We start from the raw sequence: 144,179 nt of genomic DNA on the forward strand, positions 1-144,179 counted from the left end.
CCGTGACAGAGGATCCTGGCTTTGTTAAACTCCACTTTGGAGCTTACTGAGCAGCACTCACCTGCTGAGCAAGTACTTGACCCTGCTTGAGCCTCACAATGTCCATACCCACAGCTCCCACACAGAAATCCTCTACATGGTGTAAGATGGGAGAGCACCAGCCCTGTTACCATCAAGACAGCCCATAAAGGCCATTCCCAGGGTAAGTCTGAAAACCACCCTCTCCCCTTCAGCACCTCCATCTCTGCTGCACCCAGAGTGCTGCAGGACTTTTAATATCCTACTGTGAGGAACTGCCCTGTTAACACACAGCATCTCCTAAAGCAAGGCAAGCAGAAGCCTCTCCATTGTACCGTGGTGGTGGAAACTCATCAATACAGAAAGCTCCCAGCACAAGCCCTTCCTACAGCACTGCCACTGTCCCACACCTCCCTTCTTCAAGGAGGGCAGTAAGGAGCATGAAGTATAAAATGGAAACAAAGAAAACAGAGTCATCCAAGGTTTTATGATTGTTCCTCAAGAGAGGGTCTTGCTCCCACTCTAACATTCCTTTTTGTCGCTGTAACAATGCCTTGCTGATTGGAAGGACAGCCCACAAAGTTTAGGCTGGCTTAAAACAAATGCATCTATGGCACCAAGGAGACTTTGACTGCCACTGAGAGGGTGGAGACAGAACATCCATTATTTAGTAGAAAGCATATCAAACTAGGCAGATCCTAAATTCCTGTTTAAATGACACTGATTAGTCCTAACTGGTGCAGAAGGCAGCATGTCCTAACACCAGCTCAGGAGTGAATGTGAAGTCAAATCAATTCCAGCTTAAAACTATTCATATTTGAAATACAAATTGGTTTGGGTTTTCTTTGTTCTTTAGCACTTCTGACAATTACTTGTGCAAATGCCAAATGAGGGAGGAATCTGTAGCAATTTTAGGGGAAGAAAGCTTGAAGTCAGGCAATAAAAGAGTTGAGGACAGCACTTTGGATAGGCTGACACTTCCATAGCCAAAGAGCTGACTAGCTGTTGTTAATGAAAAGCTATACCTGTGTATCTTGTGTCACCACCTAACACACCACAGCAGCTGGGGGGCTTCTAATGTTATAGCTTTTATGCTTTACTGGTACCCATGTCACAGTGTCTGCTGCACCCAGCCAGTGTGATGGGTGCTGATGGCAAAGGTGGGTGCTCCCCTAGGACACCACAGGGCAAGGCACCCATCCTAATGCTGAGGCAGCCACAAAAGGGCAGAAATAAATGGATAAATTACTATTTTTCAGGCTGAAAAATGTGTCAGCCACAACAAATCCAATCAGGAGAGAGTAAGAAAAAGGAAATTAGGGGAAAATACTGGATATTGAATGAGCAGCTACAGGAGAAACAGGGTAGAATGAGTGATCCCAGTGATGGTAATGGAATAACCAGCTTGGCCAGCATTCAAACCCAGTGATCCATAATATCATGGGTTATAAGGACTTGGAACAAGCCCAGATGCTTCCCCAGAAGGTGGGACTGTGAAATCAGCATTGTGGCTCAAGTCTGTTAGTGGAGCTCTCCTGGTGGCTGCATACCTCCTGAACACCAGCAAGGTGATGGCAGTGCTGGAGCAGATCACTTTACACTGTGGAGCACAGGCGCCTATCAGACTACTGGAGGATCTATATGGGGAGATAAAGAGTATCTGCACAGTATAATGCACCACGACTTACACTGCCAGGCTATTTTGGGTCCTAGAACAAATTCAGCTACATTTATGTTCCATTTAAAGCCTGAACAAGAACAATTCTCTTCCCCAAATTTCTGGCCACATGAAATAATGATGAAGCCCTCTCCTAGGACCTGAACCTTGCTTACCTGAGCTCTTCTCCCATGGCAAGTACAGTAGTCTTCACCACACTGATACTCAGCACTTGAAAATACATTGTTCATTACACATCTAAACCAGAACATCTGTAAATCACATCCTGGCAGCACGGAGAAGTACAATCTACTCTCACATTTCCCTGCTACTAAAACCATGTAAACATCTCAAGTTACCTTTCTGCTCTGACAGCTCCTTTGTGTCTATGAAGAGGATCCTGTAATTTAATATTTTCCTAATACAGAGAACTCAGCCCATTTTAATCCAGCAATAAGCTCCGTTCAGATCCAGATGTACTTGCTACTTTGTCCATTACCACAGAGGTATCTCTCTATCTGCTGAAGGGCAAGATACTGCATCAAGTGCTTTGTACTGAAACCAGTGCCCTGGGACCATCGTACACCCCACAGCAGCCCCTCACAGGCACTTGCACAGCTCCTGGGGCTTATGGGACTTACGTGTTTATGGGGCTTAAAACACAGCAGAGAAGCCTCAGCCCTGCCCTCACAACACAAACCCTGGAGTATTCTATAAGAAGATAATGTTCTTCATCACTATCATTTTTCTCTATGAAGAGTCTTGTTAACCAATTTTATCTTCACCCTGATGTGACTTATCATGACCTTCTTTCCACTGAGAATTCGACTCTCTTTTGTTACTATAAGCAACAAGAACAGCTCTGCTTATTTGTATGTTCCTGTAGAGATTTAGTTTGTGATGATCTGCAGGTACAAACTGATCAAGTGATAAAGAAGAGGGGGAGAAACCCAACCAAACAAAAAACCCCAAACACTGAGACCTTACCCCAATGACATCTGCATAAGATCAATTCTAGCCCATCCAGGTTGTGCAGGTGCAGATGGATGTGCCCTGCAGAAGGGGACATGCCCCAGCATACCTTGTACACTTGGCTACTGTAAGGTGCTATAACGAAGTTTACATGTATTAGAGTTAACTGGGAATACTGGAAAGAAAAAGATCATTTCAGTAAATTCAAGTCCTGTACTGGTTATCCTGCTGGGAAGCAGGTGGTGGGGCCAGGAAGCATCACACCACTGCAGACCAGCACCTCATTCTGGTACAGAAAATCTTTGCTCATGCAGATTGAGCTACTAAACACGCATACACAGATATTAAATAGTCCCTCAAGTAGTGATATATTAATACGATGTTCAGTAAAATATATTTGCCTCATAATTCTGGAAATGCCTGTGGAGAGTCAGCTGAATGTAAAAACCACTGGATCCTGGCTGAAACAGATTAAAGATGATCTTCCATTTCACCACAGCAGCCTGCCTGCATAGCAGATAAGTTGAGGCCTTATGATGCTCTGCTCTAGCAAGGACATGCCTTAACATCACAGAATCACAGACTGGTTTGGACTAGAAGGGACCTTAAGGCTCATGCAGTTCCAACCCCTGCAATGGGCAGGGACACCTTCCACTAGGGCAGGTTGCTCCAAGCCCCATCCAGCCTGGCCTTGAACACTGCCAGGGATGGGGCAGCCACAGCTTCTCTGGGCACCCTGTGCCAGCGCCTCAGCAACCTCACAGGGAACAGCTTCTTCCTAGTATCTAATTAACCTCTTTCAGTTTAAATCCATACCCTTTGTCCTGTCCCTATAGACCCTTGTAAAAAGCCCCTCTCCAGAGCTCGTCGGCCCTTTTAGGCCCTGGAAGCTGCTGAGTTCTCCCATTTCTATGATTCAATCAATCTTACTAAAATTACAACTAGTAATAAACACTTTGTTTTAATAACTGTAACAAACACTTTGTTTTAACAACGTTCTGGATGTCACAAATACTTGCAGCTTCTTCTCAATCTGGTTGGAGACTAGGGCTGTCTTAGAAGTCTCAAGCTGACTGCTAGTATGAAGGTCATCTTCACTCAGTAATGTGTTATGTGTCAAGAGCTGTACTAAAACGGCATTAAAAAGCTTTGGCTCTCCACAAAGGATATTAAGAAAGAGACAACAGGGACTAAAGACAACTAGAAAAGCTCCCCATATTTTGAAGAGTGGCAGGGAAAAATACCAAACCCTGAATCTCAGCCAAGGATAGTAGGACCAGGAATAGAATTAACTGAAAAACACCCAATGTTTGAACAAATCAGAGACCAAATTCAATGAATAAGTTATCAGAAATTACCTATGCAGATCTGATTCTTATACAAAGTCAGGGTTAATCTCACCCCTAAAAACTACAGCACTAGGATGACAACAGAATTAATACTTTGACTTCTGCAAAAGCTACGAGGCATCACTTAAAAATACCACACTGATTTGAGCTGCAGGGTATCACTAACATGAGATTCACTTTGCATAATTGCTAGCATCGTCCTCTGAAAGCAGAATTCTTTGTTATCGGCTGTACTACAAAGATCAGTTTACATAATGATACTCATCTGCCTTGAAAGACAAAGCTTGGTCCCCAAATAATTCAGTCCAAAATCCTGCACCCTTCTTTGTACCTTAAAACTGTACAGAGAAAGTTGTCTATCATTAAATTCAGGAAACAATAGTGCTGCTCAGTGTAGGCAGGTGAAAGATGGTACCTTAGGATCCGCCTGTCATTTCAACACCCTGCACCAAAGGATGGGAGACAGCAGTGGGTTTGTATTACTCTTCTGACCAGTTACATAGCAGAGTTAGGAGACACCCCTTGAATTCAGGCCCCTAGCCGATTGGTAACATAGGAATAACTAACTCCCTTCAGAGAGGAGACGGGCACCACACATCTGACACCAGGAAGAAGGCAGCGCCTGAGGAGGAACCATTTGTGACCATGTCAGCCAGGGCCAATACATTGACTGAGCAGAGCATCCTGCTCTATAGATCCATGTTAGCTGGTGTGAACTGGATCTGGAGTGGGCATATGTGTGCCTGTTATGTTTGTGTTCTGTAGAATAGGAGTCATTCATTATCCAGGGAACGGAGCTGTGACCTACCTGCAAGAGCCAGCCTGCCAAGTTCTCACTTCTCTATGCATCACTGAGTGGTGTGGTTTGGTTCTGCTCCACACATCATTAATTGCTGGTAAATGAATGAGATGAACAGCAAATCGAACTTAAAAAATATATGTAAGTAAATAGGAACCTGACTTTCCTTGTGGGTAGGGATTTAAGAGAAGTCTAAAAGGCACATCTTTTGAGTTTAATAATGGATCAAGTGACCTAAATCTAATACTATTAACTGAAGGAACAGAAAGCAGAGACGATGCTTCCTAACTAAATCCATAATATGTGTGAGTCTGTCACACTCTGTGACAGATCAGCAGCGTGCCACAACACCCAACCAACCTTTTGCCTTTCTTAACTCAGCAAAGAGCCCAGGAAAAGGCAGGTAACACTAATGGCTTAAGCCTCATCCCTGGCAGTCCCTCTGTTCTTTCTATGGGACACGTCTGTCAGATCTACAAATCCAAGCCAGACGAGCTAGAAAGATGACGTTAAAAGCCATTCTGAAACAGAAGATGAAGTGTTGCAAGGTTAAGGAGGAAAAGAATGTGTTGTGAAAGCAACTTTAAATAGAACATCTGTTCCTTTCAGCTCTGTGGCACTTCAACCAAGCTGCCTTCACCAAGTACAAGCTGTTGATACAAAGAAGAAGAAAGAAATAGTTCCTAAACAAGGAAAACTGATAGTCCAAACCTGCAGGCTTCTCCAGTTACAAGCATTGCCACAATATGCCCTTAAACCATTAACACCATGAGTACCTCAAACAGGACGGAAATGACAAGATAGTGTTTCCACTGACAGAGCCACTTCCCTAATCCACACTGGGTTTCGTAGAACACTTCAATTCCTGGCTGTAATGGAAGATTTCAGTTTAAAAAAGCACCTCCAAAAAGTCTGCTTTTCAAGATTGAAAAGATTATATGCCAGCAGCAGGAAGAATGAGACAGGTTTTGTCAGTTGGTATGTAAGAACAGTTGTATAAAAGACAGCTCAGTATTTTTAGATGAAAAACACGAAGAGCAGGCTAAATATAAGATACACCACATCTTTCAGTGCTTTTGTGCATGATATGAAAAACAAGTGGCTGTGGTTTGGGTTTTTTGCTTTTGGTGGAGTTCCGAAAGAGTCCAAGAAGAAGAAAACAGAATATAACCCTGTGAAAAGTGTGTTAAAGTAGTAAGAGATCTGCACACATGTCACTCAAGAACTGTGGTTTAACTGCTGTTTAGAAAGCAGCAGCAAATGGTGTGGCTTCCTGGAATGGCCATATGTGTGGTTAGTAAAAGGTTTCACATGGAGCTGCCAACAGAGGGTGAAGCACTGTCAGATGAATAGTAGAGCTGAGCAGCTCAATGGGAAGGTCGAGATGAAGCCCCATCACAGGAACCCAGCTCTGAGCCAACCCAGCCATTAACTGCGTTAACTGTGCACAGTGCTCACTGCAATTCCCAAGGAGCTGCTGTCCTACAATGTCCATTAACAGACCTTGCAGCCAACTGAGATAAAGGTACACAGAAAAGTTTAAGCTACAGTAATTGTACTGAATGAGCAGTATAGAGAAAGGCTCAATGAGTACAGAGACACCATCCCGACACATGAATCATAACATTTGTATCTGGAAGAAATGAACATTCATTGGGGGGGGGGGGGCTTACAGGCACTCTTAAAGAATACAAATAAACATGACACTGGCTGCTTATCCAAGAGAGCATTCTAGGTACGTTTACAGCCTGCCAAACTGGAAACAAACTGCTGCTGTGAGCATTGATCTGACCTGTCATTACCTATCTCAACACGCAAAGAAGCTGTCTTCATCAAACTAATTAGTTTCTACAAAATCTTGTATTACTCGAGTGCTTTCATGAAGTAACTACCGACTTCACATCCCCTTCCTAATATGAGATGTTCTAGGACCCCTAGAGGGTTTAGCATTTTGATTTACAGTGCAGAATTCAAGCTGTAATCAGCTTCTTCCACAGATATAGTTAATAGCAATGATGGCCTTGCCTCTTTTCCAACCAGAAACTGCTTGGAAAAGCTTAGGAGAAATTACACAACATGGCAAAGAGCTGCACACATTCTCCAGAAGAGGGAAGCTTTCACATGGGGTTCTGTTAACAGCCACCCAATGACTTCAACATGCTTTGGACGGGCATGGTCATAGCTTCTTAACCACTGTGCAGCCATTCTGATTTACATCTATAAACCTGACAGTAGGTACAAAAACCACAACAGAAAAGGCAACAGGATCTCTAGCTGGAAGGCACTCAGGTACACAGGGAGGCAAAGTCTGGCTCTTAAGGAAAAACCAACTGTAAAACAAAAATTAAGGTTCAATCAAAGGAATACATTCAAGAAAGCTCACAAGAGAGGATACAGGAGAGACAGCTGAGGAAAATGAGAGGCACTACTAACACTGAATTGTTGCTTTTTGGATTCAACTATTAGTATAGAACAGCATTGTCCTACATTACCTTGTTTCCGAAGGATGTGTCATCATTCACCTCCATCAAAGCTACGATCCCTTTTGAATGCCAATAAATATCAGAAAGTAACCAATATCAGTACTAGAGATGGTTTAGGATTATGAAAAACGAGGGAATGGCAGAAGCTACACATCTGTATCCTAAACTAGGAAAATCTAAGCTGATGAGTATGAATGAGGATATTTTAAGGAACCCATTTGTGTTTTATCACAAGAATTCTGAAGCACAAACTGACAATTTTGACCAATGCTTCATATAATTAATAGGACTGTGATGTTCATCAGGCTGTTAAACTCGCTCACCCTCCCAAAACAACGGTAGCCATAGGCTGAAAAGCAGCAAAGCACTAACACGAATGAAAGCATCTCAAAAAGCTCAGTAGACTTTTTATGGGTAGGAAGTTAAAGCTCACAGTATTGGTATCCTGAAATCCCATGCCAAAACAAGTGTGTGTGTAAACCATCTGGAAAATAGACGAGTAACTTCCAAAGCAGCAATTATTTAGTTCAATTAGAGAAGATGGGGATTTGCTGGCTCTGACAAGCACCACACTATCCAAAGGAAAAACAAAGAAACAAACAACAGCAATCACTAACTTCTTACATATTGTCTTTGGTTGTTTAATATCAAGAAATACTTTGTTTTTTACAGAATATGTGAAGACTATTCCTTTGAATTTCACTCTGTGTCGGTATCTTCTCTGTGGCCTCTTTGGTAAACTAGAGGACACATTTTCTCTGAATCATTTGTTGGTTTCTACATTTTTATCACATCTCTTCAAAACCCAAACTTCTTTCATTTACAGGCTTTTGTACCAAAACGGTGTAACTAGGACAGACTTTACATTGTATAGTAAAGGTATTTCTCGTTATAAACTTAGAACCTACTAAAACCATTTTCCACAAGATACTATTGAACTTACAGCAGGATTTAGAGACAGGATTTAACATTTGTAATTAATAATAATATCAGCCAAAGTTACATTAGCAAGGATTAGAAGTATTATCTCTAAGACTTTAAAATGACTCCTTTAAAAAGTCTTGTAACAGGAAGGAGTTTTCCATGTGCAGCCAGAGCTGCTCAGTAGTTGAGGAAAGGGAAGAGGGATGAGATACTTATGGTTGCCCCCTCATTTCCTCGCTGTCTTGCCAATTAAGCTTAGACTATTAATCAGGTGTATGGTAAAGCAAACACTTTTAGTGGCATTTCCATTGGACTATATGTACAGGATCTCCAATGTCTGCATCAAAAGCATTCTGAATCATGTCAGATAGAAGTTAAAAAGAAACCAACAGGAAGGCTATTGATACACCTTTAAAAAACAGAACACAAAAATAATTAAGCATCAATTTCTTGGCATGTAAAAGTTCTATACAAACTTTAAAAATTTTATTTGCAGGTACTAACCTCTTGAAAAGCTCACTCTGTATTTACACTAATTCTTTTAACAAGCTTATCTCAAATTAAAGCATATTTAAAACAATCATGATTGCATTAACTTTTCTACTTTAAATTATTACCCAATTAGTGCTTTATTCACATTTTAAAAACTTGTACAATTTATTACAAATATAAAACAGTGCAGTTTTTCATACATTATCCCAACTCTGAGACAAACACTTAAAAGACATGGAAAAAGATTTTGATTTCTATAAACATAACATTTGCATTACTCATACCCCTTTCTTCACTGTCCTCCCCTAACCCCGATTTAAAAAGATCAAACATACAACATACTGTAGGTTTATTTTTATTCAAAAAGTTACTGTCTCAAGACATAAATACAAATCAGAAAACAGTACAATTAGGACAATAGAATGTGGAGGACAACAGGTTAAGGTAAATATATAAAACATTTTTAGCTGGTTGAAAACAAAGCTGTAAGAACTGCTTTCACAAAGAAACACTCCTTCAAGAGTAAGAAAAATCAACTTAAGTTTAAAATCATATATACAGTCCTTTCAGCAGTTCTATTAAATGCAGTGGTGTGAAAAACAATATAGGCAGTACTTTTAGACATGAGAGTATTTATTTATGTAAAATGAGTTAGGCAGATCTAGTTTTGAGTTTGTTGTTACCCCATGACTTAGTAAAATAATTATATTTTATCATGATCCTTTAGATAATCTATGGTTTTTGGCTACCACAGCCGAATGTTTAATTTCTGAGTCTAAAAACAGGAAGCCTTTTGTGTTCACCCATTTGGGGAGATTCTTGTATTGCAAGCATATTAAGGCATGGAATGATTAAAATAATATACCTCAAGAACCGAGAGACAACTGACAAAAAATATACATATGTAATATAAGTTAATATTTCCTTTAAAATGATGTCTAGCTGCCTAAGCCTTGCAAAATGAGTCGATGTCAAAATGGCATAGATCCACTTTCTGTTTTAGACCAAATTTAATTTATTTGTGAATGGACACAAAATGAAGTTTAAAGCTTAGCTTTCAAAGAATATTATGGGTTGTTTATGAATTTCTATTATCCAATCTAATTTACATACAGAGGAAATGTACTGTAACCTGTTAGAAGTATCTTTAACCTGAAGACTGCTTGCAAAGACAGATAGATAAAACAATATAAAATACAAATTTAAAAATCATTTTTAAAGCATGAATTCTCATGCTCTTCTATTTTTAAACATTGTTAAACTTTCAATATATTTCTGAAACCTCATAATTTTAAGTTGGAATTTAAAAGTAAGAAAAAACTAAACAAACTGCGCAATTATAAAATCAGCACCAATTTATATATATATATAATTTTATTTAAAATTTAGATCCCTATTCCCACACTCTAATAAGCTGTATAATTTTTGTTTAGAATTTTTCTGCAAACATACTACAATAAGCTTCTTTTTATTTGGAGACAAAATACAGTGGCACTACTGGAAGGAATTTCACAACATTACATTTTTCTTAAAGGACAAGCAAACTTTCAGGGTTGGTAATGGGCAAGCATGGCTGAGATCTGTTACTTTTGGGTAGTTCATAGTTTATGGACCTTTCTGAGAAGGCTAGCAAGAAGCTTTTGGAATAAAAAGGTGGTTTAGATTAAAAAGCTGTTATGATTCTGCTTTATGTATTTTTTTCCATGATTAATTAATACAAACCTTCCGTGGCTGAAGTTTGCATTTAATTTCAAATACTGACAACTCTTCTGGTTCTATCACTGTGAGAAAACCAATCCATCTAGTATTTCAGTTCATGGATGTAAACAGCAATCCAGCAGAGCTCATGATTATTTAGTATAGCCAGCAAATGTATAGAGAAGGGCTCAAATCTGTACCAAACACCTCTCAGACTGTTAAGATTCAAACTCAGAGGGAATACTTCTTATGAGCCAGAAATAAACTGATAGCACATAAATAAAATATTGATTTTTTTTCCCAACAAAAAAGTGTAGCTTATCCTCAATTTGTTTACTTGTCCTTTACATTTCTCTTTATTTTTTTCAGGCAAACAAAACTGCCCCTTCAATGCACTTGATCTTGAAAGCATGTCATTCTCCTTAGAGAAAAATCTGTTCAGAATTTCACTGTATCTACCACAATTTTGTATTGAAAAACTTCCTCTTCCACTTAGAAAATGACTTCACCACTGATTTATTTGCTGCTCTGGTATTAAAACATTGACACCCCAAGAACCTAAAAAAAAAGTTAGAAATGGTGTCAATTTGTAGTCTACTACACATTTAACAGAAACAAAGCAGTTAGTATATGATTTAAGATTAAGACACTTCAAGATACGTTAAGGCATTGTAAGTTTATTTTTCTTCCAAACCAGATTCACCACACTTCTGTTTTATGTAGTAATATGAAAAGGGCACCTTGTTCTTTAGAAAATACTTTTCCCCCCACTTGAAATTAGCTCAATCCAGTAGGAATGTGATAAAGACTGTGCTTTAATCATTTTGGGTGGTAACTGCAAAGTAACTTTTAGTTTGTTTGCCTATCTTGGGACTTTTTTCACAATGGCATTCTATAGGTCTTAACTTAAAGTGTGTAGTTTCCAGCAACTAAATCTGGGACAAAACAATCTTACATGCTGACTATTGCTGCATCTGTGTTCACAAAAAACACATGTCAGCCTGCAACAATCAGCCAGGACGTAAGCTTAATGTTTCCTATTAAATATATTAACTCTGTCAGGAACACAGTAGAGAAAAAGAAACAATAATCAGGTAAAATGAAAACAGTGTCCTTCAGGAGACTGTGATTAAGTGAAGAAAAACCTTCCCTGAAACAAAGAATCAGTTCCTGCTTCCCACACAGAGGCAAGCCATACAGTTTTCTATGTCAATGGAAGCCTCAGATCTAGATATTGTGACTGTCGTAGCTTTTATAGGGCTTTATAACATCAGGAAGAGCCATGAGAGACTTTATTTCCCCAAACCTTAACCCTGCTGTTCACATTTATCTGTTTATAAACCGATTTTTACTGTTCTTTGTATTAAATTCACTTTAGATGCACCATATAATACAGCAGACTAAGACACAACTGCCTCTGGTGCCAGCAATAACTGGACACATCAAAAAAATGAAAACACAGACTGAAATTCTGATCATAAACCATGTGCATCTGAATAAATTAAACAACTTTATTATGTCTAGGCCTATTAAAAACAAGTGCAACAAATCCAAGATTTACTGACCTCTGAAATGAATTATTTGAATAAAGCAAATTAACTTTATTCTGAGAAGACTGTCTGCATTTACAAAATGGAGTTGTTTTTATTTTAAACACTGACTGATCGATTCAGTTCTGATTTAATATGGATTCATGTTGTCTCCTAAACTATTAGCAGAGCTTTCCCCATTTAGGTAGTTAAACTCATTTTGGTGGGGTTTATGCTAAAGAGCAGCTGTGTTCTGTGATGCAGCTGTTTTCTGCAGTCCTGCTTCCAGGATCGCCTCCCTCTCTGCATCCTACCTCGAAAGGAGGTTTGGTAGATGATGCCCCCTGGACCATAGCAGCTCACTGCAGTGCAGCACTGCTCCCTCCTTGCAAAGGGCATATGGGACCAGGCCACCACTGGGCTCTCAGCCCTGGCTCAAGAGCCTGCAGAGCAATGCGACTGTAGCCGACTGCCATCATGTGGTGATGCTCCCACACTGCAGCTGAGGACTGCCTGGCAAATCCGGGCTCAGGAGAGGCGGGTGGTGGTGAATGAGAAAGTAATAGAAACCTAGCCAACAGTAAACTGATTAGAACTATTCTGATTTAGTTTTAAAAGCTGAAAGGTTTCTCAAATCAATGTAATGTACCTGTGGAAGACCAGATTTTTGGTATAGTCAGATTAGAAAATGACTGGTATTTCACAGATCAATTAAAAAGCAAGAAGGGGAAGGGAAGAACTATTTTAAAACAGAACGTCAGAAAACAGGTGATGAACTCTCTTGGTGTTACTTCAGAAACAGAACACACAACAGCCAGATGCACAACCTAATCTGATTCATTACTACTAGCGCAAAGGCCTACTGGTACAAAATGTATGGATTTGCATTTAAAACAGCATTTAAGACTTCTTTCTCCCATAACAAGAACAGGTTCATACTGCAACAATGCTGTAAAAAAATACGTAACTGTCTTCCAAATTCCACCAAGCTGTCCAAGATTCCCAGGAAGCCTTGTTGCACTGTCCTCTGCTGGCTTGCTGTAGCTTGTTATTTCCAGTGTAATTTTGTACCAGCTACACAAGGTCAAAAATGGCTGCATACATTACAAGTGGTTCAAGACAGAAGGAATCCCTCATGCAGATTTTTTTAAAGAGAATAGAGACTGCAGATTTATCAAGTCGGAAAAAAGGGCAACTGCAAGCAGAAACTACAGACTTCGGATGTTTTGGACCTAAAACTTTATATGGAAAGAAAAAATACCTCTCATCTCTATAAACAGATATCTGTATTATCTCTATTTTCTCCATTATCTTACTTATGCATGAAAGTAAATATGCCAATTTTAAAAAATAAATATATATATATATATATAAAAACACTGCAAAACCATCCAATGCTGACAATTGGTAACGACATCAGTCACTCAGCTAAGCTCATCACAACAGGAAACTTGCCTTTAATATAGTGTATGCACAAGTTTTATTTTTTTAAGCTCTTTGCTACCAACTTCTGCAAGGATTTTTTCCATCCCAGATGTGTTTTCTTCTCAGATTCAAAGGCTTTTGATTTTTACATAGCTACATAGAAAGTATTAAGAACAAAAAAAATCCTACAAACTTGCAAAGAACATTGACTATCTTAGAATTTCTGAAGCTGAATTACAGCATAAAGTATTTCACTGACTGTACCAGTCTGCCAAAGTAAGCTAATGAAGACAACCTAAAGATTGCATTCTTTCCATTTAATACTTGAAGTGAGTGAGTATTGTAACTCTATGGCTGATTTTACACTATTTTCCTCTATGTAAGTTAACCTACCGATTCATCCATGATTGAAGCAGGGTCAAAGAAATCTGGTTTTAGTTCCGTTCTTTCTCTCCTGTTCTTTGATGGCGGCTTTAGAAAGCAAGGAAACAAACATATTAACTGTAATTTCAGGAAAAAACAACAGTTTTTAAACTGTAATAAATGAAGCTGAACTCCCTCCCAGGGGTAAGAATCTACAGGAGATAAATGTTCACCTCTCACATTACTATTACAGGAAGTGTTCTTCCTTTTTGTATGGCAGTTTGGATAGATGGCACTTGTATATAGATAGTGGCACAGCCACCTAAGAATGCACAGACCAATGAGAATCATTTTTGTTTCACCGAAACAAAAAATTTGATTCAAATACCCTCTTTAAAAGCAGAAATAAGAATCCAAAATCCCCTAAAAAGACAAGTAGTTTTCTTACTAGGTCTATGTCCATGGTGTCAAAATCCATGCCTTCATTGAGATCTTCAATCCGCCCTTCTGATGACATCATCACATCTTCCACAATTGGCTCTTCATCATCTTCCATTAGACTTGTGCCACGTCGACTGAAATGAAATGATAAAGCATACTGTTTAGCACTAGATCAAGTTAAGTCTTATCTAAGTGTTTGAAAAGCTAATGTTCAGTGAGGAACTGCCAACAAATGACAATCCCATTAGATATAAAAGAAACTAATTCAATAAAAGTGTAACTACTATTAAGGCTGGTAACTACTATTTAACCAACTACAAGATTCTAAGAGAGCAAGAGAGTACAACTAACAAAGATCAACTTACAGAACTTTGTGGTAGATCCCTACATGGGTATTCTAAGAGGCTGCAGGAATAGATATGCAGATCAAACCCACACTTGAGTTAAGATTTCTATGCAAGTACTTTCCTTCAAGTGGGGAAGAATGTAAGATTTGCCACCTAAAGAAAAACTGCTCCTGCCTTAAGACAAGGCAAGGAAGAATGTCTTTGCAATAAAGTGGATGCATAAATCCATTTTCAGACATTCCTACACAGCTTTTCAGCCTCTCTCCTTGTAACTTCTACATTCAACACAAGAACTTCAAAGTAAGGAGTCATTCTGAATTACACTGAATACAAGCTATGTTACATGAAGCACTGGTATAAAAGAATTAAAAACAAGTAGGGGAAAGATGTAAAGCTCCTCAATATATGTATGTCAGTAGTTTTAGTTATAACTTATACTCTTTTTCTGTAGAGCCACACAGTTTTATTGATGCTGAGAACTTCTAAAACTAGTCTTCACCTCCTCAGTTAAACTAACTCTGGAACATAACTTCACTAGTGTGCATACCAAAATGCACGCGTGATGAACCATAATGGAGTGAATGACACTACAGTAAGAAAGTATGACCTCTGAAGGACATTCAAGAAACATTAGACTGTCCATATCTATGTTCACAATATGGAGAACTTCATATGGTTTGTGTGTTTGCTTTGGGAAGTTCTACAAAAACTGGTACTACAGGATTCCTCTCAACACTGGTGTCAGCTTAAGTCAGACAAAATCTGCATCAGTCACAGGAATGCTGAAGACAGCAGTTCCTTTCAAAGGAGGGAGGTTTTTTCAGAAGTAAAAAAGCATCATCAGCAGAACTCTATAAACTTGCAACTTAGAATTCAAAGGAGAAAGAAACAGTGTAATTAAACTAAGCAGAAACTTTCTGCTCCATGTATTGAACACCTATTATAAGGCTCATTTTTTATGTTCTATGCTAAAAATGATTCTGCAGTTATACATAAAGATGTGTCATGTATATTGATTATACAGTCCTGCCACACACAGCATTCAGCTCAATTACCAGGTCCCTTATTACATATCTCACTACTATTTAGTTTTTCTGGAACTTCAGTTCAAAAATAAGCAAGAAATCAAATCTATACTGCTAAATTATCATACACTTTTATGAGTTTTAAGACAAAGAGAACCATAAAACATATCCCTTTTGAAAGATACAGGAGTAACACTGCACTTAATAAACCCTCCCCTCCCCAAACCACTGAAAGACCATTCCACTCTCACTCACATAGCATGTTGCAAGTTGGTTCTCAGCTTGACGTAGTTCATCGCTGCCCTCTCCTGTTGTTGTCGCGCGGCTTCTTCCTGTTGCCTTTGAGCCAACATCCACGTTACTTGCGTGCTTAAAAAGACCATTATTCTATTTTAAACATGAACTGGTTTTGTGTATGAAGACTAACACAAAGCAGGCCTACTCATCTACGTACTTGTAATCAAGTGGAGCTTGGTGGTGTTCGGGCTGCATAGGATAGACACCCATATAACTTTCTTCAGCTCGCAATCTCTTGGGCTCCCTCATTATAGTGGAGGTAAGCTGAGGGGTCTGCATCATCACTGGTGTGTGCATTGTCTGCTCCCTGTTCAGCCACATACTGTCACTACTGCTGCTTTCTTCAGCTGGAAGGCAACACAGAACATCAGTAGAGTTTTCCAAACTAACCTGAAGTTGACAGTTTAAACATGACTACTTTTTGCCACAAAGTCTTACACGTGTCTCAAAAGGCCTGGATTTACAACCACTGGCTAGAGTATTTAAAATACTTTTGTATTCTATGACTTAATGCAGTAGAGTGCCTTTTATTTTCTTTTGTGAATCAGTGTTACATTATTCAGCCTCTTCAAATGAACAGTTTTCTCACCAAGACACATAAATGCATAGAAGTTACCCTGTTTTAAAAAATACATTAAAGCATACAAATTCACTCAAGCCCACAAGCAAGTATTGAAACATGTAGTTCATATGGATATCTACTCTAGTACATTTTAAGATGAGAAAAATTCTACCTTCAGGTACTTTCCGTTTCCCTGTTGCTGGCTTTGTCTTCTTATTTCTTACTGTAGAACCTCGACTACTAATTCCACTAATCACTGACATAGTATCATCATCCCCACCAGCTAATAAAGAGTTTCTGTAGGACATGAGAGGAAGCCACACATCTTCTCTTCGTAGAGACATCTGAAAGGTCATAAACTTCTCCAAGTAAACGTACCTTTAAATGGAAAAAATAATTACAAAATGCAAAATATATGTAACAAGATGTTAACATGTCAAGATATGAAACTACTGCAATTAACATCTATAGCTCCTCATCTAGCTAACAAAAAGGCCTGGTAATGGCAAATTCAGAACATGATTTCTGTTCATCCACCATAAAATGAGAATAAGAATAAATACAATTTACCCTTTGTGATTATACTTGACTGCATTAGTGTAAAATTAACTCGATGTGCCAGATTCCACTTCAGGTAAATGCAGTACGCACAACTCCATGTTTACACAGATGCAGCTCTTACGATTATAGAATAGTCATAGAATCATAGAATAGTTAGGGTTGGAAAGGACCTTAAGATCATCTAGTTCAAACCCCCTGCCATGCATGGCTTTCTGGGCTGTGAGCGCACACTGAAGCTGGCTCATGTTCATTTTCTCATTGACCAACACCCCCAAGTCCTTCTCTGCACGGGCTGCACTGAATTTCCTTTTTGCCCAACCTGTAGCTGTGCCTGGGATTGCTCTGACCCAGGTGTAGGACCTTGCACTTGGCATGGTTAAACTTCATGAGGTTGACATCAGCCCACCTCACAAGTGTGTCAAGGTCCCTCTGGATGGCATTCCTTCCCTCCAGCGTATCAACAGAACCACACAGCTTGGTGTCATCGGCAAACTTGCTGAGGGCACACTCAATCCCACTGTCCATGTCACCGACAAAGATGTTAAACAAGACTGGTCCCAACACTGATCCCTGAGGGACACCACTTGTTACTGGTCTCCAGCCATACACTGAACTGTTAACCACAACTCTTTGCATGCAGCCATCCAGCCAGTTCTTTATCCACCATTATCACTACAAATATTAAGAAGAATAATACTTACACTGTTCTTTTGTCTTGTCTGAGAAGTTTGGAGGAGAACTCACTCAGAATATCAAGAAATGCCAAATTTAATGGTGGGTGGCTCTCACCTTGTGGATTAGGCTCCTTAAAAGCAAATTCTATGCCATCCCTAAGAAAAAATTATAAATGAAGTCACATCAAGCACAAACTGAAGAAGAAGTTCTAAGCACTGGAAGCTATAAAAACTGAACACCTTTCTTCTCTGTCAAGAAAGCAATGATTCGAGGTTTCCATACACTGACAGAAAACAAAGTAAACACTATTCATTATTTGAATCTGCACACACTCTTCCTGTCATGACGTTTCTACCTTGCATTTCAAGTTTTCTGCCTAAGTTCAGCACAACCCACCATTAATAATGGAGCGGGGAATCAGTTCTTACTGTTACAGGTAAGAGATTAAAAAATACTTTTTCATGATAGCATCAACACTGCTGTCATTTAAAGCCTTATACAATGGGGCTGAAGAACACCAGTATTACTTATCATTTGGGTTTAATTCAGGCACAAAAGTGCAGTCATCCCCTAATTTATCAATAGGTTACATCTCTAGTGTTGATGCATTCTGCATTAGCAAAATGATTTTGAAAGACTGAAGAGGTATTTTAATGTTAGCCAAGAAGCATTTATGAAAAAGGAAATAATACAAAGCACACAATTACTTGTGTAACATAGCAATAGCTTCTCTTGTTTTCAGCTGATCCAATCCAAATGTTAAAGCAAAACGTCGAGCAAGTTCCTTTATCCCACTGAATGTTGGTGATGATCTGTCAAAATTATAACCATTTTCTTGAATCATTTCATTGAAAAGCTGTAGGAAAGGAAAAGGGAGATTTTTATTCATTAGAAGACTGACAAACTTCGGAGCAATCAACACAAAGCTAAGTATCAGTAAAAAAGTGGTTTACAGCATTCTTCTCTTAATTCAACCACCCCAAAAGACAAACATGGAGGTTTAGGAAAACCAAATCAAGGCTTTGGAAAGCCGAGTCAATAATACTCTTCAAGAGTCTACACTTCGAAGTTAATCCTTGAAATGCATGCTGTCCTCTGCACACTATATGCACACTATATGTCCTCTGAATTTGACTATAATGATCTTCAACAGTAACTTTTTTCTAGTATTTTCTAATTCTAAAACACTTGCCCTTCACTCTCTTATGTAAGACATAATAAACCAAAACCAGACTAGAGCTATGAACATTAGCTTCATTATTCCCTTTATCCACTATCACTTTTAGTATTTCTTCTCTGGTTAGTTTCTTTATAAAGCAGTTTTCCTGAAACCAATTACACATTTCAATTCATGAGGGTTTCTTCTGTATGTTTGTTTGGTAATACGTGGGTCCCCTCATGTTACTATTCTTACTGCCACATGAGAATTGCGTAACTGCCACCGTGTTTCATGTGTACTTACAACATTCACTTTGCCCTTTAAAATCTAAGGGGCTGCTTATTCATGAGATGGAAAAGATTAAGCAGTATAATATTTAACCAACATCACAAAAGACTGAACTCTGGTGAAAAGTCGGCAAAAACTGTAGGAGCATTTAATTGCCAATGTTATGTTGCATTTCCACCAGCTACAAAATCACACTGCTAAAAAAGGGAAGGCCTCATCCGCCATGGTATTGGCAATACCCACATGGATAAATCAGTTATGGGGCTTAAGGACTTTCTCTGGATAGTTCTCAACCAGGATCAGTATCTAGATCTATATCCACTATGTAACTCTATGACCTCTAGTCAAAAAGATGAGGTGTGAGGAAGAGGACAAACTGGGGTATGCTCTTCCTATCAACATGTGTTCCTTTCAACAACAGCAGAGATCTATGTTGGATTACAGTGATATGCAGAGATATGGCTTTATTGTTCTGATCCTGTACGTAAGATTCATGCAGATGGTTCATGTGAGCAGATGAATCCGACTCTAACCTCGACTGAATTCATCAGGTCTCCACACAAACAAGCTCTTTTACTGAAGAGAGCATTAAATCAAGTTTTAATTTCAAAGATGGGTGAAGCCCCTACCAAACATTAAGAAATACTGAATTACTGACTTCTCATTAGTTCTCAGAATAGCTTAAAATCAAACCAAAAGAAAGAAAAGAAACAACGACCACCCTTCAAGAAAAACAAAAATCAACACAATGGGAGGGGAAATGGGGGGATGAAACAAAAGGAAAACAACTACAACTAAAAACCAAACCCCACCACAGAGGCAGGAAGTGTTTTCCCTTGTTCATGAGTAAGTGAACTACCGTTTTCCCAACACATTTCTGAATGTGACTCCAACTACTGATTTAGGGTTAAGAAGGTATCATGGAGTTACATCCATTTCTTATTCATGTGCCTCTTGCATATGCTTTGTGTAGCACAGTATTTCTAAGTATAGGAAGATTTCTGGCAGTTTTTCAACGGCTGCAGAAAATGTGTTCCAGTTTAGACCTACTCGTCCCTACCTTCCATAAGCATTTCATCATTAATACCTCACACTAGCTATTAAACTACAGGACATTATCTCCAAGATGGAATTGCATGCAAAAAATGCTGTGAATTATTCTTACCTGCTGCAAGCTAAGAATAAGTGTTTTAGCACACTGGATTTTGTCTATCTGTCTTGTTTTACTCATTGTTTCTTTAATAATATCACCGTAGTCATTGTAATACTAGGAAAAACAATAAAAAAGGTTAACTTCCAATTTTAGTTGAAAACATTACAACTACTGCATTCTTCAGAAAACAACATCTAGGATTTGCTACTTATCAAAATATCCTAAACCACCTCCAAAATATTTAACCCCCCCCTCAAATAAGGAGTATAATATCCAGTTCACACTCTTCTTGTTAGCATTACTTTAGAGGCAGAATGACCTATTTATCTTCAAGGCCATGACACATTTGTTAATAACATGTGTTCACCCCTTCAGGGTACAAGATTAGAATCTAATCTTTTTAGTAAGTCCTCTATCTCTGGTGGGGAGTTTTCTGTTTGCTGAAAGGAAACACTAACAGTGTCATAGCCATAATTTTTGCAATGAAGAAAGCTGCCTGTTCAGTTCTGTAAGTATTTCATGTTTAAGAAAGACCCAGTTACCTCTTCAGAGGTTTAAAATACACGTAGGGCACTCAGACAAAAGCAGGCTGCCCAAATTTTTAATTTTTAAGGTAATCACCAAGGAGCAAAGCTTTATTATATTCACAAAATGAGAACTCATATAACTGAGCAGCTGTGAATCCCAGGAGCCAAGCACAGGGTTTCATATTCAAATAAGATAAAAACAGATGTAAAAATCAGGGGTAGGCTACTCAAAAACAATTTTCTCTCTTCTACAAAGTTTAAGCTGAAATTACTGGATAAGGCTAGACACAGAATCATAGAACAGTTAGGGTTGGAAAGGACCTTAGGATCATCACATTCCAACCTCCTGCCATGGGCAGGGACACCTCGCACTAGAACACGTCACCCAAGGCTTTGTCCAAGCAGGTTTTGAACACTGCCAGGGATGGAGCATTCACAACTTCCTTGGGCAACCCATTCCAATGCCTCATCACCCTCACAGTAAAGATCATGGAGATGATCTTTGTGAGAAGATTCTCGAAAGGCCTGCTGCACTAGTAACTGAACTAATATACCACTGATCTGGATAAGAAAATATACCTATTAAAACAATGTAAAAAAATTACCAGGTTTCCTTCCTCCCTCCCTGGTAACACAGTGGAACTGTGAAACTAATATCAAGTCATATTTTCCCCTTCTTTTTGAAAAAGCTTTTTAAAAGGTCTATGAACTACCAGCTCCAGAGGTTTGAATTCATCACATTCTGAACCAGTTACTTTGCAAGGTAAAAAAATACGAAATAATGAAATCCACAGCTACTGTATTCACACAGGTTTATGAAGCATCACTACTAAGCTTCAGATTTACCTTCATATATTGCTTGAAAATGTCTGCAGCTGTATTCATTTCCACCACAGTATATACAATGAGTTTACAAAAAGCTGCAAGTAGATTTCTTCTTTTGTGCAATGCTTCAATTTTGCTAGCTTCATCATCCTGCTGTCCATCTAGAAAGAGTTTAGAACATGAAAACTGTCAGGTTTCAATACTTCATATTTAAGCACTGATACATGATGTGGGCTAACCATCAGGATTCTGAAAAATCAAGTCTCAATGCTGACAGCAGCCACTTTATTGTCCTGATATGGAGAGGTATGTATTGTGCCTACTGAACCAAACCTTTACCACAATTATCCTACATGTCCCCAAAACATAAAATGCTTTAATTGGCTGCTGACATTTAAAAGACAACCTACCTCTGTGCCCATGAACACCTCTCAATGCTGGAGGGGAAAAGAAGAAAGGGGGGAAAAAAACCAACCACAACCACAAGAAATAAAAGCACAGGCAAAGAAACTATTTTAGTTAGAAGGCAAATAATATACAGGAAACACAAGTTTTGTACAAACCTGCACTATTATTATCATCATCCTGATCAATGAAGACATGATCTAAAATAAAACTGAGTAGTTCAGACTGCAGTGAAGAATCAGGAGTGTAAACAAGTGGCTCCAACATGTCACGTCCTCCTGTCATGATCTGATGACTGAAGATCATCAACACGTCACACAGAATTGTGAAAGCCTATTAAAAAGAAACCTTAGTAAATACTTGGAAATACTGGATGTTATATTTCCACGTAACATAGTATTTAGAGTCCATGTATACATACAGGCCACTTAACTCCAAAACAACTACAAATGACCTCCGGATGTCAGAGTATGGACAGTTTCTTACAGGAGGCTGGTGTGCAAAGACTGGGTCTCCAAACAAAAATATTGCACAAATGAAGCCAACTAACACTATGACATTAAAACATGAGAAGCCTGAAACTCCCAAGTTCTGCCTGATGGATACATTAAGTCACTACAGAACTTTGTGGACACCAGCACAGTACAATGTCCTTTTTCCTTTCTTTTATTTAGTTGTTTCAACCACATTTGTGAAACATCCAACAGCTGAGGTCATTCAATCCCTTTAAACTCTAATGTATGTCTTGCCTTCAAAAAAGCAACCACCCCTTCATTTTGCTGGCTAACCTGTGCATCTGACCTGACAATACTCCACACCCCCAAAACGTATCAGGCCCTAGACTGGCATTCTTCAAACGAACAGATCAAGGCAACACACTGAGCAGTGCTGCACCTCATCTCTCGGACTCTAATCTCTTAAGTACTTCTATTTTAATGAACAGATCTGTTCTCTAATTCCTCAAAGCAAATATTACCAATTTCCTGGTCACAGAATTACATATGCTCCTCTGAAGACCCTTGTGCCCTCTCAGGAGATTAGGGAAGGAAACAGTTTTTTTAGAGACCCATTCCCAGCTTTAGTGAGTTTTGTTATTTGCATTTCACACCCTACCCCTTGTGATCCTTACACTCGATAGCTGACAGAACATGTCTATTCTGTTCCAGGAATATGCTTGTTCTACCAAGAGTTTCAAAAACTGCAGCTGTGCAACTCAGTGCACCAGATTTTCAACTTCAAGCTCAACCACATTACTATTATCTTCAGCAGCAAAATCTCCCGGCTGTTTAATTAAAAGTATACCCAGAAGATAGTTTGGTCCTTCCCCCACAGATGCTGGCTTGTTTGCTTTTTCATTTTAGACTTGTTAAAGGCATTTACTTAAAATTAACCCTGCTATCAGTAACCTGTGCTCTTCACTGGACACTGAAGCTCCTTTGAGTGTCATGACTATTTGACCACAGACTGGAAGCGACTCAGCCCCTTCAGTTTAACCTCTTCCTTTGACCCTACTGCCCTCAGAACAAGACAAGTCTTTCTGAAGGTGATGTCTCAATTCTTGAAACAGAAGATAAAAAATAACACCCAAAACTTACACGTTTCCTCTCTTTTTTTTCCCCAAAAAAACACAACTTGGGACAAAAGCTGCTTGAAATGTCAGGCACTGCTTGCAAGGACTAAATACCTACATATTTTATGTCTGAAATATGCAAGAACTTAGTTCCAGGTAAAACTCTCCCCCAGAGAGTACAATTGTAGGAGGCACTGACTATAAAACTGATAATGTGAAAACTGCTCACATCTCTTCCGAGCACTACATCACTGTTAAGGCCTCCAAGCATCTGCAGGAGTGGTCTCCAAAGATCTCTAAACAATTCTGTTAACAACTGACCAATGTGTGAGTGTAGCCAAGGGTGAGCACAAAAAAAGAAATGTAGGTCGCAGTGCACACTATATATGAATATATGAACACGTGCCCATGTTAGGCACCCATTATTTTTCTCCTGATTCACTGATCCCCAAAATCCTGGGACTCCAAAGAACTGAAGACTATATTCTGCATGCAGCAACATAGTGAAGGGGAGAAGACTGAGAAGTTGCCCCAGTCCTCACAGGTTTATAGGAAGAGGAAAATAAGTTGTTTTCACAGTTCTTGAGTGGATGAGCACATCTATATCATAGTAAAAATGTGAGAAGAAAGCAAAAACATTCAAAGACAAAACTAAAAACCTAACTTGTGCCTTTTAAGTAGATGTCCCTAGCTTTTCCAGTTCCAGTTCTATGAATCCACAATGAGCTTCTCCAGAAGTGTGTCATGACCACTTGGTAAGCAAGAGCTTTGATATGGAACTCTCCCACCTAACTTACAAACTAGAAGGGTTCTGTAGCGAGCCTGCCCAGTCATTGCTTAAACAAATATACAAATCTGTCTTTGAATAGAAGCTTATGCTGCCTAAAATTAATAGAACAAATAAAGTTTAAATTGGTTTCCAAATCCTACCTAAATCAGCTAAAGGAAGACAAGCATGCAAGTACACTATGTATTCACACTTGAAGGGCATTCAGCCTCAGCATCCAAAAAGCATCACATTCCTACAGAAGCCCTAAAAATATTAGCAAGAGGAACTTTTCAACTGCTTTAAAGCATATTAGAAGACTACAAGAATGAACAAGAGTCACTAACCTGTTCCTTAACAGCAGTGTTTACATTGGTCAGGTAGTGTTGACAAATTTGACAGAACACTCTCATCTGCTTCTTCAGACGCAGAAGATCCTCCTTTAAAGAGAAGGATTTCATGTAACAGGTTTGCTCTTACAGTTTTATAGTGACATTTAGCGTCTGCATTTTCACAGAACTAAGCACCATAAAGTTGCAATACACAAGGTCACGGCCTTATTTAAAAATCACTATTACAAATAAAAACAGCAGGCAGCAATTTCCTCAATTTTGTCATCCCGTGTACCGCAAAAAGAGATGAAAGTTGGGATGAAAACTGTAAAATGAGTTATTAAACAACAGTAGCATCTCCCCTTCCTGCTCAAATACACCCCCCCACCAAAAGACCCAACCACCAAACCCCCCCCCCTTCCAAAACCAGACAAGATCACAGAGCACAAAGCATTTTCTCTTTAAAAAATACCCGTAGTCTCAACCTAGAGGATGGATTTTAGGTAACTACAGTAACAAGGCTACAATGCACTATTGATTTTGTTTTGTAACTCATGGCTTGGGGATAAAGTAAAAGGTCAGATGGGAGTTGGGGGTTTCTACCCCTCTACCATTGGGGAAAAAAAAAGATTTGTAGCTTTCTAAGTGTTGCAATAACTTCCAGATAAATAGATTACTGAGCATATAAATTATCCAATCAGTACAAATTCAATCCACGTATGTGGCATAATTGGGGTTTCTCAACCACATGAAGCTAATGTACAACAGGGGAAGACCAACTGCGTAACCAGCATCAGCCCAGACAAAATAAATACCCCTGAGAAGCTTAGAAACTATACACTCTATCTAAACCAAAACAAGTCTCTCCCATCAAGGAAGCAGGTTAACACACTGACACAACACATTATTTAACCTCAATGGGAATCTCAACAGCTGTTTCTTGACTATGAGTTTAAGTATAATATGATTTTAGAACACAGTCAACAACAACATATTTCCTCTCAACATTTACCATTCAGATTACTTATACTGATGTTACGAGAATTACACGTGGGATTATTCTTCCCTTTATGAAGAATCAAACATTTAAATTCTAATAAAAATTGAACTATTTAGTCTCTTAGTTTAGCATGATGAAGCTGATTCCTGTACTTAGTCAACCTGTTCAAAACCAGCAACGCAGTCAGCAGTTGCCACAGCAAAACTTCAGGCACAGTACATTTCTGTCACTTCTGTTTGTGTGTTTCAACTTCTTTACTGTTACGTTCCAATGACATTGAATGGAAGACAATGGAACTTCACGTTCGTAGTCTATCTGGCAGCAGTCAAGCAGTTAAATACAATAGAACAGGTTTAACATCTGAACCACAACTAAGAAAGCTTTAATTTAACCCATTTTATTATACAGGAGTGGACAACAGTCTCAATAAAGAACCACTTTCCAAATGAGTTCTTTTCATACCTGCTGAAAGTACTACAAATTACATTTTACTGCAAAATTGCTAAGCTAATCTTCATCTGAAACCAAACGTTTCAGTATTTAGCTCTGCTTCTGCCATGAGGCTCATGATAGAGGTTTAATCACTATTATAACAGACTCAGATTGATGACTATCCTTTTGCTAACAAAGCCTCCAGATGCTTTCCAGATCCTTCACTCACTTAAGTGGTTCTCAATAGTTTATGTATCTGTATCAGACATTTTCGGGTTTGGAAATGCTAAAAGCCATTAAATACCAGATGGGTAAACTAGCTTAGCCAGCCAGCACTGAAGACTGCAATTACTGAATCAGTAAGGCCACAATTATTCACTGGAATAATGAAATCTTAACATGATAGCTAAAAGTAGAAAGAAACACTACAATCTCACAAAGGTGTTCTCTGTTATAAAAAGCATTAGTACAAGTTACAAAGCATGCTTCTCCATTCCTGTACCTACCAGAAGCTCATGCTAGCAAACCCTAAAAGAAAGAATTTATATATCCTCACATTAGAATTAGTTTATCATAATAATGGATTATTAATTACAAATTGAAATTTATATATTATGAATTATTAATGCCATTAGTTCTCTTTGTTTTCTCCCTAATAAATTATGACAGATGCCTACAACTACTTCTTCTTAAGTATGGCAATCCAAGTGTTGAAAAACCCTGAAGAATGTACTTATTTCATCTCTGACATAAAGGATGTGCTATCAGTAACTCCAATAACAAAGTGCAATCCCAGCGTAAGTTTCCAGTGAAAGAGCACAAAATATACCCTTCTCACAGTACTGCAGAAGGCTTCCTGAAAAAGTACATTTGATTATAAGGTTTGTTTTTTTTTAGTTAAAGAAATCAAAATGTTTCAGCACTTAAACTCCATTCTGTCTTTCAAAACCCATCTTTCATTAGGCTGTTCACACAGCAAACCACCTCATCGCCCTCTTCAAGCAATGCCGTCCAGTACAAGAAACCTTAATCCTTCCTCCAAGACTTTTCAAGAAGTGAAATTAGAAAGATGACATTTGCCAGAGCTCTGCCCTTCAAGGTTGCTATACATAGACACAGAACAGGCCCTCTGATTCCCTGAGAAAGTCTGAAATTGAATTTGTCTTTTCATATCTGTAACAACACATTGAAAAGACTGATGAAGAGCTAAGTGCCACTGCAATATACTGAGCAGCAAGAATGTTACAGCAGTGTGCAAATTCTTTTATCTCACTGACTTGTCACTGATACTTCTGAGTTTGCAAAGAAATTCAAGCTCACCTCTTTCAAATAGTAAGACTGACTATACAGTGTTTCTTAGTTGGCATCCTACCCCTCCTTAGTACTGTACTGTTTACTGTGCCAAACTATGATGTATTGCATTTATTTACTACAATTACTTTAAAATTCTGTCAAAATAAGAATAGTAATAATGTTTAAATAATAAAACTATAATAATTTAGAGAAATACAGGGTTTAAAAGTCAAGTATTCCACTATTAATATTATGAATTCTGAAGAACTTATTAGAAAAGCAGATTAAAGCAGGCATCAGTATTAAACAAAAAAATCTTAGTCTTAATTAATTCCATTAGAGTTCCCACTTGATGACACTTCAGGTACACACAAATGTTTGTTTACTAGTACAGCTGGAATAAGGCATACCTTTGTGGAACTGCTTTCAGTGACTTTCGCTAGCTGCCAAAGGATTACATAATGAGTACACTGCAGTGCATGAATAACAATCTGAAATCAAAAGAGAAAAGGTATTAGATGACAGAGGCCAATAAAAGACAACAACAAAAGCTATTTACTGTTGTACCTATAGAACACACTTCACTACAGACCTGTTCTGGCATGTCTCCATTTTCAATGCCAGTTTTCAATAACTTGTAGTTGCAGCCAAACAAGTCCCATCTTGACAGATCATGAGCACTGGGAACATAAGAAATGAAGCAAAGATATAACTTAACACCATTTCTGCAGTTTGATGTTAACAACTACTAAATGCTTAACTGGTCTAAAATATTAAAAACCTAAATACCCCCCAAAAAGGCTACATATACCCCCATTAAACCTCAACAAAACACACTCCCAACACCAGAAAAATATTATACAACGCAAATAATAAAATCAGGATTCCATTTTGTATATAATCTTTGTATATTCAAAATACATCATGCTCTGCACAACTCTTCACCATTCACACTAAGCAAAATAAAACACCACAACAAAAAAATCCCTCCAAGTTGTATTAAAAAGTTGGTAACAAATTAAAACCAAACACAACCATCACCCCCCACCACCACAAACCCTGACAGATGTTTGCAGAAGCCTACTTGTGAAAAGCAGTGATTCTCTTCAGTGTGGACAAGACTTGATATGCATCATCTTCATCAGGTTCCTCCCCCTGTTTAATAATCATATAGTAAGATACCCCACGCAATGTATGCTAAGCAAGCAAAGGGAACTTCAGATTGTTTTCTTAAACAATCAAAACCAACCCCAAACAACAAGCAGAAAAAACACACCCCAAAATCTAACCAACAGCAAGCAGAGAGCTGCATCTAAAATACTTATCGATAACGTATTTGCTTTAGAAGAGTTAAAGAGTTTGAGAAAGAAGGTAGCAATTCATGTTTAGAAACAGCAGCATGTGGAGAAACACTGAAGGGGAAGCGAGGAGAAGGGGGGAAAAAAAAACCTGAAAGAGTCTAGGATAGCAGAATACAATGTATTATGTAGGTGCTTCAGTTTTCTCTGAAGAATCCAGCAGAGGCCACTGTCAGACAATGGATACTGGACTAGATGGGCCATAGGTCAGTACCTCAATCATACTTTAATCACAGGAAAAAAGGGTCTTGAGAGAAATTATTTGTTCTAATTTTCCCACAAGGTTTGACAAATTTGCATTTGGAGAGAGAGTAAAAAGGAAAGTGTCCAACCAAAAATATCTATTTAAATATACAGGATAAAATATCTAAGGTCACAGAAACTCCTCAGTTTAGCAGAGATACTGCAAGCTCATCGTGCTTTACTGTTCTGAGTTGCACAACCTTATCAAAGCACTGTGGATTTCAGCACTTCTACCAAAGTATTTGCTATTTTCCTTCAAGGCAACAGTCTGACATTTAATTTCCTTGCTTTAGCTCTCCTTTTTCTTACAAAGGGGAAAAAAATGGATTACAAGGCACATTTCTTATGTAGTCTGCATAAGTCTACAGTTTCTAGAGCAAAGTCCTAGTTCAGGTCACTAAGCAAGAGGAACAGGAGCAAAGCTTGATAAAATAATCAGTGAAGTGTGGAGAATGAAGTTGTCAAAAACACACTTCCCATGTTCCTTATCAAATGAGGAGGAGGAGAAACAAGTTTTGTCTGAATGTCAGTGATCCCACAATGTTATAAAGCTATCAGAAAATTCTCACTCTTCAGATTAGCACAGTGTGGGAACAAAGTGATTTTTAAGCTATTAATTGCATCTGCTTGCATCCAGGAAAAAAGGGTGAGTGCTTTCAAGAGATTTGATATTTCACAACAGCAATATGCAACCACAGGCAAGACTAGCAACTCCAGCAGATCTGAGGAGAATCCTAGTGGAATTACAACACTGCATCTCTCATGAGCTTCAAAACTTAAAAGGTAAAAAATTGACATAATTTCATAGTTTATCTGAAACTTTTCAAATTCCCAAAAGACACTTGTGAAAAGGAGATTAAAATTGAAAACTCACTGTTCTAACATAGAACAGTCTGAGTTCATATAATCACAGCCATGATAGTGTTGTAGTATTGTGCCTGACTGAACAATTCTTAGAAGTCAGAGGGATGATCCCATCCCTTCTGGAAGGCAGAAAAACATACTGGAAATATGTACAGGGGCAGGAAAAGTTGATCTTGCACATTAAAATACCTCTTGCAGGAAGTCTTCAAGAAGTCGATTAAACTTGTCTGCCAACTCATCTATTAACTGACTTCTTGCAATGTCAACCCTGTTGAAAATGGTGAATTCTTCATTACAGAGAGCGTGGTATGTTTTTGAACAGGCTTCCAAGACATCTATATCTGTGTGCTTCTCTACGATATCCCGGATTTGTCGCAGTAAGGCATCCAAATGCTACAAGAAAGACGAGGCATGGAAGAAAAATTACTCATATATATACACATACAAACACATGTATTTTTAATAAACCTTAAGGAATTTTAGAAGATACATTCCATTTATTACTTTTGTAACTAGGATACAGAGGACAAAACACTTCTGGAAGTTCAAAGTATATTAAAATCTATTTAGCAAAGAAGTAAGTAGAAGCTTGTCAATGGCTAAGGATTCAATGCATTTTAAGAAGTCATTAAAATGTGCAATTGTCAGTATGGTTTTATCTAACACTTGAATGTGCAGTGACAACTGAACAACATGGACGCATTTATCTCCCACTCACACAAACATTTATACGTGTTCTTAAAAGCTGCATAATTGAAGATATAGTTTCATAACACTCAAGTGTCAGCAACTGAAGTTGTTCTTACATGCCTCCCCTCAACCTGAGTTGCTCACTGCTACTCTATCACTGCTAGGCTGTGCTGTCAACTAAACATGTTATTACTTTTCTGACCCTATATTATTTCCATATAGTTATTTCCACTTGCTTCACAATACAGCAAATCTAAGGAGAAAAGAGAGGTGCGAATAGCTTACACCAATTTCACCACCATGGCAGATAAAAGGAGAGCAATATACATGATTTGTGATCTGGTAGTTTTCCCATGTTTCATTGAAATGAAAATGGTGATTAATCAGTTTCAGTGATCACAAAAAGAAAACTTATTAAGCTATTTCTACAAGCTTTGTATGTCAGGCAGCGTACCTTAAGCATGACCATAAAGTGGTAATAAACGCTCTTACATGAAGTTCATCTAACTGGCAAGATTCTCTGTTAAAACTTGCCAGTTTTCTAACAACTCAAGAGTTTCAGCATCCTTAAGAACAGCAGCCAGTCACAGCTCTGAAGTCAAAGTCTCACACTCTCAGTAAGGATTATGATAAATGGCAACTGAAATTCCAGTGACTAAATCTAAATTCTGGGGTTTCAATTTCTGTGTTAAGTTTTACTGACTGTTACCTTACCTTTTCTAATCGCCCTGTTGTATAGATTTCCAAATCAAAGTACTGTGGTAACTGCAGTAAGTTGGTGACTTTTTCTGCATCTACAGAATACTGTAATATTGACAAGGAAAAAAGCTGAAATTAAAGTCTTGGACAAAATAATTTGTTATAAAACAATAAATACTAATAGAGACTAATAGCAAAAAATGAAAACTTGTACAAGTCATACAGTTAATTACAAAACTACACTTGTTAAGATTTCAACAACTGTCTATCAGTAAGAAATGGAATCACACCTTTGCTAGCAGCTGAGGAAGTGCCACTGCAAAAAGTTCAGTAATTTTTGTCCTGTCATCCAACTGGGTTTTCTTTTCCTTTGCTGTCAGCACCTGAAAGATCAATATTGTAAGGATTTTACAACTAAAAGTTCTAATGCAGTATTGCATTGCCATTAATGAAATGAGAGGTACGCTGACCTTTTAATATCACTGTAAAATATTGGGGGAAGAGGGAGAGACACTTCACAAAAAAAATAAATCCTGCCCTGCCACAAAACACCACTATAAGAAGGCTGGTCTTGACAATGAAGGAGCTGCAAACCTTTCAACTTATGTTTTTTAATGATACTTACTCAATTCATATGTCAAATCTGACCATACAAGTTCTCAATCTGTTTGTAAGTAGGTTTCTTACCAAAAGCTTTGAAAGGAGTTCCCATCCCTGCTTAATGCCCCAGTAAAGAGGGCAGCCTAAACTCTTACATGATCGAGAGATTATGAAGTATGTTCTCTCATTTTCCTCTTTCAAACTGAAAATAGTTTTTGCTTTCTCCAAGCTTTGATTTTTGTTCTCCTTTCCAACCAATATTCTTTCATTCTGTACTACCTTCAACAATAAAATCAAATGTACTCCAAACAGTATTGAGCACATGCCAAAGCCCTGGAAAAGTGGACTAGCCGGGTAGTGAGAATCTGAGGGGCTGTGAAGACCAAAGCTGAATTCCTGAATTCAGTCCCTTCAGCAGGAGCTGTCTGCAATTTCTTCCTTCTTCCTACACCGTCCCCACACAGCCATTCCCACAATTGTAGAAGAGTAGCTTTTTGCTTCTTACCCTTTTCCCTGTTCCTCTTCCCACAGGAGGATGACATTCAGCTGCTTGCCGAATTGTACAAAGCATTATTTCAATCAGTGCGCTTTCCTGTCTGTCTGTTAAAGCTGAAATTAATGAAACAGATGTTATTATACAGCTTGATTTCTCATTTGCTACAAGTATTAGTATCCAAGAATCAAAATGTGTGGCAGTATCTTTCCCCCCCCTTAAGGGTTACAATAAAGGGGGCAGGGAGCGTTATTTAGGCCACTAGCTTGTTTCCAGGGGTGAGGGTGACACAGTGGATAGAGAGGATAAGCCCCTTATAAAACAACACAAGAAAATATTTTAAATTGAGAGAATATAACTGGATGAGTCAAAGGACAGGACGGAACAAATACCAAGTTTTATAATCATTTTAGTTCCTTTTCACTTTTCTGAGGTCCACTTACTAGGACTTATGAAGTACAGAACTATGCCAAGGGGTAGAGCTGTTTTTACTGTCATCAGAAAAATGACAGTATTTTTCCATAAGGTAATTTTAATGCTCAATAAATGAAGCAGTTTCACAAGCAACTTGGTTTCTCAAAAGCCAGAATTGCAGCCTGAACTTGTGGAACAAGGCAACTGGACACTACATGCTTATTCCCTCTCTTTTCTCCTCACCACTGTTGTTCTGTGTCTCACTTCCATATTAGAAGTGATGTCTTTTTACTCTTCCTTATATTCTGTAGTTAGTATTTACTGATTTATTACAGTCACATAAAAATAGAGTATTTGGGGACTCATAAATGTAAACAACTTATACTCTTATAAATCAAGACTAACAGAAACTGCAGAGCAATGTAAGGATCTCCAAAAATCTCTTACGTTCTTCTCCATTGAGAGGCTCCTCCAACAGAAGACTGTTCATACATTCCCAGTCCTTCAAGAGGTCTGTTGCACAGTCCCACATGCTGTCCACAAGATATGCAGCATGTTCATGCAACTAAAATGGGAACAGATTCATTATTATTCATCAGTAATAAAGCTCATTAGAGAACTTGCCATGATACAAGGTATTTGTCTCATTTGGCTCCTGTCTGTGGCATAAAACAAAGAAGAGAGAAAATTCTGCCAACTCTCTGGGTCAACAGAAGCCTCTTCCTCAATTAACTTAAAAAGTTGAACCCAGAGCATCACTACAGAGTCATGCCACAAGATCTGTCAGACCTTTGGGGATAGGAGAGCAGGGGTGGTGGTTGTGGGGTTATGTTTTGGTTGGTTGGTTTTCCCTCCTCCCCTTATAATCTCCTAAATCACAAGTTCTTTCCGCCTATGTATTAACATGCAGAATGACAGAAGAATATTTGTCAGAGTAAAGCCCACAGCCTGTCTCAACACTGTGTACTGGTCAGATCCTTCAAATACGCATAACCACACTGAACAGTCAGCTGGCTCCCAGGCTGCTCAAATACTAAGAAAACCAGCATGGATTCATAGTTACTAACCAATGAGTGGGGAAAAGAAAAACCAGTAACAAGTAACAAAAACCCAACAAACAAAACCTACACCACAAATCAAAGACAGCCCTGAAACTCAACTTACTTCACTTTCCAAAAAGAAAAACACTAATGTCTTCACAAGATTAGCATTCGGACTTTGCCTTCCCCTCCTTTTAAGTATTCCATCGTCTTCAGGATCTCTGCGGCTGAAAAGCCTAAAAGAAAAATTATTCCAGGACAAGTTTCTTCCTCATTGCCTTTGCCACAGTCAACTCACATCAACATACTGGTTTTTCTACAGACACACACTCAATACCTTGCTGCCCGGCTCCATGCTTTTATTTTGAAAGGAAGTCATTTGAGCCATGTATCATTTGAACAATTTCATATATGCTGCATTGGTATTTCACTGACGGTTTTCAATGGAACGTATAATTATAACAGAATACTTTAACAAATACTTGTGATAACTGCAGGTGCTTGAGGTCCCAATGCTCCTCTTTATCAAATTACATTTACTGAACTTCCCCACATGAGACATTAAAGGCACAAAGAAATACTGGAACAAGGTCTAGGAAGTATTAGATAGAAACTCTATTTTGTTTACCTACACACTTGATGTGTACTGACTCTTCTTTTTTCAATGTTTTTAAACAGAAAAAATACCTCATGAACTGGTGATATAAGCCAACTTGGGGGCACATGACACTCAAAGTGGGAAAACACCCATTATGATGCAAGTGCATGTTTTCCTATCAAACTGCATCAGCATTTTAAGATGCTTCACAGAACATAGGAAGGACAGGAAAGGAGAAGACAAGAATGTTTTTATTATATTCCCTGTAGGCACAAGCTTTTAGAGTGCAGCCTTCAAAATTATTCTCTTTTTCCCATTCAGAAAAACTACAACAGTTCCAAAACTACAGTAGCATCATATATTCTGCAAGTTTGTTCTTAAGACCATTTCATTACTCAGTTTTTTCTTAAGGCCACTTTGTTACTCCATTTTTCCTTTTATTAATGGAAATCATAGTATTAATGCTCACACTAAAACCTGTAAGTGCAAAAAATAACTAATTTCTCCATCTTACTTTTTATAAAGAAATTCCCCTGCGGCAACTGCTACTGGCCGATGAGCAGAATAAACCAGATGGTAGACATTCTCACAGTCTTCTGCAGTCAGGACTTCTTCACTACTCCTAGGGGTGGGAATGAGAAGGAAAAAAACGAACCAAGCTGAGTCAACAGACTATGAACTCTAATGAGGGAGATGAAAATGAAGGACAATCTAAATCTTTTCCTTAAATTTATAATGTTAAAACCAAAACCAAGATAGCTTAATTCCAAAGTCTTCCTAAACACAAATTACTGATAAAGTATGAGCATTTGGTAGAAGGTTATACTCAGAAGTTCAGTTACTGTGTAATGTTCACATACATACTGTATTTCTTCAATCCACAACAGCGCCAAAATTAGGGAGGCTGAGTTCTAAGCTGCCAGGCTTCACACTTAAATGTGGTAAGTAATAGCACTGCTCTAGCCAGGTTACTTTTTGAAGTTCTTATTTGAGAGTGAGATGCAGACGTTTCCCTAGATTTTGGATTATCTGAGTTCTGTCAAGTTGCTGTCCTTGCCCACAGGTATGAGAAATACTTGAACATGTTAATATTTGCTATAGGTCAGATAAGGAGATACACATATACTTACTGTAAAACAAGAGTGAGTAATTTTATTGCTTGGACTGCAACATCATATTCTTTGTCAAGAGTCATAGACACAATTCTATCCTAAGAACACAAAAGAAAGTAAAGTATTTTCAAAGAGAAAAGAAGTGTAATATCAACTTTTAAAGTATCTGTATGTACTTAAAAATATAAAGTTACACTAACCTTGAACCGACTGGTGAAGAGTTCCAATTTGGAATTAAGCTCTTTATTATAGTAAAGCCCTTGCAAAGCAGTTAGGCATTTGAGTCTTACTTCCCCTTGCTAAAATAAAATTAAGAACTGGATTAGAAGTCAAATATAGGATACAGATGTGATCTTTAAACCATACAAGACAAATTTCTTTCGCAGTCTGAATTAATTCAAAGACTGAATGTTCTCAAGATATACTATCAGTAATCACATTAATGACATAAGAGTATGTCCTTGTCTGTAACAAGACAGTGGAGAAAAAAATAAAAACAAACTCAGTGTCTTACTCCAGTTAGTATCTCTGCAAGTCAAAATACACTCATTTCATTCTTTAAAGATGTACTCTAAATGCTCAAGGTATTTCTAACTGGAATTCTGTGTTTCTTTTCACTTAAATTAAAACTGCAACACCTACATCATTAATGACCATCTCATGTTAGACCAGAATTGCCAAGTAGATAGAAAAATTCCTCCTGACATACAAAATCTACCTTAGCAGAGAACATGGCTTAAGGTATAGATACAGAAATACGTTTCAGAAGTGTAAGACACCTGACTTCACAGTTTCTTATCACCCCACTGCCAGAGTTTATTGGGTTTTGACACCCAAGCCAAGAACAGCATAGCATGAGTGAACATCCCTAATTTGTTTCACTTCAAATTCAATAGCTTGAAGCCTTCAATGCAGGAACTGTAACAACATGCTGACTCAACAATGAATCGAGGAGCATTTCCTAACACATATCTGTTGACGACTCCAAGCAGAGAGTAATTTCTAGCTGGTAAGAAACACCTTGAGACACCCATCTCAGCAGTGACTGATCAGAACCCAGTCTGGCAAGATCAACAACCAGCAACACATAGAGCTATCCTTCACGACTCTGTTCCTTTTCCTCAAGGCAGCTTACCTTATCATGCATAGTCCACCCTACATATTTTAAGTAGCTGTCATTTAGGAAGGCGTCACTGTACATCTTCATCCATATTCCAATCTCTTCAATGCAGATAGCTCTTATTTCAGCAATTGCATCTCTGTAGAGGTAAGTAGAGCAATAGGATCAAATGGATGAATAATTAGAAATAACTTGTCACCAGCTTCCAAAATAAATTAATGAAGTTACAAATTACTTAGTAAGAGAAACTTACCGGTATCTATGCACAAAAACACCTTTAAATATTGCATTCATCATGTTTTCTATTTCATCCTGATTTTCCTGAAGCTGAAAGAATGAACAAAGTACATAAAACAGTGAGCACCACTTCTACATTCAGATCAGATAGTGCTGATGCTAAGGTTAACTAAGTTAACATTTGCCAGCGTGACCATTAAATCTTTCCATGAAATATTCACAAATCTGTTTCACAGTACAATATGCTATTATTTAAGGAATTGTAGCTATCACAGCATACAAATTTTAGGGATTCTGACCACTGGAAACAGTGGTCAACTGTACAAACTACTCCAACTGTAACAAAGGCATCTCAGGCTTTTGCGAGCTCCTTCTTGAGTTATTTGTAAGAAAAATGGACTTAATTTTCTAGGAAGTTTTTAAGCCAAACATTCAGCCCAATTTTTAATACATTTGCTATGTTTTGATGGACATGTCATTATTAGAACAATACCCCAATCATGGGAACTGCATTACAAGGAGTCTTTTCTGTATGCTAAAGAATGTGTAATTTAAATCATTGACTCTGTCTTAATTAAAGAGGGGGAAAAATGCAGGAACTGAGTAAAGCATTGCCAAAAAACAGAAAAAATCATTTAAGAATTTGAATCTGAAAAATAATAATGGAGAAGACAAATCCAGCCTCTAAATAACAAAAAAAAACCCATACAAAAGAGTCAAAAAGTGTATTAGTGTGTAGTAGTGTATTAATACACTAAAGTGCAAGACAGGGGGTGCACATATGCAGGGCAATGCATAGAAAAGGTAAAGAACCCCGCCTACAGAAGCCGATATCCTAAGAGCCAATAGTAAGTGCAACTGAGACTGGTGAAAGTTTTAATTCTCACATTATTGCATGTTGTGATGTATGTGTGTATTGCTTATAAAAGGACTGGTTCCGTACACGCATCTGGAATAACTACATTTAAGGGATTTAGGGTGTTTAAGGGATCAGTCTCAAACCACAATGCATTTGTAAGATAAAGTAACAACTTTGGCTTCTCTACATCTGAACTGTCAACAAAGTACAGATCTTAACAGCACAGAAGCTGAAGAGCAAAGGTGAGATATTTCCTTTGATCATGAGGTTATTTCTAATGTCTAGAAAAACCCTACCCACCAAACAAAAAACATACACCAAAACACCAATTCCCCCCAAAATAAAAAACCCTTAAACCTGAATGAATAAGGGCTTTAAACAAGACAGCTCTGTCAGCAATGAATCAGCACGTCCCTTTTACACAAAAAGAAAGAAAACACGAGCAGATTGCATTTTCAATTTTCATCGTGATTTCTGTAAAAGAGAATCCTTATCTGAAGCCCTTCAACACACTTTCTGCTGAGACTGGTATTGACATCATAAAATACTATTTTGCCCCAACACCGTGGGCTCATTCTCTAGATGGCAAAACCAGTCAATTGTAGGATAATTTTTTCTTACATATTTGAGCTCAGTTTAGGAAACTGGTCAAGAAACATGATTAAAAAGAAGTATCTCTTACTGATAGCAGTCTCTCTTGTTAACTTGACTAAGACTGCACTATCTGAATTTAAGTCTATCTTTACCTTTTTTTACAGAAAACCAGGTGATGAGAAGCACTTTTTGAAGTTTTTCACATATTAGACATGAACGACTTAAAAGAATGAAACACAGGAGACTAATAACTACCTCTAGAAAGAAACTCTACAGTTTAGTGAATAGGAGTCTTATTTATCAACTCTCATCCTACGCACACCAGCTAGCCAGTTGCACTAACCTCCTTTCTCTTCTGTAGTAGGAGTTCCAGCCTATCATTGGCTCGTTTCCCGATTATTTTATTCCGTTCTGCTTCATACTGTCGTTGTGTATTGTCCATGTTAATACTAAGATTTAATGCCACATTCACTAAAGCAGTCATCAGCTTCATGGCTACAAAAAAAAAGGTGAAAAGAATAAGGATTAGGGTTACCTGAACTAAGAAAAGCAACAAACAAGAATACTGACACCCTTCTCCTGTCAACCCTTTCTGTATTTATGAAAGCATATTCAGTGTAAACTTCTTGATATGCAAATTGCAGCAGTTTTCCCAAGTACTCCATCATTACTCATCTTACTTATCAACACAATAAATAGAAGGCTGACATTTTGTTAATTTTCTTCTGTCAATTTAATACTATAAGCACTACTGTTGAATTAAGATGCAGGATAGGATAGGATATGCTTCTCTCAAAACATGCTGGCAGAATCCGAGATTTACAAACATATCCCAAGAAAGATTAAAGATTCCATGGTTAAAATCAGTTGGTAGATTGGTTTTCTCAAATCATCTAACCTCAAACACAGAAGTTTCTTTGCTCAAAAGCAAATGTCTTGGACAACCAATGCTACTATTTTCCCCCTCGATTTAATTATAATGAGGGGCAGCTTTCTTCAACTATTCCTCTATTTGCAGGAGTGGAGAAAGGACATTATTAGAAGCCAGAGACCTGTAAGATGTAAGACATTTGCATGAGATTTTTCACATGCTATTATTTCTGAATCAACCCCTTTAAAAGACAAATGTGCCTATTCCAGAAACCAGGAAGAGGTCAAAAGCATATTTGCTTTTCTTCTGAACTTTTGTAGCCCTGGAATAATCAGACTTTCACTTGCAAAGCATACATGGAACATTATTAAGAGTGTATCACCATCAAAATTTGATGAGTAAGGCACAAAGACATGCCGATATACTGAATTATCATCACACATCATCATCTCCAAGGATATCAAAATTAAAAGAACAAGTCTGAGCTAGTCTCAGAAGCCAAAATTACAGTAAGTAACAGTAAATATGGATACAAGGATTTTGCTGGCTGCCTCCACCCTATATAAAACACAGTCTTTAAGAATATAACCTGTAATCTCGTGTGAAATGCCAAATAATCACATAAAATCCACAGAATCCACTACTGATGTGAACAAATGCAAAGAGACTACTGATAAAAATGTATTTTATGTGAGAGAAATCAACATGGAACTGGGCAATTCCTGCAACTTTTACGCAGGCTCAACTCAAATTTCAGGAAGTAGTAAAAACTTGGGTTTTAAGAACTAAAATTTGTATTAGTTATATGGTACAATGGTTAAATTGATGATACAGCAGTACATCTTCCTGAAATAAATGGGTTTGTTCCTCACTCCATAATAAATGTCATGTGCTAATATATATTCAAGAGAGATGATCGATGAAACAGAAAATTGATCATGTAGCAAGGACTGAAGCTAGCTGTAAATCCAGCAGTTCCAGTGGAGCTTAACAGAACTATTTTCAGTGTGGCAAAAAGCTCAGTTTCCTGTACAGTCTAAATTCACCTTTTTCACACTAAAATTGCTACCGTAAGCCTCATGTAAGTGGACTGCTGCACAATGACATCTGAGACACTTCTCCATTAATCAATGCTGGTTTAGGACTTCCTTAACAAAGCATCTTATCCTTTGTCCATATAATGGTTTATTTCTTTAATAGCATCCCATACTTAAAAGGGATTTCTTTGTAATTTAACAAATGAGCGGGGGGGAGGGGAGGGGAGGAGGGGATTCAGTGACTGTACCACTGATGAAGAATTCTTTAAAGTTATTTTTAATGCAATAAATGGAGATGCTACTTTCAATTACATTGTGCCATGGCCTTTATACAGCACAATTTAAATTCATAGTAAAAACTGCATCTGATATGAAAATACAACTTCCAGTCTACTTAATGCAAGGCATAAACAGGTTCAACTGCATTTGAGGTTAAAAAGATACTTACACTGTTATGACCAAAGACAAACTTGCAGAATCAACCAAAAAGTTTCCTATTTACTTTCTCTACTAAAATAAAGGCTAACAAACATTAAGTACCAGGCAGCTGGTAAAGAATGCATTATCATAATGCTATGGCTTTCAGTAATGAAAAACCTATAAAGACAAGGTTAAGAAAGCTGTACCAAAACAAGTTGCATTTGATTAAAACCATATCACAAAATGAAATGCGAGCTGAATGTCAAATATCAAAAGTTCAACCAAAACAGTTCTTTCCTGTGCAACATAAACCACCACAAAAGTAATACACAGAGAAATAATGCACTGACCTGCCAGTGTGCTAGTGTGCCGAAATGCTCTGACTTGTGAGTCTGACAGCCCCGTAAGCAGTGAAATGACAGTATCCATCATATATTCATCATATATGATGCTATATTGACATTGTCGGACGAGTACTCCAATAAACTCACAAAAACTGGATTTGAACTTCTTCCACTGGGGACCAGCCATAGTTAGTGGGTAATCTCCACTGTCCTATTAAAAAACAAAAAGGAAAACAGGAAATTTTCAGATATCTTAGAAGTTATTTTATTAAATAAAGATTAAGAAGAGATGGTGACAACTTTAAAGCCCAAATCTCTGATGCCCTTAAAAAAATACGTATTGGAAGAAAGTGATTCTACAAATATGCATCTGCTTTGCAGCTCAGGTCTGTTGTATGCAGAGACAACATTCTGCAAGTCCTACCATGAAAACCAAACACAAGCACATACACCAAAATGACTCTTACTGTCTTCTTTCTGTCCTACCCCTAAAAAAAAAGAACATTAATGTAAAACTAAAGTAAATCATACCTCTTACGAATCTGCTTCAAGTTACACTAGAACAAAAGAACCACCACATGAACAGTTAATTGTCATGTTTAGGAACACTTAGTTCCTAATCAAGTTTACATAATAATAAAGGACCATAAAAAAGTTTACAGGGAGATGTGTATGTATCAGACTGTAAATTCCTGAAGTCACAAAATGACCTACTGTAAGAGCTTGGATATAACAAATGTGTGTTCCTCTCCCAGTTTGGGAACCTTTACAAATAATAGTAAAAATGACAGGCAGGAAAAAACTCAATCACTTATATCAGTCCTGAACAGCTTCTTTAAGAGACTAAACAACATTAAAGATTGAAAAATGAAGGAAGTATCCATGAAAAAGGATTAGAAATCTGAGAGCTGTTCATTAGAATTCCGTTATAAGGAAGAGTAAGAATAACACAGCATAAAAAAAAACCTGAACAAACACTCCTGGCTGAAGCTTTACAGATTTCATACAATATTACCTTATGTAATGAAATCTATTTATGCATTGAGGTATTTCTAAGTAATGCTAAAATCCTTTTAAACAAAAGTATATTACGCTTTCTCTGCTGAAACTTTTTTACTGATGGTGTGGATGTGTTTTACTCCCATATTAGAGAAATTGAGGGACAAGGTTTTAAAGCTAGTCTTCAATTGCAGAATAAGCAAATTTAAATCTCAAGTTGCAGATTAATAAATGCATGAAAATATATTTCACAATCATTTTTAAAAGTTGAAGACTTAAGAGGCCTTAGCAGGAACAGGGAAGCATCCCACACAGCTCCACAGTAGTCGGAGTTCCCATCACTCAAAAACTAAAGGTCGATATTGATTTCTTAAACCATTAATTAAACAAGTGATATGCATGCAGAGCTCTGCTTCCTAGTCTTACAAATTCAGGGAGATCTTAGAGTCTTACAATAAGGGGGATTAAGATTTTCACTGGTAAGAGACCTGATGATTTTGCAGCTGACTTTATCCTTGCAAGAAACCTGCAGCAACATGATCCAGTAAGATTATAACACGTAAAACGAAAGAATTAAGCAGTTCATTAAATTACCTCATCGAATTCTTCAGTCATTTTTCGGATTATTTCAGAATTCTGCATATGTCGAAACATCTCTGCTGTAACAACTCCTACAATAGAAATGTAACATTATTAGCACTGTTAATATGAAAGAGGCAGATGGCAGATGACATGACTCCTGATAAAATGTAAAAAGGATCAATTTTCAGCTTACCTACAGAAAAAAAAGCATGTATAATAAGTTAGCCATTTTCTGCTTTATCATTCAGACATCACAAGTACTTGGCACCAATACTACACACATTTTGGTGTGTGGACATCTGCGTGTGTATATATATATACATATATATATATGGGATTTATTATTATCTTTCCTGAAAAGTGTTTTTGTGTGTGTGCAAACACACACATCTAGAATTTCCTCATGCACTCATATCCAGAAATCAAGGATACTTGTGCCAGACCACTTCATCAGTCCAGAGACTACACTAATCTGAAATGACCTTTCAGGATTCAAGACTCTAAATAGTGTAAGACAATTATGAACAGTTCTGTTGCTACTGATTATCTTCTGCACTGTAATAAACACAGTGATCTCACACAATTTCTATCTGTCTTAGCCTCAAATTGTTGAGAGTGTGAATGGAGATATAAAAACCAAATAGATCTCAAGTTTATTGCCACTATACTGCAAAATTCGTGACAAGGACCATCTCAGAAAGCATAACAGATTCTGTATTTTATCTGGTAACAATAATCAAAAGGTCACTGCTCTTGAAAGCATGGATAACCTCCGAGGAATGCTGCTAGCTTTCTGGAGATTTATGCATGTTAGAAGTTTATCAGGACAGAGAAATGCTCAAGCAGAACAAATTACATCCAGTCCTACTCTGTCAAGCGCAGTGACACACTGCAGGGAAAGTTACTTTTTCCCCTTCAAAAGGAGATGAGAAAAAAGAATGGAGGACATGGAAACAAGCAAAGAAAACCAGAAAACAAAGAGGAAAACAAAATAAGGAAATACAATCTTACTGTAGACAGACCACCTTAAAGCTGCCCATATTATCTTTTAAATCAAGCATCTCTACAAAGGCTATGAAACAATCAAAGCACTCAATGATAAGAAGCAAACAAATCCAAACTAGAATTCTAAGACTGAACAAGTTAAACTGTGAATGTTGAGAGCACCATTGTTTTCTGAAATAACAGCAGGAGCAAAGAAAGATGAGTGTTAAGTACCAATACTGCATTTTCTCTGGTGTGAATACAAAAGGCTTAATCTGCTATTTAAAATACAGTATATAATTTCTAAACCACCTGCCCCCACCTTCAGAAATGCTAGCTTTACCTACAAGAACTTAATAGTGAAAATTAGCTGCAGGGATGGAGCAGCTGTAGTATAAAAGCAAAGAATGAGAATTGCACTACTTTACTCTTTAAAAGGATGAGTAAACATTTCAGTATCTTACCTTTGCAGCCTGAACACTGAATAAAGAAGTTAATGAGATCAAGAAGTGCTATATCTCTGTCATGTTTGTATGACTCTATCCAGTCATCCACTACAGACTGAAAAGAAACAAATATAAAGGCACATTTTAATTTTCACAAACTGAAGAATGTTATTTAACTGTAGTAATTGATTTTTGTTCCTTCCACAAATAACTTGAACTCTGTGTTTTTCTGATTAGTACAGAAAAAAGTGCTTGGATAATCCTTTACTGCCATAATACCAGTTTTCAAGAAAAGAACTCACCTATTCTAGAAATATATGCATACAATCCTGACACCTGAACATAGAGCACAGGAATACCATATAGTCCTGGAGTAACTTGCTTTTTCAAGAATGTAAAAATAATTGCAATATATTATAGAAGCAGCTTTTCCCTCCCCCTCCATCCCATCTACAGCCTCGTGATACTTTTTTAAGGATACTATTCTAGGTATTCAGTTCCAACAGCTACAACTCCCTACACTCCTCAAAAATTTGCCCCTTTGATAAACTGTGCTCCATACATGTAACAGGATGAACAGCACTGTGCTATGCTGCATGGACATTAGCAACTCTATATTCACTAAACCAAACAGGAGTAAGAGCATTAAAGGGAAGCAAATTAACAGGCAACCTGTGATAATAGTTTTGAGAAAAGAATTTACATGCAATTATGTTTAAATGATCCATGTGTGCAGTACAAACTGTCTACTGAAGAAGTCATAAAAACATACATCATACAATTATTTATTATTTATTAATACAATTTATTAACACAGGCACTAAAGACTCACTTTGGTATCAAGCTCTCAGTTTAAGGTTTATAGTATGTTGATACCCTGGCCTTAAAATCTAGAGTCATTCTAAATAGAGGTGAGGAAATAGTTCAGAACTTCCTTAAGACAACAAGAGTACACAGCATCCCTAATGCTTCCTTGGTCTGTGCTATTCTCACTGCTTACTCTCATGTGGCTCAGTGCTGTGAGGACAAGAAAAACTGCCATGAAGAAAAACTCCTGAACACAGATACAGCTAAATCCCTCTTTCCTAAAGTTAAGACTGTTTATAGTATGATGCACAACTTTCGTCAGCAACACAGAAAGAATTAAAAACTTGAAGTGGAATTATCACAGTGTTCCCAGTAGGAACAGAACCTACAAACTAGTACTGATTTGACTGGTCTGTGGGGAGGAGGGAAAATAATCTAGGAAGTATCTTAAATCAGGCTTATAAAGGTGGCTGTGCAGAACAGGATAATGTTAGATATCCTAGGCAGCCTTGCTTTAAGAATTTATTTACTTTGCAGGACCTCCAGCAAAACAGTAGTTTCCCAAAACATTTTATCTCCATGGCTGAACCATCTGGTTTTGCCAGACACTTATCCACAAGAAAGTATGGAACAGAAAATAAGTATTATTATTGAAACCTTTTTTAGGCAAGCAATGCTGAGGGCCACAGAGAAAACTTTTCACACTGAAAGCTGAATGGACTTGAATTTAGAAATGCTTTGAGAATTTTTCTTAATTTTGACAAAAAATAATACAGATTCACTCTATCACCCGGGTATCAAGTCCCAAATTCAGAGTCATCAGGGCTGCCATAGGTTTTGTTTTCAGAAAGCAAAAGGTTTTGACTGTGTATCATTTTAAACAGTTGCAATGTCCTAAAGACACAGTTGCTGGTAACTGACTGAAAATGCAATGCACACAGCAAGTTAGAAAAGCACCTTTTTTCCACCTGCTCTGAAATACAGCAGAACAAAACAAATGATGGAAATACCAGAATTTCTCTGTGCAAATACAAAGTAGTCTGTTCTTTTAAAAGTCAAAAGTAAACTTCTGCCAAGGAATTCAGGCTTCGAAGTAGCCAGCTCTAAAGCAGGAGCCTGCAACTGTTCAGGACTGCAAGCAGACCCAGCTTCCTGAACGCGTAACACAGGAGCTGTAAACTCTACATTTTCAATCCCAAAGATAGTCTTTTCTTGGAGGCTGCTGAGGAGTCACATGAGTGAGTCAGCAGGAAGGCTTCATGGCTGACAGGCTTATGCTTTAACCCTCTCTCCACTGAAAGATTCTCATAGGCAGGCAAAGGCTTTACTGATTTAACTGAAAAATTAGGATTTTAGTACTCAATTTCTTTAACAGACTTACTTCAGTCCTGTCTGTAAATGCAGTGGAAAGAGCACCTAATGCAGAGGCTTCTAACAGGTTATGATTTCTTGACAAATTCCACCCAATTAGAGTGTTGCAATAGACATTAGCTAAGCCAATCAAGTCAACTTAGGGGAAGTTTAAAGAGCAGCCTGCAAGTTGCAGCTAGTGATTTTACTTTGGGTGAGAAAAGTAATTTTGGGGGATTTGGATAATTTAAGCCCTGGGAACACCCAGAAACTACAGATTTCTTGTTGAGTTCTATGACAACTATAGGAATAAACAACATTTGTCTTGGTTACAGATGCACAAAAAGGACTTTCAAGTTCATGTCACCTGAAATAACCTTCCTTCATTTGATACACCAAAAACACACTTTCAATCAGTTTTAACTCCTTCATTATGTATGCGTTTATTCATCCGTGACATTGAGAAATGAAAAATCAGTTAGCTGAAATTCAAACCTTAACAATGCAAACCCACTTTAACTAAAACCTATAAATTTAATAGAAGAATTTACTTTAGGCATTATTTTATTAAAGCATATGTGCAGTAAAATAGTCTTAAATTGTACATTCATCCAAATCAGTCTTACCTGCATAGCACTCTTGCCCATTTTAACTACTTCAAACAGCATCATGTTTTCCACACCATTCTGTTGGTGATGTCCATTCATCCGATTCGGACCACCAGGTTTCCCTCCTCCGTTCCCACTTTTCCCCTTCTCTGCTGGTCCTTTTTTCCCTTTCTTACAGGTCTGCAATCACACATACACACAATTAGTGGAGTACTACGTAGTAATTACAAACAAAACAAAAAACACAACAAAACCAAAACCCCAAAAACTTATTATCTGTAACATAACAACTATAAACAGGGCCTTTTGATTTGAAGAACCAGATTTAAAACCAATGTTGAGAATAACAGCTGAACCTAACTCATAAAAAGACCTGTGAGATTTCTACAGGTTCCATTTCCTCCTGCCCTCATACAAAAATCTTCTAGCAACTAAAAATGCTATTAGTGACAGGGTATGACACAAAGATTTTTCTTGTGTTTAAACTGTAAAACAGATTATACAGATTTGATTTAAAGCAGCTATAGCAATTCCCTTACAAACTCCAGTAGTGCAACCTCCTATCTGTGATGTATTTGAAAAAAAAAAATAGTTTTTTAAATGTGAACTCAATTACTGGTTTCTGTTCACTTTTCAAAGTACAAGAGAGCCAGAAGTAATGGCACCAACCAAAAGAGACAGCATTAGCAACAAATTTCAGTACTGGGTGGAATACATGCAGAGACTAATCAAATCAAAGCTTACCTTTTCTCCCCCACCACCCTTATTCCTCCATAGCACTAAGGAAATGTCATGCAAATGCTCAAGATAAAGAATTAAAATGCAAATACAAGTATGAACTCTCTTCACAGAATGACTGCATTTTCAGGAACTATCCCTAGCTCATTCATCTTCAAAGCAAGCACTCAACTCTTCAGTTTTTAACAGTAGAGTGTTTCAGTATCCCTGCAAACAACATACTTTTCCTTTGCCTTGCTTTTGGTTTTTTCCTTCAATATCCTCAAAGTCTGTATCAGAAGAGAAGTGTGTTTCAGACTCCCTGCAACGATAAAAAGACAACCCATTTACACATTTCATCAGAGCCATTCTTAAATTACTCCATAAGGTCGTATTATGCTCTCAGTCCAGTCAGTCAACTCTTAACAGTGAAGCTGCCTTTTTTCTTGTGTTTAAACCTACTGTCAAGGAACAGATCAGAGCGTATCCTCACATTCACCCTGCCTTCTCCAAGCAATTTGGCAGTGAAGAAAGCCATGCAGTAAGGTTAAACGATGCGAAGGTGGGTAGGAAACAGCAAGAGATTGGGAACCTTGCTTTTGGCATGGGACAAACATCACACCATTAAAAAAAAAAGGCAAAGAGCACTTGTAAGCATCTGCCACAATTATTTGAACACCACAAAATAGAAAACAGGGAGGGGGAAAAAAAAGCAGAAAAGAAACCAGCACCTTCCCTCACAACCGAAGTGTCTCAACAGATCTCTGTATGCTATCAGAAACTAAGCCAGTATATAAGAAGTACCCACTTAAGTTGAAAGATATGTAAGAAATGCTTAGGAGAGGTTTCTCCATCAAAATGAGTTCTATTTGGGCTTATAAGCTAGAAAATTGTTAATACTATATAAACTTTCATCTATCAATGCACAAATCCTTTATTGCCAACGTGAATTATAAATAGTGAGTATCTAAACTAAGCATTCTCTATTCTTAGATTTCCCGTAGACAAATGATGCTACTATGCCTTGTTTAATTGCATACATGCAGTATGATGAATTCTGGCTGTTGTCACTCATTTTTTATCCCAATTTCACACTTCCTGATTCAATTAACAATGCAATCATAAAGATGACCAGGGGGCATAGGAAACCCAGTCCTATGTATTTATAACATTCTAAAATAATCCAGAAACTTAAGGTCTCTCACTATTCAAGTGTCCAAAAAGGGCTTTCTGCCTTTTAACACGGATTTTGCCATTTCTGGGTTTGCTGACTGCACTCTGATACAGACTGAAAAAGTCTCCAATCAGAGGTTTTGGAGAAGCTGAGAAATATTTCTTCTTCAAAACCCCCTAGGTGCTCTTTTCACAAGAAAGAACACTAAGCAATGAACTGTACCAACAGAATAACAAAAATTATAAAGAGCTGTAAAAACAGTACTTCATAGTAAACCATCTTCCAATTTTAAAAAGATTTAAAAAACCCACATAAAACCAAATCTTTCTATCTTCTTAGATTTTATATCAATCCAGTAATTTTCAATGGTCTGTTGAAATACATTCACACCAATTTCTTGACAATGAGAAGCTGAGGAACTGGATTCTTTTGGTCTGCTTGAACTCATCATTTTACTTCTCTTTCCAAAATATAACTTAGAACTCAATTTAAAGCTTGGAAATTCCAATGTATGTTTTCTAAAAATTGTAGGAGGAATGGAGAGCTAATAAAATGACAGTAAAACCATCAAGAAACCAACAGCTTATGGAAGCTAAGACCTTGATTTTAACTAAAGCAATAGGCAATAGGTATTTTAAATATTAGGTGACCCACCCCCATTATTACAGGCAAATACTGCAACTACTTCCTCTCTAATGAAGCTTTAATGAAGGAAACTTTCTTTTATTCTTAATCAAAGATGGGTTTTATTCAAACACTTTATTCTGAAAGACAAAATCCTGGTAAGTCTATCACATAAAACCAAGTCTGTCACCATGGCTTCCTACCAGCAAAGTTTGACAATCGATTTAAAATAATAAAGCACTTCTAAAATACTTAATCACTGCTGAATCATCAAGAAAGAATTTAAGCACTGCTTTGTCAGCATCTCAACAGGAAAAAGATCTAGAATCCTCTCTCTCATTTTGTTTCCTTGTTTCCAGGAGAATACCAACCATAACACTAAAGAGCAAGTACATTTAAAAATGAAAGTACAAATTGTTAAAGCACTTACTGAAGGAGAGTAAAATCAGTTGGTATTTCTGGAGCTGCTATCATTTCTTTATCATCTTCTGCAACACCACTGTATTAGAAAGATATTCAAGAACCCGTCTGAAGTACAAGCTTACTTTCTTTTCCTCTTTTGTAGTGGACAAACTCTGCAATAAAACAAAATAAATACCATGAACATTTCTTCCCCGCAAATGAAGAAGCAAAAAAGTTGGGAACATGAAAAAGTCAGATCACACCACCCAGTTTTTGACCAAGCTTTTCCCTGATTCAAGATTTTATATGTTCGATTCCTCCCATGTTCTTACTACAAAGTACTTCCACAAATGTTAAAAGCATCAAATAAAATACAGAAACATTGGGCAGGATGAAATCTTATTAGGATGAAGAAAGTGGAATGGTTTTCATTAACACCTTGCAAGTAATAACTTTTATTTCTAAATCTACACTAGATTTACGTTTGCACTTTTGAACTGTAACACCATGCATTGCAGCACCCAGACTTACCAACACTAGGATATTTCTGACTAACCAAAGCAAAACCAGATTTCATGTTAAATTTAAACACAATATGTGTACATTTAAGGACATTATAGATACACCAACTTTGTATCTCCAATGTGTAAACTTCCATGACATTTCCCATAAAGATAAGCTCTTATAACAAGTTCTTACAATCAGCTGTTTCACAACTCCCCATCTTCGAGAGTTGATAAACCAGGCTTACAACAGTTCTACTATTTAAAGCATTTGACAAGATTCTAAGGATATCAAGGAAGATAATACTATCTGCATGCTATTAAGAAAACCATCAGAAACAGCATAGTGTTTTCTGAAGAAAACTAAGATTGTGAAATACTTGCTTTTCAACTTCATTTTAAACTGCCACCTGAATTTTTAGCTGATTTTCCTATGTTTAAAGGGGGATGGGGAGGGCAGGAAATCACACAGGATACTTCAGATGTGAGATTCAACCATGCAGGGAAAAGTTTTGTACGTCAGTCATCTGCCCCAAGCTAACTTTTGTACAGCTCAACTAAGAAAGCTTGATATTCACATATCTTAAAGATGCAATAGCAAAGAGGAAAACCTTCAAAGCCTGCTGCTGACTCTAGAGCTTGCTGGAGTAACTAGGTATTTGAGGGACAGCTTTAATTTTGGCATGCTAAGCACACGTTGCTTACTGTCTCATAGCTATGCTTCAGAGACTGCATTTCAATGGAGCATGTAGATAGAGGCAGTGCATTTTTTTCCTGCAAGTGCTTCTTCTGAATGCTAGGGGCCACTGTAGCTTCCAGAATTCAAAGAGCTGAGAGAAACCATAAACCCTGAACTTACTATGTTCTCTTTCCTCACATTTCACACAATTATATAAAAGCAGAGAAGTGGAGGGGAAGGAAATAGTGGCAAAATGAGAGGAGGTTCCAGAGAGGCTAGTGAATCTCAATTTGATCTGCAACTACTAAAGCGTGTTCCATCCAGAACACAGTAGGAGATAAAATGCTTCATAAACTGTTGCTGCAGAATGGCACCAACCTTTGCCACTCTACTGCTCCCTTCTCAAAAACCACACAGCACAGGACCAGTGTTTCATGCTCTCCTGCCCCGTTTACACACTCTTCTGCAAATGGTCATTCACAGGCAGGATAACATCCCCTCCCCAGTCATTCAGCTTCATAGGTTCAGCCATTCCATATCACTCAATTCAATTCCCCAACAAAATGGGCAAGTAATACTTCAAACATTTCCCCCGGATTCTCAAGTTAAACTGGTTCAACAGCAGGTATCCGGAGCTAAGACATGGGAAACACAAGACTGCATAGCCACAAGCACGGGTGGGAAGAGCAAAACTCCCTTCTCTAGTGGCAGGGAGCTGTTATACCATTCAGGCTGTCTAAATCTATATGCTCAGCTGGTGATACAGCAAAACACTCTACACTTTGGATTATATTTTTTTGTATGTATGTGTATTTATTCTTAATATTTGTTCAGATTTTTTTCAGCAAGCTGAACTTGGAAAAACAGCACACTTAAGTGCTATGGTCATCAGGCTAGTACCTGACCAGGTGTACTGCAGGCACTGGGGAAGGAACAGAAACTGAACATGAAAAAGAGATCCAGCCACACAGATCCTTTTGGGGCCAGGCTTACGATTCAGTCCCAGCACAAAGATGCAAACTTCAAAACCCACACTGCTCAGTTTCAAGTTCAACCTGACCATCAACATGTTATTTGACTTTTTCTAGTTTACATTCTTCAGTTGAGAAGCAAGACATCTATTGAAGTGACAATCAGGATGCTTCCATGCAAATTTTGTGTTATGGCTCATTACTACTACCTATTTACAATACTAAAATTGCCTATTCCATACAATTTGAAAGTTCTGAGGAACAAAGCAAGTTAACCACTTGGATTATCCATTTTTAGCTCCCTTTATGAAAAGCAAACTGCTGTCCTATCAAATTCTGAAAAAATTCTCACAAAAATATTTTAAAGAAAAATGATAAAAAAGAATGGGTAAATTATTAATGTGGATATTCTATACATCAAACAAGTCAAATCATCTGACAAAACTGCAGTTTATACAAACTTGAACTTCTTGAAAGAACAGTTCAGCTTAGTGCAAAGAACAAACCATGAAAAAAAAACATGGCATTGTTGGGTCAGAATCATCTCCAAAAATGGGAAAGAAATATCAAGTTCTTAGTAGCTTAATGCTTCAGTATCCAGAAAGATTTCCATTTCAAAACCTGGTTTTCTTGACGAAGAAACCTGGCTCTCATGAATGCAATTCTATACGCGTGTTATGGATATCACAGATGAACGCCCTGAAAGAACAGATGAGGTAAGACTGTAAAGGATCTCCAGTGTCAAGTTCAAACCCCAGCAATGACCAAAACACTCCTTGTGTTTGCCCCAGTAAAGGAGCAGTTTTAAAGATTTACATACATCCAGATGACATGGACCTTTGATTTTCAACCATCAGGGTTAGCCTGGGATTCCCCCGGGCAGGAGCCAACAGAATTTGCCCAAGAACATTAGCAATGTTTTCCCTAAATACCTTCCCAGCATCCAGTAAAACCTCAGGAATTTTTTCAGCCAGAGAGGTTGTCCCTACATTTTCTAATCCCTTATCAGTATTTTTTTCCATAAGTATTTCCAATCACTTTTTGAACTCAATATTGAGCAGCAACATTGTGTATTCCACACAGAAACTCCCGCAGCCAAATTGCATATACCAAGTGGCATGTTCTCTGCTTTGAATTTATCACTTGCCAATTTTATTTGATGTTCTCGTTTTAGTATGGGAAACCACTGGCATTTGTCATCCCCCATTATCCTTGATCTCAGTAAATGCCTTCTGAAAATTCAAGACTACTGCCAGATGGGGTTTCTTCATGCACATACTGGTGACTCATTCAAGGCTCCCGGTTTGGGTAGTCAATGAAATAGAATGGTCCATAGAAGCATCCAGTCAGAGCTTGTAAAATATACCAAATTCATCCCAGAGCAGTCTAAAAACAGGAAAATTACATTTTTGCAGATGCCATTCCGAACAGGGAAAAGTCTACGTTATGTATTTAATGCACTCAAATAATAAGTTAACTCTAAACTGAAGAGCAGCTCCTCAGTTTTCTGCATGTTCACAGAATTCCAACTTCCATTTTCCAGAGCAGATACTGAAATCCCTCAAGCCTGAAAACTTCCTGAAGTCACTCAACTTCATGAAATCATAATTAAATTATTAACTATAAAATGTATCCTGCTGAAAGATCACAAGGTGGAGCTCTAGCCTAAAGCTAACCAAAGAAACTCTAAAAGACAGGTCATCCAGAGGTTGACCTAGTTATTTCTGTGCAATAAACTTTATAACAGATTGCTAAAACTGCAGTAATACTGTAGCACATTTCCTTTAGATTTATATTTCAAGTACATAAAGAAACCAGAAGACTCCTGCCTCTTTTCTGAAATAAGTGCATAAACATGTTCGATTCAACAACTCTTCCAAAGATGGAAGTGCACACAGCTGCTGTAGTACCACTAGCTATTTATCTTTCAAAAGCAAGCAGAAGAATTTCAAAATACATTTTAATAGCAGAATTAATGTATCCCTTTATTGTACCCAGCTATTTAAAACCTTGCTAACAAAATGTTAATGAACTAGAAGACCAGCAGGACAGCAGCAGTAGTCTAGGAATGCTAATCACACATAATGTTGCCAAATATAAGAGGAATCTCTATTTAAAATAATTTGACTGATAAAACCAAGAGCTAAGCATGAAACATTATAAATAACCCAAATGTGTCTTTATGGAAAAAACCCTAAATTTTAAAAGGTTATTTTTCCTTAATACATTAATAGTTAATTTAAGTATGGCTGTGATTTGTCAAATACACTGGCTCAATGGTCAGTTTTGGCAAAAGTTGACAATCATCAGCACAATTCACACAGTAATACATGCCATCAGCAGCCACTGAGTGCTACCTGTCCTCTCTTCATTTGTATTGCATGCCCAGAGAGTCTAAACAAACATTAATTCAGCAAACAGCCTTTCCTAAGCAGAATACACTTGTATATGTATATATATATATATATATATATATATATATGCTTTGTATATACAAAAAAACCCCCCCACAAAGAATCATAGCATCTGTCCTGGAAGTTTGTGTTTCACACACTTGTGTAAATGCAGTAACTAGAATATTCCTTAACAAACTCATAGCAAAGCATTTCAGGTAGGTGGGTTTCAAGCTGGGTTGGGTTTCCCCACATATGCACTTCTGTTGCTGCTGCTTGGCTTCTACTATGAGAAAGGTTTAGAATGGTGATCAATATAGTGGTCATCCTTCTTCTGGAAAGGCAGAGATGCAAGGCTTAAAGATAGCTATGTGACAAAGGACAAAGGTTTTGGAAATGCAGGGTGGCTGTTGAGAGATGTATTGATTTTTCTCCCCATAATTCAGTTAACCACTTGTAAAACCAAGGACCTCACTTCTTAAAGTCAGAAAATTGGAACTTCTAGATTGTAAAGTTGAATGAAGTGTGTGGCTGAAGTTTATCCCTGAATTATTTACCTATCCATGAATGAGAGAGATGTTGATGCTTCAGGACCAATTTGCAGCAACAGTTAATATGCTAGTCAAGAGAGAAATTAAATAATCAGAAGTACGTCCAGTATTTTCCCTTAACTATCTTGGTAAAGAAAGTTGTTATCAACTACATTATGACCCTCGCTCCTTTTCTGAGGGACTAGAATATGCCTGAACTTTTGTTTTCTAAAGCAAAGTTTGACTGGTTTGAGGTATTCTCCCATGGAATTGTGCAGCTCCAGATTACTTTTGCATTTACCTTCATAACTAGATTTTTAACCAGTATTTTAACAACTGCATGACACCCCCCACAGGCCTGGAAGAGTTTATTATTTCTACAAGTTATTTCTACCAACATTATACAACTCAATATTGCAGCTGCCAACAAGCTTTAAAGCAATTCTTATAATTTCAGTAAAATAGAGAAAATATACTTCAAGTAGCACTCTGTATTGCAACAACTATACTTTAACATGACTTAGTTGCAACCATACCAGCAGTTTTGATCATTATGATGGCACAAGGCTAAACTGAACAATAATACAATTAATACCTTTAAAATGTGGTTATTTTTATGCTGTTTGCTTAACAAATGAGATTTTTAATTCCTTTACAAGACCACCTGGACAAGACGTCATCAATCTACATTCCTTCCTGCTACAAAGACATGGTCTGTACACAGTAACAGTCCAGGGTGCCAGTCACTGAACAGTTATCACTTCAACAAAGAACTGAAATTACCTAATTTATACAGGTCTTATTGCTTTCAGTCATTCTTCACTATTTATTTTCTTCTCAACTTCCATCTCCTACACCCCCTCTGCACCACTTCTGTCCACACACCTCTTTCTCTTCATCTTTCAAAACATGAAAAAGCAATGTTACGGTTGATATTATGCTATCACACTACTACTTTATTCCCCGGCCTGCTCTTTATTTCTTTGTTATAATGTTTGCTGTTTAGTTCACCCAAGAAGTCTTCTGATTAAGAGTTACAGAGCCATCTCAGAACATGCTTTTCATGCAATGGTCTGCTGCTGAAAGCAAGCAACTTCCTTCCCATTCCCCAATGACATAGGAAAGTTCCTGCTCCCTTCTAGCACCCTAATGAACCTGCAGAAAGCAAATTATGGAAACAAAACCTCCCACCATGATTAGCTCTCCACTGGATCAACTGAGTCAGCTCCTAGATGAACTCGGAACTCCTCAACAGCAAAGCGGATGGCAAGCTTTGCCCGTCCCAGTGCACCAGGAGCAGAGCCAGATATATCCAAGTGGCTCCCCACATGCGCTGGGCTGCCAGCTGAGGGGACAGCAGCCCTGCAGTAAGCGCCTGCTCTACCTGTCACCCACACGTCACTGAAACACACCATGTTCTGCCTGTAAATCTACCAGGCATGTACACACCTTTAGCTATCTCTGCAAAGCATTCTCCTTACTCCTTTTCACATGCATTTCCTACATTTTCATTCTACAGCAGACTACACATATACACAAGCCTAGCTAACAGCTGATGGTGCCTGGGAGGACCAGCCAGGAAATAGCCAAGCACATGGAAAACAGAAGTCCCCAGAGGGAATGCATGCATCAGTAAGCAGAAAGCAAAATTTGGTTTTGCAGTTTAATGCTGTCAAAGCAAAAGCTTAAACAGGCTTTATTTGGGGGAAGAAGAAAAAAAAAGGTTTAAAAGGCATACGAAAAAAGCCAGGATAAAACCTCAAGTGAAAGCTGAGACCTTACCCCAAGTTTAGAGACTTGAAACACAAATAACATTCAAGGACCCCTTTACCAACCCAGTAACTCTGCCAAACTCAACTTCATCATCAGTCTCCCTCCCCCCCCCACCTTAGAAGCATTTTTTGTACTTCTGCTGGTTTTTATATAAATATGTGAAAACAACTCCTATAGATGGAAAAGAGCTTCCTATGGTGTTTCACAGTCATAGGATTACTCATTAAAGTACCATTAATATCTTTATTGCAGGAAATTAAATACTATTTTGAAATATAAATATACTGTTATGGTTTGAATCAAATAAGGTTTTTATATTGGTATTTAGCAATTTACACTGTCCATTAAAATCTGTGTTTAGAACACTTGCTGTAAGTATTAAAAGCACTGAAACAATCAACTCTACAATAAATGAAACTATTTCCCTTATTAAAGGGGAAAATACCTGGATTACTCTATAATATTCAGCCCAGCAGTACTCCTGAGCTTTGCTAAAATGCACTTGAAATTTCCATACACCTTTAAAACGGTTTGGTCTTGCATGTATTATAAAAAAGGCAAAGGTAAGATAACAAAAGTGGTAGTTACACCTCATTGTGTCTGTCACATCTTTCCCTGCCAAAAAAGAGATGGCTTCCAGATGTTGCAGTCTGACTGAATGGAAAATGAGGCTCTTAGGAAGAATAAAAGCCAAGTCGGATGACAACCAAGATGCCTACTTAAGCCAGAAGAAGAGTACTAGATCACTTACGGTAGAAGGCAAACGCACCCCCCAGCTGCCTAAACACTGTAAATTCCCAAACTAAATTAAGAATAGATCAATATGCCCCTTCACACACTGATTTTCAACAACACAGGCCTTTGTACATCCCCTTCCAAATCCTGGCTCTTGTAAAAGCTAGGGATGAAGACACCCTTGCACTGCCCACAGCAAGCAGATAACCAGCTAGAAGGTTCTACATACAAGGCTAGAACAGAGCAAGTTCCAACATGCAGGCAATAGCAATTAATGACTTCAGTATACGTGGCAGAGGCAGGGTTTTCCAACTGACAAGGTGTCCATCTAGCAAGTTCTACCTAGTGTTCTTCCACTGATCAATGTGAGCCTGCAAGCTGCCTCGCTTTATAGGAGCTTCTCTTGCTACCATATAGATTTTCCCACTTGAAAATCCCAGGCATCTAGAGCTTTGTATCCAAAACTTTGCTTGGGCATTTCTAAGAACAACTGGATCTGATTACAAATTCTGGAAGGGGAACGACACAGGACATACTGCAATAGCATCATCTGCTTCTATAAGATACATTCAATACTAAATGGTTGAAATAAGGGAAAACCCCATAAAACAAGACTACTGAAAAGTGGAGCGTAGAATCTCTCAAGCACATTTCCCAAAGTCAGCCTGTATGAGCCCAAGTCATAGCGCACTTTGGATAGTCCTCTGAAGAGCCCACTGGGTTCCCCTGCACTGGGATCCCAAGAGTTCTGATAAGGAGAACCAGCTCAGTTCTGTGTTTTGTCAGCTCAGATCCACCAGAGTATCAGCTGAAGCTTCATACCACATAAAAACGGTTGATCTGCTTCCAGACAGTAACTAAAGTCCAGCACAAAAACAAACAAAACAGAACATAAGCACAAGTCAAACTGTGTCAGTCTTAACTGGATCTTTAAAATAATGATTAAGAAAAAAGGGGGGAAGAAGGGTAAGAGTGCCTCATGCCTCATTCCATCCTGCTTTCCTACACTGCACCAGTCCAGCTTTTAACAGGCCTGCACTACAGAAAGGGCATCACCTACTGGATTCCCCATGGGTAACCTGCAGAACACCACAGCTCTGCACCCAGCACAGTGTGCCCTCCCGTCACCCTCTCGGCTGCATGACTAATGTCACTATTAGCCTCACAACAGCAGTATAAAGCTTTATTTATGGTGAAGCACCAAAAGCTGCCATCACCTTGGTACTTACGTACACATCCATCGTTCCCTGGCTCAAATGAAAATCTCTGCCATAAGAAAGGAAAAAGAGTATTTATGGAAAAGGGAATATTGTGCCACATCCAAGCAAACCAGAATGACAACTAAAACCTAAGCCTTCCATGAGTGGATTATGGCTCTTGCAACAACCAATATAAATAATCATCCTTACAAACTAAAAATCCAAGCAACTACTCATACATGCAAAAATTGGCTTCTCTAAAAGAGGGAACATAAAGATTAAAACCTTGTGATCTTTCATTAAAAACTTATCTCTGCAATCCTGCCAGCCTCAGAACATCTGTGCTCCATACAACCTCAATCATAACTTCAAGATTTTTAATACCCAACATTTTGTTCTTGTTATCCCTCATAACATTTGGGCTAAAATCCCAACTGGTTTGTTCGGGGACTTGCAGTACTGAATACTAATTTTGCAGGAAACAATAGTTGTGATGCACATGGCTTTCCCCCACACAATTTAGAGAACTGAATATATCCACAATGCAGAATGCTAATAATCCATTAATGAATTCATTACCAGATTAATAAAAATACATGTCATCTCAAAATCTAAAAATCACTCTCTTTATTCATTTTAAAACTGAGCCCTGTTAAAAGAATTTTGTGGGAGAGATGACTGGTGCTAATGCCTCACATATTGAAACCTAGAGTTAACTATTGGTACTCATTAAATATCCAGAGGAAACCAACCTGGCCACTTGTATATGTCCTAAGAACACTGCAATAATATTGGCATTATTCAAATCAATAAGTTCTTTTAACTCTCTAATTTCTTACTTGTGGCAGGTAACAAATTATACCAACTGTGAGAGCTAGAACATAATACCATGCTTGGTTCATGAAAGCTAACGTGAAGAAAAATGTATCAAGACCAGTTTTTTTTAGAGAACAAATGCATTTTACTAAGCAAGCTGACAAATACTGACAAACTTTTGATGAGTATAAAATATTCTGAAGGAAAGGTTAGTGTGGTCTGTCCTTCTGGAATTCATAGAATCATAGAATAGTTAGGATTGGAAAGGACCTCAAACACTGCGCATTAGGCACTGCAGGGATACAGGAGCATCCATTCCACACAGATCTACAGATACACACAAATATGAAATGTTTGTTAGATCAACCAGAATTAACCCTCAGGTTTCTTCATTTATTTAAGAAAAAAAATGTATTAAAAAGCTATACCCATGTATGTTTGTTCTTCAGTAAATTCATCATGTAAGCGAAGCTGGTACTCACTCCTCCTTCAGAAGGCAGTTATAGCCTGCAGCTGAATTTGTGTGTTGTTGAAAATGTACTGGTCACATTATGCACATGCCATCATTTGTAGTATTTTACTTGAGCAACATTCAGTACACAGATTACTTGTAAAAATTAAAACTATCACACTTAATGGCTCAGCAGCACAGCAGAAGCCCTTGAGATAAGGTAGTTACTGACATTCTTTTTCCTGCATTTTCTTTCTAAGGGGGAAAAAAAAGAAAGGAGGAAAAAAAAAAGAGCAGTAGTGCCAGATGTCTCTTAAACAAGCTACATGTGCTGCGATTCCTCCCCTTCCCCCACTCCAAGAGAAGCATTCTGGAGCGGGGTGCACCCTATAGCGCTGGTTAGCTGAATTCAGAGCATCACCCCATACTCTTGGAATCACATGAAACTCACAGCATTTCCAGGACTCTGAGGTACCAATCCCTTACTAATACCCTCACCCCCAGCAGACAAAACAAGTCTCACATGCTGAATGCTGGGGTGGTTTTTCTTCCTTACAGCTGAGACAAAAATGTAATCTTGGGCATAAGTGACAAATTTAAGCTATTGTTTTTCACCATACCTCACACACAAAAAGAACCTCCTTTCAGTCACTGTAGTTCACTTGCTCCATATTAACACAAGGCATACCAAAAACCATTTTTCTCTGCTAAAAGTTAGTTGGTAAGTACGTGTATTCCATTGCAACACTGGCTGTACTTACAGCAACTATATTTAATTCATACAGGCGCTTAATACCTGTTATATTGTGTGGCAAATTCAGATAAATTTGCTGCTGAACAAAGCTTCCTTAGGACTCTGAACAGGCTGCTACCCAAGGGGGAACCTAACTAGATCAAGTATTATCATTCCATTGGGGTGGGGGGTAAAATTAAAAAGAACAAGTTTTCACATTTCATATGCTCTGGATTACAGTCAGATCTATTAATGCCAGCTCACCTTCAGTGACAATTAAAGCTAATATCCTGAACTGTGTTTGTCAGAACTGACAAATCCCATTTTGCAGACTTTTGTTACAGCGGTGGGAACTCCAGCTGCCATGGTGGAAGTCACCAGAGGACCAGCTATCAAAACCTATACTTGTCCAACAGTTGCATGGAGAACACTTCTGTCAGTCACTATAGTTTCAGCTTTTAGTTTATTATCTGAACTGTATCATCTTCTTGTGGTTTTTAGCTGATATATTTGACTTATCAGTTTAAAATTACCTGTAATTATTAGAACAAGAATTGCTTGATTGCACATCCGGTATCTATCACTGACATCTTCCCCAACAATTGCTGTGGTTTCATAATTAACTGCAGTCCTACCCTTAGCACAGGTTTCTTTTCCTCTGTTTTGTGTCACATACACATCCCCCATTTCCCCACACTCGAATCAGAAACCGGTAACTCAGCACTTGACAACACACGTACCGTGAAACGCATGGTGCTTTTTCAGTCCTACTTTAGTTTCCCTGAATTCTCCCAGTAAATAATTCCAACTATTTTAAACACTTGCACAGAAGAGGGATTCTTTAAAACAGGCAACACCTCTTTCAGATTGCTTTGACATTTCTACTCCATTTTATGTTGTACAATGATGCAACACTAAATAAGTCAATATACTTTTCTAAACCATGTATTTAGATTTCTGAAATCCAAGATTAAATCTAGCTAAGTCCCCATACTAAGTTATTCAGTTGTTCTAGCTACTCGCTCACAAGCAGTGCTTCTCTGCATTAGGTAGCCATCAATTACAGAATTATTTATTACTCCTGTGTTGAACTTGCAGACTCTGCTCTTACAGCTAACAGATTCTGTTCTCATAAATTATTTTTACCCAATAGTTTGTGACCACCACTCAGGAGTCTAACATCTAATGGCAATTAAAAAGTCGTTCACTCAGTAAGATTATGCAAGACCATTTACTACTCAGAGCAAACTTGCAGCTCCTGAAACCAAGGTCTACTTAAAAAAAAGTAATCAAAAATCAATTACATATACTTCGTTATCACAGGCTTGGCAATTCATTATCGGTAAAAAGAAGAGAGTAAAATGTAAGTATCTGGATTAGGTTTCATGCATATTTAAAATGCCTATATACAAAAAGTAACCCAGTATAGTTAAGTATCATCAAGTAGAGAATTTTTTCAAAACATCATTTTAATGTGCTAGGCACTGATTTCATAAGAACAATTGGATCAACAATAAACTACTTTATATTAATTTCTTTACGTTACTAATGCAAACTTTGCATTCTGCTTAGACAAAAAGCCACTTAATGTTTAGAATTGCTCTTAAAATCAATAAGCAATACAGAATTCTCATGTTGTACCACTAATCAGGATCACAAGTACAGTATCTTGTCTCAAACAGGTTTGCAACCCAAATTTTCTAAAATTTAAAATAAATCCCTCACTAACTTATGTGAAAAACCTCTCTATTTTGGTCATGGTCTGTTACATAGGTGACAAAATACAGGTTAGTAATAAATCAACTGATGTGAAGAAGTGACTATAATAAACCTACTGAAACAATTATCAGATCCATCTTGGATAACTCAAATGTAAATAATCAAAGGAGTTAACCTTCCAAGCTTTCTTTCTTCCCCTGCTCCAGCAACACTGACTGCTGCTTGCTTGCGGACATCATATTAAGAAGAGTTCATGTATTAAGAAAACATTCTATTTGGATTAAGTCTCCTATCCCCTCCACAACAAGCATGCCAGGGCACATTAATATGTATACCTGATCCTGCACAATTTCATTAACTCGAAAGGTGAGACTAATACTCCATTCAGAGGATGCTTTCTTGGTATCAGACTGCTTTAGTCTTGAAACAATATAAACCAAATCTTAGCAAAAGTTAGGGAAAGAGATAATAGCATTCCATCTAATTGTTAGACAAGAATATTTTTATCTGAGTGTAAATCAGGTCTGGCGGTTGTTCAGCTTGACCTCCACTTACTATAATCTTGCCCTAGGGTATGAAAATCCCAGATCATTAAACGCTACAAATTTAGTCTTGCAAGCAACCTAAAATGAACCTGCCATCAAAGGCAGGGCTTTCAACTGCTGCTAGGCGTTAGAGACAATAGTGATAACAGATAATACAGCATCAAGTGGGCTGTATTCATTTTTGGTTGGACTTTGTGTGTTTTAAGAAACATGCCTACTATCTTTACAGTTAGCATATTATTTTTAATTTCAGGGTGGTTTTGAAATTAAGGGAAAGTAATTATGCTTTAAATTCAGATTGTCAAGAGAAAAATAATCTACCTTTTTGTTAAGTATATATATATGTAATTCCAGCTGGAAGTTTGGGAAGTTTTTCTGAGCAAAGATGGGTTAATATAGAACTGCCCACTTCTTGCAGTTATGAGAAACGTTTTTAAATGCCAGCTTTCCTACAATTCTCTAGACAGTCAACAGACATTTTAGGAACTGCTACCAATTCATTACTGTGAAACAGATGCCTGCCAAAAAATTAATTACAGAACATAAATTGTATTACTATGTGAATTAACTTAAGACTTTATATGCTAAGTGTCAAAATGGCTCTAGAACTGCAGAATCTTGTATAACACACAGCCCACTAAGAAAATAAGGCAGAAGAAAATAACCCCAAAAGGTATGTAAGCATTTTTACAGCTGGTTTTAGCAAGACACACTGGCCAGGCCACAAACTAGTAAAAATCCTCTTCTACAAGTCTTAGCTGCAGGGAAGGAGCAAAGGCAAGAAGAGTAGACCAGCATAAAAGGAGCCAAACATCACCCCAGAACCTTTAAAAAGGTCAGAGAAGACTGATGATGGACCACAGAACAAGCAGTAGTTAGCTACTTGTGAACCTGACTTACACAGCAAGAGAAGGGCCAAGAATATAGCTAGAGCATTTGAAGGACTAAAGCATAAAGATGGCAAAGTCAGAGCTGCTTAAACAGCAAAATTAAATGACAAAACATAAACACCACCTGAGAAATTAGAAAAGCTTTATAAAGAACTTGAGATATCACTCAATTTGCAGAGCTCTGTGCAGGTCTCCCAGGGAATTAACTCCAATTAAGATCCATGTGTAATGGATCTATTAACTCCATTAAGATCCAAAAATAAGAAAGCACAGTAAGTGTTAGAAGTTAGATATCTAAGTCTCAGCACTGGATTTACACACAGTAAAAACATACTACCAGTGACAAGTTCCAAAGGAACCTTCTCATCCCTGTAGTAGTGATACAGAGAAGTACTCTATCACTATTGTTGATCACACACCTTTCTCACACATAAATGCATAAAACACTCAACACGTAGGACACAGTTAAAGGAATAATTCTGTCATTTTATGCTGACTACAACAGAAGCCAATCCACAAAGGACACCCTACCAGTTTAAGCCTAGCAGAATGTCATCAGGTTTTTCTGTAGCATATAGAAATAATAATCTTCTCTTCTCAAGCAAAATAATTGTATGCCATTCTCTATCAGACCATATAATGATGTTATTAACTGTATGATTACAGACTATAAATTACATTCTACAGCAACAAAGGTTTAATCATTCTTCACATTACAGTATTTCTATATTTAATCCTGTATTGCAGCCCAACTGAGTATATACATTTTAGAACTGTAATCAGTCCCCTTGAACCCTCCAGAAAAAAACACATTAAGGAGAAAATAAAAGTTGTTCTGACTGACAGGTGAGAAACTGTGGAGTATGAACTAAGCACTTTAATGACATTGACAGATCTTCAACTGATTTCCTCAAGAATTTTCTCAAGTCTAAATAGAAGGCTAAAGATCATCCTGCAGAGAAAGAGACAACTGCCCAGCATTCTTTCCAGATGGAGATACCAAATATTGTCACTTCCTTCAATAACCCTGAAGAAAGCGACTTACTCCTCAAGCAATTCACTTTACATATGAGGTGATCCTTTGATTTGCTCATATGAGCAACACAAGCAGCAATTTCCAGCTCAAGAAGTCTCCAAGTATTTGCTGGATTACTACATATATAACCCCCAAGCACTAGCATAAAATAGTGTCATTAAATGGCTCCCCTTTACCAGAACATTATTCTCACTCAAAATGGAAGCTAGTATTTGTCAAGGGAGAGAAGACAAATAAGTGCCTGGCTGTCCATGTAAACTAAATCCCTCACCAATTAACCCATCAGGGTTCATGCACTACAATGATTCCCCACCCTGAGACTAAAAGAAAACATTTAAGTCTTGATACTTATCATTCCCCAAATTTACATTAAAACAACAGAGTAAATAAATCCTATTGTCATATATAAGATGAAATTGTGATTTATAAAAGTAGCAACAGTTTAAAAATGTCCATTTCCAGCATAGCAGTAAAATGACAATAGGGTTTATGCTGGAGGCAACCAACAAAAAACAAACATTCAAAAAACTTATTTAAAAAACCAGAGTTCAGATACCATTTGATGTTCTTGTACATCCCACAGCCTCTAATGTGCAATATGACATGCTATTTGTTAACAGTTCTCATCGAGGCAACATGATGACACTCAGGACAATACAGAGCACATAGAGACTGACTGATCCCTAGAAAAAAAGGAACTTTCACCCTCCATAGGAAAACAACAACATTTGGTTGAAAAAAATCATTTTGTAAAAATCAACATTTCTGTCAATGAGACTAACAACTAGACAGAATTTATATTGGAATGATGAGTACAGGGGAGAAAAAACAGTGCATGGAAACAGTCAACCCTAAGCACACTAGAGAAATCCTTAATAATGAGCAGGATAGAAATCACAAGAAGGGAAACACTATGTAGTGACCACGTTTAAATATTCAGCACTAATGGCTGATAATCATATTCTGTAAGCAGCAGGATCAGAGGTGTGATGCTGCAAATGCAATAAATCCCCAAGGAAACAATATGTCTTCAAGATGTTCTCTAGAAACTGCTTATGGCTGATTAAAGCAGCATCAATAACACATCTAGTGATGCAAAGGCAGGTAACAGCCACCCCACACTGCCAGATTTGCATTAATCTTAGCAGTTAAAAGCCAACAAAAATCAAACTAGCAATACTGCAGTATTCCAGTCCCCTCAATCACATGAAAGAAGGGATGCATGTGCATGTTGTCATGAGTAAAGAGAACTTACTATTAAAAACATTTGGTATCCACAATTAGCAAACCTCCCCTCTTTCACAGGATATATTGGTATTTTTAACAGACATAAAATCACTCAGAGAGCAGCATTTTAAGAAAGATTGACAATTTTATAACTTAATGTATTCATTCCCAGTCATGTAAAACAAACCTTTCACGAATTTTTAGACTTGAGAAAGTTGTTGACATTGGATACGGGTTACCTGTTTTCCCACAGAACAGCTTTACACCAGAAAGAATAATGAACACCCATAACCCAAAGCCCAAAGAGAACTGCAGATCTGGAACAAGCAGTATTCATCTTCCTCGTCTTTCCCCAGCCATTTTATAGTAGACAAAATTTCTGCTGTCTGCTCCACCACTGCCTGTACTTCCATATGTGGGGAGCAAGAAAAAGGACAATTGCAACAGAAGGTATCTAGCCCTAAAACCTTATTATATCTACAGACAGTACTCACAATTGCACCTCTAACATCAACCTATCCCCCATGTACCCCAGGTTCCCTACACCCTCTATGACCCATTACTGATGTGAAGGAAATCGTCAGTTACACATTTTTGCATTACTTTTCAATCTCACTTTAACCTGTGAAAATTGCTTGGAAGTCCTGGAAAGCTTCTGCAATTCTCTAATGAGCTAAAAATCTTACAAGCACATGGAGTACAGACAGTCGGAGCACGGATCTAGGCAGTAGCTCCTCAGCTGATTTATCAATGGGTAGAAAGAAAAGCTGTCGTGGTTCTAATGCTAAAAGTAAAAGAATGTTCAGTGAAATCTATGTGCAGAATGTGTATACATTAAGAAATGTTGCCCATCACAAATATCTGTAACCCTTATTTATTAAAAAAGACAGCCTTTTAACTACACTAAATTTACTCCTGAAAACCAGCTATTAACCTAACAGTTACCCTTCAGACAAGGCAAGCTTTGTACTGTTCCTTGAAAAAGCCATGGTGTTCTCAACCAGTGGTCTAAGACAAGAAAAGTGGTTTTAAATTTAAGCCACCAAATTGCTAAGAATACTGTGGAATCCAAAACATTTTTCTAGAGCCCACTTACTTCAATCTCACATATTTCAGTCCTGTGAAAAGAACATTAAGAACCCAAATACATACAATTTTCCCCCACAATTGGACACTAGCATATTTTCCAGAGAAATGCCAGAACAAATGCTATTGACAAGAAATTAGAGGATTTCTTAGAGGGATATGAGTTTTAAAGTAGACCTTTAAGGTAGGTATATTGTACACAGACATGCAAATAGCTACATATGACTGGCCAAAGCAAAAAGAACTGCATGACCATCCACCACAGCCAACCTACCAAAGTTTTGGCTACCCTGAAGAACACCTCAATCACTATGCACATCTCAGTTTTAAGCTTCCCTCGCTAAAACTGCATAAAATAAATAGCAATATCACTGACACTCACATGCTTTTTAATTCCTTTGCTAGCTCTTGTGCAGGAGCTGCAGCACTCATGTAACTTAGCACCACCAAACCCCGCTTCCCTCAAGAACTCACCAATTCACCTGTTGAATTCAAACACCACTTTTCTAAGACTGAGTTTTCACAGCACAGTTTCTGTAGCACATATTACTACATGTCCAAGTGAAATTAGCAGCATACTTTAAGGAAAAATAAAAGGAGGATTATGTTAACAGAAAGTTTCTCTCAAACATACACGCAAGAGTGCAACACTGTACTTCTTGTTTCAAAGTAATTCATCATTTCAGTTAAAACTGACTGGTCTAATGTGGAAACCTTTCCTGAGAGTGGAAAAAAATGTTTGGGTTTTACTTACTCCATCAATGCATAAGATTAAAATGAAAGTTTAGTCCATGAACTACTTTATGAGCTTCCATTTATGACTAAGGTGACTTCGGGTCCTCACATTTCTACAGGTGGGGAAATCTGCTAGGCCTTGTCAGTGAGAGTTGTTAATGTGGACCCATTATCCTACAGCTCCATTATTGACAGCTCCCCTGTTCTACTCACTACCCTGAAGACCATTTACCTCACAAGAATTAGCAAACATCAATGCAAGAAAGATTGTTTTAAATGCAATTAAATAGGGCAGCACTACCATGTCTTGCAGAGGATTCCAAAAGACAGAGGAGTTAACAGTGTTCAAAGACAGATGCTATTCATAAATCTAAATATGTGGGGGCAGGAATGAAGGAGCAGAAGGAGACAAATGAAAATGGCATGGATAAAGATTTCCTTCAGGAAGCTAACTGCCAACAAATTAGAATAAGAAGATTAATACTCGGCCATTATGGACAATATTTACCTAGCACACAATTTAGCTTCTATTAAGCAAAATTAGTAATACTTTTCTGCAATACTTTTCTGCCTTCAATCAGTCTTTCAAATAAGAAATCTTCAGTATTCAGTTAATAGAAAATTCAACCATAATAACAGGAATTTCCTTCTGTAACCCATAAATCCATACAGATAGATAGGGTACACTGATGGATATACTCACCTATACTGGCATCACATACAGTCCACAAGGAACAATAAGCAGGGGAAGAACAACCCAATCTAGCCTAAGCATAACATTTTCAGAGTAAGTAATTGTCGTATTCAAGAACTAAGTCACTGGAAGAAGAGTCTCAGCACAGGAAGAGCTAATTTATAGGACAGTCAAAACCGTGAACCTTAAATCACACCATCTTACAGGTTTCTGCACAAACACCTGCCTTCTTGTGCCATGGGACACTGCAAGAGCCCTTCCACACCAGTACCATAACTGTTAATACTTGGACAAAGCAGCAGCAGTTCACCAGTCATGAAAACCTGACATATTACATCACGGCACACAACTACATTTCTGGTTATTTTGTACCAACACATCCCACCAGATCTTTCCTGGACAGAAGATAAATGACTCATCATTAAACCAATTTGAGAATTATAGGTCGATTTTACAAACAGACAGAGAAGTTAGCACCTTCCTAACATGAAATTGTGGCATTTTTGATTCACTGACACACTGCTGCCAAGCCTCTTTCACAAAGGACAGGCATCAAAATACAACTGACTTTTAAATTACAAAAGCATTAACAACGTGGAACAATGATGAAAAAGCCCTTACTTTATCAAGCACCAGTTTAATTTAGTTTCTGTGAAAGAACACCTATACTGGGGAGGGAGGAGGCCAAGAACAGAGAAAGCTTCATGTGCTCCCTCCCCCATGAGCACATAGCTTCAAATATCACTGTTACTCGAGTAATGGAAGTTAAAATACAATGGTATTTTTAAAAGAAAACCAACCCTAACTCACATAGCAGGCAAAGTATCTCCAAGACTAAAGATAAACTCACCCTTTGTTCAGTAAAATCAACACAGACTATAACAAACCAACATACTGTACTACACACCCAACAGCAATGCAAAAATAGTGTTTTTCAGTCCTGTTACCAAATAATTTCTACTACGTTTTCCTTGAAGGCACTCTTTCCTTAAGTTTGTATTACCTTCAATGCTGATTTATCATTATACTGTATCATGAAAATAGTCTAAAAAAGTATTTTCTCAAAATTCTTGACCACTTTATGTGTTGGTAATTTATATTCTTTCAAACTAACCAAAATTATTCTCCTCTCCTTTTGATCTCACTCCATGTATATCCATACAAACACATTCCTTAGCATTGGTGTCTAGATTTGAGAATCTAGTAACACTGGTGAAAAGTACCTTTCAAGTAACTTCTTTTGCATGCCAGCAACATTTCATTATCATAAAATAGTATTAACTAACATTAATGGTATTAATGGTATTAATTAATGGTATTAAACAGTTATATTTGCTTAAAGATATTGCTTCCAAATGTGGCAACTGCAATAGTTAAGCTTTTGTATGATGCCCAAAATAGCACTGTTTTTACAGCAAGATGCAGTTTATATTGTTTGACATGTCTAACTGATTAATTCAGCCATCTATGTGTTCCCTGAATAAAGCACAGAATCTTCCTCCATTTTATTCAGAGTATAATCTATTCCCAGATTAGTGGCTCCAGAGAACCACTTAAATAGAAGTATCAAGATGGTAAAATTTTAGCAGTCTGAGAACACAGATACCCCGAATTTATAACACTGTAGACTATGTTCTACTATATTGTGATGCACATGTCCCAGTGCACAACCTGCAAAACGTACCCCTCAATTCTAAATGTCATTAAACCTTTTGTGCAGAAGCTACCAAATCCTGAACATTAAGTCCATATTTAAACCCATCATGCTCTCCAGCAGTTGAGGGTTTTAAACTGTTATTATTGAAAACTTTAGAACATGAAATGCCTAACACATGCATTTTACAAAATCCATTTTTAAACCTCAAGCACTTCCACCAGCTCTATTTACTTCCCCTTCTCACAATCCTTGCCTTTTACATGCTTTCTCAAATTGCCATCCACCTTTAGAAAGGAAGCTGCTCAATGGCAACAACTTGACCAAGTGCTAATAATCTCCAATCTTTTTACAATATTCCTGTGAACTATCAACTGAGAACACATTTTACACCAGTCTGAACAGACTGCATTAACCATACCTGACCTGTTTATCGCTAAATAATGAATGAAACTACAAACAATAACCATTGTAATTTTGTAATACATAAAATAGATAGGTTGCTCCTGGTGAAAGGAACAGTCCCACTTCTCCCTGCACTTACTTCTGGCCATATCTCATAGTCAAGGGCACTTGTCAGACCCTTTGTTGAGCAGCCATCTATTAATTTCTTTCTGAATGAATTAGCTTCCCAGCAGTTCAGTAAACTGAGACGGCTCCACAAAAGAGTCCCGTGGCTGGTGCATGGAAACAGCTCCTTTCAAAATCAGAGAGACACTAGAGCAGACATGATCAACTGTCAAAGGAAGAAGAAAAAAAAGAGATGCCCATACTGTTTTGGTAGACTACAACTGCTTCAGAAGTTACTATACATTGCTCCAAATCTAGCTTATCTTCTCTGGCTACAGTGCTATGATGCATCTTTGGTACAGCACCCAAATGCCAGCACCAAGTGTTATTGAGCCAGCTACGTAACATAAAAGCCTGGCCCCAACATGCTGCTTTTTCAGTGACAAAAATTAAGAACTCACTGTTTTGTGGTGTCTGAAAATATTCTGATAAGCCAACCGCTGATCACCTTTGCCTAAATCCTCTATAAAATGGCCATGAAAGAAGCAGAGATGTGACAGAAATAGAAACAGTTACATCCCTTCACAAAAAGAACCACTAGCTCATTTTACCAAGTACAGCCAAGAGTGGGCTCATTCAGGTCCTATAATCTATTACTACAATGTTTCTTTAGCATATCAGACGTGATTAGAATCTGCCATTACTCTCTATGAAGTCAGGACTAGCTTTATTCAATCACAGACAGCACTCACCACTGAGTAGTCTAATACTCTAAGAGTACATAATGAGAACTAGTTCTATTTCTAATGATTTTCTGCATTGATCTGTGTAGCTTCTAAAAATCATGCTATTACCACAAAACAACCAAAGAGCATTTCTGTTTATTGTGTTCATACCCAAGTTGTTCTGACTACCATTGTGTCAGATGATAATCAAATAGAAAGACTATTTTATTTCTTTTCAACTAAAATCTAAGAAGTTCTTAGAACAGTCCCAGCCCTGCATTTAATTTCTGTACACCACCATTTTTCTTAAGAAGCTACATTTTACACACCTAGTGAATGTCAAAAGCCTTTAAGCCAATTAACTTCTAATGGTACCAAACCTTACAACAAACAAAACCCACTCATCAACTAAAACTCAACAGCAAAATGATACATAACAACCACTTCAGAACTGGTGAACTGCTTGGACAAAGACAAAATGTATCAGGGAGTACAAAAAACAGACCTTCTACTATAGACTTTTTCTCTCTGAAATTTATAGTCAGCTTTTAATGTGTTACAAGCTACAATTCAAACTTGTTTGCTAATGAAACAGAATTTTGTTCTCGAAATTCTGCAAACTCCACATTCCCATGAGAATACACATAATTGTCAGCCCATTTCTTACATTCATTTGGGAGATTTCTATTTCAGCTCCCAGGTGGAAGTTTAAGACCAATATACACTACCCACCACTTCATTCCCCTTCACCTTCTTTTTCTCCAAGATGCAACACAACACAGCAGAAGAGAATCCATCCATCAAGTTAAAACTACCATTTATAATGCCAGAACACAGGGAAAAAACCTTAGTACTTTTCAATACAGGTATATAGTAAGTAATTAAAATAAATTTAAACTTAAAACTATGTTTTCAGATGAATGCCAGTTCTGAAGAAGCTAGCTCAGAATTAACATTATTCTCTCAGCATTACTTGTTATGAATACAGTATGGCTCCCTAGAATGGACAGAAATAAACTGTAATATAGCAAAACAAAAACTATCACAGAAAAGCTTGAAATACCACACACAAGATGAACGAAATGCCATTCTTTGCAGCAGTCAGGATCCTATAACGCGCAGACCTCCTGAAGAGTAGTACTATACTCTATTCATAACTTTCCTCTACACCACAGTAAGCCAGAAGGGTAGAGTGACAAAAACGGTATGTTAATAAGATGATAAATATTATTCTTAACCACTCCAGTTTGAGCATTTTATTCTTTTGACATCAGAAAAAGTAGAGGTCATAACTGGCTGTTACTGATTTATTCTGACAGAAATTGGACTCAAATGTTAAATAAAGATTAGTTAATATTTGCAGAAGACTTTGAACATACAAAATGCTATGTAAGTAGCAAGTATTAAGTCTTCCCACACACTCATTTTGGCATGCCTCCAAGCAGGGAAGTCCCACAGAAACATTTCAATAGCAGTAAGGAGAAACAGAGCACTCAGGCAACTGCAATTATATTCACACTAGTCCTAAGGAGCACCTGCAAAGCTGGGGAGAACTAATGCCCAGTAGCCATGCTCACTGCCCTTCCCCGCATTCAACACCGAAGGAGTAACTCCAGTTCTGACAGGGCTTGTATAAATGGACACTGAACCCCAATCTCTAGAATCCTCTGTACAACCTAAAACAATTTACAGAACTCAAAGATCTGTACATGTGGCTTTTCCCTTGTCTAATATTTCTGATCAGGCTACAGATTCACAAAGCATGCTGTAGCTGTCAGTCTGATTATTCACATGGGTCCTGAAGGAGCTGGCAAACAAAGTGGCTACGCCACTGTCCATCATATTTGAAACATCGTGGCAGTCAGGTGAAGTTCCTGATGACTGGAAAAAGGGAAATGTAACCTCATTTTCAAGAAGGGGAAAATGCATGACTCAGGGAATTACAGACCAGTCAGTCTCACCTCTGTGCCTGGCAAAATCTGGGAGCAGATTCTCCTGGATGGCATGCTAGGGCACATAAAAAACAACAAGGTGCTTGGTGACAGCCAGCAGGGCTTCACTAAGGGGAAATCCTGCCTGACCAATTTGGTGGCCTTCTGTAATGTGGCTACGGAAATGATGGACAGGGGTAGAGCAGTTGATGTCATCTACCCGGACCTGTGCAAAGCGTTTGACACTGTCCCACACAACATCCTTGTCTCTAAATTGGAGAGACATCAATTTCATAGGTGGACCACTCGGTGGATAAAGAATTGGCTGGATGGCCACAAGTAAAGAGTTGTAGTCAATGGTTCAAATCCAGCTGGATACCAGTAACGAGTGGTGTCCCTCAGGGATCGGTGTTGGGACCAGTCTTGTTTAACATCTTTGTCGCTGACATGGACAGCGGGATTGAGTGCACCCTCAGCAAGTTTGCCGATGACACCAAGCTGTGTGGTTCTGTTGATACACTGGAGGGAAGGAATGCCATCCAGAGGGACCTTGACACACTTGTGAGGTGGGCTGATGCCAACCTCATGAAGTTTAACCATGCCAAGTGCAAGGTCCTACAACTGGGTGGGAGCAACCGCAAGCACAGTTACAGGTTGGGCTGAGAAGAGATCCAGAGCATCAATATGGAGAAGGACCTGGGTTGGTCGATGAGAAAATGAACATAAGCCAGCAATGTGCACTTACAGCCCAGAAAGCCAACTGTATCCTGGGCTGCATCAAAAGGAGTGTGACCAGCAGGTTGAAGGAGGTGATCCTGCCCCTCTACTCTGCTCTTGTGAGACCTCACTTGGAGTCTTGTGTGCAGTTCTGGTGTCCTCAACATAAAAAGGACATGGAACTGTTGGAACAAGTCCAGAGGAGGCCACGAGGATGATCAGGGACAGGAGCACCTCCCGTATGAAGACAGGCTGAGAAAGTTGGGGCTGTTCAGCCTGGAGAAGAGAAGGCTGCGTGGAGACCTCATAGCAGCCTTCCAGTATCTGAAGGGGGCCTACAGGGATGCTGGGGAGGGACTATTCATTAGGGACTGTAGTGATAGGACAAGGGGTAACCGGTTAAAACTTAAACAGGGGAAGTTTAGATTGGATATAAGGAAGAAATTCTTTACTGTAAAGGTGGTGAGGCACTGGAATGGGTTTCCCGGGGAGGTTGTGAATGCTCCATCCCTGGCAGTGTTCAAGGCCAGGTTGGATGAAGCCTTGGGTGATTTGGTTTAGTGTGAGGTGTCCCTGCCCATGGCAGGGGGGTTGGAACCAGATGATCTTAAGGTCCTTTCCAGCCCTAACTATTCTATGATTCTATGGAAGCTTATTTTCAACAAATCATAGCTTCTGCCTACAGCAGACCAGTTCCCCCAGATCTAAATTGTACAATGGTGAGGAACTGAGCAATCAGAAGTAAAGCCCTTCCCAAGCACCTAAAGATGCCAGCATCTTCTCAGCTAGCTGGAAAAAGTCAGAAGGTTCCACATCGTAAGAATCACTCTGTAAGTCTTCTTCCAAAAGCAGAAGAAAACAAAATGGTCTAAACTAAGCCTAAAATGGAGAGAAGAGGCAAGCAGTGTGTTCAAGCATTATTTAGCCTATTTCTCAGGACCTCTAAAGGACAATATTAATATTTCATCAAAAAGGATATGTCTGGCTTATCCATCAGGTACTCCTGGAGATGAGACCCATAGCCTCAGCATGCCTCCCCAAACTCAGAAGCTGGGAGGGAGATAAACTGAGAGGAATGGGACTAAAGATCATTGCATAGAACGGTCCACATTCCGTAAAAAAGGAGAAAGACCTCACGTATAGAACTGGCACTGCAACTTCCATAAGCCACGGAAAACTCGAGAGTGCAAAGGCTTATAATAAGATCTAACCACAACAGGCTGGTAAGCATCCAAACGAAGGAGGAGGTCTAGCAGAGTTTTGACAACAGCATCTGATTAACCATGCTAAAGGCTGGAGGGAAATCCTGAAGGGAAGAAACTTCTACAACCATTCCTAAACCCTCCATAACCCCTTCCATATAATACCTGCAGAACTTCTAACTAGCATGTAGACCGAAACCAAAGAAAAATGTACATGATCTTCCTGCCTGCATATATTAATGTAAATCACCAGCAGTCCTGAATTCCTTTCAGAGCTCTGATTGACAGCCTATGCAGTATTTTGGGAGGGGAAGAGGGGAGAGGACAACAACAAAACAGATAACTACAAAGATTAGAGGACTGCCTCTGGAACTGGCATATTGCCCAAGTAGGTTTTAAGAGTAAGATCAGGTAGAAAAATAGCAGACCACAGCAGGAATCAAGTTTTATTTTCCTAGACCTACAGTTATGGAAAAAAAATGCCACTACTGTTGGACCAGGCAACTGATATGACACTTTAAATATTGAAAGGGGCAATGCCCCTCAATTCTATACTCTTATACTGTCAAATAGTCCTTACTGTGAAGAACTGAAAAACTTCAGTAAGTTTCTTAAATCCCCAAGCTACCAATAACACAGACTCACTCTTGCATCCAAAAGAACCACTAGAATTTTGCCATGCTTCTTTTCATTAGAGATAGGGGAAAACTAAGCCCATTTGTAGGATTATGCAAGAATGCATAAATCCTCTCTGTAAACAAAACTTCCCTAACCAGTTCTGAATGCAAGGTATGCTTCACAGAAGTTTTTGCCTTTTTGTGCCAAGGGGATACAAACTGAGAATTCAGTTCTGCAGAGATTGTTATTGCATATGGGAGGGAATATGAAGAATCTTAATACCTGATCACCTGTACATGAAGAGGATGACTTACTGTATTTTCTTCTATGCAGTGTTACTGTAATTAAAGGTTCTAAAAATGTTTTTGACATTTTTATATCATACTGATGTATACAACCTGTCCTGTGCCAGCTTAGAGTATTTTTGCTTGCCAGCAGTTACTGGTCTGAAGCACTAAGATACCCTCTTGTAAGTACAGTTTTATTAACTTCCATAAAACCACTGCATTGCTGAATAGAAATTGAGCAGTATAACCAGAAAGACAATGCAATGCAGCAAGAGAAACAAAATGCCTAAAGGCTGATTTTTCTGATTATGTCTCAACTGTCAGGCCACAGGTCTTCTAGTTTACAAAATCTGCTCTATTTCACAGTAGAGTAGTAAGACAGGATACACACATAGCTACATTGATGCTTTTTGATTCATGAACATCTAAAAAATAAATAAATATCAATAGAAATGCATCAGTTTTGAAAATACAGCTTATCAAAGCAAGTCAAATGGAAGCCCACCTAATAAAACAAGAGCAGCAGAAACATGGAATATTGGAGAAAAGAATGTAACGCTGCAGCACACGGGAAAAAAAATCCATTGCCACTAAAGTATTTGCCTTAATAAACCATTTCTGTGTTTGGTAAATCAATACACAAAAACGAGCATCACCTTTTTTGGCCAACTGTTTATTAGGCAAGTAACAACAGACCTGTATCACAGATGCCAGAGAGATACTTGTGCAGCTTTCCTTTCTGGTTACCATAGTTTCAAATGAACTGTAAATTTCTAGAAATAATACTTATGAGGAGGAATAAAAATATCAGTGCTTAAATACAAAAACTGAAAGGAGGAATGGTTTTCACTGGTACAGAACAACACTGAAAGTGAACAGGTAAATGCTTAGGGAAGCAAGTTTTATTTGCAAAACCTGGTCATAGACAGGATTGTGCAGCTTGAGTGTGGAGAGCAGGAGAAGAATAAGAATTAACTAAATTATGAATATCACAGTCTTTCCTTTCCAACTATACCTAAATCATATCCTTTACCCTAAATCAAGATACAATACCCTGTATCAATTCTGTTTCCTGCCTGTCTGCCACACACACAGTATTGCCATATGGGAACTACCACCAGTGAGCAGTCCCAGTTTAAAAAACGTTTTTGTGAAGTTTCCCCAGTTTTCTCCCTTGGAAAAAATCATCATAATTTATCAGTTCCCTGTTTTTAAGAAGATCAGAAGTGAAATGACAAATACTGCCAGTAGTACAGGATGTACCACCTTACTACTCCAATTATTTGGCCACTATACCCACTCATTTATTCCAGAGACTCATGTCATAAAATCCCCTCAAAATCAAAAACTAGACACCTCAAACGCACACTACATGGACTACAAAACTGTGTTCCTGACATTTACTACTTACAGTGGTGTTGCAGCAACTTCAGTTATCTATGTAGTCAATCACCTGTAGCAACATAATAAAGTAACATACAAGAAAAGAAAATATGCATCTTCAATACTGACACCCCCTACATCATACAAGCTCTGCTCATACGCAACACTTCCTGCTGGAAGATTACACTCTGACAAATAAAATCAGCCAATTACATTACTTGCATATTATCTGCTTACTAAGACTTGCTATGGTCCAGATTTCCAGAGTCGATCTTTCTTAAGGGGAAACCTGGGAGTTTTATCCAAAGAAGTAACAGGTAAGTGCATGAAAGACAGGGAAGCCTTATCTTTAACAGCTTATTTTTATTTGCAAACAAAGTAAAGGACAATTTTATCTTTTTTCCCCAGAGGAGATGCTGCAAGGAAGATGTTATTTACTAAAAACCAAACAAACACAGAAAGATCCACTTAGGCTGAAATCCCATGTTAAATTTAAAAAAAAAAATCAATTTCAGCCATAACCAAGACCTGCAACATTACCTCCAAATCAAAAATATTCCTATTTTTCTAGGCAGATCACATGTATTATTAAGCAATGGGAAAGTAATTGCACTAAGACCTCTTTCTGTGTGACTACACGTACATCACCACATCTTCCCAGAAAGCATCAAACTGACAAGTGTGTGCACTAATGACACTGTCACTAGGTGGGAGTGGGGTATTATGCGGAAGGGTGAAGCTGCAGGTACGGTTACTTGTCCTGCAGATCATCCAAATCTCACACACTGGACATAAGTTAAGCAGCATTTCACCAAACCTTGGCAGCAGCTCGAAGCCAATTTTGGAATGCAATCCCAACTAAATAAAACACACATTCTTAAGGTTTGTTGCTTCCTTTTTACGTGGTCAGTAGTTTCAGAAGTATTTTCTACTTTCTGAAATATCAGTATACTTGATTTCTTTTCATTATTTTGCTAGTAGAAAACCCTGACATTTTGATGCCAGCTGTAATTATTCTTATCACTGTAGACCACTGCATGTAGACATTTGTATTACATGGCAACATGAACCACTTGAGACCTTTTCCAAAATATAAACAAGATGTTATTGGCTTGCCCTATCAACACTAGAATAATGGGAAGAGACAAAAATACTTTCCTCTCTGAGCCACAACACAGAAGCGCTAACAAAAAACTGCTGTAGAAAACAAATATTCTTCCACTGACTTCTAAGTGCCACACATACTGCTTCATACTAATCCAATGACTAACCTTTACTGAAATAAAAGCATAGTGAAGTAAAAATGTACAAAAGGTTGTGTAAGGGCAGGACTAATATGGCATCAGATTCAGAACTGTAAGAAAATAAAACAGTCATTTACCAAGAAAAAACAACCCACCAAACCCAAAACCCACCAACCAACAGAGTCATCTCTAGATACTTCTTCCTAGGTGGGTATTGTGATTGACTTCTCAATCACAGATCACAAGTTATCCTCCAATATATGCCAATCTTCTTACTTCTACTCACTAATTATATCCCCTTATTAAAATAAGCCCTCCAGAGGGGGAGGTTGGAGCTAGTTACACAACCAAAAATTGTACAGAATAGACAAAAAAGTCCATTCCTGGACATAAAGGGTGTACATGGACAAAGCAGCTACAGGTCAGCTAACTTGATTTTCCTCTTAAGTCACAATAAGACAAGATGTAACTGCATACAAATGCAATTCAACACATCCTTCACTTCTGACTCCAACTAGCATAAAGAAGTTTAAAAACAGCCTGTGCTCCTCCATACTTCCTGAAGTGTCACTGGATTTACTCTGGAGCCAGTAAAGGCCAGGAAAAGCTGATGCATGAAAGCCAAGGGGGTATCTTGAGAGATCAAGCTTCCCCACATCCTCATCTCAAAAATTTGGTGCCAGATCTCTCCTCAGATCTGACTAGTTGCACAGAAATGTTTGTGAGCTGCAAGGAAAGAAATGCCTCACTTTCCCCTTTCCACCCAAGATCTCACAGGTCTGAGATTTTCTTAATAATGCAGTACTTAGAGATACAGATACTAAAAAGCACTGAAGCACTCTGAACTACTGCAATGTCACAACACAAGAAATTTAGGACTCTTCTAGTCTTTGTGAACCCAGCATCAACCTGACAGGATCAAGAGAACAGTTTTCTGTATTGATATGTGAATAGTGAAATATCTTTCTCAAGATAGAAGCTAGTCAGACAATAGTCCCTCAAGCTTCCCAACTCAAACAATTCAACATTAGGTCTACATTTGTCTGTGGTGATCTAAATGAGAGCCATCTTCACAAGTTTCTCTTACACCATATTTACTCTCCCGCTCCCCCCCCCCACAAAAATCCAACTTCATCAGATTCTTAAAAACTCCAATATGAGAAAACATGAAGAAAATTAGTTCTTAAAAGAACATATGATTAAAAGTACATTTTCATTTCCAAATCTCAAACCAGAAGTTTTCACTGTATCACCTGTAAGTAAATACCTGACCCTGTTAGAAGTCTCATCAGATTTCAAGGCTTACCCTTAAATCACAAAGATATAAAACTTCCTGAGAGCACTTTTTTTTACCCTAATATAAAAAGCCAGCTGAAGTTACTGGACTAATCTTCAAACACGAAACCTGTTCACAGAATGGTGCAGTAGTTTTAAATGGTTTACTCCCGAAAACACTCTTTTACAAAACACAAATGCTTCAGTTATGATGATGTAATACCAACAAGGTTACCAAAAGCTCCTCCCTCACAAATTTCCTTTACCAACATCAGAAATCAAAGTCCTTCTACCTCCATGCACCGGCCTCCAAGCATGGCTCTCCCCCAGAGACCCTTCAAATGCCTCCGCAGCGCCCTCTGTGGTGCAGGGGAAAGGGCCAAAGAGAGTAACCCTGCGACAAACCACAACCAATCCAGACCCGCTCCAGAAGAAGCCTTGAACAGACCGTAACAAATGACTTGGCACACCATAAATAAGCTCCTTTCTGGCAGGAAAGGCTCTGCTATCTTAACCTGGACATTTATTCTGCTTGTAGCCCCATTTAGTTCCACCTCTATCCACAGCCAACATCACAACAGGGTGGGTAGGCACGAAGAGGACCAGAGCAGACCAAACCACAGGACTACTAGCATCAGAAGAGCTATGGGACCATGAAGAACTCCTATTTTTACTTACCCTTTGACTTCACAAGTGGAGATGATCTAAAACATTGGATGGTGTTGAACCTAAACCAGTGCAATAACCCTGGGTGCCATCATTTTAAGTTCTGTGATGCATACAGGAAAGAGCTTTTCCATGCCTCCATTTGTTTGTTGTATATAAGCTTCTTATTTTCCAACCTAAAACTCCAATTCCCTGTTCACCCCTGTTCTGCAAGGACTAAGTTACCACTTCTTGTCAATGATTCTTACATAAAAGGAAGGTAAAGCTTTCAGAATGTGAAGTGTTTAAGTGCTACGGAGAAAGTGAGCAGAGCTTATTTAAGAATATTGAAGTGTTAAGTTGATGGATGCTTTCAATCCCTTCTTTCCATTACAGGACAAATACTGAAGCAGATGAAGCTCTTGGAAATTCTAGCATCTATCTGAGAGAAACACACAATCCTTGTCCAGTATGTTTTCTTAATTCCTCACACACACACACAAACACCATCAAATAAAACCCAAACCCACCAGTACTATATTTTGGAAATTCACACCTATAATATTCTCCTAAATTTTCAAACTAATCAGAGATTAAATGGTCACACTGAGAGCAGAGATCACACTGAGTTCCAAACCTCACGTCATTCAACAAAGCACAGCCTTTCAATAACACAAGCGAGAAGCATGACTAACCAACAGAAATATTTCCTTACTTTTGGGGATTCATTTAGTGCAAATAAGCAACCAAAGTGTTTAAGGCTTCTGTAAAACATACAACCTGCTTACGCTGGCAACATAAGTTCCAAAAACTGAATCTTTCCTGTATCTGCCTGCAGCAAAACAACTGAGACAGTAACACCACAAATGAAAATGACAAATTGAGGACTCTCAAATCATTCTAAATTTGAACCATAAGTGACAGAGAGCAATCTAATTAAAAAAGTTCGTCATGTTCTGATGTGCTAACATTATTTCATGATTTGACTAAGTCTAACGTAGCTGCTCCCACCAACAGGAGCACACACTTACAAGTAGTTAGTTGCCTGCAGCTATTTTCTACAGGAGACTGTAATGGCATGTAATATTCAAGAGAAGCTGTCTACATTACTTAAAACGTAGGAAAAAAAATATCAGTGGTTGTTCATAACTTATACTGAAACAAAATGAAACTTTGAGAGCATTTTACTGACAATTCTATTTACACTCCTTCCAAGCAGAAATTATTTCAATGTGCATATTTATGCCTTTAAAGACTTTAACACGTAAAGCTAGAATGTGACGTATTTATGGAATCTGATTTACACTAACAGCCATCTAATTGAATACTATTTTAAATATGGAATGCTCTTCCAAGGAGCACAATGTATTTTTAAACCTAATATTTTAAATAAGTTATGAATCTACCAATTTTTTTGTCATTTCACAGAACCCATTTAAAAAAATAAAAACCCAACAACATTAAAATATCCCAGTAATTTTCAGCTTTTGGTTGCAAAACATCAAAACATTATCCCTAAAAGATCTGCGTGTAAATTTTAACTGATCTTCTTAAATACAAGTTTAACGAATCCTTACACTGTTTACTGACTTTACTCACTATTATCTTCCTGAAACTGTAATAAAAAAACTGTAAATGGTTGTAAAAGCTCCAAAAACTTAACTCTGGCTTAAGTACATAACTTGGGCAATATCTGAGCACTAGGAAGTTTCAAAGGAAGACTGAAGCATTTCTCCCATGCCACAGTTCCTTGCCTTTGTTTGAATTTAAGCTTATACAACATCCAATGTTAAATTCACAGTTAATACAAGTAACAGAAATTTACGAGTTTCCCTCATGGGTTGCATAAAACCCACCTGTAGATGACGCCATTAAATGTCACTGGTTTTGCTAAGCACCACCCACACGAGCCCTCCGCTAGATCAGAGCAAGATCTATCTGTCAGACATGGGAGTTAATGCCAACTTTTCTTCTTTGTATCACTTTGAAGCATTCTTAGTCTTTAATTAACCAGAACGGGATGGGGATTCCCACCCGTTCAGCTCTGCTGCTGAAGGTTTATGCTACCAGCACTGCAGCTGCCTTCTCACACTCTGCTTCATTGTGTAATTAAACTGTCATCATGGGTATAAGGGAAAATTACCCTCCAAAAAGCCCCCGTACGAGAACTGCGGCATTGTGATTTTGCAGCTGATCACCACCAAGATTTAGCCAAAAAATGAAAACTGAGGTATAATGAGCAAGTAGTATCAGGGAGACAGAGATTAATGTCTGCCAATTGCACAATCACTCGTGGTGTTTATTTACCTGCACATAACCAATCCGCCTGCACATGGGTATTATGTAAGTCCCAAACAGTTCAATAATAGACACTCCAGGAATAATAATGAATACGTGGATAAACAAAGTATTTCGGGAAAAATAACATTAAAAGGAAATAAGTAATTTCAAACGACCAAACATTTTAATTGATACAGAAATAATCAGTCACAAGTCGAGACTGAACTGACCAGAGTCAGCACTGGGACTCTGCTTGAAGAACATTTTGCTGTGAGACGTGCCCGGAACTCTAGCTCCATTTAGAGTAAGACTCGACAGAACTCCCGGCTCGCGTACCGACGGCTGTCCAGACCCAGAAGCTGTTCTCCTGCCTTGCCCTTCCAAACACACCCAGCCCAACAGGGCTGGCGTGGCAGCGAGCAGCACGCCGAGGGTGACCTTCTACGCCGCTCCCCGCACGCCTCGGGCCGCCCCACGGTAAACGGAACCCCGCCGGGCCCCGTCGGAAGCCACCGCCTCCCGTCCGGGCGCGGGCCAATGGGCGACGGGTGGGGCGGCGGCCCGAGGCGGCGAAGCAGGCCCCGTCGGGGCCGCCTGTGACGCACTTCGGTAACCCGACTCCCCGCCCCGGCGGGCCCCGCCGCGCTGCCATGGCCCCTCCTCGGCCCACCGACGGACACGGCAGCGTGGGCCCGGCCCTGCGGGTCACCTCCGGGCACGACGGGAGGAGGGGGAACGAGGGGTCGCGGCGAAGGAGACCGGACACGGCAGGGTGTGGCTGTGGGGGGCACTGCAAGGGGGGGTTAGCAATGGTACCGGGCTACCGAAAGTCATTAAATAAACACCGAACACCCGCAGTAACTACAGCACCGGACTCATCGGAACTTCTGGGTTAACTCCGGACACTATACCCAGTGGGAAGCCAACAGCCAGAGCCGGGCCGGGGCAGCGCAATAAATCAATAAAAAGCAGCTAAACAGCCGAGCGCCTTCGCTCCCCGTGCTCGGGGAGAGAAAAGAAAGGAAAATAATCGTTTTGAAGTCGGTCGGTCCCGGATTTCCACGGGACGGGACGGACTCCACGACACTACCGGCGATGGAGGCAGAGCGGCGGGGCTGGCACCCGGAGGCAGGGAAAGGACACCCGAAACCCGGGGCCGCGCAGCCATCTGCCGCCGCTCTCCTCCCGTCCTCCGCCTCCCTGTCCCTCCAAGTCCCTGTCCACGGCAACAACTGTGTGTTTTTAATCCGTGTAGGGAAAATAAGCGCCCAGAAAAGGAGAAACACCAGGAGAGCTCTCGCTTCCTACCTGGGCAGGGTTCAGCTCAGTTCAGTGCGTGCCGAGGAGGAGGGGGCAGAGAAGCGCTATCTAAAACAAAAGTGGCGCCAAAACCCCCCAGTAAGAAGCATTCTTCTTCCTCCTCCTCCTCCTCCTTTTCCCCCCTCCCCCATCAGGGCCGGCCAGAGCCCAGCGGGGTTCCTGCAACACGCGGCTCCCAGCACCGGGCGGCCCCGGCACAAGTTGGCAAGAGCCCTTTCTTTACCGAAAGGAATAAATAAACCAAGGCGAACGGAAACCGACACAACTCTTCCTCTCAACGGGCAGCTCGCCCAAAGTCACTCGGAAGGGGAACACTCGCCCCACAAAGGCCTTCCCCGAGCTGGGCGCCCGGGGTGGGGTGGGGGTCGCCAGCTCTTTCGGAGGAGCCAGCGGGGGAGAGGCGCAGGTCAGTCCCCACGTCCTCACTTGGGCCGGAGGAGCTCGCTCTTTTCGGCCCCGTCGCTCGGGAAGGGGTGGACGGAGCTACCCCAGCTCAGCCGAAACGGGGAAGAGAGACGGAGAGACTCCCTCGGTACTTCCCTCCGAGAAGCCGCCAGGCGTGGGCTGGCAGGAAGAGCCGAGCTGCTGGGCAGGGGGAAGGAGAGCCAAGAGAGCCCAAGCGAGCGCTGTCAGGGCTGGGAGCCCTCTCTCTCCGGCCTCCTCCGACACCCGACCCCGGGGCACCGGCAGCCACCCCACCATTTTCTCCTGCGCGGCCCAGCGCTCTGCCCCGCCGAGCGCGGCCCGCTCCGTCCGCGTCAGCTCCGATCCCCGTCCCCTCCCTCCGCACCCTCCGGCCGGCCCGGCCCGGCTTGCCCACACACACACACCCCGCACACACAATGCCCGAGTCCTCCATCTTGCCAGCAGCCCCCGCTCGGCTCGGGAGAAGGGGGGAGGAGGAGGAGGAGGAGAAGGTGGTTCTCCATTTTAGCTCGCCGCGCACTGGGCCCAGCCTGCCCGCGGCCGGCTGTGGGCAGGAGGCACAGGGCTCCGGACGGGCAGCGGGGGCCGCTTTAGACGGCCTCTCGCTCCCTCAGCCGCGCTCCGCTCGCTTCCCCCCTCCCCGCCGAGGCTCGCTGGGAAGGGGGGGTGGGGAAGCGGGGGGCTGGAGTGTTTTCGCGGCTCGGCCCCGCCGTCCTCCATCTTGGCTGCGCGGAGTCCCTGTGGCCAGCCGGCCTAGCGCCCCGCGCCGTCCTCGCAGGCCCGGGGACCGCGGGCCCCGTCCGGGCTTCTCTCCGCAACCACGCACCGCGATCCCGAGTCCCCCCTCCAAACTTCCAGAAGCTTCGCCGCCATTTTCTAACTTACCTTGCCCAGTGTCGGCGTAGGCAGCGAGGAGGCCCAGGCGCGTAGCTCGGCTCCTATACCCGCTGCCCGGCCGCCGGTTTGGCTCCCGGCCCGGCCCGTCTCGGAGGCTCGGCGGGGGCAGCGCGGGGGGCACCGCGGGGCTCGGGCAGGTTGTTTAATTTGGCGGCGGCGCCGGGGATTGTTTGGGGTGTTCGCTGCTCGGCGGCTCACGACCGAATGGAGGCCGCAGGCGCCACCTGGCGGCCACCGAGCGGCGCCCGCTCTCCTGGGCGTGGGGCGACACCTGCCGGCAGGCCGCGGGCAGGGCCGCGCAGAGCGGGGTAAACAAGGTGCCGCGCATGCGCGAGCGCGCGTCCCGCGCCCACTCCCGCCCGTGAGCGAGGGAGGGAAGCCGCCTGAGGGGAGCGGGGCGGGGCGGAGGCTGCTCGGGCTCCGGACCCAGCCCGGCCTCGGACCTAGCCCCGGTTCCGGTTCCGACCCTTGGCTGCGTTCTCCGGACGGGATCGGGTGACCGAGGAGGGCGGACAGCCTAAAAAGGAGCGAGAGCTGCGGCTCCCAGAGGCGCGACCGGTCTCACACGGGCACACGCGAATGGGGTCGGTGTCCTCTGCTTCGGGACGCAGAAGTAATTAGAAAATGAGTGTTAAGCTGAGGTAAAGTTCAGGCTTTATAGTAAGAATGCATTAAACCCTTGAAGTGTCTCCTCGCCGTCTTGTCCTGTTAATGGCAGGTCCTCAAAAGCTCATAGTAATCACCAGGGCCCAACCACCACCATCCCTTCAGAGCCACCATAGCTGGTCTATTCTATCTTCATCAGTTCTGCGCTCAGGAAGACGAGTTGTACGCAAGGGAGCCTATGGTTCCGAAGATAAATGTACATTTGCCCACAGGGATGCAGGGTGCCTTATCTTGAGGACACCAAGCTTGTGTGGTGGTGCAAACAGAAGCAATGTGGCTGCCACTGATGGTGTTTCGTGTGGTTCAGAGCGTTCTGAAATGTCTCCCACTTCTGCCCATCACTGAGCACGTTCCCAGTTCAAATCAGGAGCTGCTCCTAGGCTATGAGTGTGTTTTCTTACCTGCATGAACCTGAAGTGAGCCCATAGAACCAATATAGAAAACCAGGTATAAAATTTGTGGGTCTTGTTTATCCAAGCACAGGTCTCAGTAATTTTTGCTACGTTTTTTTCTCTGTATTGTGTAATGCTGAGTACATTACTCATGCTGAGTAGTTGCACACAAGCTTATAGTTAGAGCAGTCAGCACAATCATAGAATCAACTGGGTTGGAAAAGACACTTAAGATCATCGAGTCCAACTGTTCCGCAGCACTGCCAAGGCCACCACTGACCCATGTCACCGTCTACACGGTGCATGAACACTCAGGGATGGCAACTCCAGCACTGCCCTGGGCAGCCTGTTCCAATGCCTGAGCACCCTCTCCAATACACAGTCTGAACCTCCCTTGGTGCAGCTGAAGGTCGTTTCCTCTTGTCCTATCCCTTGTTAATTGGGAAGAGAGACCACCCCCGAAGAACAGTTTTGTCCTGGTAATTAGACTAATCGTCCTCTTGTGTTTTACCTACTTCCCCTTTGGGGGAGGGTTAGCATAACTAAGCAAGCACTAAGCTGAGTTACTCTGCTCACTCCTGCCTTTGTTAGGCAGGACACTTAAGAGTAACTGTGAGGTCAGTTCCAGTGTTTCAAAGCTGAGGCATTGCAGAGCCAATAACGCTTACAATGGAAACTGTGGTGAGATAAGGAGTTTAAAATAAAAGAAACCCTGCTGTAATATGAGTTGTTGTCACTTAGCAATTCTAGGTGGAAACTGTAGTACATGAAACAGACCTAGAAAAATAAACTCTATAGTTTGAATTTATGTTTCAGAATGTCTTTTTTTTCACCTTCTGACAAGAAAATGAGGAGAAAGATTCCCTGTTAGGGAGCACTTTAAAATAGCACCCTGACTAGTCATAAAACTGTGAGCAAGGTTTCAGTCACAGCTACAGGTGCTGCTGATAATGATGATCTTCAGTGTGAATCTGTTTATGTTTGTAGAAGAATTGTGAAGAAAAGATAATCTGTTAAATCCACACACCAAATGTCAAGTTTTAAACATAATTCATATATATATATAAATGTCTCAAAATATATGTATATTTACCATGATGGTTGTTGATTTACACACAAATGGATGGAAAGGAGCTGTATCCATTTGTGCCTTCCCTGTGCAGTCAACTTCTGACAGCTGCCAGGTAGACAACCTCTCCGTGAAAACAAACTACCGCTTCCAAAACAAACGTTTTTCCTGCACACAGAATTCCAGTAGTGTATTTTCTGCTTGAGATACAATAGGGCTACACGTACTACAACTCACATCCAAAACTTTGTGAGATTACAGCAGTCTACTGTGAGAGTTGGCAGGAACACAGCATGAGGCAGCTTCAGAGGCAGCTGTGCATAAAATCTGTGTATTAGCTGGATCAGATGTTTGGTGTGTTCCAAAACCACTGTACTTCACACTTGACCTCATAGATGAGATTATTTTAGGTAAATGCATTCAGCAGAACAAAACGTGACAGGGTTCTTAGGGTGTGCTTCTGAAGGAATGAGTGTGCAAGTGCTGACAGTGCTGTGGCAGAGTTCAGCCTGTTTCCAGAGCTGACTCAGACCTTGGAAGCCCAGATCCAAAACACTTCTGGGTGTCCTGACTCACATGATGAGTTTGCTTTTTTAGAGTTGTGACAACAAAACATGGGAGCACTCTGGAGACCAGACTCCAGGTGCCCTGGTGTACTATGAACTGCTGCTCACAGAGCCTGCCCAAGAGGATTTTGCACTCTCCGGTTCATTTCCTCTCTCCCAGTTGCCCCATTCAGCTCTTTGCCTAGCTGCTCTGTAAGCAAAGCTGTTGCCTCATCAGAGATAGGGAGAGGAGTCATTTGTTATCTGAGGGAATGGTTTCATTTTGTTTTTACCCAAACCAGATCATTTCTCAGAGTACAACCACATGAGCAGTTCACTCAGCATAACTGAAGGTGTGATGTGCTCCTGTCAAGGTCGGAAATGTTTCTGCTCTGCTCCAGTGACCAGAGGATGGGAATTTCTTAAGCCATCTGTGTCCTGGGAGGGTTCCCAACACAGCACTGCACTCACCAAATAACCACCATAAACCAGTTTGTATAGCACACATCTAAGGAGCGAGCACAGCAGCCTCTTGAATGGTGGGTAGGAATATAGGGGGCAGAAAAGTGGAACAAGTTCTCAACCGTTGCATGGGGACAAAAGAAGCCCTGGGAGAGCCTGGATTCTGTATTTTCCCTAGCAACTGATCATGATTCTGGGACTGAGCCTTCCAGTTGGTACAACAGGGAAAATGAGTTTAAAAGCAGTTCCTCTGCCAGTGCACCCCTGCTTTCTAAGATGACAATTCCAGAACGGGCTTCTACCATCTGTTCAGGCTCTGTGAGGAAATCAAAGAACATACTGAAGTTTCTGTATAGTTTCAGCACTTCAGCATCCCTCCCAATATGATGAAAAATGTAAAATAAAAAAGTATTATCCAAGCATGATAAGAAAATAGAGATACCTTAAATTTTGACCTTCCTACAAAGGATTTGTGTCTGGTAGAACAGAAGTTGTGTGGAAAACTGTAGGAGAAAGCGTTCTACAGGACTATGTCATCTTTCTCATAAAGGAGAAGAGAAGCTCTCTTTAGGAGCTTCAAAGTCCAGTGTTTCTGATACCAAGCCCAATTCAGAGAGGATTTAACAGAGACTTTACAACAGGGACTTTTACTGTGCTTTGTCCAAAGAGAGCTCTTGATCAGTCACCCAGTTAAGAACCTGAGTGAGGAGATGGTAGATACCAAATCCATGTCTGAATTAATGGCCAGAAGTTCACCACTAGTGAAGATCAGAACAAACACAAGCTGCCAGATGGCTGATTCATTCTTCCAGGCAGGAGATTCATATTCGTGCTGCTTCCTTTTCTGTCAAGGCAGCGGAACAGGAACCCCCTCTGCAGTTCCGTTTCCTCTTTTCTGTTAAAAAAGAGCCACAATCCTTCACTATTCCTTTTATTCTTTAACAGAATTTGCTTATGAGAACTGGAAAATAAACCAGGTTTTGTATATTGGATTTTTTCCAGGGTGAGGTGGGAACTCTGATGGCCTGTATTTGAATAAGAAACAGTCATATTTTTATCTGCTGAGTTGGGTGCAGAGGGGAGAAGCAGTCTTCCCAGTTGGATTTTTTTCCTAGATTTTTGAAACTGGCTTAGTCACTCTAGGGAAATCTGCTCTGAATACTTTTGGAGATGAGATATTACATAAGAAACAAAAATAAAGACCAGAAAATGGGTTACTTGCCCATAATTTGCAGGAGGACATTACACATCAGTAGCTCCTCAGGCCTTTCCCTGTTCCATGAATAAATTCTTTGTGATTTACCTAAGTCTCTGTTGTGTGCTCCTATTTCTTGCCAGGTCTTTCCAGAACACCTAACTCAAGCCTGAGTTTTCTTTGGTTCAGTAAGTTCCTGCTCACCATGTTCGCATAGCATGAAGGAGCACAGAATCCCAGTTTGTTCCATATTGCTGAAAAGGAAGGAAGTTTTAGTTCACCTATGTTATCAGCCCTGGAATTGAATAGAGGCCCCATAAGTTGCAAATGCTTTCCTGCTAACTGCATTATCAGCAGCTTTATTCAGCCGTCTGTGCCACTGGTTACCCAAAGCCCCTATTTGAGGTGAGGTTCTCCTGCTAAAGAGATAAAATTCCCTTAGCTATGTTTTAAAGTTTCCATTACCAAACTCCATGGAGGCCACGTGAGTTATTGGTAGAATATCATGAAAAGCCCTTCTCATAGCCTCAGTCAGGAGGAGTTACTTTCCCTTGAGGCATCACTCTACCTTATGTACAGGAAAGGATAAGTGTTCCCATCCAGGCCACCTGTCTTGAACCTGGGACATGATCTGCTCTGGTTTCCAGAGGCAGGGAGGTTTTGGAAAACACAACCAAGACCTAACTTGTGTCCCATAGCTAAGCCCAGGCAGAGGGATCATGACTCAAGGACCATTTGATGAGTCAGGCACCATGACAGCATGGGTGACAAAAGTCTGTGGAGGAAGCACAGGAACCAGAGAAACATGTTTCAGATTGGGTAAGCTGGGTAAGTGGCAGGGCACGGCCAGAGGCAGGAAAGAACACACTGTATGGCAGAAAAAGGGCTGGGGTGTGAAGCAGATGAGCTGAAATAAGGTCAAGTGGGTTAAACAGCAGCAACTGGCACAGAGCAAGGGAAGCAGCTTTAGCTGAGCAACCACTAAAAAACAGACAGTGAAACTACTTCATGCTGTTAATGTGGAGGGGAACAAACCTGACAGGACCAGAAAGCAGTTCTCTGCTGGTCAGGTTTCTCAGGGCCTGCAGCCCCCTAAGACTCTGACAGAGGGGGTTGATGTAAAAGGGGAGGAAGAAGCCTGGCTTGTGGTTAGATGAAGTCAGAGTGGAACTGGGACTGAAATGTCATTATTCAGCTCAACCTCTGACACCATAAAGAAAAACAATTATAAAGTCAAATATGTTTAAGCTTTGAAGAACATCCTCCATCAAATGAACAGGATGGCTATCTTCTCTATTGTCAGGCAAGCACCAGGTTTGGAGGATGACAGTGGTTTAGTTTATCTTGGTCTTTTACCCACAAACTACTAATGTGAGAACTGAGAGGATTAAAGTGGGAGTATGGAATGGGGTTGTTACATGACAGACAGATAAGGTCAAGGAACACATTACTCTTCCAGATAACGAGTTTACATGGTTTTCTGGGGCTGACCTACCACATTCCCAAGATTCCATGTATGTCCCTAACAAGGTTTCCTTTGGTTTAGATTTCATCATCGACCAACTTGAAGATTTCCTTCAACAGTGCTTCTTGGATGTGCCCTCTCCTTTTAATCATGTCTGGGGTTCAAGGCTACTCTTGCCTCTTTCTGACACAGTGGGAGGTGAAAGCAAAGCAAAGTGTTATCATTGTTTGCAGTTTAGATGTTGTCTAAGTGGCACAATGCATAACAAGTAGGAAGGAATGCAACAGTTTGTGACGTGTTGGTGGCTTGCACAGATGTTCAAAACCGTTAAGATAAAAATACTTCTTTTACACTGTGACTTCCTTTAGCACGGCTGTACAGAGGCCCTGCAAAGCCTCAACACCAGCAGCTGTGAACAGAGGGTTTCTCCTCATGGCAAAGGGCACTCCTGGGATGCTCATTGTAAGCACCAAGGACAGGGATTGCCAACCCCATGCCCACTGGTTCCAGCTGTGAACCCAGCAGAGGTGACATTTCCAACCTGGAACATGCCTCTTCATTACAGAAACCTGTAACTTCTGATTGAGCTTTTACAAATCAATGGTTAACAAAGTTACAGAAGGGCTAAATTGTGATTCAGAGATAGGAGTTGAATTCATGTTACTTTTGGCACCTTTGGTTTTGCAGAACACCAAAAGAAACACCTGAAGCAACAGTTACTTTTGTGGTAGCTCCTACCCTACCAACAGCGCTCCCATCCTCACTCCAGCACCAGCACATGGATTGACTTTACCTCCCTTTCCTGCAAAACCAATCTGAGGCTCAGGAACCTCTCGCTGTTAAGCAAGACTTGAAAGACTACTGCGGGTTGACACTCACCTTTGAAAAGCTTGGATTCAGATTAACCATTTGGCTTAAGTGATGGCTCTCATCATTTCACATGCACAAGTAAGCTACCTAAGAGAAATTGTGTCAAGAGTTTTACAGGAAGATCTAATTTTGTAAGACAAAAAACACTTAACATTAGTAAATTTAAATGCTCTTTTAGTAATTTTTGAAGCTATTCATTCTGCAGAACTTGCAGATGACCATGTGAGAAGTTAGTCACAGAGCCACATACTCTGAATTAATGCTTGTAGTTTTACTGTCAGGTTGATGTCAGTGTTGCTTAATCAGAATTTGTGGTTAAGAAAAAACATTAAAGATAAAATCTGAATTTCAGCAAAGGTTCTCTATTACCACAGCTCATTTACCTCCTCACAGAAAGCCCCATTATAATTACAGCAGCTAATTGTACGGCAGCATCAGCACATCTCTCAAAGCATTGGCAAAGATGGCAAGATACTGTTGATAACCCGAGTCAGTGCGAAGGCACAGCAGGGGCATGGGGCAGGAAAGGTTTTCTTGATAAATTTCTAAGCTACTCCATAAAACTGACATGTGTAAAACACACACAAAACAGTGAGAGGGAAGAGTATTCACCCATACTTCAGCTCCATGAAGAATGAGGGTGATCTCACCAGACTGGCCCTTCCCATTTAACTACATGGAGAATCAACCTTCAACCACCCTTCACAGAGCAGGCTCAAGAGCTCAGGCCTATCCAGCTGTGCTGCAGCTGAGAGGCCATGAAGAGCCGAGGGGACAGCAGCACAAGTGCTTCTCCAGCCTGCTCCTCGGCATCTCGCCTTCCTGCTGCCAGGAACCAGTCCTGCACAAAGTGGGGTTAACAGAACACCATGTACAGCTCACTTCAAAGCTAACTTTAAACCCCTGTCTCCAGTTAACAGCAGTGCCTTGAAAACTTTTGACAAACTATTTGTCCTGTAGCTTAAGGCTGCACATACAGCTAACAAATAAACATGGGAATGCCACAGCCAAAACTAGCCAGACAATGATAAAAGTAGTGTGTAAATAACTGAAAAAGAATAAATTATCATTGAAAATCTTTTATTGTGAGGCAGGGAGAAAAAGCCAAATACCTAACAAAAGATTTAATCTATGGGTTTTCCCTCTGACCCTAAATCAGGCATTTTCGAAACAAAACAGTTCCAAGAGCGCGTTATTAAAAACCCCTATAAGCCTCCCACGTATCTAGAGCGGCGAATAGTTCTGTTATTGCAAGTCATATTAGGAGTAAGGATTTTACCTTCTAGAAGCTACTAGAAGGAAGTTACTGAATACTGACACCTGAATATCATCCATAGCTCTTCATTCCAAGTAACTCTTGTAAAAATGAGCTCCCAAAGCATCTCTGTCCTGCTACAAACCTCCTTTTTGAAGCACCTGTGCTTCTACCTCATTTACTTGCATCCTTCATTTCTGTCTCTTTATGCACTCAGCCCAGTATCAGCATCCACAGAATTTCTTCTGTTTAAGATACTAAAAAACTAAGTAATTTAAAAAAACCCATCTTCCCAATTCAAGCTGTTAAAAAATGATGACTGTGCTAATTATTTGTCTCACATTTAATTTGAATAGAACCCTGATTAGTGGTATTATAAAAACCTAAACCTGCAGAGCAGTTATTCTGTCATCTAAAGGGCTTTTAACCCTTTAATGTTCCCAAGTGATTACAATTTCAATGGATCTTTTATAGTATTTATCAAGAAGTTACAGTAAGGGATACAGTATCCTTTTAAAAGGTAACAAGCTCTAACATGAAGTATTTATGCTACTCACTTGCACATTATTTGGACAGCGTGTTTGCTTCCATTTCAGCTCAGGAGGTAGTATTTGTGATCTGCTTTTCTTGGACAGTGCCCATACTGTATTTACACCCAGAATCCTCTCCTTACCAGGATTTAGTTTTGTAACTAGGTTTTACCTTTCTGTACTAATTTTACTCTTAGTTCTAAGTACAGTTTGGTCAATCTCTTTCCCAGACAAGGTTTTGCTGAGCTTCACGCAAAGTCCTGCAGCCTCCGAGCTGAATGCAGCTCATCCAGATCGTTTCTCTCACATGACTTGGGTCAAGGTTAGGTAACAAATCATCTGCTGAGGCAAGCCAGTAAAACACAGTGTGCAGGGTTAACTGAACAAGCTATTTCAGGCAAGATACACTGGCTCATAGGCAAACACCCCCAACCCACTCCCCTTTATTCCCTTGAAGAGTATAGAAACCCTCTCTGTGAGTACACACAGGAGTCATAAACAAGCCTGTGGGAATCACCAGTCCATGTCTGTCCTGAAAAATCCCTATATGCATGAGTTACCTGAACCACTGAACTCTGCACAAAGGCACAAATAGGAAAACACAACCTTTCTGTGCTGAATTCCTCACGAATTTTGAGTCATCATGTAAACCTAAGAACCAAATTCTAATCCCTTACCAAACAAAAGAGCAAAATTAACATACTTTAATTTTATAATCAATGCATTTATACAATGAATTCATACAAACAATAGATTTTATCCCTTCTCCAATTAAAATATATGTTATCCTTAATAACACTCAGGTTAAACTAGTAGCTGTTGAGTTACAAAGAAAAAAAGGCAATAGATAGCAACCTTCTGTTGCGATTATTTTCCTGCATGTGAGAATCAAATCTGCTGATCAAGGAGAAACTGGGTTGCACTTTAACTATTCATAACATTCCATCAGCACCTAGCCACAGTGCTCATGTAAAAAAGTAGAAAAAGTAGACATTCAATTTCTGTACACATTAAATGTGAAACTTGCATCATCTGAAAAAAACTATATTCTGCATAGTCTATATTCTGAACCTCTTAGTGTGTAGGACTCAAAGATAAAAAATACATACACAGAACATACTAGTAGCTCCACGAAATAAGTAAGTCCCATAATTAACCAGAGTGATGGCAAACCAGGTGGAATTAAATACAATGCTGTGATGTTTTGTTAATTGGAAAATTGAGGATCAGTCCAGTAAGAAATAGTTTATTAAATATTTTGAGGTGACTCTCACTAAAATAGTCCCTAAAAAATGAAGCCTTTTTGGGTAAGGGACAGGATTAAAATGAGACGGCTCCTTCACAAAGGGCACAATGTAGGTAAAATCTCCTTCATTTCTCTTGAGTTCTCTTTTAAGGAATGAAATTGATGTACACATATATAGGTTTAAGGAATGAAATTGATGTACACATATATAGGTTTAAGGAATGAAATTGATGTACACATATATAGGTTTAAGGAATGAAATTGATGTACACATATATAGGTTTGTAAAAACCAGCCAATTTAAGCAAAGCCCCCCCCCCAAAAAAAATGGAGAGACAGGAATTGTCTATCAAAGCAGACAAACTTACACAGTAGTAGCAGAGAGCAGAAGGTGATACACTGCAGCAGCAGCTTTACACATATTCTCTGAATTATGTCACAACCAAAGCTACAGAAATAAACATTTTCAATAGTACAAAACATCTTTGAGAAGTTAAAATCTCAGCTATAATACATGTGTATATAATAATATTTTAATTCACTTATTTACAATTGTTACATAGGGCCAGACTCTCTATACAACTGTATTTGCATGAGCTTCAGTCATACCGAGTCCTACCAAAGTGAAGCAAAGGAATGACTACATAAATACAGCTTTGCATTACTTAGGATTTCCCAAATCAGGTTTATGAATTCAAATTACAGAATCTATACATTTGCCTCCCAATATTCAAAATTCCCTTAAGGAAAACGATTTTTAAAATGTTAAAAGATACGTAAAGTTTGACAGCAGGAAATTCTCAATGCAGCCATGTGATTACAGACTGAAACTGTAATGCATTGTTTGCATTCCATGACACCTAATTAAAGAAAATAAACCAGGAAACATTAATCCACAGTGCTGTGTTTTTCATTAATACATAAATATTTCCTGTTTCTTCATTATATTTGCACGACACAGAGGGCATTTATCAAGTGCTTCGGCACACTCCTTACAGGCAATGAGGTGGCCACAGGGAATGAGGACGACTGATACGTCTTTAGCCATACAGATTTTACAGAGCTTTTCTTCCTGCAAGCGTCTTAGCTTCTCTTCCGTGCTGAGATCTATGGAAATTAAAAACATAAAAAGAACATACTTAGTATGGCTGAACCTCTCTTTTTTTTTCTTTACACACAAGGACAAGGTTTTCTTCATCTGATTTAAAGGTCATACCTTTAAAACAGAAAAGAATAAATTACAAGAGACAGGAAACCAAGCTGCAGCATGGAATCCTCTGCCTCTCCCCCATCTCATTACATCTCCCAGGCCAACACCAGCCTGGAGTTCAGCTATCTGTATTTACTTGCAAGAACTTGAAATATATATTAGATTTAGATACACATATTTCAATCAGGAGCCATTCATTTCACAGACTTCCCATGGACAGCTTTCCCCAAACTTGAACAGAAGCTGCAGGAAGAGCTCATTGATACTGGTTAAGTAATTTAGTTTATTTTTTCCCCAAAAAAGAATTAAAAGAATGAGGATGTTATTTCCCTCCCTGCCTCCATTTTCAAAATGCCCATACTTCAAAAGCTTGTAAATGTGTAATACAGAAAGAATCAATTTTGCATCTTATATGAGCTCTTTATTATTCCAGTGTGCCCCATTTGAAAGCACAAACTTCAAACGCCTTCCCCTGCCACTTGGGGAAAGCTCTGCACAGCCAGGCACAGAAAGAATGCCCATCTCCATTGTGAGTTCTTTTTCTCCCATAATATCCATTAAAAATACTATTAGAAGAGTAGGCTGGTAAGATATCTGTCTTTCATGCCAACCAGATGGTCTTTTCCCTCCCTAGGAGCTCACCCATATGCTCATCTTACACTACAGGTCTCCTGAGTTAGAAGTCTTGGGTTTGGTCTATTTGCACTGTACCACAGTGGCTTTCAGAGTGTTACTTGCATGTCCCAGCATTGCTGGAACACTGATAATAGAAAAGAAACACCCATCTAGAAGTACACTTTTTCTTATCAACCAAGAAGGCAAATGCTTCTGTCCCACACAAAATTTAATACTGGAAAATAAATAATGCCCTACTAAAATCTCTTTCATTTTGAGTATACTGAATATTTGACAGTATGCTGCTGTGCTGGTTTCATGCTGCCACCAGAGTCCCACCATCTCAAGTCATTCCTCCTTTTATTTTTAAATGTCATTGTCACAATAATTTTGGCTTTTCAGTCAGCATGAATAACCTTTTCCAGAAGCATACCAGACTATTACTTACATAGTATACACTTCTGAGGTATTAATACTACTTATTTTATAGATTATATTTATAAACACTGCTATGCTATTTTAACACCCTCTTTGTTCAGGTTTGATATTCTTTTAATGTCCAAAACCAAATCTCTTGAGCAAAATTATTTTACTTAATTTTCACTCTCATAAGTGAGCAGTGTGTGAGAGATTTCTAAACCAGGTTTTGTATGACTGCTGTTACTCGCAACAGCTATCATTCCCTGGGATGAAGCTGCTTGACTGTCTTCTAACACCCCTTTAACTGTCTTGTCTTTTTATTGCTTGGTATTTGTGGAAAACATTGCAGGAATGCACAATACCATAAAAGCGACTTAAGCTTTCTCAGCTTCCTAGTCCTTGCCGTTTAACAGGCCAACTCTTCCTGCCTCACAAAAAGCAGTGATGATTGTAGCAGGTCAGTATTCTTCACCATTCATCCCCCAGGACTACTGACTCACTACTTGATGCACACTTACTAGCTATAAAAAGACGACTACATCCTATGCATACTACTTTCATGGTTTACAATCTTTACAGTATTTATTCAGCTACAATTAGATTTCACCTAAAAGAAATAAAATTCATTCCACGACGGTTCAGAAGCAGTAGAAGAGGGTTCTCCAACAATTTCCCTGTCATGCTTTAATTAACTTAAAAATGTTGTAAGGGTGTTTTTAAAAGTAACCATCTTCTTTACATGCAAATATAGATAGTCCAAAATGGGGTGAGGGGATGTGGGGGGTGTTTGGCATTTTTTCTCTAAGCAGATACCTGTAGGAAGTGCTGTCCCTTCTGCAGCTTCTGTCTAGAAGGGAAATACAAACAGACAAAATTACAATTCTGAAGAAGGTACAAGAAAACATACACAGTTACAAGACACAAAACAGCTATTTGACCTCAGTTATTTTATTGACTGGTGTAACTAAATCTGCTCTGAACAACTGCAATTAACACCGTTAAGTCTATTTTACATTTTCATTTTAACCCATCTTTGCTATAATTATATGTACATGATTCTTAGTATATGGAAGAACTATAGATGACATCAGTTTCACTTTCCAGGGGTTGCATACAAGTTTAACAATGCTTTACCAACAAGAAAAGAAAAAAATATCTGCTATACTTGAATAAGGAAGTTACTGTGCACCTTAGGTACGCAGGCTATCAAACCAATGGCACTTGTCCAGTCCCCTACCTATGACCCACAACCTAGCTAAGAACTGTGAGGTCTATAAACTATGCATGACAAAATCAAAACATATTCTGATGTCTTTTACTTTCTGGTAATGAAAGCAGCAGCAGGAGGATTAAATGATAAAGATAATTACAATAACTTCATATGAAAATTATGTTGATTGTTTTCTCTTTTAACAAAAGGATAGATGATTAATAAGCAAGACACTTACTGTTGAATCCCCACATGCATCTCTTAAGTGAACATTATTTATAAATTCTATCCCCTTTTCCTTTCTCACAAATCTGCACCTATAAATGAAAAAAAAATGTTGCAATAAAACTGCACAGAAAGCAAACAAAACCTGACTACATCGCTTTGGAAAGCTTTGATACCTTTCCTATACCATACACAATGGTTGCTTTTGAAATCTAAATGTTCAGTCAACATCAGAAATGTAATTTAATGTGGGTTCTTTTAGTCTTCTGCAATAAAAGAAATGCAGTCACTGGTCAGACAGGTGCCTTATGCACCTTCTTTCACTACTTTTCAGCCAGTCCTAGCCACTCGGTAGAGATGTTCCCTACCAGAAGATTTAGGGGATACTGTAAGTCCTCAACATTAGCTCTCTGCCTTCATCAGTTACTTCATCTTCAGCAATCCATGGACATAGACAGCATGCTGTGAGACTGATACACTGCCACTGAAGCTGATGTGCAAACACTCTGTGTAAGACAGTTAATGATCTGAGAGGAAGTAATCAAACCCGACATCATTTAAGCAACCTAAAACAAAATCAAGCCCATATGAGTGAAACGTGGCAAGGAAATTGCATCTTATCCATTCCCTGCACCAAGCCAAAAGCTTGAACAGCATGTCTTTGAAGTGCTTGAGACTAATAATGAAAAGCTGCCTGTACCACTATTGAAAAAAGGATCAGCTAATGCATAAATACTAACTTCCAGTGAGCCTTTCACCACAGAAGACAAATCTGTCAGTGAATGCACAAAAGACATGGATTTTATCAATGCTATACAAGTAACTAAGTCTTTGTACTTGGACAGCTTTTACCCACCTGTAAGAAACAATGAGTCATGTACTGTTCCTCCTTTCCTCAAGACACATTTTAGACAAAATTGGCACTCTTTCTAAAAACAACCTCTGGGTTGGGAATCCTCAACCCTTTAAAATGATGAAGTGTGTTTTGAATTGAACACCACTACTGACTTCTTCAGGTCTTCCTGCACCATGACAGAAGTTTAGTCATTTTGTATCCTAACCTAAGTTACAAACTTTGGCATTATGAAGCTATTAAATAACAGTTAGAACGTAGTGCTTGGATAATAGGGTGGGGTGGGGGGGAAATCCAATATGTATTAATAAAGCTTCATGATTCCACGGGCTGAGACATCAGTTAAGTTCAGACACAGAAATCTCTTTCCATTAGGAATTCCTACAAACAAGCTGACAAGCACACTGACTTAGAAGCTACTCAGAAGGTACTATTCCAAGACAACCTTTCAGACTGATTACCATTACCTCTAATGAGTTAGTCTGCCCTCAACCTCTTGAGATTTAGATCTTTTTCACCTGCTTTAAGAACTCTCTCCTATCTCTCAAAGACAGCATTAGGTTAATGTCCTCTTTTGTAGCCTCCAATATAACATTAAGGCATATGTTCATGTTTATACATGTAATAGCAGGACTACAGAAGGTAGAACAGATGGAACAACAAAAATAAGGAAACCATGCAAAAAATGCCTTAAAATCTTTTCTACTTATTGGAAAGGAAAAACATAAACCATGGAAGGTAACTGATAGTCATTGGTGCCTACATGACAAGAATGAAGGAGAAAGAAGTGGAGGAGGGCAACTAAGAAAATTATTTCCCTAACTCTGAACCATGTTTAAGCCACAGTCAACCTTCCAAAGCCTTCATTAGTGTGCTCTGTCATTAAAACATGATACATTGTAAATAAGACTCAGGAATGCAACAAGGAAACAACAAAAATACCTTACCCAGGAAACCATTTGGCATGCTGTTCCCATGGGTCTTCATTCTCCTTCCATTCCTGCAATCCTCCCCCACAGTGGAAACACAGAACATGATCACCATTACCTGAAGAAGCACACAAGAATGAAGCTACATACTTCTAGTATGCATAATGGCAAGTTTTTAACCAAAATGTTCCTTTATTAAGAAAAAAATATATATATTTTTTATTCTATCGATTAGCAATTGCAACAAAACAGAACTCCATTTTAAAGGAGGACACACCATGTATGGTTTGAAACAAATGTCCAGGTCTGTAATATTCCTGAATTTTATTTTGGCAAGTAATTATACAGGCAGAAAGCAAAAGCTAAAAATAATCGATAATGAATATTTCAATCCACTGCTAAACATGCCATGAAGTCTATCACAAAGAATTAAGGATGTTTATGTGCCTTTTCGGTGTCCTCCGTTTCACTACTAAGATTAACGGGCTCCATGCAGAAGTAGCAGAACTGACTGAGGAGGTGTTAGGAGAAACCACACTCTCTGTTCTAGCACTGTGCCTTCTGCTATCAAAGCCTGTGCCAGAAACTGCACAGATATTGTGTTTATTGAGATGAGATGAGGTATGGATAGATTTTTCCTACAGAGCTAAATCATCATCAGGCCACAGGAAGCAGAGTTCTCACAGGAGTCAGTTGAGCAGCCATCAGGTGAGATAAGCTGGTGCCCATTTAGTGTTCCTCCACAATACAGGTATCACTTGGCTGTGAACAGCCAGGAGTTTTAGGAATCCAAGAAGAAATTTATAAACACAGTTCTATCGGGTATAAATATTGTCCATATTTCAACCATACAAGAATATATCAAAACTTTTATTTATGGCCACAAGTAAAATAAATTGAATCAGATTGAAACAATTCTTCTGAGAGCTACTGATAGAGAAATCAATTAAGATGAGAGGAAGAAATTATCCCAGATAATCTCCTTTCCTTTGTGACCTAATAAGAGTAACACTTTGCACTCATATAGTAAAAACTCTTCTACTGGAGTCACTGTCTTCATAAAGCTTTTACAGCAGGTAGTATCAGTCCTTGTCAATTTTTGGTGTCTGAATGCTGTGATAGCTTAAATGTGTCAGCTAAATAAAATGGCACACAACCTGGACTGTTTTGTTTACAGGCTTCTGTACAGCTCACACACCCACACTATAAACCAAAGTTAGACAGCAGACAAGAAAAACATATTTTGCTGTTTTACGGTTAAAAATTAATTTATGACCAAATTTCTACTTTGCTATTAAAACCACAATATAATGTATGTGATTTTAAACAAGAATTTTGAAAAGCAGTTTACAAAGTAAAGAAATTCTAGCAAATCACTGCATATTAGAGGAAAAAAAAAAGTTTATTTTTTTCCATAACAAGACACTCGTATAGAATTTCTTTATAAAAGACATCAGCCACTTTAAGGTCTGGCTTACCTATACTATAGAACCCAGCTTCAGCAAGCTGCTCCTTGTCAATAGGATATATCCAGGTCAAAAATGTTTGTAAACGCTTTCTGTATTTTGCCATAGATGGATTCCTTGGATACTGTGCATTGTTCAGATCACTGCTCCCAATCTCAGCAGGAACAGATTCACTTGGAACATTTCCAACATCCCGGCCCAGGACATAAAGGCATCTGGGGAAATGCCTCTGGTGTTCTGACCAAGCTCTGTCACCGGGTTCCCAGTTTGTCAGTTTTCCACCACAACAAAAACATGCCACTTTATCACCAACACCCATATAATAGAATCCAGCATTAGCCAATTCCTTTGGTGTCAACTGGCCATCGAGGGGCCAGTTGTGGAAAGACTTCAATCGTGTCTCTTCGCTGCACATAGCGGGGATTTTAGGATAGAAGTTATCTGACATATCCACAACCTGTCTAGTCCTCAAAAGGTAATCTGCCTCCACATCAGATGTGTCATCCAGAGCACACAGGAGAGCTGAATTGCTGGAACCATTTTCAGTTCTATGCTGGTAGTTCTGGTCAAGAGGATGCATGTTAGTTTCCAAAAAAGTAGATTCAGTAATAAATCTGCAATGTGGGGAGAGCTTTTTGTGTCTCTGAACTGCAGAATCCCCAGGCACCCATCCTTCCACAGTTGTATGGCAACTGAAGCACTTCACTTTGTCACCTTCTCCAGTATAAACAAAGCCAGCTCGTGCCAGCGCTGTTGCGGAAACTGGACAGCCAAGAGGAAATGCAACAAAACTTCCCAGTCGGTAGTGTTCCTGTTCCCATTCCTGGTCACTGTCAGTGTCTGGAGTGGCGCAAGCTTCCGAGTTATCTGCAACTTTACATGTCATCTCTTCATAGGTAGGGCTCTCCTTTCAGATTTCCTAAACAAAGGATAAACATTTTAATTTCACAGAAGAATGGATCATTCCCATATGCAAGCTTGGAAACCTGCTAAATTAAACTACTCATCCTTTATGATTTAAAATAATGCCTCTTCCTCTTCCCTCCCATCTCACCGTTGCCCACACAGAGGCAAACACCAGAAAACAAACAGAAAAAAACATAAAGGGAGGAAGATCATGAAGTTTTACAGGCCAATACAGATTTACCTGGAAAACACAGGTTTATACATTTATAGCTTTATAAGCATGTTCTACTTCTTAACAAACAAACACTGCAAGAATGAAATTGGAAAAAAAAATATTTAACAAAAGCTCTGGACAAAACCTGAAACTGAAATAAGAAGTGACAGGAGTTACAATATTGATCTAAACCAGACCACACTTGCAGGATTATACAGCTCAGTTCTGAAACACAACTGTCTTTCCTTTTCTCCATGTGAAGGCCATGACCACCATGCCCACTACAGATGGACTGGTAAAACCACCACCAAAAAAGAAGCTGCCTTTGGACTTTCGTCATCTTGTACAGCCACACATCTCAGTTTTCCTTTTAGCAAAATATCTCAAGTAATAAACTATCAGATGTTTCACTGGGCCATTTTACCAAAGTGCTGTGCTCTGCTTTTAAGATTAGTGCCTTGGACTACTCAGCTGAAGTGCTCGTGTGCAGCACACTGCTTCCACTTTCCCGGCCATGCCTATGATATCAAAAGTTCCTACACCTCTGGCATCACCTCAACTGTTTCTCCCTTCCCTCCCTGAAGGAACATCATTCTCTTTACCACCTCCCCACATTCCTATCCCTGCCTGTACTTTTCCAGAGCGAAAACCAACTGCAAGTCCTGCCCACACCCTTCTGCACCTGAGGGCCGCTAAGAGCACTTGAACAAGCCCCTTCTTTCACAAGGATGAAAGCAAACAACTTTGTTCACACAGATCCTGTGCAAGAATCACAAACTGACAAGAGTCATTGCCTTCAGCCCAAAAGCACAGTAAAAATTAATCTCTTGTCCTGACAAATGCAGTGATATTATTGATTTAGAAAAATCTTGGGTAAAACAGAGGCTACTACTGACTCACATCTCAAACTTACTCCTTAAGTGGCAAATTATTGACAGACTGTCCAAATGGACTTCTTAGCATAAAGCAGTAATAATTCAGCAATTAGCAAAAAGAAATGCATGAAACAAGAACTGAATATGTGTTTGAACAAGTGTATTTCTCCATTTTCTATATGGATCCTGAAATGTATTTTTCTCCAGTCCTCACCTTTACAAGGTAGGCCATCAGGCAAAAAAGGAGCTTCCTCAACACATTCCTTCCCCAACACCTACATTAATAGTGATCATACTTTCTGTAAGTTCAATGCAGATGTTACAATTCTAATAATTGTTTATACAACACCAAATTTAGCTTCTACAGGAAGGACAAAACCTTTTCCTAAGTTCAGAAGGGGGAGGTAAAATTAAAGTGACTGTGCATTGCAGGATTGCTGCATCCTTTGCCAAGATGACAAAGATAATTAACCTGTAAACACATTGAGAAAAGATGACGTTAGAGACTCAGCATGCTTGCTTCATGTGATCATGGATACCAGGCTCAACTCCCTCTGGAAGTCAGTTTGTGACTAATGTAATGACACTAGGAATTATACTGTGGCTTGCTGTTTTAGCCTAGCAGATTCAAAAATAGCTTCTGAATAAATTACACTGACTGACCTACAAATCTGACCTATATGCTTGTTTTGACTTTGAAGGGCAAAACTCCCCATAATCAGTAATTACATGTAGTTATATGAAAGCTGTCACAATTCATGTATTTTTTAATATATGTTAAGTATACTGAAACCAAGATTTTTTTTGTTACAAGTTTCAAAGTTCATCTTTATTTCATTTTAAAACCTTATCTTACATCCTCTGCAAGTGTTTCTGGAAAGATCTCAAGTGAACTATGGATCTATCACCACTATCTTACACTGCAATCACAAAATCATTTGTATTACTCAAATACTGTTAGCTGCATGCAGCAAACGAGGCCCACCTCACATGTACCTTGAAAAACCAAAACAAATGCATATGCTATCAGTGAATAACTGTGTATCTTCATGTCTATTTTCTTTATATAGAGATGAGTTTGGAAACGGCAAAAAACTACTCAATCTATTCACTTTTTTATATATTAACTTTTTTTAGTTTGTATTTATTTTAAAATCGGAACAGAGCTTCCACATCTCTCTTTGACCTGTTGCATACAAAATAACTGCGGCAAATCAGAGATTATCTGCTCAGACAGTTGCTGTAATTTACCCTCTCTGTCCTTAGTGAAATCAGGGGTAAAGCCAGACCAACGTTCAAGCCTGACAGATCTCAAGAACTTACTACACACACAGAGATCATCCTTGGGTTGTGCTTTTTGGCTCCTTATGCTATATGGGGTAACCACATATCACAGTGATGACTATGATACATGAAGTTAAAAAACAGTTAGGAGACAGAATTATGCCCCCTCTTCTAATGAGCTACATACCTACATGTTCTAAGCACCACTTAAGTGCTCAGTTATGAGAACTCATCTTAAAATCTGCCAGTCTTAAAAGGAAGTCTGATACTGCTGTATCAGATGCATATAGAATAAAAAATAGATTAATACATACCGGGGCATATATATCCACATATAAATAAAAACTTGATTATAAAATGAATGCACTACAGTAATGAATGCATTACAGTAAGTAATATTCTTTTTCAGTTTCATTCATTACTTTTAATTAACTGTGAATGCCAGGCAAAAATATTCTAACAGAACTACCTAAAATTCAGTGTCTGTACTACCCTCAACTGCAATGGAAATCATAGGATAATGCCTTTCAGCCAGGTAGAACAGCAGTATTTGAAGCAGATAAAAACCCAAATATCCTTATGTCCCGCACTGGAAGTTTCAAAAATTGAGGAAAATATAATTGGAAATAAGGATTAGGATAAAACTAAAATTAAAATCTTTAAGGTCCCTTCCAACCCAAGTGGTTCTATCATATTCTATGATAATGCATTCATCACTCACAACACAGATTAGCAGCTTTATTCCTTCAAATGGTATTTTCTACAGTGCTATGAATATTTCAATACTCCTTATATTAACAGGGTGAATGAAAAATAAATTATGCCCTCAACATAGTGATAATCAAAATATTTGCCACATTTGGAGGTAAGCAACCTATCTCCATCCTCACAATCAAACCAGCACGAAAAGCACATGCCAGAAGAGCAGTAAGTGCTGACAGAAGGTCCAGCTACCACTGCTCAATGCTTTAATATGAAGTAACTGCTTAAAATTACCCATCACATTATTTATTCTTCATATTTTGGAGCAGAAAAATTTAACCATGATTGTAGAAGCCTCACAAAACCACATCTAAACACAGTAATGACAGCAGCAGAACAAACCCCTCACAGGTATCCACTAGCTTTAACAAAGCTCCGTCCACATTAAGCCCCCTCCTCATAGCTTCCCCTCTAAACATAGTTGGTTTACAACTCAGTATCATTTTATCTAAGAGAAAGAGACATTAACATATTTATTAAGTATTAAGGGAACTCTTCACCTGTGCAAGTACTGCTTTAAATACACTGTTAGCACTACTTTAAATGCAACATCAATTATTTGTATTTCAAACAACTGTTAAGATCAACTGTTCAAACAGTAAAATTAAAACTTAGGAATAGCATTTCTACACAGGTATTTTAACATTTAACAGGTATTTAACTTCAGTTAGTTGGGTGAACAACATCCCACACCGTGACAGCACTCAAACAAACATTAACTGCAGAAGAGAATTAATCAAAGGTAATTTTTTGAATGATTTATGGCTGAGAAATATAAACTCATAAAAAGCAACCAACTACAACGTGTACACAAGACTCTACAATACATACCAGCAGCAAACCCAAGTGCAGAGAGTATACTTTATGTATTCAGAAATTAATTACACCTTCCTGCACTGATTTAATTAATCATGTATGAATTACAAGTAGAAGGTCCAGAAATGTTAAAGTTCATCTTCACTTACAAAACCCAGGAGATTTTTTTAACCATTACTGAAGCATTAAATATCTTCTTATATATGCAGTGTGTAAACAAAGCCTGTTTTAGCTTGAAAGACTTCCAGAGTCCGAGCCAAGTTTAATCCTGCTTTTAAACATCTGAAGGTATTTGTCGCAAGACACCTCCCACAGCTAACCTAAAGTACAAATTTAGTCTATTGATTGGGTTTCAGAAGAAAAAGACAAGAAATTATAGCAAAAAACATTAACTCAAAATGCAAAATTGTACACTGTGGTTTTGCAAACCAAATACGTTCAGCTCGGCTTTAAAAATACCAGCAGGTATGATTTTATGCGGAAATATGACATCACCACATTACCTAGGTCTGAAATGCTTTACAGGAAAAGCATAGAACCCACTTTTATCTTTCAAGTATGTTTTATTAGACACGGTTATTTCCATCCTTAACCCTGGAGCAGATTTTAAGGAGTTATTTTTTACTCTCCCACACAATAGGCATGGCAGTAACCTCCAAATCAAAGGCGTACTTGCACAACCTCGTATTTCTGACCGAAGGGTACATGAAGCTTCTTCTGCTGCTTGACATGCCGACTACAGAGCAATGTTAGTGTTTATCGTAGACTGAATTTTGAAATGTGAGTAGTGCACCAAGTAAATATCAAACAGGACATACTGTACCAGCTGACACACACATTATGCACATGTCACTTTTGTGCTGGCTCAGCTGCAATTAGATCAAGGGAGGTGCGTGGCACTAACTGAAAGTGTACTTATAAAGAATAAAACCACAAGAAACACAGGATTTATTTGAACAGTGTTCACAAATCTCAGCATATTTATATCTAATTATCAATAGCCATTAAAAAAATCCTGCTTAGAGGTTGGGAGGGTAGGGGGAAGGTTGTAAAGCGGGTCTATATTTACATAATGACTCTTGATTGAATACCAAATTTTACATAAATTCATCTCATTCATCTGTTTCTCAAGCAGGTCCTACTTAGCTTCCCATCAAGGTTTACCATCACAGAAGTCTGCTCAAGGTTACAGTAGGCTCTTAGATGGTCCTAAAAGTCACACAGACTTTTACACTTTTCATGTTAGAAATAAATACAACCAAGCCAATCAAAATATACCATTTTGAGAATTATTTTCATATCAATATTCTTCTTCAGGAAGAAGTCATATAGAGATAGAATACGGCAATAAACAAGGAGAAGAGATTAATTGTGAACTTGCAAGATGAATGTATTCATTTATCAGAACTTTAGCTGTATGTGCGAGAAAGAAGTAGTAAATACCAGCTGCTATAGCTGGCATGCTGACAGGACCATGTACATGGTCTTACAGGGATGTCCAAAGTCAATCGTAAAACATAATCAATTAGAGCCATTAATGAGTATATAGATCAGTGTTAACCAAAGCAATCAAAGAACAGAAGGTCTAAAGGTCCGGAGAACACCATTTTAGCTGTACCACAGCTTGCCAGGTGTTTAGTACAAAGCAAAGTGTGGGAAGACATGTTGGCATTTTTAATTTGGATGCAGGAAAACCTATCTAAAGCAAATGTCTGGTTCTGACAGCTGCTGCCACTGAAATAGACTGCCTACAGATGACAGTACTTAAAAATAAGGTGCTGAGAGGGAACCAACCCCCCAAAAATACCACCAAAACCTCCTCCAAAACCAACACACAAAAAAAGCTACCAGATCTCAGACACTGAGAACAAGATGGAAAGAGAGACTAAAGGTAAAAGTAGACATTAGGAGAGTCAACACCAAGAGCACAAGACTCCAAATAACCCCCATCAAAAGAAAACAAACCCCTAAACAAGGAAGGAGCAATCCTGGCGGTCTCAAGTTTCTCTGGCAGTTTCAGTAGGACAGATGTTTTATTTATGGCATAACTGGGAATATAATGAAATATTTGCCATGAAAGATACTATACTCCTGGAAATCATTCAGAAGTCTGCGCATGATTTAGCTACCAATTTTTAATTACAGGGTCGCTTGAATTGTGCCGTTTAAGCCGATTGAGATTCTCTAAGTATTCTTTCAGGCAAATCATAAGGAAAGAATAATTTTTGTACTTATGGCTTTCCCTCCCTTCCTGTTTAGAAAATCAGGCTATCAGTTTTTCCATCCATTTGCCATTATTCTACTGTTACCCTCTTATAACAGGCCTCTTACATAACTCACTGCAATAATACATTTTAAATTCAGTACTGTAACACCACCATGGGGGAGGGGGATCAATTTCCTCAAAGATAGTGCATAAGAGAAAATGAACATACATGTTAAACATACAATTCAAGTGCTACAAAAAAATCAATGTCTTTTATAATTCTTATATTTTAACTTTAGAACATTTAATTCATTAATTGCTGTTTTAGCTGAGACTAAACTTCCAGAACTCTTCCCTTTAACTGAAAACAGCTTGAAAGTTACATTTAACACAACCTGAAGCATACTTCTATCCATGAAAGTCTACCAGTATATTTGGGGGCTATGCAATCTATGCAGTTCCTATCCTCCTAAAAGCAGAAATTACAAGCTACTTTCATTATGAAGCAAATGAGCTAAACAAACTAAGTAAATAAAGTTTAATCCTGTGGTTATAAAATGCCTCACTATAGAAGTGTAACCCCTAAAAGTTGAGTTATTGCTCTTTTGGTTAAGAAACCAAAAATTACCCAGACAGTGGGGATACATTAAGTAAAATAGCCAGTAGTAAAAAAAGCCTAGCAAAACCTGAAGTACTCTGGGGTGCATCTCCTTTGCTGAGCATGAACTCTGCTCCAGCTTTTAGTGTTACACCCTTTTACAATTAATTTAACCTTGTAATTGAAGAAAAAAGTGGGAAAAGAGGGCATCTTTCATCAAGGAGACATGAGGATATGGAACTTAGGGTACAGCAACATAATGTCACAGCAAAACTGCTGAATCTTCAGTTTTCTAAAGAAAACCTGCATCATCATGGAGGTGCAGGGAGCTCATCACCTCCTGCCTCACCCACTGTCAGTGGTGTTCATTTATACCCAGCTAATGCTCCTGACCATGCAGTGCCACTTAGTTCGCTATTCACATTCACTTAACTGCAGTCTGATGCACAAGCAACATCATACTTTCTGCTGTCACTAGCAAGAATGTTTTGCCATTAGAGAATGAGGTGAGTATATATATATATGTACATACACACATACACACACAACTCATCTTGTAAACCTGGAAATCTCTCTTGAGTTATCTATTGACACTGTAAATTTTCTCAGGAAATCTGAATGATTTGGGGATTAATTCTAATTATAATATTGTACCCAAAGTGAAACATGAAAGTCGCACCTACTGAAAACACCCCACAAGCCTTTCTATTTAATAAGAAGCTTCCCAAAACATAGAAGGGGAAGGACAGCAAACTGCAAGGTAAATGCAGCTTCATTCTGCCTTTTTTTTTGTGATGGAGTACCATTCAATTCAAGCTTTGCAGCATTAAGCAACGCCTTCTTCATCCTTAACATACTTTCAACCTTCACACACATCTACTTGTTTTTCATGTCCAAAAACCTTGTTATTTCTGGGCTTTGACTTCCAAACATCATGTTCAAAATATTTGGGATTAGACTGACCCCATGCTATGAAAAATAAAAACCAGCAAAGGACTGTAAGCTGTTAACTCCTGAAACAAAGAAAAAACCAAATGCAACAGGTACTTACAGTAGTTTTTCCCTACAAAATTAGTATCCAACCAGACCAAGTTTCGTAAAGATTAATCAAAGCAGATACTGGTTTCATCTCTATTTCCCACCAAACCTTAGAACAAATCCCAGTGTTTACATTCTTGTTGGTAGAAAAAGCAAAGGTTAAAAATCCTCTTTTTCACATAACCTTCTGCATTCTTTATGAAGGCAGAATGCCAAAACTGGCATTAAAAGAAACATTTTCTTTTTTAATTCCAAGAAATCCAAATGAAAATACATTCTAAAGCTGAAGAGCCTAAAGGTCAGGGAATTCCTGAGATTCAGATGCTTTACTGAAACTAACAAGGGATATAAGACTGGGGAAACTCCAGCAGATCCCAAGAGGATGAAACAAAATCCTGTAGTTAAAAACTAGAGGGCAGCAAAAAGGAAGACTAACTGCAAACAGAGTAAGATCCAATGATCCAGCTTTTTCTTCCCTTTCCTAGGAAATTCTGCATCTGATTATCAATAGGATTTTCTGAAACTCTCCAGCTCCCTGCAGCCGTCTCACCCATCCTGGGAGGATGGCAGCAGACACAGCACAACTATCACAGGTAAACAAAGGCCTGAAATGAAATCCATCTTCATACTTCAAAATCTGAGATATGAACACACATTTTCTTACTGTTCTGATAACAGATGCAAGTCTGCCTCATATCAGTTGGAGCAGCCAAAAATCCCACAAGGAAACAACCACCCTCAGCAGAATTCTTTCACTTTTGCTTATGGTTACAAAGGGCAAGGTCAGAAGAGGTAGAGAAAAATCATTAACTTGTTCTCTGCCTCCTTGGCCAATGCTGTAAGTGCCAAGTTTTCTGTGGAAAGAAGTAGTTGAGTGTTTAAAGCCCTGCAAAGAAAACTGCAAATCCATCAAGTAGACAGAAAAATGAAGCACTTAAGGAAAACATCCAAGTAAAAGCTTAAGCAACAAACCCATCACAGAAAAACCTGATTTTCTTAGAAGGAATACTTCACTGTTGTCTTACCTGTTACATGCCAATTTATTTCTTGACAAACAGTAGATTGAGTTAATATATATTTTATTGCCTTTTGTTAAGATACTAAATTTTCAAGTATTTGACACAAAAGTCGTTTCCTCCCCCAGGTTGTTTGCTTTTTCTTCCAAATTAGTCTCATAAGATCTTGCATCTTCTAACTGTTCTTTTAAGAAACAAACTCTTCCTTAGCTATATGAAGCACTAAAATCACAGTGCTTGTAGCAATGAAGGGATAATGAAAGCAGTTCTGCAAAAGTATGTAAAAACAGTTCTGAGAACCAATTTATACTTTTTAGCAGACACAGGTCAATGACAGTTGAACAGGACTAAAAATACTTCTTGCACGCATTTATAGGGCTTCCATCAGGAAGACAAGCATCAGAAAGGGTACTGCAGAAACACCAACTGTTAAAGAGAAATACATCAGCGTAACTACATAGCCATTCTGCACAAGAGAACTGCTTGGAGTCTGAATTACAGCTGAAGAAATACATCTGAGTGAAGTTATTCCTGCAGATTTCTTAATAACTCCTGAATTCTTACCATAGAAAACCTGAACAAAGCTGCATTTTCATGAACAAGAAGCAGAAAGGGCATTCTAGAAAGTGAAGGATGTAGGCAAGAGAAAAGCAAGCAAGCATGGGCAAGAGGAAACGACAATATTCAAACACAAGAGAAACAAAGACGACCACAGCAAATCAACCTCTGACTTATGAAAGGGAACACCGCACCCAACGCTGCGCTCGGAGCGACCCGGGCAGGGGGCGCGTCCGCTCCCACGGCAACGCGTCCGCCGCCCGGTGACACCCCGCACCGGGGGGAGGCCAAGGCCGGGGCAGCGGCGCCCCGGGGACCTCGGCACCATCCGTAGGGGGAGCAGGAGGGCCCCGGGCACCGCGGAGGGACCGAGCCCCCTGCTCAGTGTGGGGAGCCGCACCGAGCTGCGGGGGGCAGCGGGAGCCGCCGGAGCGGACAGCTCGTTCCTCGGTACGGACCTGTAAGGACCACCACAACCGAGCCCCCCTCACAACTTACCGCACCACGTCCCGTCCTGCCGGCACCGGCCCCGGGAGCCGCTCGGAACCGGCTCACGCCGAGAAGATGGCGGCTCCCGTCAGCCTCCCCGGCCCCGCTAGGCGGCGAGCAGGGAGCAGCGCCCCCTGGCGGGCTGGGGGGCCCCGCTGCGGGTGCCGCTCCATGGCGGAGGGCGGCGTTTGGTGGCAGCAGCCGGGAAGTGCAGGGCGGCGGGGGCCGTCCCACTGTCCAACGCCTCAGCCTCAGCTCCTCTCTCGCCCTTCTTCTCCCTTCACCATCACCCCCTCGGTTTGGGTTGGAAGGGAAAATCATACTGTATATTCAGTAATCAACAACAATACTCAATAATTTAGGATGCAAATACACTTGCTCTTCGTTCAAAATACAGTGACCTACACCCTACAATGTAACATTTACTGATGCAGCCTAATGATGATGCTGAGCCTATAAGAAATAAACAAAAGATTTGTCTGAACTAAAGAAAAAATAGCTCAAAATGTCTCAAACTTTTGCAATATGTTGAAACTAACAAAAAACTATCAAAAAAGATATTACTAAAGACAGGTTCTTGTTAATATTGATAATTTGATAGTGCAAAGATGTGATTACACGCACTATTAACTTCAGGCAAAGTCACATACTTAGCTTATAATTCAACTGAAGTTCTAATATTTACACTTGTTCTACAAAATAAAATATATATATTTTACAGTGACTCTTAAAATTAATTGTATCTTTAGATTTGTTTCCATGCTTCAGGCATTAGAGGTGGTTATGACGGCCCTCATTCCTTCGTGAGAATAAATAACAGTGCAATGCGTGGGCCAGTTTCTCAAGGGCTTGGCATTTCTCTATATTTGGAAATTTCAGGGTATCTGTATAGAGTAGAACCAAGAAATGGAGTCATTTCTGAACAAGAAAACAGCACTGAAAATGAAGACCATTTTTCAGGGAAATGCTATAAAGATATTACTTAAGTATTTCAGGGATGTTCTTCAGTGTGAACAGAGATGGCCTCCAGAAATGTGCCATGGAAACAAATCCCTTTAGACACACAAACTGACTGGAATTTTACATAAATAGTCTCAATCTGTCTGTTCTGCAATGCATGCACATACCATTTTTTACTTGTATCCTCTACTTCCTTGAAGGAAAAATATGTAAAGCTTGAGTATTATAGACAATATTTGTGCAAACCAGACAGAATTCGGTTGCCTAAAAATGCCAAGATCGTAACTGTACTATCTGAGAAATAGCTCTACTGCAGTAGGGGAAGTCACATCAATTTAAACTCATTTCACATCAGTCCAAAACAAGACCATTTATTTAAGGATCTTTGGCAGAATAATATACAGCAAGAGGTTTGTACCCTAACACTGCAATATAATAAATGAATATTTAATCTTCTAAATCCTTGTCATGCCACATTATTAATACATTCATTAGCAATTCTTTTCACAAAGGCTGTTGCTCTGTTGAGGTTCTGATACTTTTCCAAATGAAGATTATTTGTAGAGGTCACAGGGTGTTTTTACAGTGACCCATTTACACATTTTGATGTCTAAATAAGAAACTTTGTTAAAACCAATCCAAAAAGCTCTAGCACCAATAACTAGGAAAGCTATAAGGCAGGAAAACAGAAAAGACAACCATCAGCAATAAGGACAATAATGCTCAGAAACCCTTTATTTTCTAAGCAAGATAGTTCTTTGGGTTTTGTTGAGTTTAACTGACTGAAGGTTCAGTTTTAATAAAGTCCTGAATCAGTCACTGGAACTATAAGCTAAAGAGTACAATCAATACCTTTGTGGATGTCTACAAAGTGGATGTAGACAAATGTTTGTATTTGCTGTATTCCCTCTTTCATTTGAAATGGAATGAACAAAATTGTTGAGTAGTCTGTATTAAAGCTAGTGGGAGGCCAAGAGACAATGTGCACAAACCAAAATAAGAGGTTCTGAGTGGGTATAAGCAAAAGCTTTTCAACCATGAGGACAGTCAAGCAGTCCCCATCCTTGGAGGGCTTCATGACCAGAAACTGGATAAAGCCCCAGGTGACTTGATCTGACCTTATGGCTGACCCTGTGTGAGGCTGGATTATATTGTCTCCTGAGATCCTAGGAGTCTATGATTCAAAACCATAACAAATCATATAAAATTGAGGAAATGTAATCTCTTTGAAATGTTATTTATACAATCCTGTTACAAATTTCAGTCAGTTTCAAGCTGTTTGAGTCAAATAAACATAAACTGGACTTAGCAAACAGTTCTTTGACACAAACGGTTTAGTCAATAATGGCTCATAAGTCACAGAGGTTCATATAGTTTGTTGATATATTCCCTAAGAAATTAATGTAACTTCTTATTTCCTACTAATCTCATTGACTCATTAATCAGTCTATTACTATCAGGTTAATGAACAGAGTGAAAAAAATCTATGCAGTCCAGAGCTGGGATTTCAGAGGTGCAGCAGAGAAAGAAAATCAAATGCAGAGAAATGACAAAACAGTGCCTAATTAAGGATAATTTAAGTTAAGCCTAGTTATGGATAATTTTCTCATGAATATGATAATGGAAAATAGAAACCTATAAGTAACAGATACCTGAAAGCTGTGTTTTCCCCTTGAGTAACAGCCAGTGTTCTTGTTACCATTGGAAGAAGAGTTTTGATGGGAATAGGAAAGCCTTGCATTTATAAGCTAGCCCACAAAAAATCAAATCATTCTCATTATATTTTAGTGAAGATAGTGGAAAAGTCTGAGGGAAAGTCAGAGATAATTAGAAGTATCATCATTATAAAGAAATAGGAAAAGTTGAAAAAACATAATGAGCCTTTTCAATTTCAGCAATGAAATCTTAGGTAGGACAAACTTTCCTGTAACTCCTAAACTGATTGCTGCTCAGACAATGCAATAAAATACCTTCTCATTAAAGTTTAAATCATCAAATAATGGTGGCAGTACTGAACACAGTAATATATGGCCTGTGGAAAAGTTAGCATTTAAGCATGTAAAAACCCAGTCTTCTTTTGATGTCCTGGTATATTCCTACCTGAAACTACTGCTAAGTTCACTTGAACATGCTGCCAAATCAGGGAAAAACACACTGTTTACTTTCTTTCACAACTCACTGAGCAGATAAATGCCAAATGAAGATGAAAATGGTAAACATGCAACTACTGATTTATTTTCTGTTTGAACTGATTAATGCAAGAAATAATTATCTAGAGCTGAGACTTTGGTCTTTGCAAGCATGTGGCATATGATGACATAAAAGGTTTTCTATTTATAATTCCTTTGTGCTGGAATAGTAATCCTGGTTAAAGTGATAACTTTGGTCGTACATTTTCCCCACATCCCACTGGGATGTCTGGGAGTTATACATGAGGAAACTCAAGAGGATCATCCCCATCTAAGCTGGACAAACTTTTCTGTCATTCTTACATGCTTTATATTGCTGCTTAAGTAGAAGATTAAAAAATATGTTCTTCATGTGACAAAGGGCAGGCGTATTTAATCAAGTATATTCTGAGTTTGGATTCAGCATCAAAGTACCAGAAGGAGAAGCAGCAGCAGAACAGAGAACAATGGACAAAGTGCCTCCAGACTGCTTTCCAGATTAGGATCAAAAATGAGGAATCAAGACTGACAGTTTAAGAAACAGCTTCTTTGACTCCTAACAGTCTGCAAACCCCACGTTTAGGTGGGGGTTCAGGTCTTCTCCGACATGATTATCATTAGCCACAGACCTACTTTCATTTAAACTTACCTAGTATCTGGGCTACACCACCCAAACAAGTGTGTGGACCATGTTGATAAGAGTTTGACTTACCAAATTTCAGTTTTACTTTCAAGCCTTCATATTCTGTCAATGTGCTACCACCCTAAGCTCTCACAATAGAACAGCATGAGGTATCTACGGTGTTCAAGCTCTTTTCTCACATATGCCGTTGGGTAAGTGCCTGGGAACTGTAGTAACAGCCACACCAATCAGCCCCAGCAAGCTGCAGTTAACACACACCGCCCCCACTGATGAGTGGTGACTGTTGTTTGGAAACTTTACCCCCCTATGCTTCCTGCATCATCAGCACCCAGCTAACCCTCTGCAGATGCTCCAGTTATCTGGAGCTTCTTTGGACACATCCCACAGGAGAAAGGCAGGAACACAAACCATAAGCACATGCAGAGTTGCTTGGACATGAGTATGTGTTGCCTGGCTCTCCCGACAGATTTGCTACTCCAGATCATTTGTATGAGTAACTGCAGGCTAATTACGGGCTGAAGTTAGCAAAGGAATTTTGTCAGCAGAGTGCAGTAAATCAAATCCCATTTTCTGTGGAATGTATGTAATCCAAGAGGTGTAATGATACAGGCTCATCCCAAAGAATACCCAGCTATTAGGCAACAGAGTGAGTGAGGAGCTGTGAGTTCAGGAATAACTGCTCTCCGAAGTTGTACTCTGCCTTTCTTCATTAGCAAACACAGGTAGTGCTACAAGATTCTTCACTGCATATGTTCCATATTTGCACACTTTACATAAAGCACAGTGTGTTCTGCCACAGGTACTGATCTTAATTCAATCTGGTACATTTTACAGCTCAAGATGATGAAGTGACACTGAGAGTAGCTGCAACAAAACCCCCAAAATTGTAAGATCTTTTTGACAATCACTATCTGAGAATGTTTTTCCTTTCAGTTGCCCAGCTGAATAGAAACAGCTGGTACTAGCTAATCTTTAGTATTCCTACTTGCCTAAACAGCATTTAGAAAATGGAAATCATCTGGAAAATATGGAAGCATGCCTTTTGTGTACCCTTTTTCCTCTTCATGAGAGTTTAGGAAATGTCCCAGACAAAGATCAGGAACAGTTGCCAAACAATGATTAAAAAAACCTTAAAAAATCAGGAATTTAGAGTTATTAATTCCCACATGGATGTGATATAGAGCCAAGTAATAAAGCACACTTTATTCCAAACAGTCATTCTTAAATGTCATTCTTAAATGTTTATGCAACAACAGTAAAGCATTCAGTTGCCTACCCCTCAGAGCAGATAACAAAGTTGTTCCTTGTCACACAAATTCATGGAGTGGGTTAATGTAGAGGAAATGAGCTGTTGGACATTTTATTCTGTTGCCTTTGTACATTTCCAGCTCTCCTGATTGTGTGTCTTTAGTATTTATTTAGAAAACCAAGAATAAATACGTTTTTATAACATGAATTTAACACTGACTTTTTTTTTTCCTAGCTATGTATTTGCTGGATAATATACTACACCCTTGAAATCCTTGTATTTGCCATTAAGCTAAATAACTTCCTGCTGTTACCCAGCTGTCACCATAGTGCCTAACACAGGCATTTTCTTTAATGTAGCTGGGACAAAACAGATTGCACCTTTATTCAGGCAGGAAGCACAGTAGGGGTCACAGGACACAGTAGGCAATATTGTGCCTTTGCATTCATCATCATTTTCCCTTCTTTTCAACATTTTACTCTATCCCAATATTTAGAAAGGTAAATGTCAACCTCTAGAACTAACAGGAACAAAAAGCCATCCTAGCTTTTAACAAGGGTCTCTTGACTAATTTATAAGAATCTTAGGATGCCCATGACACTTTTTCTAGCACATAAAGGCCTCATGAAAAAACAACAAAGTTCTATACAGAACAAACTATAATGGCTGTTTTTCACCCTAGGCATCACAATTCAGCTAACACCAGGTAGCACTAAGAGAGATGTCCACCACATAATCAAGGATAAGGCAAAACTGAATATGATTTCATCACCTAGGAGTGAAGGCTTCTCTGTGGCAACAATATCTTAATTCAAAGAGAAATTGGTACATACTTATTTTCAAACTAGTTTGCCTGTATTAACTTCATAAATGCATGACTGTTTATATTTTAGAGGTTATATATCATACATCTTTATTAACTAGAGTATATTTAAATAAATCTTATCACAAAATGCTTTCTATAGTGCTATAGAAATATTGTGGAATGAGACTCTTCTCCGTGTAGACACAGTTTAGGTTGCAGCAAGGAAAATTGCAGCTTGACCCAAGAGAAAAATGCTGCAGTGCTCAAACACTGGGACAGTGAAATCACCTCCCTGAATGTATTCCTGAGTCTGGGAGATAAGGTGATGAGCAGCCTGACTGAACTTTTTAGGCCCTGCCCCAAGCGGGGCTTTGGATCAGATGATCACCAAAAGTCCCAGCCTAAAAGTATTCTATGATTCTGTGACAGTAAAAAACACAAAAAATATAAATGACTGATGCAAATATATGTAGTTTTATATATAATAGCTAATATAAAAAGTGTAATACCTAGATTATCTGCAAGAGAATTTAAAAAATATATCTAAAATGCATTTTGGCCAAGTGCTGAATAACTTAAGTCCTTTATAAAGATTGATATCTCTTTCCCTCGCTCCATATCTCTCTTAAACTGAGTCAGTAAAGTTGGAAAAATGACAGGCAAGTTGTGTTTAGGACAAATATATCTCCAAAAATATAGATCTATATAAGTATAGTTAATTCATAGCTATATTTTTATATATGCTTTTTATTCCTTTTTTGTTATGCTGTATTTCTAAATATTAAATTGGAAATATATAGTCCTTCATTTGATTGTAATTTCTGAGAAAAGGCTTAACTTCACGTGGACTTCCAAGAAAACTGCTTCCCTAACTATGCTTATTTAGTATTCTTGTTATTAAAATCCTGAAAAGAATAACATGGAACAGAGAATTGCAGTATGTTCAAAAGTGTAAATAATTCTGAGCTACAAATCAATATATATAAGTATGAAAAAATACAGCATATTAGGACATGACTTTGCAAACTTTACTCACGTCTAGGCTGTGCAAGTATTGGCAGGTAAAGTTACTCACCAGCATAAATGCTCTTAAGAATAGGCTCTAAATGGATTGCAAATAACTTACAAAGTATCTACCACACAAAAGAATTGCAGCATATCAGCGCCCACAGCTAATGCCTTGCATTTAATGGAAAAGTTGTAGCATTCACCACGAATTCACTATAGGATTTACTTAGTATAAGTGAAATGTATAAACAATAGAATATGTTGTAATGCTGACTTGGTAAAGTTGTTTGACAGTAATTGACTGTACCTTAATTCCAGGCCTAATTATTTCATAATTATTTAAGTATTTAATAAGCCATTTAATTAATAGCCCAACCCTTACAATAAAAAATACTCTTTTACTGAGTCACTGTTGAAGGCTCTCTAAAATTCCTTTCAGTGACATTCACTTTGTGAAGATTACAAACCATGAAACCACTTAAAACTCTTGTCCTTTAATAAAACTTCGAGTGTGCATATTCTAATATTCAAATACCTAAATATATTTGTAGCTTTAAAGTTGCAGATGAGAGCCTGTGAGATAAACATACTGAGACTGGGCAGTGTGTTGCTAACTAAAATGTGAATATTATGGGGTGCTACTTCTTTATTAGGGCTACAGGACACCCTACTGCTGTCACAGACCCAGACCACAGGCATTTGCTACAAAAATCCAGATTTTGAAACAGTAAAAATTGGCATTGCACTGTATTGGCATGGTATGAAATCAACATTTGAAAACAAAACACAGAGGATCTTTAAAGAAGATTTTATAGGTCTGTCCAAGAGAGAAGGAAGACAGCATTTTTAGTGAAATTGCTTTCAATGAGGGATCTAAGCATTTGCAGAATCAGTATTTTGCAAGAAGGTGCAACACTTAACATTTGTCTCTTTTCTACAACTCAATCACTTTAAAAACAAATTCAATGATGTAAGCCCATATTTCAGTTTACAATACTTTGTCTCTGTTAGGTTGTCCCACTGTTGAATAACAAATCCAAGTAAAAGAGAAGTTGGGGGGTGCAATTTATAGTTATGACACTGTAGTCATGCTGTTTGCATTCACATCTGAAGGCACAGTGTGTTGCATTGGAAAGAAACTTGCTATACTGACCTGAAATGAGTTTTCCTACACTTAAAACTCCTAAGCAATGGCTTTTATATTTAAGTGATTATCTTCTAGCAAGAGGCATAGCAAGGAAAAGTACATGTTTCCCATAGACTTGATAGCTATTATTTCATAATTATTTAAGTATTTAATAAGCCATTTAATTAACAGCCCAACTCTATTGTGCTATTTTGCTATTATTAGGCTGTGCTCAATTAGATTTTCAGATTGTTTCTGTCACATATATTTTAACATTGCACATATTAGCTCCATATTAGCTCCCTTTATCTTCAGCTTGTTCCTGTCTGTTAGCAATATACTTCATACAAGAAATAGTTTTGTTTCCTGGAATAAATGTGGGATCTAACCTTCTGGTCTTCCAATGACTTGATAGCTTTAATCTACTGTATTTCTCCATGAGTGTCTTATCTTCTTCATCATGAAGGCAAAATTTCACACATTCACACTCCAATTTGCATAGCCAGGTGCCTATATAAACCTTAGATCCTAACACCTTTTGTTACATTCTTGCTTTCCGTTTATGTACCCCTTGGCTTATCTTCTAAATACACACTTATTGTATTCTTTTGTAATACCTTCTTGTGCTATTCCTTAGGCATGCAGTTCTGTGCTTATCATTCACACGTCTCTTAAATATATTCATTTCCTGAAACTTTAAAGAATAGCCCATCATAAATACATTAGGCACTTTAAAACTGAGTTTATCTTTTATCAAAGTGCCTACTATATGCCTGAAATGTAGTTTGTGTCTCATTTAAAAATCTCAGTACTGGGGACAGAGAATCTATCTCCTTTATTACTTGCTTTACTGCAGAATTTAGGGGCTGTAATGGGTCCCTCTGTAGTAGGTTGTACATACAGATCAAGAACAACAGCACTCTGTGAAGTATGGGGCTTGCAGAGGGGCTGGCTGGGAGTAATAATTCAAACAACACTACAACACCATTCCCTTTCTCAGCAGTTATATGGATTTCCTGGAATTCTTGAAACTTTGTGATGAAGGCTATTTTGAAAGTAGAACAACACTTCTACACAAAGCTCTTGGAAGCTGTATATTTCCATTAAAGGCGGAGAATACAGCATGCTCCAGAGAAATCATAGCAGCGTGAACACTGAAACAGGCACAGTGCACTTAAGCCTCATATTTTTTTAATTTCTTTTTTTATTTCAAATTCCTGATTTTCTTCAATTTCATCCTATTTGTAAAATGATTTACACTTCAATAGAGGAGGAAGCATGTGCATGACTGAGAAGGCAGATGAAATGAAGACTTTGGACAGGCAAGAAGAATTTCTGCAAAGACTAAAAACATGTGCTGCTTGACCAAATCAAGTATTTCTTAACCCATATATCCTGATTAGCAGCTAAAGGAAATTAAAAACAGCTAGGAGAGACTCAGAGATTAATAACATGCAGTAAAATAGGCACACATATTAGGGATGATAATCAGAAGAAGACTTCCATATAGTTGCTTGTCATGAATGTTTATATCCATATTCAAGAGAATTTACCATCTGCAAAAAATATCAAGCTTCAAACATCAATGTATCACTGACAAACTGAATTGCTGTTGGAGGCTGCAATACAATAAATAATGTGATATAATCAAAGAAATGTTTACTTGCAGTTTTAGGTTTCTTATTTAATAAAAAATCACCTCACAGAAATGTTACATTAGTGTGACCATGTTAAAATTGACCAAGAAAGGTTAACATATAATTACAGACAGTTTAGATTTGTCATAATTTTCACTAAAATCTTTTTTTAGCTAATTTTATTAAAAAAAATTACTGAATTTACTAAATGTACTAATTTAATGAATTTAGTAAATAATTTATTAAGATAATACTAGCATGTCTGGTTTACTTTTCAAAATAATACCTACATTTCAATTGAGAAACTAAATTGATTATTTATTGGTAAAAATACTGAGATAAAAGATGAAGAAAACCTGCTTTTTGTTTTGAAAGATCAAACCTCTCCCCCCTGCATAGTGTTCACAACAGGTGCTGAGGTGGTTCATCATCACAGACGGGGCTCAGAATGTTACAGTACTAGGGCTGTATATTTTACACATGCAGTTACAATGGAACATGTGTGTGTCATCCCCTTCCCCTTCACCACTTTGCTTAATGCTTTCCAAATACACAGAACTTGGACAACAATTAAATAACCCTGAAGGCCTAGTGAGGGCCAGGGGAGCTTCAAGTGCAAGATGTTCTGCAAATCACACTGTTATCTTTATTTCTTTGAAGTTCTTACCGTTAAGTTGTGGTTTGGTGTATTAACTCTGTCAGTCAGTTACTGCAACACTGCTTGTGTTGCTCACACAGCTGCATGAAGCTATGTGCTGCTTCCATGCTGCCATGCTTTGGGTCGCTGTGAATTCGAATACACTGCTTATGTGGGAAGGCAACATCCAAAAGAATTGGTGTGTTTTCAGCTTTGTTATTCAAAGGCAGTGGATGCACAGAGGACACACAGAAATCACAGCTTGTGAAACTGGCCAACTCAGACCCACACAGAGGCTCTTCAGATGCAGGGTTAATGCAGCTCACAGTTTTGGGGTGCTTTTTGGGGAAGAGTGATGGAAAGTGCCACATGGTTTTGGAGAAAGCACAGAGCTTTATCCCTATTACAAAATCCGGTTTTAGTTTTTAAAAGCTCTTGCTGCTTTCAAACAAGTGTGATGGAATCTGGATCACAAGCTCAGGGGTCAAAGAGTAACGAGCTGGTTTTTAACTGTTAACTATCAACGAACATCCTTCTAATGGACTGAAATAAAACTCTTTTGTGTCACATATGCGTTAAACACATCTAAACACACTCAAGCTCCCTCAGCGTATTTCCTGCACCGTTTTTAGTTGCAGAAACCTCTGCTCACCGCGTTCTTATGCATCTGAAGGGAGCTTCCTGACGTGACGCATGCGCGATGGAACATCGCCAGCCGTCTCCCAGGGTACGGTGCGTCCTCCTCCCGTGGTGCCTCGCGAGATGTTACGTCCCCTCTGACCCGGGCTCACGGCTCCACCATCCGGGCTCTCGGCGCCACACGGGGAAGATGGCGGCGCTGCTCCCTGCCGAGTGGATAAAGAACTGGGAGAAAGGGGGCAAGAACGAGTTGTGAGTGCGGGGTTGTGGTGCGGGAGGGACGCTGGGGTACCGCAGGCCGCTGACCTGAGGGAGCAAGGGGGAGCCTGGGCCTCACCGGCCGAGGGAGGCTGTGGGGGGGGGGGGGGGGCGGCGAAGAGGTAGGAGCGGGCGGGGAGGTCGTTGCTTGGGGCTGCGTCCTTGCTGCCGGGGCTGAGGGTCGAAACCCGGGTCGGGCGGAAGTCTTAGGCCCTCTCTTATCTGCCTCGGTCTCCTTTGTCGGTTGCTAGCGACCTCCGCCGAAGCTCTCCCCCCCCCCCCCAGCTGGGCCTGCTGTCCTGGCACCCGTTGCCTGCGCCCCGATCGTCCCCTTCCCGGCTCTGGTTCAGGCTTATCAGGCGTTGGGCTCCTCTTTAGCTACTCACCCGGGGTAATATGGAGCGTGACTCGTTCTTGTTTCCCTAGCTCCGCGATTCAGACCTTTCTGGCAGAGGTCTCAGCCCCCGTTCTCACTTTTGTACTTCTGGTGTGGGTACTAGCACGTTATTCTTTCATTGTGGCAAGGTAGGATCAGCTAGTCGTTCCTGCTTGCCCTGCAAGGTAATCTTTGTGCACTGAGGGGTCTGGTTATATCTTAACGAATCAATCCAGGTATGCTAAAAGCTTTCCCTTTTGGGGCCGTCTGTGTATCTGTTTTAAGCACTTTTAACTTAGCAGGTTCATTAACTGTAGTGTGTTTCAGTAGTACCTCTGTTCATGGAGTTGTTCCATTCCATGTTACCGTACAGTTTCAAATATGGGTGGTTGGGGAATAATTTTGATAAATGCTTCTTGGTGCTCATATTTTGTTATTTTCTTTTGTTCAGCTATTTTAAAAGGTTGTGCAGCTATGGTAGTGATCTTCCCTCTACATGAAGAAAGAAAGGTAGTGAGTAGAGAAGAGGTTATAGAGGCTCCATGCACAAAATACAATTCTTCCCCAGAACTTCCATTTTGTAGTGAAGGATCCCCCCTTTACAGACATGCCCTTTTTGACGTTTCAGTTGTGCTAGAACCATTACATTAACATTTAAGGTTAATGTGTTTTGATGTGATACAAGGCCAATGAAAATCTCTTTTATATCTGCGTTTGCAACAATAATAGAAGTGTTCAGGAGCTATCATTCAAACAATGCTGAGGTTTGCATTGTTTTTTTTAATCACCTATTTAAGATTTTATGGCAGTAACTGAATTTGCATCTAGCATGGCAATATTTAGTCAATAAAAGACTTTTTTTATTAAATGTATTTAGGAATTTCTGTGTGAATAACAAACGAGGAAACATGCAAATGTATACTGATACCTTACAGGAGTGCACAAATGACTATAATAAAACAGATACCTTCTTATATAATAAAACAGATACCTTCTTATATGTAACTTTATATACATGTAGATGCACTACTAGCTTTTCTGTAATGCCCATTAAGTAATTTTTAACTGAAGTAGTCACATATGATTATGATTTTCGTAACTTGCCCTGTTATGACCACTGAGATTGTATGGAATTTGCACGAGGACAGAAATTTCATAGTTGATCATATAATGGCAGCTGCATAGTTAGTATTGAATTCTTGGAACTTGTAACTGTGTAACAGGCAAGCTACATTAGCTTTTGGCTATGCTAGTGTTTCATGTTTCTCCCCTCCCCCTAGAGCAGTACTTCTTAACTGTAATGGCAAGAATGTTTTAATCTGCTGTGGGACCAATAAAGCAATAGGCTAAATTCCCGTGTCTGTGGAGTTTATACTTCAATGGGAATACTGCTTAAATGCAGTTCCAAGCATGATTTAAAGCAGCTTGCTAAAGAGGCCATACATTTTAGAAGTGTGATTGTGCCTGGGTAACAGTTGTCAGATTTTGCAGTGATAACTTTAGAAGCCTCTGGAATATGTACAGACTTCCTTCCTAGATGCAGAACAATGTATCTCCAGCCTAAATCTAGTGAACTTTGTAGGAAACTTATTTTTTGGGGGATAAATCTTCAGTGCGTAACTTTGTGCTTCTTTTTCCAATATTTTCTATCTTCTGTTTTACTGGTGGAAAGTAAAATCGGGGTGCTCTTTTTGCAAAATGAAACACATGAAATATTTGTAAATGTTGCTTAAACTAAGAGGTGTGCAATTGTAATGGTATTTTTTATTTTTCTGGAATTATTAATCTAATATAGATAGGCCCAGAATTATAAATTGTCTAGGCCACAGTTGCAGTGTTTAGGGCTTGTGGTCCAAAGGTAGGACAGTGTGTTAACTGGTAAATAAGTTAGCAAAACTGGCAGGGAAAGGACACTGTGAAAGGACAAAACTGACATTTCTAGCAAATACAGAATTTGCAGAAGTTTTACTCTATGGAAGCCTGGTCTGCTAAAGCCCCTGCATGAAGTCAGAGAACATTCACTCTTGTGTGGAGGGGGTTGTTTTGTTTTTAAACAAAGTTGTGGGCTTCTTCACAGGGAGACAAATACCAACTTTGTTGAAAGGTGAGGATTACAGTAAAAAAAAAACCCAAATCTCATAATTAGCAGAAATAAAAGATTAGGTCTTGTAGGAAAAAAAAAAGATTTGCTGGAGCACGAAATGGCTTAAATGATCTTAGCAGGTCAGCCAGAAGTAGTATTTTAGCAGTTTCTAGTCACTTAAAACACAGTTTCATCTTTTGGGGGAATATGAAACTGTTTTGAGAGAAGTAAATGATTTGTTTTAATTTGGCAATTCCGTCTCTACTGTGGTTAATAATGGATGTTTAAGGTGATTCCTGTAGGTTGGTTTTTATTTTTTGAGCGGTATGGTAGTGGTCTGCTTATGCTTGAAGGCATACAGGATTTGTAATGTTGCTGTAGTCAATGGGAGATGCTGTTACTTGGAGGGGGGAGAGAAGAAAAAGTTTGCTAGGATTTTTGTAAGGAAATCCAATAAGGAAATTGGTTTTAAATCTTTTGCTGTGAAAAATAATGAACTTTATTTTTGCTGATGTGATCTGTTTGTTATGATATGACAATAATATCCAAAATCCAGAAGATAATAATTTTGTACATATCTTAAGGGTGTCATAACATTAATAAGGCAGCATCATCAACTTGGGTAGCAGTGAGCATTGACTTACTAGATATTGTTCAGAGACCTTGTTAAAACTGTACATGCTGTGATTTTAATTAATTCAGCTACTGATGTGCAGTAATGTCTAATACAAATACATAAATGTACATCATCATGTTGTAGTTTCAAGTGTCCTTAGCTGCCAAAACTATAAATTGGTCAGGTTGTGGTCATCTATCATTTTTTATTTTGTTCAGACCCATCTTTGTCTAAACACAGTTTATTAAATTGTGTGCATTTATTTTGCTACTGCAAAATATTGTGATAGAGTATCACACTAAAAATATTGTCTAGAGATCGAGTTGAAATCTGTGTGACTTCTTATTGTGCTAATCAGTCTAGACTCCTTTTACACCTCTTTGCGTGTACATATGCTGTCCTTCGTAGTGAAATTATGTTGTTTTGTATAGTGTCTTCCACAATAAGATGCTGGTCTATGACTGCAGCCCATATAGACATTTCTAATACGCTCACAATGACAAGCACTTACCGTTTGACTGATACCTTGTGTGGTAAACATCAAGAACTCTTTAGTGGAGAAGTAGGACTAATAATGTTCTTTGCTGGCAGTTGATGTGGTATGTTATGCTTCAAAATAAACTGAAAAAGCTTAATATTCTGTCAATGTGAGTTTTTGAGACTCTCATGCTCTCCGCATGTTACTTTACTTGTACAAGGAATGTCACGGTGTTGAGTTAAAAGGGCTGAGAGTCAGGAAATCAGAGTTTAGATGTACTTTTGCTGTCCTGGCTGCTAAATGCAATTGATAGTACTTCACCTCAAGTAGGGAACTACTCACAGGTGAATTATGCATATAGTTAAATGTTTGCAGGCATATGCCCTTTGTGATAATTACTGATATATACTGTGTGTGCGGGAGTGTAATGGAGGATAATAGGGTATTGTGTATGACCCAGTAGGCTTAAGTTCAGTTGTTGGCTCTTCCTTGCAAAAATGTTGCTTCAGAATTTGTTGTTGAAGCGAATCTATCCCATCGTATCCAAAAAAATTTATTTTGAAACATTGGTTGTCAGAAGGGATTCTCTATTTTTTTCTTAACAATTTTTTTCCAGGTTATCCTGTTTTCTTAAGTTGTATTTTACATGTATTACACAGCTTTATCTTTGGATGAAGTGATACAGGTTTTAGTAGAGTAGGAAAGTACTCTGTCTGAAGCTTGCAGCAATGAACTCTACAAGATTAATGAAAGTTTCAGGTTGGGTAACAGACAGTTTGGGTCTGTTGAACTGAAAAGTGGACCTGATGAAATTCCATTGTCCTGGGTGCCAGTTAAGTGTGAAAGTATTATTGTGGTTTTCTTTGTGAATTTATTAGTCTTCCTAATACTAACATTTTTATTCTTGTGAACATGCAAGTATTATGATTTTAATTTATTATGTGCTTAATTAAGACTAGATGAAGTAATTTCATGGCTTGTTGGTACTGTAAGGGAGGACTTCTGCCTTGTCTCATTCACCAGGGCTCTCTCTGCTCTGGTGCTTATCTAGCCTCCTGGTAAGCTTGCTTCAATGTGTGAAGTTGTCAGAAGACTTGTTTTTTGACCAGGTTTGTCAATTTAGCTGGTTTAATTGATGTAAGGGTTAGAACAAGCCAGCCAAGAAGGGAAGAAGTGTTGGTGAATGTGTCCTGTTTCTTCAGCAAGAAGCCATCAATTAAATCAGCTCAGCTGTGCTGCCTGACAGCACCTTCAGAAAGAGTCATCCTCCTTTGGAGATAAGAGTACCTGTGTGAAAGAATCTAAGATCAATTATTAATTTAGATCTGAAAAATAATTCCAACATCTGCTTTTTTGCAATCAAAATTTTCCCATGTAGACTTCCCCAAAAGTAATATTTTTGCCTCTTTTCCCCCCTCCCCCCATTATAGTAATTTTTGGGGGCTTAAATAACAAATGCGAAGCAAGTTGTTTGTAGACTGATCTGAAATAGGGTTTCTTGTTACATTTATCTGTCAAATGTATGTCTCAAAGTTACAAGAAGTTGATAGTGTTACTTTGGTATTGCTGGAAAGGGAATTGGAAGAGGCTAAAACTCTTTATTTTGTATTAGGATGTAGTTAAGTGAACTCTTCAGCTCAAGCAGACAGGCTTGTTGCTCATGTAATCTGGTTAATGATAGCACAACATGGCATTGGGGTCAAAGTGTGCATCTGAGTAGATAATTTGTTTGGAATCAGATATTTCACATGACTATTATTTGTATACAGACCTTAGAAATGAGTGCGTACAGGGTATCATTTTTATAGCGATCTAGTAATTAAAATTTAATAAAATCTGACTTGGTTCAAGCTGATGTGCTCTTTGGGGACAGTGGGGGAAAAAATAATCAATTACTTCTTTAAAATACCATTCATGAAAAAGAAAATAGATTACCTATTTCCCAATTTTTCCTGTCTCTTCTGTGGTTATTTCCAAACATGTTGTATTTTCTTCAGTAGCATTTAGGACATCTTAGCCCTTCAATTGCTTTTTGCTGAGCTTGCACGTTTCTGGTGATTCCACTATATGTGAAACTGCCCATTTTCCAGTTGTCATTGTAGGGTGCTTATACCTTGTATTTGCTAATTATAATCCTTTGATTACTGGAACAGCTGTTTAGTCCTGCTGGAGAGGTAATAATCTCTGGATAGGATGCAAATAGAATGAGTGACAGATTGCTATGGAATCCTTTCCTACTGCTTATTTTTCATGGTAAACCTTACTTGAGAGCATTCTTCAAAATCATTTCCACAGAACTTGTAGTCTTGCCATCTTGTGTACAAATACATTGCAGCTTTGAGAACTGTCTTCAATTTCTACACAAGTCTTGATTAAAAATACATAAAACTTGGTTGAAAAGTTTCAAGTGTGAAGAAAATTCTTAAGATACTCATTGGTATTTGTTATAAATCTAGATAAATTGCTACTTTTTAAAAAATACTCTTGCTTTTAAATGTGAAACTGCTTTTGAGTCTTCATTGGGGTGACAGTAATGGTAGAGGAGACAGGAAAATCCTTATAACTTGGAAGCATGTCTGTTTCTAAGCTGTCAGTGTAGTGGAGAAACCTCCTCTTTGAGCATTTATTTTATAACATACAAAACTATAATTTCATGGAACGGTCTGTATGGTATTCAGTCAACTTTTACATATGGCTAATTTGGTTGGGGGAGCCTCAGGGGTGACTACAGGCAATGTAACATGGCAGGTCTTTGCTTCCTATATAGGTTATCTTAATGACTTATTTTATCTTCGCTGTCTCTAGGATAGATAAAATTCTATCTTACTGTTGATGAAACATTGCGTCAGGAGATCATATACCTACTTAATGTTAATTTGTTTTTTACAGGCCAGAGTTTGAAAATAATCATAGCCGTGGTATTTCTGTGAGAAGCCTTTCTTCATTAGTTAGCAACAGTAGGCTAATGCTAGGACATCTGTGCTTCCTTTCATGTACTAGAATTGCCTCGTGTTCTTGTTTTGCTGTAATATTAGGAAGATTTTTTTTTCCTAAGTATATGATACATATGTATGAGATCTGTTTAGAGTCTTGTATTTCTTTGCTCTAACTTCTGTGAATTAGTGTTTACTCTATGAAAACGAAAATCTAGTCGGTCATTTAAGCTGCACAAATTGAAAGTTATTTTAGCCAGAACAACAAAAAGCGAGCCGCAGACATTTACACGTGTAGGCTAATATCCAGCTTTTAAAGTTTGCTTTTTTTCTGTATTTTTTATTGCAGCGTGCAATTATGTCGTGCAGTTAGTGAAAACAGAAGCCATGATTCTATGGGTTTCAGAGGTAAGTTGTGTGGGGTTTTTTGGTTGCTTTTGATTAAATCGGTTGATGATGGTACTGTGTGTGTCTGCTGAAACATTAATATATGGTGACTGTTAGTGTACGCTAGAGGTGAATGCTGCAGATTGCAAGGCAGTACAAACATCCACAACACATTTTGTCTTCAGATGCCCAGGTGAGAGATTTCTTAGGTGATAGTAAGTAATGGTGAGATCCAGTATTTGGTCTGTGCTGTAGAAAATGGAATTCCATTTTGCAAACTCAACATACCACTGGGTTTTATTCTGAAAGTTAAATATACAAACTCTAATGTATACAGGTGTGATTATATACTGCAGAAGGTAATTTTTACAACAGCACCTGAGTTACAGACTTTTTCTCCTTTTTTAGTGAAAATCACTGCTGTCATTGAGTTTGAATTTTCACCTTACAAAATCTTTAGTGTTTAAAGAAAAATTAAATGTTTGCTTGGCAGAATGTGTTGGAAAAATCCTTCCATCTGACTGAGACCACAGATGTGCTATGCTGTTTAGGTGCTGTTTTGGGTTCTTGCTAAAATAATCATAATGGGCAATTATAATAGCAGAAAAGACTAAATGTTTCAATGTAAATTATAAGTAATACTGTTAAGTAGAAAGAATTTATTTTTCAGCAAAGCCAAGTCTTTGTTCCCAAAGTTTGTGAAGAAAGGTCACCAGGTATTCTCTGTTCTAGAAAGAGATTGATAATTTCCATGTGCTGATTTCTTTCTTTCTTTGTCCTTGCTGTCAGGATCTAAAATATCCCATGGGAATGGCTAGATAGATATGTGCAGTGGCTATATTGGAGGAATTAATAGACAGTAGAAATAGAATCATCATAGAATCATTTAGGTTGGAAAAGACCTTTAAGATCATTGAGTAGTTGAAGTGCTTCTGGTGATTGGACAAAAACCTGACAATATGGATAATCTGGAGTGAGGTCCAGAGATGTTGACTGGTAAGAATTTCTTTGAGTCCATGTGAGCTGGATCCGGTTCTGAAAACTGTGCTGGCACTTGCATTTCTGCCCTTTTCCAGAAAAACATTTATTGAAGTCCAGTATGCCACAAGTTTATGGAGATAGGTCAGATCTGGCCATGTACCTGTGTAGCAACTTCTCCATGATGTGGAGAACCATGTGGAGGTGGCATCTGAGGCTGTGCTTATGGCTGGTTTAGATTCTTCATGAATCGTTAAACTAAATACTGCACCAGACTGTTGCCAACTCTTGAACTAGCCTTTAAAGCAGTAGAGTTGTGTTTTACATAGAATTGATATCTAAACCAGTCCTGCTCTAGCAGTCAGTGTTCTTTTGGCAAAAGTACTGTAAAAAGTAAAATTAACCTGTTCATTTAAAAAATACATCTGGTTTTACTGAAGCTGCAGTGGTCTGCAGTCACCAAGTTATTGAGTACTTGGTTTAGGCCATTGAAATCTGTAACTTGTATACCCATTGTGTATGTTTATTCAGTGAACCATGTGGTATATGGGAAAGGTGATATTATGAGATCTTATTATTTTTCATAAACTAAAAAGGATAGCAAAGCTGGTGTATTATTTAAGAACAATTCTTCACAAGTTTACTGTAGTTGTTTTTGCAATCACTGTTTAACATTGCAAGATTTTTCTCGAATGCAGTACCTCTGTTTCATGTTCCAGCTTAATATAAGCTTCTGTAAATCAGCATTCTTCAGTCATGGGAGACTTTCCTTAAAAAAATTAAATCCTTGTTAAGCATTTTTTCTCCACTTAAATACAGCTTTCTCTTAGAGAAGTGGTTTTTGAAAGCATATCTGTGATGAGAGATACGATTAGGAAAAAATACTGGAATGTTGTCTATGTATTAGATACACATATAAAAAGATGTAGATTACCTAATTTGTTTGAATTATAAGGTAAAGGTGTCAGTTAACCAACTGCCAGCACTAAAGTTATGTGCAGGACTAGTTTTTTATCCAATTTTACTGTTATTCCATAAGCTCTCTAGGGACAGTGGATCATTTCTTACTGTCTGCTTCATTGAAGCCTTAGATACTGATGCTCAAATTTAATCTTATCAGCAGTAAGAAAGTAATCCCCTTCTCATTGGTAAGAAAAGCACATCCTCCCTACTTGCAGGGTGTCTGAAGTGTACAGCATTGTTGCAAATGTTACGTTAAAAGTTAGACCAGAGATTACCTAATACGTTCCTTAATCATCTGTTTTCTTTCAACAGATATCCAGCAAGCTCTGTATGAGCTTGCATACCATGTCGTCAGAGGAAACTTAAAGCATGATCAAGCTTCTAATGTTCTTGGTGATGTCATAGTAGGTATCTGTTTGTAATAATCACTTACTTCCTAAATTTTTAATTTGTTATAAAAGTCTGAATGAAAATCCGGCAGGATAATATTTAACAGACTTGGTTTTGCATGTCTAAAAAGTGGGTTTTGTCCTTTCTTCATTTGTGTGCACTTGAAATAAATGTAGTCTGTCAGTTTTTCCCCTAGTTTTTGTGCTGAGGGATAGATAGATCCATTATAGCAGAAATTAAAAATTGAGTAATCTGTTCAGTCTGAAGTCTATAGCATGCTAAAAATAGATTTCGTTTGCTTTTGCAGCATGTCTGTAATGCCACCTACTGGTTTTTATAATTTACATCTTGCAGTGTAACAATGCGCATCTGCCATTTTACTGTTGGGATGTCAAAGGCCTGTGATTGCTTCTGAAATAATGCATTACACTTATTTTTTTGAGTTTGAAAAAGTTTTTTCTTACAATGCTTTGAATAAATAGCAAAAGTAAGGAGAAGAGTATTTTCCTCTCAACTTCCAGGATTACTAAATGTTGGTGTTCCTAAAAAAATAATTGGGAAAAGAAATAAAAAACCCTACCTTCTAAAAATAATTTATTCTTTGAAGTTCAGAGATTGCTGTTTTGACATGTATAGAACGTTAAGAATATGCATTTTGCAGTAATTATTCAAAGATAAGCATTTCAGGTTTTTAAACTTCTTCACTGGGTTTGGGAGAAGTGAAGGCTGAAGAGCACGCTACTGTGGGGACAGCATTTGATAATGTTTGATCTTTAGTCACGGTAGGAAATCATAATTTGTTTGGTGCCCGAGAAGTTGTAGTTTGCTGTACAGGGAGGTGTTGCTCTTCAGACAAGGAGTTCCCTTTGTGCTAGAGAAAGAGGAAGTAACCAGAGGAGTTTGTCCCTGGCCACTAGATGCTCTTATAAATCACATTAAAAGGTTATGTTACTTCATTACGTACCAATAATTAGTAAAGCGCTTATGCTAGCTATTACTCAATAATTCAGCCTCTTCATTATTAATTGATCTGAATTGTTAATAATTAATACGATTACCAGTGATGTGCATTATTTATCTGAACTTCTATTATGATGAAGTTGTGTTTTATGTAATGGAATAAGAATTGTCTAAAAGTGATACTGGAATTTCTGTATCCATTAAGTGTGATCTTTCTTTTCTCTTTTTAGGAATTTCGGGAAGACATGCCTTCCATCCTAGCTGATGTATTCTGCATATTAGGTGAGCTGGATTCCCTTCCTTTCAGCATTGAGACAGATACATGCTTTGTGCATTTGCTTGTTGAATTCTTCAGGAGATTTGATTAAAGCACAGCTTCTTTACACGATATGTGTTGATTCTTCCTCAGTGTATCTGTATCTTGATTCTTAATGTTGTCTGTTCCTTCTGTGTTCTGTTACAGTTTCTGGAAGTTTACCTATTAAAGGCAGTGGAAGTTGAGCTGCTAAGAATAGTTAAATGAGTTAGCTTGTAAGCATGTTGGATGCTGGGTAATGGATTCAGCAACTTAGCATTGTTATTATTCTTATAAGTATTTAAAATAAAAGCTGCCTTACTGGTAGGTAGATCTTCTATTCTCAGAATGTGTTCTGTAAATATTTCTATCTGTACAGTCACCACTGGTGAAACGGAGCTTGTACTAATTGTTCAAAAGTCTAAAGGCAAATGGTGTGATTTGCCAAATTACTATCTGACAACTGAACAGTCTTTAAAGATGTTTACTTCTTATTCTGGTAATAACTTTTGGATTACAGAATCGTAGAATAGTTAGGGTTAGAAAGGACCTTAAGATTATCTAGTTCCAACCCCCCTGCCATGGGCAGGGACACCTCACACTAAACCATATCACCCAAGTCTTCATCCAACCTGGTCTTGAACACTGCCAGGGATGGAGCATTCACAGCCTCCCTGGGCAACCCATTCCAGTACCTCACCACCCTAACAGTAAAGAATTTCTTCCTTTTATCCAATCTAAACCTCTGCTGTTTAAGTTTGAAACCGTTACCCCTTGTCCTATCACTACAGTCCCTAATGAACAGTTCCTCCCCAGCATCCCCGTAGGCCCCCTTCAGATACTGGAAGGCTGCTATGAGGTCTCCAAGCAGCCTTCTCTTCTCCAGGATGAACAGCCCCAACTTTCTCAGCCTGTCTTCATACAGGAGGTGCTCCAAGCCTCTGATCATTCTCGTGGCCCTCCTCTAGATTTGTTCCAACAATTCCATGTCCTTTTTATGTTGAGGACACCAGAACTGCACACAATACTCCAAGTGAGGTCTCACGAGAGCAGAGCAGAGGGGCAGGATCACCTCCTTTGACCTGCTGGTCATGCTTCTTTTGATGCAGCCAAGAATACAGTTGGCTTTCTGGGCTGTAAGCACACACTGCAGCTGGCTCATGTTCATTTTCTCATTGACCAACACCCCCAAGTCCTTCTCTGCACGGCTGCACTGAATTTCCTTTTTGCCCAACCTGTAGCTGTGCCTGGGATTGCTCTGACCCAGGTGTAGGACCTTGCACTTGTCATGGTTAAACTTCATGAGGTTGGTATCAGCCCACCTCACAAGTGTGTCAGGGTCCCTCTAGGTGGCATTCCTTCCCTCCAGCCTGTCAACCGAACCACACAGCTTGGTGTCATCGGCAAACTTGCTGAGGGCACACTCAATTCCATTGTCCGTGTCACCGACAAAGATATTAAACAAGACCGGTCCCAACACTGATCCCTGAGGGACACCACTTGTTACTGGTCTCCAGCTGGACATTGAACCATTGACCACAACTCTTAGCATGCAACCATCCAGCCAGTTCTTTATCCACTGAGTGGTCCACCTATCAAATTGATGTCTCTCCAATTTAGAGACAAGGATGTCATGTGGGACAGTTTCAGATGCTTTGCACAAGTCCAGGTAGATGACATCAACTGCTCCACCCCTGTCCATCAGTTCCGTAGCCCCATCCTAGAAGGCCACCAAATTGGTCAGGCTAATGTTGATCCAAAACTGGTTTTCTCATGTTTTCAGCACTTTAGTCCTGCATTTTTTCCCAGATCAGATTTTCAACTGCTTGCACTTTTTGTCTTGTTCCATGTGTCTCTAACAAGGTACAGCAAATTTCTTTTGACACTGCTCCTCACAGATCCCAGTTTGTTCCCCATGCAGGAGTTGTGGGGGAGGTCTCCTGTGCTGTGGCTGCGTGTCATACCAAAATTACGTTGACTTTGTTTCATAAATGTTCATTCCGTGTACTTGTGTCATCTTTTGATAATAATTAATTTTTATAATGTGATATTCACTGCATTGCACTTGTTTTTTAAACTGTGTATGTTTGTCTTTTGTGCTTTTTGTTTTTGTAATGACTGCCTTGCATTCTTGAGTTCTCCTTTTGCAGCTCCTCACGTCCTGTAATGATGTGCTTTTTTTAGACTGCTTTAGCTGGGTGTGCTTCATTGGCCATTGTTGTGTTTCCTAGCGTCTCATAGGAGTGAGTTTATGAATTGCATTCAGTAGCTGATGATGCAGAAGAAAAGAATGGAAATACAGAATCATAACTAGTAAAAGATTGTAGACCAGGCAGTAAATGGTTGTTACTCTGAGGATGAAGCAGTTCGTATTTCTCTTCTGTCATGCTTATTATTGGTTCTTAAATGCTTGCCCTTAACTTACTGCAACAGAGAGAAGGGCAGGAAAAATAATTATGGCTTTCCTCTGGTATTTGTTTTACCTTTTCATGAGACTTGCGGATGTGTGAGAATTGTCATCAAAGTATTAATATAGACTTCAAGGTGGATGAGTAGCCAGAAAGTGGCAAGAAGCTAGTACGTTATGAGCAAGCTGCTTCGCACTGTTACCAGTAGTATTCATTAAAATAGTATAACAAGAATAAACTCTTACAAGTTCTACAAGTAATGATGTCTTTTTTTCCATCTCCTTTTATACTAGATATTGAAACGAGCTGTTTAGAAGAAAAAAGTAAGAGAGATCACTTTACCCAGCTGGTATTAGCCTGTTTGGTAAGTTGCATGTAAAAAGTCTTTTTGGTAAAAGTATATGCCAAAATCCAACAAGGAAAACAGTGAAGTTTTGACGCTTCCTCTTTTTTGAGGAAAAGACTACTAGAATCCATTAGTAAATTCCCAAGTAACTTAAAAATGCATCTTCAAAGTCTTATGGTAGATTACTGTAGCATAATTGTCCTTTGGATTCTTGGTTCAACAGAAATTTTGCTTCTGAAGTATGTTTTAAGTTTGACTTCTCCTTTATGCAGCCTCCCCTGTCTTTAGAAGTGACATTCCTAAGCACATGGAATGAGCTTGATTTGTAGGAAAATTCAGCATATGAAAATATTTTCTCCCAGAATATGGGAGAGAATGGGTATAAGCTTTGTAAATACACAGTTGTTGGTAATAATGTTCTTAGATGCTATGCAATATATACTTAGTTACCAGCAATTAGACCCTAGGCCTCATTTCTTTCTTCAAGGTGCTCTTGTACGTAAAAATCTACCACTGTAACATTCCGATTTCACTTGAATAGTTTCTCAATTTTGTCTGCTTCTATGTTTGAAGCAGAATGCATATAGCGTGATGGTGCATCATGACATTTGAACTTGGTGGTTGTAATAAGAATACATATATAGCACAAGTAATTATCATGTGGTTTCTAAGTCTTTGTAATTGACAAACTTGTATGTTTTTGATGTTTTTTTTAGTATCTGGTATCTGACACTGTCCTAAAGGAGCGTTTAGATCCAGAGACACTGGAGTCATTAGGACTTATCAAGCAGTCGCAACAGTTCAATCAGAAATCAGTTAAAATAAAGACAAAACTATTGTAAGTTTTGGGGCAGGGGTTTCTTGGGGAGTGGGTGAGGAGGGTCAGTAGTAATTATAGGAAATGTGTTTTGTTACACTTAAACTCATCATTGGCAAAGGAGCCTTGTTACCTCCTTGCATTTTCAGACTCTTTGAGAAATGTAAAATTTTCTTAAATGTCACCTACTGCTATTGTGATCCTGTATATGCAGATTAATACTTAATAATTTTATTTGTGACAAATGGGAACTTTAAAGTATGAGAAAATTAATCACTGCTGTTCCATCAGTTAAGCACAGGCATTTGTTTTCATAAGTAATCAAATGTTATGTTAGTTGTGGCAACGCAGGTTGTATATTTGTGGTGTATGTTAGTTTTTTGTGTGAATCCAGTGTTTTGGTCTAAAGAACACCTCTTAAAACTAGAACAGGTCTTGAAGTGTTACAGAGCAGTTCTCCAGCCTAGTGTCTAAGAATAAGCTTAGCATGTATAAGCATGATTTTGCTTTTAAATCATCTGCATTTGAAATAGAAGAGCTGGATTTGTTTGCAGACTGCTGACTACCTCACAGGTTTTCTTTGTACTGCATTCTATGATTTTTGCAATAGCTCATGTAAATTGCAAGTTCTTGGTGTGTTCAAAATTAGCATTTTGTACAACAAATTTAATGTTAAGATCATAAATAAGCTTTGCTGGGCATATGTTACACAATACTGTTTAATTTCTGTTTATTTGCAGTTACAAGCAACAAAAGTTTAATTTATTGAGAGAGGAGAATGAAGGTTATGCAAAGCTCATTGCAGAACTGGGGCAAGACTTATCTGGAAATATCACTAGTGAGCTAATCCTTGAAAATATCAAATCTTTAATAGGTAAGGAATTTGGGCACTGGTTTTCTTACATGATCTTATGACTTTTTCTTACAGAAAATGACTTTAGACTACTTTTTGAGATAATCTGTGGATCAAATAGCATGTCACGTGAACGTGTAGTGCGATAGTAACATGTATTTATAGATCACCGTGGGCAGAATTATGACATTTGAAAGTTCCTGTTTCTGTGGCAAAGTTAATTTTGGGAGTGTTGTGTAGTTATTTTAGATACTGATTTTATATACAGCCTCAAATATGTATGTTGTGATTTTGATTCATTTCAGCAGTATTTTTTGTGGATGAGTTTGCCATCTAGCAGGCAGATTGCAGTCTAACAAAAAAACTACGAAGTTGCTGTTAAAAGTAGTTGGCTCAGTGCATGAATATTCTTTCAGTCTTCAAGAAGTTGAATTGAGTTTTTCATTATAAAAAGAAATGAGAAGTAGAAATATGGACAAATTGCAAACAAAACTAAATAAAGGAAGAACATTTATTGAGACTTGGCAAGAGTGTACCAATGTGCATAATACGTTAAAAACAGGAAACACATGTAATTGCCCATGTTCTACACTTCCTCTTTGAATAAAGAATTTTATACAATATATTGGTGTTTTCACAAGAGCCTGTTTCATATGGTGCCAGTGCAGTAACATTCAAAGGTTGTGCTACTATTTAATAAAGATAATTTCTCATCTGTCACAGAACTTTGCCTGAGACTGTCAAACCCCTGTAATACTATTTCTTTTGGAAGAGAGCTAGAGAAGAGGATACTTTTGTTAGTTAATACAGTAAAAAACCTATCAGTTTGAGAAACTCTATGGCAAAGCATTTTTCTGTATTCTGGAATTTTAGGAATTGTGAATAGACTTTCCCTAAATTGTCAATTCTTTTAAAGTACTGAGTTGCAGTAGGTCCTGGTGTAGTGGAAATGGCTTTTGGGAAGGAAAGACTGATGCAGTTATATATCTGCATAGTGGATGTGCCTGGAGAAAACGTCTCATGGCACAATGAAAAAAGTCAAGATGTGGATTCTTTTGATGTAAGTAATATTTGCCTTGAGGATGTCTCCTGGACTTCTGGTGGAAAAATTTATGTAGTAAACTACAGATATTGGCTTACCTGATCTGTATCCTTGCCTTTGCTCTCCTCAGAATAAACAAACCATTCTCCCTAACACTAGCAATACTACTGAACTCACAGGACAGTATGACCTGGTGGATCAGGCTCTAGCTCAAACCTTAACAACTTCTGAGGTGTGAAATGATTTCTAGCTATCTGATGTGTGCAACTGCATAAATACGTGTGGCGGCACAAGGCAGAAGCCTGTGCCTTTTGCTGGCACTGTGGTATTACTGAGGTTGAGTTTTTTTACTTTTTAAATGTTTTCTTTACGGTGGCAGTTCCTAGTTTCTGTAAACTGAATTGAACATTCTGTTTAGTATCTTTTGCTTAGCTCAATATTCAGTATAAGTCAAAGTGGTCATTGCTGTAGTTACAGATGGTCCAGATTATTTTAATGTGGATAATTCCAGGCTCAATTTTAACTGAGTATGTTAACTAAGTTAACTAAGAATTAACTTTAATATATTAGTGATTTAGTAACAGAATGAACATGGAACATAGCCATGTTAAGCTTTTATGCTGTGTTTTTCTCCCTTAGGATGTTTTAACCTCGATCCTAACAGAGTTTTGGATATTATCCTGGAAGTCTATGAGTGCAGGCCCGAGTACGATGACTTCTTTGTACCGCTGATAGAATCTTACATGTACATGTGTGAACCTCAAACGCTTTGCCATATCCTTGGGTTCAAATTCAAATTTTATCAGGTAATGTAACTCCTTTCCCAATTTTTGGTTTTTGTGGTTGGTTGTATTCAGTGTTAAACTGCAGTCAGTGATAATAGATTTTTTCTGCAGAGTTTTCAACATGAAAATGATTTTCTAAGGTGTGAAATTCTAGTATTGAAAGAAAGAATTTTATGATTTGAATGGAAGTCTGTAATGTGCTGTACAGAAAAGTGTTTAGGATTCTCCAAGACAGCTGAAAATGTTCTTGATGCTTTCCATTTGAACTTGTATACCTATAAGTACTGGCATTAATGAAGAGATTGTACCTTATAAACAAAAGGCTTGTCCCCAGAAATGAAAAGCATGTTTGCAAGGGAGTCATGGCTGATACTTGTTAAAATATTCAAAATATTTTTTTATGCATGGTTATGGACTGCATACAAGCACCATAAGACGTGAAGGTAGCTGAATATCTATTTCTGTGCATTCCAATTGTGTATCACAAGTCTAGTGCCTTTGGAGTAATAGCAGTTACATGATAACAAGGAGGACTATGAGTTAATATATTTTTTAACTATACTTTCAGTAGTTTCTTTTCTGTTTCATACCCTGCAGTCATCTGACTGCTGTTTAACTTTGCAATCTTGTTCTTTTTAGGATCCAAGTGGTGAGACACCTTCTTCCTTATACAGAGTTGCTGCTGTCCTCCTGCAACATAATCTCATAGATTTGGAAGATCTTTATGTTCATGTAAGTGATGATGCTACTCTTTCAAATGTCAAAGCTAAGAAAATTTAAAAAGGCCAAATAATTTACCCGATCCCTAAAGCTTCAGATTCAGAACATACTGTGCAATATTTGTATATGTGCATGTTTAATGTATACTGCTGTATATTCGTATAAACACACACTGAAATATGAATGCTGATACACTTTCTTTGGATTATCTGTGTAGCAACTTCCATTTTGTTTACCTCCTGCCTGAACAGGAGAGAAATGCCAGAGTAATGTTCCTTAAGAACCAGACTCTTTGGCTGTTTTGCTTTGTAAGATTGATTTCTGAAGAAGTGGTGGGACACTCAGTTCCTAACAATTTTGGTTTAGTTTAATAGTAGGATGTTTAAAAAAGACCCTCTTATATTCCTGAATAGGCCTATCACTCCCATTTGCAAGAATTATGATCATTTGCTAGTTTGGAAGAGGAAAATAGAGTTACATGTTCAGACTTAATCAGAGGGACATACCCTCTCCAGTCTGGCACTTATCAACCCAAGCAACATACTAATTTGGTAGATGGTAAAGAAAAAGTTACAATTGTAAAAATAACTTTACAATACACGTGTTTTTTTAATTTCAGAATGTACATGGATACTTAAAGACTCTTTAACTCTTGACTGAAATCAAGGAAATGAGCTATGGAAAACTTGGAGTGTAGTCATGCCATTAGTTACGTGACAGTAGCATTAGTCACAATAGGATCTGTCAATAACTGTCCTGACTTCATAGGAGTACTTTGGCTAGGAACATGTTGGGTGGAGCAGGAGTAGGAGTATGTGTCTGAGATAATCGATGTGGAGGGAGGAATGCGTGATGATAATGTTAGTTTGTTAAGGAATGTTTATAAGCTTACAAGACATGCTCAGACATGGAATTAGAATGGCCTGTGCAGTTTCAACTCAGACCTGTTATAGGTATGGACATGTTTTCTGACAGTCTTGGAGCTAGAACGGTCTCTGCATCACTTACGCTGTTCACCTTTGTCAATGTTTGGTTTTATCGGCAAAAGAGCTTTCCGTCTGTTTCACAACTTGACCTTTTAATTTGTTAAAATAGGGTTATATTCCTCATGCTGATCATTCTCAAGTACAAGACTATGCTGAGGTTTTATCATACTAGGTATCTCTTAATGTAAGATGGCTTTTAAGAATCAAATGTTACATGTGTGCAACCCACATTGCTGATAAGTAGGAAATTTGGTAAGCTTTAAATAGCATTCCTTTAAAATAAAGGTGTAGTCAAAATGTGTGTTTAGGTAGGTTACCTGGTTTTCCTTGGTGATGATTCTTTTTTCCCTTTAGAAGAGCAAGTGAAAACTTACGTCGTTGAATAGTCACTGTTTTAAGACACTGAATTTTGTAAATGTTACCATCAAGTATGTGTGCAGTTGTCACCATCTAGCTACAACTGAATAATAAGTTGGAGAGGGGAAGGAGAGCTTACACAGGTAGTGGTTATGAGAAAGTAGAATGATATTCTTTCTCATGACTCCTTGATTTTTGGAATAGTCTTAATAGTACACTGCTTTGTTGCAGTGATGGTGACAAGGGAAGGAGTCTTCTAGGCAGCAAGTTTATTTTACTAGTAACAAGGAAAGCCAAACTTCTGCTTCAAGCTCAAGTGATCCAAAGTAGCAGCACTCAAATTTTCAGATACAATGTTTGGTTTGTTTTTTGGTTTTTTTTTTTAGCTTCTTCCTGGGGATAATGCCATTGTTGAGGAACACAAGCGAGAGATCGTGGAAGCTAAGCAAATTGTCAGGAAGCTTACAATGGTTGTCTTATCCTCGGAAAAAACTGAGGAAAAGGAGAAGGAAAAAGAAAAAGAGGAGGAAAAAAACGAAAAGGTGTGTGCTTGTGAATGTTTCAGATAAATATATGCATTTTCATAACAATTATGTTTAGTTTAATCTAAAATACTTTTCTTGGAAAGGAAACCAGACACGCGTATTTTTGGAAGGCTTGTGCCTGTCCTCTTCCACTACGCTGAATGTGCAAAAATGCATGTTTTGGGGTTTGTTCTGGATTTCTCTAGGTTTTAATGTTCTTGTTGCAATGGTTAATTATTTCCTCCCTTTTTGTTGTATTGGCTAAACTAAGTATCTCTCAGCATTGATACACTTCCCAATCTTTAACAACTGTGTTTTCCAGGACCCATGATAGTATAATCCTAGTTGATTTCTTAAAAATAAGCACATTACTGAGAGTTTATTCCTTATTTCTCCCAGTCAAGAATTGGGACATGAAGAATTGCCAGGCTTAGGAATGCTGGTATGATTATGCTGCATTGTAGAAAAAGGTTTGAACTGAACATTTTAAATTATAACTGCCAGCTCTGCTTTCCATTAAATCTGTATCTATGTATGCGTAAATGTATACCCTTTATTTAAGGCACTACTGTATCATGTATTGTTCATGTTGCTCTAGGTCTGTGTATCCATGTCTTTAAAGCAAAAATTATCTCTTAGCGGCCTTTCTGTTGTCATCTTTTGTCATCTTCATTTGAGAGTCAAAGTACTGCTCAAAACATCTTATTTAGAATTAAGAACTAGGGAATCTTAAGCTCTAGGAGAAACTGCAACATTTTTCAGAAGGATTACAGTGACAAATAAAGTCTGGGCCTGTGAGACAGGAAAATGGAGATCTGTGCTTAACAGTAGCATTTTTTGTGACTACGCACTTATGCAATGCATGCAGTTTATTGGAAAACTTGT

The 144,179-nt window shown here is 38.7% G+C and overlaps 3 protein-coding genes across 8 annotated transcripts in view; 1 reads left to right on the plus strand and 2 right to left on the minus strand.

Moving 5' to 3' along the window:
• Positions 1–7,901: 7,901 nt before the first annotated feature.
• On the minus strand, positions 7,902–85,662 carry STAG2 (STAG2 cohesin complex component). 3 transcript variants are annotated; one of them, XM_034063478.1, is made up of 34 exons: positions 85,471–85,662; positions 49,682–49,826; positions 47,697–47,775; positions 46,755–46,916; positions 43,990–44,086; positions 42,554–42,630; positions 40,967–41,171; positions 38,632–38,783; positions 36,852–36,925; positions 36,614–36,737; positions 35,679–35,777; positions 35,497–35,576; positions 34,881–34,988; positions 33,893–34,004; positions 33,176–33,293; positions 32,327–32,430; positions 31,512–31,604; positions 31,237–31,326; positions 30,022–30,225; positions 28,452–28,522; positions 27,960–28,047; positions 27,778–27,858; positions 24,658–24,750; positions 22,133–22,307; positions 21,591–21,730; positions 20,230–20,331; positions 18,325–18,473; positions 17,644–17,772; positions 16,554–16,759; positions 15,977–16,166; positions 15,778–15,891; positions 14,158–14,284; positions 13,740–13,817; positions 10,077–10,950 (listed from the first exon to the last, which is right to left on the minus strand). In XM_034063478.1, the coding sequence occupies exons 2-34, from the start codon at positions 49,723–49,725 to the stop codon at positions 10,927–10,929; spliced, it is 3,789 nt and encodes a 1,262-aa protein (XP_033919369.1). In that variant the 5' UTR covers positions 49,726–49,826; positions 85,471–85,662; the 3' UTR covers positions 10,077–10,926. The 3 variants fall into 3 exon arrangements, with proteins under 3 accessions (XP_030904039.1, XP_033919369.1, XP_030904040.1); XM_031048179.2 differs by lacking the exon at positions 85,471–85,662 and having other exon boundaries at positions 7,902–10,950; XM_031048180.2 differs by lacking the exon at positions 85,471–85,662 and having other exon boundaries at positions 10,403–10,950; positions 15,778–15,861.
• An 8,957-nt stretch (positions 85,663–94,619) lies between these two features.
• On the minus strand, positions 94,620–112,982 carry XIAP (X-linked inhibitor of apoptosis). Of its 2 annotated transcripts, none has more exons than XM_034064250.1 (6): positions 112,877–112,982; positions 102,118–103,024; positions 100,658–100,757; positions 98,871–98,949; positions 98,236–98,269; positions 94,620–96,284 (listed from the first exon to the last, which is right to left on the minus strand). In XM_034064250.1, exons 2-6 carry the CDS (start codon positions 102,989–102,991, stop codon positions 96,091–96,093), a joined length of 1,281 nt encoding a protein of 426 aa, XP_033920141.1. In that variant the 5' UTR covers positions 102,992–103,024; positions 112,877–112,982; the 3' UTR covers positions 94,620–96,090. The 2 variants fall into 2 exon arrangements, with proteins under 2 accessions (XP_033920141.1, XP_030904146.2); XM_031048286.2 differs by lacking the exon at positions 112,877–112,982 and adding an exon at positions 107,112–107,176.
• A 10,926-nt stretch (positions 112,983–123,908) lies between these two features.
• THOC2 (THO complex subunit 2) overlaps positions 123,909–144,179 on the plus strand; it is a 51,176-nt gene continuing 30,905 nt past the window's right edge. For all 3 annotated transcript variants that reach the window (XR_004080471.2, XM_031048297.2, XM_005148295.2), the window contains exons 1-10: positions 123,909–123,991; positions 130,833–130,891; positions 133,124–133,215; positions 134,392–134,443; positions 137,158–137,228; positions 137,927–138,048; positions 138,768–138,901; positions 140,562–140,728; positions 141,347–141,439; positions 143,157–143,312. Coding sequence is in view for 2 of the 3 variants with exons in the window: in XM_031048297.2 (XP_030904157.1) it covers positions 123,930–123,991; positions 130,833–130,891; positions 133,124–133,215; positions 134,392–134,443; positions 137,158–137,228; positions 137,927–138,048; positions 138,768–138,901; positions 140,562–140,728; positions 141,347–141,439; positions 143,157–143,312 (1,008 nt within the window). In the remaining variant the exon portion in view is untranslated. The remainder of the gene's footprint in view (positions 123,992–130,832; positions 130,892–133,123; positions 133,216–134,391; positions 134,444–137,157; positions 137,229–137,926; positions 138,049–138,767; positions 138,902–140,561; positions 140,729–141,346; positions 141,440–143,156; positions 143,313–144,179) is intronic.

Source organism: Melopsittacus undulatus, chromosome 6, assembly GCF_012275295.1.
Source record: "Melopsittacus undulatus isolate bMelUnd1 chromosome 6, bMelUnd1.mat.Z, whole genome shotgun sequence".
NCBI lineage: Eukaryota > Metazoa > Chordata > Aves > Psittaciformes > Psittaculidae > Melopsittacus > Melopsittacus undulatus.

Excerpts from the sequence above, each read along its gene's own strand:
- STAG2 (XM_031048179.2), bottom strand. The coding sequence starts at position 49,725 with ATGATAGCAGCTCCAGAAATACCAACTGATTTTACTCTCCTTCA. Across the intron at positions 35,577-35,678 it reads TCTTCACCAGTCGGTTCAAG|GATAGAATTGTGTCTATGAC; the intron begins GTTAGTGTAACT and ends TTGTGTTCTTAG. Across the intron at positions 34,005-34,880 it reads GGGGAATTTCTTTATAAAAA|GCTTTTCAGCCGCAGAGATC; the intron begins GTAAGATGGAGA and ends TTTTTCTTTTAG.
- XIAP (XM_034064250.1), bottom strand. The coding sequence starts at position 102,991 with ATGACATGTAAAGTTGCAGATAACTCGGAAGCTTGCGCCACTCCAGAC. Across the intron at positions 98,950-100,657 it reads CATGCCAAATGGTTTCCTGG|GTGCAGATTTGTGAGAAAGG; the intron begins GTAAGGTATTTT and ends TTTCATTTATAG. Across the intron at positions 98,270-98,870 it reads ATGCATGTGGGGATTCAACA|ACAGAAGCTGCAGAAGGGAC; the intron begins GTAAGTGTCTTG and ends TTTCCCTTCTAG.